This window comes from Gymnoscopelus microlampas (assembly GCF_963454915.1).
Source record: "Gymnoscopelus microlampas genome assembly, chromosome: 17".
Classification (NCBI taxonomy): Eukaryota; Metazoa; Chordata; class Actinopteri; order Myctophiformes; family Myctophidae; genus Gymnoscopelus; species Gymnoscopelus microlampas.
The window spans coordinates 46,328,450-46,458,146 of NC_139954.1; the positions used below are offsets into that span (position 1 = coordinate 46,328,450).

A 129,697-nucleotide genomic window follows, 5' to 3' on the forward strand; every position below is an offset into this window, starting at 1 on the left:
GTGTGTGTGTGTGTGTGTGTGTGTGTGTGTGTGTGTGTGTGTGTGTGTGTGTGTGTGTGTGTGTGTGTGTGTGTGTGTGTGTGTGTGTGTGTGTGTGTGTGTGTGAGCAGTATGACAGTGGTTAGGCTAAACATAATATAAGCACAATAATCTTACTTCTTTCCACTAGAAGGTGCTTCAAATAAAGACCTTACTGGACAAAAATATCAGCAGCACGATAAGTCTGTCAGTACATTTATAATATAATATAATATAATTATTATAAGATCAGCAACACAATACACTGACAATATCACACACACACACACACACACACTCCCAGTTTATTGATTTATTTAGCTTTTTGTTTAGTTATTCTCATTCATATTTGTGTTAGTGTCGTTAAGGGTGATTTATACTTAGTTCAGCGGCGGTGTCGCACAAAATAGCAGATATACAAGCTCACGGCGCGTTGTGAGCTTGTAGATCTGCTATTTTTTTCGTCCCGTTTGCTGCCAACGGATACCGTCCGTTCATTGGACGGTAAACTCTTCAGATCCGCCCACTCCTGTAGCCGTTCTGTCTTGTGGTTGGACAGCTGCAGCTGGGCTCATCGTCTCTCCATCGGAAGGCACCGCGGTGAACCTTGGGAAATGCAGTCCCGTGGTGCGTGGAGCCATGCTGCTCCATCCGCTCATAAAACTACAATACCCAGGGAGCAACGCAAAAGGGGGCGGAGCCTCGGACTTGACGAGAGAAACCGAGTTTTAGAATTCATGCATTGAGTGTCTTCACAATGACAGAAGGAACGTGAGTATTAACTTTATGTTATTTATAACTTTTACATGAGATTATTGTCAGTGTTTTCATTAGTATAAAACTATCAGTACATTTATATATTATAATACAGTGTTTTCATTGGTATAAAACTATCAGTACATTTATGTATTATAATACAGTGTTTTCATTGGTATAAAACTATCAGTACATTTATATATTATTATATACAGTGTTTCCAATGTTCAAACATATTAAATCATCAAATTAAACAAACATAAAGGCTGTCAACGACATCACTGCTTTTACAGAGATTTGAATTAACCCTACAGTTTTTAACATGCCAAACTAATGAAGTGCTTTTATTATCTTAACATTTAGCATTACATTACGTTACAGTACATTACATTCATTTAAGCATTACATTACATTCATTTAAGCATTACATTACATTACAGTACATTACATTCATTTAGCATTACATTACATTCATTTAGCATTACATTACATTCATTTAGCATTACATTACATTCATTTAAGCATTACATTACATTACATTACATTACAGTACATTACATTCATTTAAGCATTGCATTACATTACAGTCATTTAGCAGACACTTTTATACAAAGCGACTTACAATAAGCACATGGAATTGTATGAATTTGCAATAGAAAGTAAAAGTATCAATACCCCTTTGTAGAAAAGTCTGTTAATGTACATGTTCGGTATTATTTTAACCCTTCACTGATTTCTATTTTATAAACTGTTTTATTGATAGTTCAACATAGCTACTGTAGTCCAGAAGAGGGCGCTGTTTGACTGTGAAATGGTCCAGAGGCCACATTATAGAGCTGTGTGTGTGTGTGTGTGTGTGTGTGTGTGTGTGTGTGTGTGTGTGTGTGTGTGTGTGTGTGTGTGTGTGTGTGTGTGTGTGTGTATTATATATATATATATATATATATATATATATATATATATATATATATATATATATATATATATATATATATATATATATATATATATATATATATATATATATATATATATATATATATATATATATATCAAAACATTACAAATTATTATTTATTAACACACTAATTAAAAAAGAAGTTTGGTGAACATATATTCTTAAAGGATTTATATATATGAATTACATAAGATTTATACAATGTTTTGGTCTGGTTTCCTTTTTTTTCTAATCTAAACTTGCACTCTGCCACAAAACACCCTTGTGTTTCAGACAAGGATTCACAACTTTTATTTCAATGTTTTCTTAAAAGCATTAAAAAACTAACCATGCGTATTGAGAACATGGGTGTAAGAATGTGTACTATTATCATCATCTTTGTTTAAAAATAAAAACATTTCCAGATATCTTCGTAGAAGGGGAGGTCCATATAAAACGGAGCCAGCCACTGACCTGCAGCGATGGAGGCTGAGCAACGTGGAGGGCAGACAGAACTGGACGTACCTGGACCCCCAGCAGAGCCTGGACCCCCAGCAGAGCCTGGACCCCCAGCAGAGCATGTTGGAGGCCTTCTCTCTGGGACTGGACACTGTAAGATACCATTCTACCATACCACCACCATACCATACTACCATATATCAAGGGGGTCTGATAAGGTGAAGTTTGAGTCTTCTCACACCACAGCTCAAACCTGTGCCATTCCCTGTCGTAGCTCTTACCAGTAGCTGGGGCTCTGGCACACTGTGTGTGTGTGTGTGTGTGTGTGTGTGTGTGTGTGTGTGTGTGTGTGTGTGTGTGTGTGTGTGTGTGTGTGTGTGTGTGTGTGTGTGTGTGTGTGTGTGTGTGGTATCCGAACCACTGACTTTACTATGTTTTGGTAAAGGTTGCTTGAATGTATTTCAAACCAACAGAGTACAAACAGAGTTCCTATGGACCCTGAGGTCCCTCCAACAGCCTCACGGTCTTGGAGTAGCACACACACACTAAGTTTACATTTTAGTCAATCTTTATAGCAGTGGCCACATTTAGAAAAAGAGGAGGTACGTGTGGGTCAGCGGGTCAGCCTTGAAAGGTGAGACCCCACCTAGACAAACAATAGATCACACTTTGAGTCCCTGATTCGATTTGCAACTGTATGAGCCAAAAAGGGGGGGGGGGGGGGTGGAGACACAGGCCTAGACCTTCTGTCTCCCCAATTGGGAATGCTAAGTGTACCCCCCCACCCCCCAGGCTAGGGCCAACAGTCACCTCCCTGAATCAACTCTCCTGTATTTGTACGTATGTTTATGAAATATACTCCACGTGGTTTTATTTATATAATGTTTATGTCTCTACTTATGTCTCTACAGAGTGGGTTCATACCAGACAGTGAGCCGGTAAACACGGCAGCGGAATCGGCTCTTAAAGGAATGAACTTCTACGGTCTGCTGCAAGCTGAGGACGGACACTGGGCCGGAGACTACGGAGGACCTCTGTTTCTGCTGCCAGGTTATATTTATGACATCATTTATACCACGTCACACATCAGAAATTATGCATGTTAAGCTGTCATGTTTGTATTACTATTATATATTATATTATAAGTAGGTAGAAAAAAAGATTCAAATTAGGGTTAGGATGAGACTTTTAGAAGTTAGTTTTAGATGTTTCCCTGTAGTGTGGTTGCCAGGCGATAGTACTTGTCCGACTTTACTTTTCCGGATAAACTTTATGTTGTCCTGCTACTGTCTAAAAATGCTGTAGTGTTGCGCACATCCTTCCCAGTGCTGGTGCCAGGTTCAAGTAAATGTACTGTAGAGAATAAGGGGGACCGCACACAGCCATTTGCTCCATCAGTGCACTTATTTATTAATTAAAACATGCACATGGATCCACGACACAACGTTTCGTCCATCATTTGGCCATCATCAGGTGGTAACAATTAGTCATCAGCTTCCTTTTAAGTCAGTGGAGCTATGTCATGTGACAAGGTAGAACATTACATACACCAGCAGTGAATCACATTACTAGAAACAAGAAAAATACATATTCCAGAGAAATAGGGAGCCATCACATTTCAATATCTATTTTTTGATTGTTTTTTTTTTAAAGTTTTACAATTTTTTGCAATGTTTTTAAAGTGTTTTACAATTTTTAATTTAATATTTTAGATCTTGTAATTAAAACATGTAAGGCTACTGTCTCTCAGTTTTTGTGGCACGCACTCAAATGGACCGTCTTCATCGGCAGCGGTGGCCTAGTGGTTAGAGGGGCGGCCTTGATACCGGAAGGTCCCTAGTTCGATTCCCCAATTCATCACATCAATCATGAATCACCGCTGAATAGCCCTTGAGCAAGGCTTCCATGCAGGGTCCGGCTGGAAACAAGCTTCGTGCTTAGTCCGACACCCTGGGTAAACAACAAACTTTGCTTTGCTTTGCATCAGCATCCATTTTGCTAAGACATACGTTGTATAGTTTAATTGATATTAATTTATCAGTGAATACATTTTTCCCCATTAACTTGTAATGGGAAATGCAAAAACTCCCATTCAAGTATTTTTCTCTCGGAAACCGTAAGGGCTAAGGATACGACACTTAGAGAGGTTCATAGTCCAGTGCCCTAATTTTGAACAACACCAGTCAGCCTCATGGTGGCACTATAACAGCCCACTTTACGTTTCGGCATATAACTCTTGAACCGTAGGTCGTAGAATAAACAAATCTTTTTCCCTGGATTCTTTGGGTCATGACGGAACTCCCCATATAGCCCACGCCCGTTTGCGTATGTATAGATCTTCCGCCATTTAGAGTTTTCTTCAAAACACAGATTTTGTCCTTTACACATGATCTCTGGACCCATGCGATGAACATATGCGAACTGATTTTTGATAGTCCATACCGTTCGTCCGTAATAGGCTTCCAAAGTTAGTGGGAGGGGCCTATTTTACCCAAAATGCCAAAAATCCCGAACGAAACGTCTAGTCAATCCCAAATTTGAATCACTTCACGAGGGTCGTGTACTCAACGAATCGCCAAAAGCATTTCCACTTTGACCCAAAAAAACAGATTTTTGGGGGGATAAATCCTTTCAAAATGAAATACAAGTGATCTCAGAAGTGACATGACAATGTAATTGGCTTGCATAATTTGTGGGAGGGGACAGTTTCTTTAGTGGGAGAGGAAATCAAAAGCCATGTATCACAAACGCAGGATCCGATCAGCACCAAATTCGAATCGGACGTCGCGCGGTAGTCCTACCAGCGTAATCGTCGTGTCCCGGCGGCCGCAACCTGGAACTTGCAATTTCCCAGAATTACAGATATCCGTGTGTGTGTGTGTGTGTGTGTGTGTGTGTGTGTGTGTGTGTGTGTGTGTGTGTGTGTGTGTGTGTGTGTGTGTGTGTGTGTGTGTGTGTGTGTGTGTGTGTGTGTGTGTGTGTGTGTGTGTGTGTGTGTGTGTGTCCACAGGTCTCCTCATCACATGTCATGTGACTCAGATCTCGCTGCCTGAAGCCTGGAGGAAAGAAATGATCAGATATCTGAGATCTGTTCAACTGTCTGACGGAGGATGGGGACTGTAAGTTATATAATATAATATTATATTTATTATCTAGCCAACGCCAACTCAGACTAGCCTGGTAAACCCTCCCTCCAGAAATGTAATTTCCATTTGAGTCTGACCTGATCCGCCTTTCTGCAATATTGGCTGTGGGCTGGAGTTGGGCGGGAGTAATACCGTTGACTGACGACCCTTGGGGCTGAACTCGCAGCCCCAAGGGGGTCCAGCGGTCCAGACCCCGAGAGATTTGAACAGTTTTCTTATAGAAGATGAATCGGTTATCTTCCAGACATATAGAAGATAAATCAATGTTTTCTTCCAGACATATAGAAGATAAGTCGACGGTGTTCGGAACGGCGTTGAGCTACACGTCCCTGAGGATTCTGGGAGTGGATCCAGACGACCCGGATCTGGTTCGAGCCAGAAACAACCTCCACAGCAAAGGTTAGAGGTCACATGCCACGTCTCCAAAAAGAGCAGACCAAGTAAACACAAAAAAAGTATAATTTACTTGAGCACCTGCCCCTCAAAATGTCTGTGCACGCCACTGGATCAGACTCGGCTTGATTGATTCTCTGGAAGTGAAATATCCCTTTAACACGTGAACCAAAGTGAATCTTATCTCATGTTGTCCTCTAGGTGGTGCTATTAACACATCATATCTCATGCTGTCCTGTAGGTGGCGCTGTAGGGATTCCATCCTGGGGTAAATTCTGGTTGGCCATCTTGAATGTTTACAGCTGGGAGGGAATGAACACTCTACTTCCTGAGATGTGGTGAGTTTTTCCAAAGATTGTTAATTTAGGAAGATACACGATCTCCATTGGAGCCACTAGAGGCGAAATAGTACACAAATGGTCTCCTATGTAGGCGTGGTTTGCTTCTCCCCCCGACCATCCCGCCCATCCCACGGTACTTACTGAGATGTGGCAAGGCTATGATAGAAGAAGGTAGAGTCAGCCTAGGGGACGGGCCAAGGAGCGGGGCCTAGGGGCCGGGCAGACACCATTTACGTAGCCTGGTAAACCCTCCCTCCGGAAATCTCATTTCCATTTGATTCCAGGTGTGAGTCTGGCCTGATCGCCCATTCTGCAATATTGGCTCTGGGCTGCAGTTGGGCGGGAGTAATACCGTTGACTGACAGCCCCTTCAGCCAATGATCGCTGTTCCCCTCCAGCCAATCAGCAGACCTCCAGACTAATGTGACGCAACGGGACTTTTGAGACAGCCATGCCCAAAATAGGTTGCCTTATTCGGATATACATGCGTGGCACTGCCCGCCCCTGCTGGTTCTCTAAATTTTTATTTTTAAATAGGCTCTGTCATGATTAATTGACCACATATATAAAACAACTCAATTCTATCCAAACGATATCTTAAAAGTAAATTCCGTGCCTCAAAAAAGAAGTTAGAGAGCGTGTTAAAAACTAAAGTAAAAAGTGTAACTGGCCACAGAAACAATGGCGGATCGTTCCATTTTTGTCGGCTGCACTCGGTCCTATTCGGGCTCACTCGTACTCGCCACCTGATTGGCCAGCTGTCGCTGTCAATCACAGAACGATGAGCGACGACGCTGATAGGCTCGGTTAGCTGGTAATTCCGCTAGAAACCCCCACAATGGGCAATCAGGCCAGACTCACTCCTGGAATCAAATGGAAATGAGATTTCCGGAGGGAGGGTTTACCAGGCTACCATTTACGCGCATGGGAGCCAAAACTGGAACCGGAAGTTAGGTGAAATACATTGGCAGTCGGCTGGACCAGCTTGTGAACAAACACTATTTCTGAATGATTGTGTCCTTTGTCAGATAATTGGTTCAGGAATATAAAAGAAGACATATCACAGGTTTGTTTCCAATCTTTTTTTTTTTTTTTTTTTAGCACACTATAATTGTATTGAGGCATCTAAACAGCGGCATGTATCGTTTCTGGCAGTGTTGCCAGATTTTGTGAGAGAAATAAGCAACCAGGTCTAGGAAAACAAGCCCAAAAGAATCACTAGGCCATTATGAGGACTTTACATCTTTATACTGTTTCCATTGAAAATATCTACAGCTCACGTGTCATAATGAGATGTGAGCTTGTAGATCTGTGAGCTTGTAGATCTGCTATTCTCAAAAAAATCTTGAAATAAAATGTGAAATATTTGAAGATTTTTTTAAACCCTCTAACAACACAAATCTGTTACGGGGCTCCCTGGCACAAAACATTTTCAGATGGGGTTAGGGACAAATACATATTAATTTGGGGGTCCATGACATAAAAATAATTGAGAACCACTGGTTAAAATATTTTTTTTATTGTGAAGCAAGCCCAAATTATCAACTACACTTTAGAAAAATTCCCCAAAAACCGCAACCACCAGTATTTACAAGCAGCTTCACATAAAAATAAGCCCAAAGTCGCTTATAATAAGCGGACATGGCAACACTGGTTTCTGGCTCTATAGTATCGCGTACTTTGTGCTCTTCAGATCGCTCAATAAACTTATACAGTGGACACATAGAAAAGCAACACAGCACACCTGCGCACCAGTTATGTGCACCCCTGTTCATATCCATATGAGTCAAACCACATTACATTACGTCAGACTCCAGTGCTCTATGATGAACTTTTATTCCATTCTGATTGAAATAATTCTGATTAAAGGTTTAAATGAATGTGATCTAATCTGATCCAGTGTTTATATAAATGTGATCTAATCTGATCCAGTGTTTATATGAATGTGATCTAATCTGATCCAGTGTTTATATGGATGTGATCTAATCTGATCCAGTGTTTATATGGATGTGATCTAATCTGATCCAGTGTTTATATGAATGTGATCTAATCTGATCCAATGTTTATATGGATGTGATCTAATCTGATCCAGTGTTTATATGAATGTGATCTAATCTGATCCAATGTTTATATGGATGTGATCTAATCTGATCATGTTTATATGGATGTGATCTAATCTGATCATGTTTATATGGATGTGATGTGATCTAATCTGATCCAGTGTTTATATGGATGTGATCTAATCTGATCCATTGTTTATATCCACCTCCCAGTGCGACAATCTGCCAGCTGGAACTGGACAGAAAAAGTGATGTAGATGACCATTGACCGTACCTTCTTTTATGAATGAGACAGACAGACAGACAGACAGACACTTCAATGTGACCACCGTGTGACATCAATCATTTATGACATTGATTGTGTTTCAGGTTGTTTCCAGCTCATTTATTGGTTAATTGGGTTATTCATTGGTTTTGCTGTGTTTCAGGTTGTTTCCCACATGGTTTCCTGCTCACCCGTCTACATTGTGGTGTCACTGCAGACAGGTTTACCTTCCTATGAGCTACTGCTACGCTACCCGTCTCACTGCCAAGGAGGACCACCTGGTGCTCAGCCTCAGACAGGTACCTGTCTAACTTCTTCTTCTTTCGGCTAATTCCCATCAGGGTCGCCACAGCGGATCATCTGTTTCCATCTGCTTCTGTTCTCTGCGTCTTCCTCTGTCACTCCAGCCTCCTGCATGTCCTCTCTGTCACCTACATGTCCTCTGTCACCTACATGTCCTCTCTGTCACCTACATGTCCTCTGTCACCTACATGTCCTCTCTGTCACCTACATGTCCTCTGTCACCTACATGTCCTCTCTGTCACCTACATGTCCTCTCTGTCACCTACATGTCCTCTCTGTCACCTACATGTCCTCTGTCACCTACATGTCCTCTCTGTCACCTACATGTCCTCTCTGTCACCTACATGTCCTCTGTCACCTACATGTCCTCTGTCACCTACATGTCCTCTGTCACCTACATGTCCTCTCTGTCACCTACATGTCCTCTGTCACCTACATGTCCTCTATCACCTACATGTCCTCTGTCACCTACATGTCCTCTGTCACCTACATGTCCTCTGTCACCTACATGTCCTCTATGTCACCTGCATGTCCTCTGTCACCTACATGTCCTCTGTCACCTACATGTCCTCTGTCACCTACATGTCCTCTCTGTCACCTACATGTCCTCTGTCACCTACATGTCCTCTGTCACCTACATGTCCTCTCTGTCACCTACATGTCCTCTGTCACCTACATGTCCTCTCTGTCACCTACATGTCCTTTCTGTCACCTACATGTCCTCTCTGTCACCTACATGTCCTCTGTCACCTACATGTCCTCTCTGTCACCTGCATGTCCTCTCTGTCACCTACATGTCCTCTGTCACCTACATGTCCTCCTTTGATCATTGTCATACCTTAACAATGAGGTTGTTTTATCATTTCAGGAGCTGTGTGTGTGTGTGTGTGTGTGTGTGTGTGTGTGTGTGTGTGTGTGTGTGTGTGTGTGTGTGTGTGTGTGTGTGTGTGTGTGTGTGTGTGTGCGTATATATATATATATATATATATATATATATATATATATATATATATATATATATATATATATATATATATATATATATATATATATATATATATATATATAAACAATGAGGCTGTTTTATCATCATACAGGAGCTGTATGTTCAGGACTATGGATCCATAAACTGGCCTGATCAGAGGAACAATGTAGCACTGTGTGACCTGTACACCCCCCATAGCACCCTGCTGACTGTAGCTTATGGTATGACACCCTAATTTCCCCTTAATGACACCTTAATAGCGTGTGCGTGTTTGTTTATGTGTGTGTGTGTGTGTACGTTTATGAGTCGTACCACAGCATGGTGTGTTGTATTAATAATAATAATAATAATAATGTTTGTATTGTAGCGGTGATGAACATATATGAGTCGTACCACAGCACGGGGCTCAGACACAGAGCGGTTCAGGAGCTCTACGACCACATCCAAGCTGACGACCGCTTCACCAAGTGTATCAGCATCGGACCGGTACTGATTATTATTATCATCATTATCATTATCGTCATCATTATCATTATCATTATCGTCATCATTATTATTATCATTATCATTATCGTCATCATTATTATCATTATCATCATCATTATCGTCATCATTATTATCATTATCATCGGGTCTTCCTCAGTCACTCCAGCCTGTATATCGTCTCTCACCACATCCATAAACCTCCTCTTAGGAGAAGAGGAAGGCCCACCGATGGGACTGACTGTTAACAACTCATTCACAGCCAGAGTAAATACATAAATAAATCGCCCACTGCCAGAAAAAAACATTTCAATGTTCATGACGAGCCAATGAGTGTCTCTCCTCAGATCTCCAAGACCATCAACATGCTGGTGCGTTGGTACGTGGAAGGACCGTCCTCCCCCATCTTTCAGGAACATGTGTCCAGAATCCCAGACTACCTGTGGTCAGTACAAATACATCAATAATTACACCAGCAAATCACCAATAAATACATCAATAATACATCAAACCACCAGACTACCTCAAGTCTGTACCATACAACAATGATAAATACTTAAAGCTAATGGGCTAATTAGACTATGAAGAAGTGAACACCAAATCAAAATCAAATAGACGGGTTGAAATCACTAATTAAAGACAAATCACATTAAGCTAACCGCTAGCTGTATTTGTTCTACTAGTTTTATTTGTTCTAACTGCTAGTTATATTTGTTCTAACTGCTAGTTATATGTGTTCTAACTGCTAGTTATATTTGTTCTAACTGCTAGTTATATTTGTTATAACTGCTAGTTATATTTGTTATAACTGCTAGTTATATTTGTTCCAGGTTGGGGTTGGATGGCATGAAAATGCAGGTGAGTTGGATTTTCTTTTGAACATAATGTTTGTATGTTTCTGTACAGCAGAGAAGCACTGTTCATAATAGATGTCTAAGGTGGAGCTCCACCTAGCGTCAGCTCCGGGTAATTACCACATCTTAGTGAGTTGTGCTACTCATACACTGATATGGTTCTACTGGGAATCTAACCCAACCGGACAGACAGACAGACAGACAGACAGACAGACAGACAGACAGACAGACAGACAGACAGACAGATAATAATTTGATCTTTCAATTCTTCTCAGGGAACCAATGGCTCTCAGCTCTGGGACACTTGTTTTGCTGTCCAGGCTTTCCTTGAGGTGATGAAAACTTATTATACTTTTACACTGATAACTAACCTATACAACTATACTGTTATACTGCAAACTATACAATGTCATTTTATTTAGCCATTTTATCAGACGTTCTTATCCAGAGTGACTTACAATAAACAAGGTAAACACATACATAGAATACAGAGAGACAGTGTAGTGTCTCAGTAAACTATAGGATCATAGAATACAGAGAGACAGTGTAGTGTCTCAGTAAACTATAATGCTAGGTTCATTGTTTACCTGGTGTCGTTCTGAGCCGTTCTGTTGTCACAAATGGACCTAGCATCTGTCTAAACAACACGCTTAATGTTGAGTTATTTATTCATTGGTTTTGTTGGGTCCTTCAGGCAGGAGCTCAGGACGACCCCAGACTAGCAGAGTGTCTCCATAAAGCCCACCACTTCCTCAACATCACCCAGGTAGTAATATTAATATGAATGATAACATAATTATTGTTATAAGTATTTTATGTTTCATAATTTTTAGTGATTGTTGATCTGTGTTCAGATTCCAGACAATCCTCCAGAATATCAGAAGTACTACAGACAAATGAACAAGGTACACACACACACACACACACACACACACACACACACACACACACACACACACACACACACACACACACACCTCCTCCTCCTCCATCAGGAAAATGGGGATTTCAACACAAAAAATAAAGCCACGAACCCGTGGAACAGCGCCCTCTAGTGGCAGTGACGTCAGACTTCGGTGCTCTATAAGGCTCGTTTTTACCAAAACAAGAATAAATCCGAGCTAGATGTATTTTTCTAAATCTCATAACATTGGAGTCAACAGAGTTTTTATTGTTGGGATAAGGTCATATCTGCTTCTATCATTCTCTCACAGTCAAGGGATCATTCTTAGGTTGACGAAGAGCGCCCTCTAGCGTAATCACTAAAAACATTTTTACTTTTTAAATGACGTAGATCTGCATCAATGGCAGGGAATGTGTGAATTGTTTATTTAACTTGTATCATAATGTTGTTGTTGTATTTTAGGGCGGGTTTCCGTTCAGTACGAAGGACTGTGGTTGGATCGTTGCTGACTGCACCGCTGAGGGCCTCAAATCAGTCATGCTGCTGCAGGAACTATGCCCCGCCTCCGCAGAGGAAACCATCCAATCACAGCGTCTGTATGACGCCGTCAATGTGGTGAGTGACAACCCCCTCATCCAATCACTGCGTTGCAGTCCTGCCAACTTGCACGCATTTTGCGCACAAACTACGCATTTCTAGGTCTCGGTACGCAGGTACGAATTGCCCAATGACAACTATGCAATACGACGGATGGGCGTGGTATAACAATTAAACCAAAGATATGCTACCTTCGGCACTCGCGGCCGCAGGAGTTTAGCTGAGTGCTTGTGGAAGAGCGACTGCCTACGTACCCCTATGAAGCCCGGGTTTATACTTCATCACACGACGGTTTTGCGACGGTGTCTCCTAGGATACCTGGGGTCTATTTCACGAAAGCGGAATGAAATTATCCTGGTTTGAAAGGCAAATCCAGGTTTGACAAGCCTGCGCTGTTCAGCCTGGTTTATTCAGTTCCACGAACGCCAAGCTGGGCTGAGAAGGAGCGGTTTGTCGAGCCAGGATCGTTAAACCAGGCTGAATTTGAGTTCACGTATTCCTATAAAAGACCATGAAAGTCGATAGCAGAATCCTTGAACTTGACCAATCATGGAGCCCAAAACCAGAGCGGCGTTCTTCTCTGTGGCTGAACAGCAGCACTGCAGCAGCTCATGGAATCATACAAGTAAAATGTATAATAAGCAAGAAAGGAAACACGGCCGCAATAAATATAGATCCAGGGAGAAAGCGTGGTAAAGTATTGCTGACAAATTAAATGCACAAGTTGTAAAAAAAAATATGCAATTAATTTATATACAAGTCCATAAATATATAATTCAGTTAGGCTTAAACATGAGGAGTTTAAGTGAATATTGGAATTATAATTATAAACACTAGGTTTAGACGACTTACCCTCTGTGGTCATATGTCTAGAATCATTTCTAATTTCTAAAATCAAAGATCTACAAGTGAGAAGCTTGCCTTTTGGCGGCCGGGGGCCCCCGTGGACCCCTGGCCGCCATAAGACAAAAAAAAATCAGGCTTGTAGATCTTCGATTTTCGCATAAGAATTGAATAAGTGTGGAAAAACTCATTGGTTTACGATTGGAGTCATTGGACTAACAGCTATTTCATAAAACTTGAAGAACAAGGCACTGGATTAATAAAGCTGGGCTGTTAGCCTGGTCCGGACCAGGCTAACTTCACAGCTAAATTGCCATGGTAACTAAGGCAGGATTGCTTAAATTTTCTTTCGTGAAACTGGATCATGGATAAACATATCCAGGTTTACTGGCTATTTAATTAATCTGCCGAGCTAACTCAGCTTTCGTGAAACCGGTTCCTGGATAATTTAAGCCAGGATAGCCGATTAAACCCGGTTTATCCCTAATCCAGGTTCCGTGAAACGGGCCCCTGGTATCCTAGGAGACAGATGCTAGGTTGATTGTTTACCTGGTATCCGTATCCCATAGTTTCAAATGGTGTGTGTGTGTGTGTGTGTGTGTGTGTGTGTGTGTGTGTGTGTGTGTGTGTGTGTGTGTGTGTGTGTGTGTGTGTGTGTGTGTGTGTGTGTGTGTGTGTGTGTGTGTGTGTGTGTGTGTGTGTGTGTAGCTGCTCAGCATGAGGAACTCAGACGGAGGTTTTGCTACGTATGAAACCAAGAGAGGAGGGAGGCTGCTGGAACAGCTCAACCCTTCTGAGGTGTTCGGTATGTCACACACACACACACACACACACACACACACACACACACACACACACACACACACACACACACACACACACACACACACCGTCACACACATTCTCAGAGGTTTGCATTACTATACTTGTGAGGACATGAACATTCTGAGAGGGATTTTATGAGTGCCATTTTTTCAACCGTAAGCGTAAAGCCAAAAGATAGCAGATATACAAGCTCACAACGTGTTGTTAGCTTGTAGATCTGTGTAAATCAGGCTTAACTCTCTGTCTCTGTTTCAATTATTTTGTATTAAACTCTATCTCTAATCCGTCTGATATGTTAATAACATTAACTAATGATATGTTAATGACATGTTAATTAACATTAACTAATGATATGTTAATCATTATCAGTCTAATCATTATCAGTTAATCATATCAGTATAATATGTTAATTAACAGGGGACATCATGATAGACTATATATATGTAGAGTGTATCTAATATGTTAATAATATGTTAATAATATGTTAATTAACAGGGGACATCATGATAGACTATGCGTATGTAGAGTGTATCGAATATGTTAATAATATGTTAATAATGTGTTAATTAACAGGGGACATCATGATAGACTATACATATGTAGAGTGTACGTCTGCAGTCATGCAGGCACTGAGACATTTCCAAAAAACCTTCCCGGAGCACCGTGCTGAGGAGATCAGGTACACACACACACACACACACACACACACACACACACACACACACACACACACACACACACACACACACGCGCGCGCGACCAATCCCTAAATGCCTACTATACTAACTGTGACCCCAACCTGAATCTTTTATTGATTGTAGCTGTGTGTGTGTGTGTGTGTGTGTGTGTGTGTGTGTGGATGTGGTGGGTGCATTGTGTGCATTCTGGTGTGTGTATATACGTACATATCTTTCTTACTGTACATATCTTTCTTTTATACTACTCGTATATATGATGTTTTTGCATATTACTGTATATTATTGTTCTTTAAATGTATCGATGAATTGAATACACAGGACCTTAATGGGAACCAGCTCTGAGCGCTCATCTGGGTTTTTATCCTTTTAGCATTATGTTGTATAAATATGTGCCTTTTTAAAACTGTTAATAAAGTATTGTGTGTGTGTGTGTGTGTGTGTGTGTGTGTGTGTGTGTGTGTGTGTGTGTGTGTGTGTGTGTGTGTGTGTGTGTGCTCAGTGAAACCCTGTCAGAAGGACTAGAGTACTGCAGGAGGGTCCAGAGGCCAGATGGATCGTGGGAAGGGTGAGTTTTTATTAATAATAAACTTTATTATTATATACATTATGTGTAAATATGAAAACGTGGTTTATTCCTCTGTTATTTCACAATGATGCTATTATTAATCTTACTCAAATAAACGGTTCGAATCGACCCCCAAATCAGAAATATGTATGGCTATATAATATTGTTTCATAACTATGATTCAAATGAAATCCACCATTATTAATTTGTTGGGTAAAGTATTGTAATTCAAAGCATAAATGATTCCTCGCTGAGCCGTTGAATTTTCATAAATATCATCGTATGATATGATTTCTGCAGATTTCAACGTTCTGTTTTTTTGTTTCATAAATGAATAACTAACTTTATCACACAACAGTTTCACACAAAAGTATTGGAAATAGCAGATCTACAAGTTCACAACGCAAAGTAGTGGAAATAGCAGATCTACAAGTTCACAATGCAAAGTAGTGGAAATAGCAGATCTTCAAGTTCACAACGTATTCGTTTAGAACCTAAACGTTTAGTTTGTTAAGATATGCATGTTAATTTTCATGCTAAACAAAAACCTGAAATAATAAATATCCTACACGTTGTCTGTTCCCTGTAGGCCTACGTTGTTCAATGACACCAATCACATCGTCATGATTGGAATAAGTTTGGGTTTTAATTTAAAGGGTGTACACCATGAATTTTAACTTTTTCTTCATTTTTGTGTTTTTGGTCTCCCCCACCTCTCTTCTGTTCAAAAAAATACCCGACTTCGAGCATGCAGGCTTTCATAGGCTATCTGTGTTTTTTATGTAAATTGGTCTGAAAACAGTCCGTCAGATTTGTTCCCCCTGCCTACGTCACGTCAGGGAACAATTCCTCCCGTTTTTTCAGTTCCAACCAAAATATATATATATATATATATATATATATATATATATTTTTTTTTTCCCATTCTTTTTTTTTACTTTTTCCACACAGAACCAGGAGATAACATGCATACAAACTGGCTCAATAGCGCCCCGTGCCAAACAGGACAATGTGGTATTGCAGGTGAAAGTGCTTTATAAGCCAGAGAGAAGTTAGTTGGAATGAGTATATCTGAGGCTTTATTTAGGCTCAAACCTTTTGAAAAACGTTTGAGGGACATAAACAATATGATATTAAATATTATTATTATTTTTTGAATTCATGGTGTAGACCCTTTAACCTCAGCAGCGCCAGTCAGTAAATATATCTATATGTCTTAACACAAGCTAGGCTCAGAAGTTAGGTTTAGCCTAGCTAGGTGGCTACTGGCTAGGCTCTGAAGGTAGGTTTAGCCTAGCTAAGTGGCTAGGCTCTGAAGGTAGGTTTAGCCTAGCTAAGTGGCTAGGCTCTGAAGGTTGGTTTAGCCTAGCTAATTGGCTAGGCTCTGAAGGCAGGTTTAGCCTAGCTAAGTGGCTAGGCTGTGAAGGCAGGTTTAGCCTAGCTAAGTGGCTAGGCTCTGAAGGTAGGTTTAGCCTAGCTATGTGGCTAGGCTGTGAAGGGAGGTTTACCCTAGCTAAGTGGCTAGGCTAAATTAGGTGTGATGTCATAGTTGTTTGAGCACGGGTATAGAGCCTATTTCAACCAATCAGATTGCTTCGTCGGAACTACTATATACTATACTACTATACACAAAAGCTTTGTGTATATTTATATATTTATATGTACTATTTATATGTATTTATATGTACTTGTCAGGTCGTGGGGCGTGTGTTTCACGTATGGAGCCTGGTTTGGACTGGAGGCCTTCGCATGCATGGGCCTCATGTATGACCACAGAGGGTAGGTCATCTAAACCTACCTTATATAACTATATATATATAAGATATGGAAGTTATTATAATAGCATCATGCATGGGCCTCATGTATGACCACAGAGGGTAAGTCATCTAAACCTACCTTATATAACTATATAAGATATTTAAGTTATTATAATAGCATCATGAGTCTGGTTCCGGTTCCTAACGCGGTTCCATATTTTGGTTCCAAAATGGTAAAAAAAAAAGGTCAAATGTTTATTTAATAGGGATGCACCGAGTGGAAAATTCTTGGCCGAAACCGAATGGACGAAAATTATACGTTAAAAAAATATATATATAAAAATGTTTTAATATTTTTTTTGTACCATTGCTGTCATGGCTATGCCTCTGTTGTAGAGCTACATGATTATGGAAAAACTTATCATAACTACAATGGGTCCATATTGAGATCAGTTATTTAAAACATTATTTATATATTGTATAGAATGATTTATTTACTATTGCAGTGTAGTAATAAAATACAATATGTCTCAAAACATTAGCATGTCACACATCACTCACACCTGTCACACATCACTCACACACCTGTCACACATCACTCACACCTGTCACCTGTCACTGAGCTCACACATATACCTGCATTAAGACCCCAGGGTCCTGTTTGCCCCGCCCCCTTCAGGGAGGCATGTCCGGAGGTGAGGAAAGCGTGTGACTTCCTGCTGGCCAATCAGATGTCAGACGGAGGCTGGGGGGAGGAGTTTGAGTCATGTGAGCAGAGACGTTACGTCCAGAGCCCCGCCTCCCAAATACACAACACCTGCTGGGCACTGCTGGGACTGCTGGCTGTCAGGTAATACACACACATGGACATGCACACACACACTGGCTGTCAAGTAATACACACATATGAACATGCACACGCACACTGGCTATGAGGTAATACACAAACATGGACATGCACACGCACACTGACTGTCAGGTATCAGCTATACCTTTGGCCCGTGAACGTAAAATTTAAATAATAAAAAAAGAAGCCTTAAATAGGGCAGGCACTAGGACCACGCAGCCACTGACACTCTAGAAGCTGCCCATTGAAAGAGCGGGAAGAACGGGGACGGCCGGGGAGGGCTGCGTGACGGACCAATCACAGACAAAATATTTTTTGCCAGGGATTTGTGTTAAAATGTTTATATAACTTATTTTTTTTATATATATATATTTTTTAAATAAGCTCAAACAAGCTCACAACGCGTTGTGAGCTTGTAGATTGTAGAGCCAATGTAGAAGGGCCTGCTTCTTTTGGGCTTGTTTTCACAGACCTGGTTGCTTGTTTCTCTCGCAAAACCTGGCAACACGGTGGCTGTTTCATTCAAACTCAAATCTCAGTCAGACGGTCACAATGCAGAGACATGAGTCGAGACATAATGCCACCGAAACGACGTAAGGGGGGGTGCTGACAAGCAGTGGGAGTGGGAGTTTACAAAAAAAGAAAGTTGAAGATGCCACATGTTTTAAAATACAAGGGAACCAGGAGACCTGGTACTGCCAGAACCCTAGTGGTTTAAATCTGAATGGCCGGACTTCGCATGACGTGTCATGCGAAGTCACGTCATGCGAGGTCCCTTCTATGCCCATGTATGGACGAAAGGGGGACAAAAGATGGACCGACATTTATGCCCATGTATGGACGAAATAGGGACAAAGCCTCATGTAGGCCGACCCTCTGGGTCTGGCAATAATACATGCTGGACGGGTGTGGGATTGACAACTGGTCCTCTCACTGTGTTTTGGTTTGTTTTGGTAGACCGGGACGTTTAGGGTTCTGTTACTTTGTCTGGCCTTGAAATACATAACTTTGGGGGAAAAAAAGAAAAAGGAAAAAAAAACGATATCCAAGATCCAACATATATTTTCAAATGTTTTTTGTTTAGTTTGTTGGGGTCCAGCTCTGTGATGTTTTGGGGGTACCAATCCACCGTCCGTACATCTGGTTGGCCGAGCACCAACCAGATGGTTTTATACTAAATCATAATTACATTCTCCTATAGGCTGGGGGTGAAACCTGTCAGCTGGGAATGTTGAACGGGAGGAGTAGGACTGAGGCGCTACTTCCTCCCGGTGGGGGCTCCTCACTGGCAGGTGAGACAGTAGGGTACAACACTATGCCCTGTCCTCCCGGTGGGGGCTCCTCACTGGCAGGTGAGACAGTAGGGTACAACACTATGCCCTGTCCTCCTGGTGTGGGCTCCTCACTGTCAGGTGAGCCAATTGGCATGACAACTAAATTGGGAGAAAAAAAGGGTGAAAGAAGGGCTATTCTAAACGTAAAAAAAGGTCAGCACATTATTCTTTATTGCAATAGAAGCATCATCTTAATAAATACATGTTTGGCCATCCTTCTTCCTGGTCCGGGTCAATGGCTTGGATGACATGTGCAGTAGCGTCATCGAGTCCAAAAGCCTGTTGCGGTGGAGCAACGAACGCCGTTTCACCTGTTGAGTAAACACGCCTGTTGAGAAAACACGCCATCCTGTTGAGTAAACCTGAGAAGCTGTGGTAGAACACTTCCTGGTTGTTCACTTCCTGCTAGTGGAAGTTCTTCCTGGTTTACCTCCTCCTAGAGGCAGACTTCCTGGTTGTGTACCTCCTCCTAGAGGCAGACTTCCTGGTTGTGTACCTCCTCCTAGAGGCAGACTTCCTGGTTGTGTACCTCCTCCTAGAGGCAGACTTCGTGGTTGTGTACCTTCTCTTAGAGGCAGACTTCGTGGTTGTGTACCTTCTCTTAGAGGCAGACTTCCTGGTTGTGTACCTCCTCTTAGAGGCAGACTTCCTGGTTGTCTCTAACGCCTCCTCACCCTGCTCCTCCTGCGGACGGCCCTTCTCTTGACCCTCCTCGGAGCAGACCTCCTCCTGGTCCTCCTGGCTGCAGTGCTCCTGACGGTCCTCCTCTTCCTCCTGACGGTCCTCCTCTTCGGGGCAGCCCTGCGCCTCCTCCTGACTCCCGCTGCCTTCCTCGCGGGCCTTCTCCTCTTGGTTACGGCCCTGCGCCTCCTCCTGCGTCCGACTCGGCGCTTCTTTCCTCCGACTCTCCTCCTCCTCCTCGCGGGCCTCTTCCTCCTCTTGGCAAGGGCCTTCCTGTCCACCTTGAAGGACCCCGAGGCCCCCTTGCCTCTGGTCTGCAGCAGCCAGCCTTTAGCCACCAGGCTCTTGACGGCGATGCGGACCCGGGCCTTGTTCCTGTTGACGTCGTAGCCTCCGGCGGCCAGGGCTTTCTTCAGGGAGGCCAAGGACATCCCCTTCCTCTCCCGGGAGTCGCTCAGGGCCGAGACGATCAGCTCACTGACCGTGGGGCCCGTCCTCCGTCTTCTCTTAGCCAGGACCTTGGCGGGAGAGGCAGCTGCAGGAACTGGAACTGCTTCTGCCATTATTATTTATTATTCAACTCTCTTATTGGTTGGTTGGTTAAGCCTTTTCTATCTCCCTTTTCCTCTTAAAGTTCTTCTACAATTTCTCACAACGATGAACGAACAGTCTGCGGAGAGACGGCGTGAGTCGAGGCCTTTATATTCTGTAGGAGGCGACTCATGTCGTCATATGTTGGGTACCATATATGTACATAAATTATACTAGATTTTCAGGTCGCTACGCGGCCTTCAAACCTAGTCATATGTTGCGCTGATAAAGAGCAATGGTCACTGTAGAATGGCCATTTTAAGTGTTAAACACTGCTATTACACTGCTGTCGAGCAGTGATGCACTTGCAGCACCCAGGTCCACTGTCATACCTGATAGTGAGGTAGGGGTCTACAACCACTTCCTGGTAAAACCAGAAGTGAACAGATCCACACCCCTCAGAGAGGGTGTGGCTGAAGTTTCAAGGCAATCCGACAAAGCGGAAGTAAGGCTGACACCTCCCTGTCCCCCGAAGGTGAAGCTGGCCCAGAACATTAGCAACACAATAAGCCCCTCCCCCTGCCAGGAAAACCAAGCATAGAAATACCCATCCCCTTGCCAACACCTCCCAACCCATTGGAATTATCCATTATTAACCAATGTACAAAATAAGAGTTGGGTGATTATAGAACAAAAATATCAATGCTTTACAGCAGAGAATATCCCAAGAAAATAGTGAAAACACAAAATTAAACTTTTACAATCCACCAAAACTGAATGTTATTCCCTTGTAAAGATGTTTAAATAATCACACGTATAGAAGAACCCATCTCTTTTGGACTGGCAATAACAGAATAGTGATACCAAATCCACTCCAATCTCTCTGTGAGAAAACAGCACAGTGCAGCATCAAATGCAGTGTCCTACTACTACCACCGTGTGGCCAAAACGGAAACTGCAACAAGCGACGGGTAATTGCGTAACAAGGCTACCTGTAAGCACAATACTCAAATAACCAAAATACTCAAAAATGTTATCAAACCAATTGCTTTTACCCAAATTAAAACACTTGACCAAAACAATGAATTATACCTGTTTAACAGTCATAATAATAGCGAAATTGCAACACAGATAAAATCCCCTCAGTTGTTTTCAAAACCCTGGTTCCCCATCTCTCTCCCTGACTATTAATTCAACCCATCTTAACCCTTAATTAATTATAGCCACAAACTTAAAGTTTAAACCATGAACTTAAACCATAACCCCGAACTTGACAATAACGTTAACCATAAACACACACTGTGGGCCCACACACTCACTCACTCACGCACACTCACACAAACGTTGCAGGCCTGTGCGTCGCTCCGGCTATCCGGCGATTCCGGTCCTCAGTGGCTCCAAACAGATACAGTTCAACTCACAGTTCTTTGTAGACTCTGTAGAAACAGTTTGTGGATACAGTAACAGTACTGGAAAACGTTTGAAACGGCAGCGGAGCTGCACTCCCGGTCGGGAACAGTCTTCCACGCCGACGTTGTTCTCCAGTTGACCGAACGCTCCGCTCGCAAACACTGACACACTCGTACCCAGTGTTTACGCACGTTACCGTGACGTCTTTTAAACCAACACTTGCGCGCAAGTTGTTTTTAACTTGAGCAACAACTGTACTAAAGCGTCTTCACATTTCAGTCTTTTTATTTCTCCTTTTCTTTTTCTCCAAACAGTCTCTCTTCGTTCCCGTCCTTCCTCTCTCTCTCTCTCTCTCTCTCTCTCTCTCTCTCTCTCTCTCTTCCTCTCGCTCCCCTCGTCTTCCTCTTCCCCACGGCCAATGACCGCAGGTGATACTACCTGGAACCCCTTCACATCCAATCCACAGCACCCACTCATACCCACATTCACACAACATAAAACCACACTCCGTAGTCTTTTATCAGTTATTAAGGTATTTGGTTTTCATATTGAATGTAAAACGTGAACTTGATTGATTGATGTACTTTATTTAGTAAGACATGAGAACAACAGTACATGGAAGTACAAATTCACAATACAAGGTCTACTAAACTGGAAGACTCATAAAAGCACAGAGCTTGTTTCAAATGAGTTCCCCAACTAAGCGTTATCTATTCTTATTAAGGCATGATAAGGAGTCAAGCAGGTTAACCACTTATTTTTGGAGCTAAATTACTTTCAGTTTCCTGGACTAATTTATTTTAACCCTTAAAGAAGCTAGTGACGTATCTACTGTACCTGGGCTACACTCTCCCCCTTCTAAAGGATTTGATGTCCTCATCAAATTAAAGTTTTTTTAACCCCTAAGTTTCTCACCTAGGCTACAATTGCTACTGCACATGTGCGCGCAGCTTCGCGTCCAAGGGAAGCTGCTGTTCTTCTGTACATTCCGTGCATTACTGCTTCCCACGGGGAAAAGGGAAGCCTCAGCCGAGTTGACAGAGAGAAAAACTGGGAGCCAGTCTGCATTACCTTGCAGAGCGCAGATCTCCGCCAATCTCCGCCAGGCCGGGTTGTCTACCCAGAGCCCAGAAACTTTGGAAGGCAGTCGTAGCCACTTGGAATGGGAAAAAATCCTAACTTTTCAAAGCATGTTATCTAATCGTCTTAAAGAAGAATCCGAAAATGTCAATGACAGTTGATAAAACCCAAAGTTTATATTATTAATATATTAAACGTTTTATTATTCTGGATTCTCTTTTGTTATTTATAATTCTTATTCAAATAAAAGTTATTTATCGAGAAAGAGTGTTTTTCCTACAAATCAAGAGTCGATAGCCTTTATTAATTATTAAATTATTAATGATTAAAATCAGATAAAAATCAAATATCGAATCGTCCCTATAATTATTATATTATATTATATTATATTAATTTATATTATATTATTATATTAGGCGTATAGTGTCACCTCTACTAGCACGGACCCATCATGTGACCAGCATAGCTGATGAGGGTGACGGAGTGGGAGGAGTTTCTTGCACACAGTCAAATCCACTGAGCATGATATTGTGTTGTGATTATATGTTGTGTTATGTTTATTATTGTTTATTGTTTATTAAATGGATCCCCATTAGCTGACACCTCGGTGACTAACCCTAACCTTAACCCTGGGGTCCATAGAAGATACACTACATTCAGTAAAAACATGATAAAATACATAACATTACATTATAAAAAATAAATACAACATTAGATTGACAGATGTGTTGTGTTGTGTTGTGTGTCTAATAGACATCCAGACACACCTGCCATTGAGAGGGCGGTACAACTGCTGATTGACAAGCAGTTACCCAATGGGGATTGGCCACAGGTGAGTGCCTTCCTCCTAATGTTACACGCTAAAAAAGAGAAAAGTTACGTTTTTGTTTATATTGTAATGTATTGTACTGAAATATACTGTATATTCTATATAATTAAACTGTACTGTACCACTGTATTCTAGTTATTCCAGCAGCATAAAGCATGTACCACTGTATTGTATCTTTCACGTCACATTGTGATGCATTGTGTTTACATTGCTGTCGGGCAGACAGTCCATATTTTTTATTTTTTATTTTTTTTAATGTTTTGTAAATTACTCCCCTACTGTTACTTAAAAGGGATACTAGGTAACTTCGCAGATCTGTGTTTGTACACACACACTCCCCCCCCCCCTTTTCAGTCACTGCATCAAATGTCAATATAAACTGTAGAATGTCAACAAAAACACTGGAACAAAACCAAAATACAGCCACAGGGATGTGTCTTTCTGCAGGAAAACACACCTGCATAATAATACAGTGGCTGATAGCTGGAAAAAAATAAAACTGATAAATATATAAATATATTTTTAATTTAGCCTCAAAGTTACCTAGTCTCCCTTTAACACTACAGCGTCACGAAAAGTTACAAAAATAAAAAGATACATTGTTTTCAGGAGAACATCGCAGGGGTTTTCAACAAGAGCTGTGCCATCAGCTACACGTCGTATCGGAACGTCTTCCCCGTCTGGGCCCTGGGCCGCTTCCACAAGCTCTACCCAGACCGGGCCCTGGCCTCACCTTTCACCTCCTAAAGGGTCAAGGGGTCATCGTTGGAGTATTGAGATCTCTGACCGAACCCGACGTGTTGGGTAGGGTTGGGTTGAGTTGGGTCGGTTGGATTGGGGTTGGGTCGGTCCTCATTTCTCACATAATATCACAGTGTCATATCTTGTTCTGGCTTTACGTTTTTATATAGTCTACAAAGTAATTATAAGTAGAATAGTCTACAAAGTAATTATACGTAGAATAGTCTACAAAGTAATTATACGTAGAATAGTCTACAGAGTAAGTATACGTAGACGTGGACCAGCTTATGAACGTTCTGAATGATTTCTGCCTTTTGTCAAATAATCGGTTTAGGAATATAAAATAATATATATATATATATATATATATATATATATATATATATATATATATATATATATATATATATATATATATATATATATATATATATATATATATATATAATAAAATAAAAGAGGACATTTCACACATCATTGTTTTCTGCTGTCTTGTTTTTCTATGTGAACACTATCATTTCACTGAGGTTTCTAATGATAGTGTTCCCTATAGAGCACCGAAGTCTGGCGTAATTTACACATCCTACCCGGGTCGCGGTTTTCCACCCCTGTTCTGAATCCCCATAGACGTCTTTAATATCGCGTCAAATAAGAAATAAACAATTGATCCCGGCGGTTTGGCTCTTATGGATATGAAGCATCAACTGATGGTGAGAAAACGATAATGTTACTTCCGCCGAATTAGTTACATTTTCGCCAGAAACAGACTGTATCAAATATAAGGGACTGACTATCATAAACGATACAGAACCTCCTCCCTGACACTATCGCAGAGACAGTTTGTTTATTTTTGGACCACAATTCTTATATGAGACGATTCTAAGATGACCCAATGTTATTCTCCATAGAGACATTACTTTACGAACCAGGGGATGAACGAGTGACGTCAGGACATCTGTACTCTATGGTGAGCCTCACTTGCCAGTGTTGCCATGACTTTGGGCTTGTTTTTCTGTAAAGTTGCTTGTAAAGCAGATGTACCGCATTGTGAGCTTGTAGATCGGCTATTTTTTAGGTTAAGACTTTGACAACGGACCCCAACGGAACCATGTCCGCAAGGACTTTTTTGGTCGGACCTTTTAGACAAAAGTATTATAAATGTAACTGTGTTGTTTTACATTCTTTTGCCTAATACAAATTTCAATCAATCAATCAAAACAGGGGCCAGTTTGGAATTGCAGCCTCCTGAAGGTGTATCTTTAGGGCAGTTTTGAAAGTGAGTAGGGTTTTACACTCCTTTACTCCTTTTGGTAGGGCATTCCACATTTTTGTTGAATAGCATGAGAACGAGTTCATTCCCTTTGTTGTGCCAAATCTGGGTTGAACATGATCCATGGAGCTGCCTCTGGTGTTGTGATCGTGGACTTCAAAGGTTAAAGTTGTTAAACTGGTTTTGATGCTATACTCATTGTGTGTGTGTGTGTGTGTGTGTGTGTGTGTGTGTGTGTGTGTGTGTGTGTGTGTGTGTGTGTGTGTGTGTGTGTGTGTGTGTGTGTGTGTGTGTGTGTGTGTGTGTGTGTTTGTGTGTGTACGAAGATCTATGATGTCATCTATTAGTGCAGGAACAAACCCTCAAAAAGAGCCTTAGTTTTTCAAAGAACAAAACATGACATCGTTTTTGGGGCGGTGTAACCGCCCCCTATAAGTGAGGTTTGGACACTGACCAATCCTGCACCGTGATTGGCCAATAGTCTACAACACAGTCTACAACCCTAACCCTTCCACAGTCAATGCAAATCTATACTTTTGCAAAGTCAGCCAATCACATTACAGCTAGTGTCATCACCACTAGCTGTAATGTGATTGGCTGACTTTGCTAATTCAGGACTGTGATTGGCTAGCGAAACACATGACACATTGGCAGCCCTATGAATAGCAGTATGGACTTAAAAAAACACATTTATGTTTTTTTTAAGTGAGTCATGTTGTGAAGACCACACACCGCCCACTTCACACTGGGTGTGATTTTTGGGGCGGTGTAGCCGCCCCCTATAAGTGAGTTTTGGACACCGACCAAAAAATGTGTGTACCCCCTAACCCTTCCATTGTTAATGCAAATCGATACTTTTTTCATATCAGCCAATCACATTACAGCTAGTGTCATCACCACTAACTGTAATGTGATTGGCTGACTTTGCAAATTCAGGACTGTGATTGGCTAGCGAAACACATGACACATGTGCAGCCCTATGAATAGCAGTATGGACTTTAAAAAAAGTCATGTATCCTTTTTTTAAAGTGAGTCATGTTGTGATGACCACACACCGCCCACTTCACACTGGGTGTGATTTTTTCATATCTTCATGATCAATGGATGGTCCCAAGTTTGACTTTTACTGCAAAAGTCATGAAATTCATCCATGAAGTGACTTACCAGAAGAAAAAAAAAGATTTTTAGATCATGCTTGCACAGATGGTCTACAGGTAGTGTCCCTACATCCCAAAACAATATTAATCAGAATGCCAATTTGGTTCTATTGTGAATCAGCAGTCTTTTATATAAGGCCTTAAATAGGCGGAAATAGCAAAAAGTGGTTGGTTACTGGTTTTGGTATTTTGAATCTAATTAAATTGGCTAAATCCAAGGTGTTGTTTGTTGAACAAGGATGTAGCTCAGTGGTTAACCTCAATTATTCAATCTAAATGTCACTTGAAAAACCCTGATAATCAAATCAATAACTTCCCATACTTTCCCTTACTTTCCTTAACCTTCTATCTGTTGTCCTTTGGACCAGAGGGGATATAAGGTGATCAATCCTATCCTCTCATAGTTACAGCTTATTGGATATAAGGCCTTATGCCTATCACTAAGTTCTAAGTGATAGACTAAGTGACTAATCTCTATTACAATTGTGCACAAAGATTGTTGGCTAATTGTAACGACCCTGTCTGTTATTTAAGTACCTTCCTGCCATGTCAGCACAACTCAGGAGACTAAGGGCTCTATTCTGGGTGACATGACTAAGCCTACTCTTAACAGATGAATAGGTATCTAACTTCAGCGCGCAAGAGCCGAAATGTCCCTCTATGCATGACATTTTAAGGGCCTAATTTGACCCGGCCCCTTATCACCTCCCTCTAGCTCAGTGCTACTCAACCCGCGGCCCGCATGCTGCCCCAACGCAGCATCTCTGCGGCCCTGTCATGGTCTTATTGTGAAGTAGGCCTACAGGATAAAAATAGGATTTCAAAAACAAACAGACATACACACAAAATAGACAGGTACAGTGAAAAGAATATGATGTCAAAATGTACATTTTATTTTAACAATAACAATGTGTAGTGTGTTACAAAATCGAAAAATCCAAAATAGGACCGACATTTTTAGCTTGCGGCCCTTGGACTTTTGGTATTTTGCCGAGTGGCCCCTGAGCCATCTTAAGTTGAGTAGCCCTGCTCTAGCTCATTGACCTATCCTAACATTTCTCCGTCCCCTTACAGGGGTGATCTTTACTGGAAATGAATGTCGTCTTTCCCCACCTAGCACCGCTAGCCATACTGATGCCCCACCTACCCCCAGTGTCTCTTGTACCCAAAAAAATATTTTTTTTTAACATTCAGTCATTCATGCTCATTTCATGGATTTCCTGAATGGGCGTGTCTGAACAGGCCATTTCAGAATGGCTGTGCAAGTGATGTCACTTGCACTGATTTTGCATTGACGATGGCCAGACAGAATTGCTCAGTAGCTCCCCCCTGCCCAATAGGACGTTTTGGTATTGCAGCTGAAAAAGCTTGGAATGACAGGCAGTCAGATTGTGAGAAAAAATATCTGGATGTTTTTTAGGCTTACAACCTGTTTAAAACGTATTAGGGGGCAATATTTATATATAATATATTTTTTTTAAATTCATGGTGTAGCCCCTTTAAAGGAGAATTTTGGACTAAAGTTTTATTACCTTTTCTATGATGTTATGATAGGATGAATGGTACAGTAGAAACATTTCATAACTCCACCCCTGGTCCGCCACAGCTTAAAAGGTGCGTGGATAGGCCTTAGGTTAGATCACATATTTGAATAGCTTTTTTTGTTTTTGTGAGAGAGATGAGATCTGACGTTCATAGTGACAGCCCTTCCCCGGGAGGAACATCAGCTCGGTCTTGTCCAGGTTGAGCTTCAGGTGGTGCGTCGACATCCACTCCGAGATGTCAGCCAGACAAGCAGCAATGCGTGCCTCCACTTGTGTGTCAGAGGGGGGGAATGAGAGGATCAGGGATAGAAAAAGGTCGATAACAAAGTAGATTTTCTCCTAATTTGTGTATCTAAAAAAAAGCCATTTTAGTATGAAAATCTTGTACATATTGTGTGGCTTGTGATGATTGGGTCCAATATTTAGTTCAGTATCCATGGAGCTAAGGAATGGTTCAGAAGCTGTGTTGACGTCATAGACTGTATGGTCTATAGTGGTAAAATATATACCTTATAAATATAAGATATTTATAAGGTATATATTATTATTATTATTATAGTAAATATACTTAGTTACTTTCCACCACTGTTGATAACTTCTTTGTTTGTGTATGTTGTTTGTGTGTGTTCGTTTTGTTTTGTATTTCATGACATTATACATAAAGATTTGTTTATAAAAAAAAAAGTAGTGAAGGAGAATACTGAGCCTGCGCAGCTGAGCTGTGACGACGACAGCTGCGTCATCAGGGAAGACACAGAGAACAGCTAGCTGTTGTTTACTGTTTGATTATTATTATTATTATTATTACTATAATTTCTCCATTTAGACCTTAACAATGGCCGGCACCGCGTTGAAAAGGCTCATGGCTGAATATAAACGTGAGTTTGAACGGACTTTGTCGTGTCAGTGAAACGACACGTCTCAGAGCGGGTCACCAAACTCTGTGTGACACACCAGTTAGCATTCAGAGCTAACAGCTGAGACCGGCGTTACGCCGCGGCCGTAGACCTGTTGAATAATGTGACCGCAGGGGTCACTAAGTGTGCTCCACGGTTCTATTCGTTATGTTTTGCCTTGTGATGTTACGTTAAGTATTTAACAGTGGTGGGAAAAGGTACTCATATTTTTTACTGAAGTAAAAGTATCAATATATAATACTCCAAATCTACAAAGTAACTACTTCCTGAAGTTTTCAAATAATTGTAGTGGAGTAAAAGCACAATATTTGCCTCTCAGATGTAGTGGAGTAGATGTACCTAGTTACTTTTACACCACTGTGAATGGTTTTAAGGAAGATGAAACGCGACCTCTAGAGGAACCGTATTTGATGAGTCACCAATGTCGGCGTAACACTTGTTATGCTACAGGGTTCTGCTGAGCTGTTTCAGGCCCAGATAAACTTATAACTAACTAATACATACTAATAAATCATACTAATAACTACTGAGCTGTTTCAGGCCCCAGATAAACGTATAACTAACTAATACATACTAATAAATAATACTAATAACTACTGAGCTGTTTCAGGCCCCAGATTAAAGTCTTTAGTGTTGATTTTTTAACACTTAGATATCAGGGATAATCATCATCTATAGGTTTCATAAAACATAACTCCTGTGTGAATACAAATGTTTTACAAACCTTAGTTTATAAAGTGGTTGTGTCTCCACCCTGTGCTCCTCATAGTCTTATACAGCATTGGTTATCAGAGTGGGGTCCGGGGACCCCCTGGGGTCCCTGAGGGGGTTCCAGGGGGTCCCCAGATAAATGATGGATAGTTAAGGAACCAAATGGACCCTTACGGGTCTGTAACTGTGAGAGTGTACAAATGGAACCAAATGGACCCTTACGGGTCTGTAACTCTGAGAGTGTACAAATCGAACTAAATGGACCCTTACCGGTCTTTACAGGTCTGTAACTCTGAGAGTGTAAATAGAACCAAATGGACCCTTAATGGTCTGTAACTGTGAGAGTGTACAAATGGAACCAAATGGACCCTTACGGGTCCATTTGGTTCCATTTGTACACTCTCACAGTTATGGTGGTCCAATGCAGGTCCATATACATATCATCTATTTTCAAAACATCTTGACATTCTGTGAAAATGTCTGAAATGTTTTGAACATGTTTATCCCACAAATTTTGTATGGGGGGTGGGGGGGGGGTGGGTCCTTCGCACAACATCTTTTCAGATGGGGGTCCGCAGCCAAATGCACATTCATTTGGGGGTCCTTGACATGAAAAAGTGTGAGAACCTCTACTATACAGTATGTCCACATAGTCAGAGCTGTGATTATTTGAATGAATAAGACGTTTTGTGAACCTCTCTGTATCGTGGTGGAGTGAGTCTGTTAATACAATAATGGCACTCAAACTTTTTCACGTCAAGGACCCCCAAATTGATAAATATTTGGCCGCGGACCGCCCTCTGAAAACATGTTGTGCCAGGGACCGCCCAGAGGCAAAGATTTGTGTTTAAAAATGTTCACTAATGTTCAGTGAGCTTGTATATAGCTATGAGCTTGTATATATGCTATTTTTGTAATCATATTTAAACTGGGGACACCCCTAAGTAATCATATTTGAAATGGGGACCCTCCTATGATTATATTTAAACTGGGGACCCCCCTAAATAATCATATTTTAAACTTGGGACCCCCCTAATTAATCATATTTGAACTGGGGACCCCCACCCTGACAAGCACTTGGAACTGTAAGCATTACATTTAGTTTATCGGTTCCACAGATACATATTGTGAAGTGCGAGGCGTTGTGAGCTTGTAGATTGACTTATTTCACAATTGTTTGCCTCTTTCTTAACGTAATATTTGACAATTTGGCCAATTTGGTATTAAAAAGGTCTTAAAAGTCATTAAATTGTAACTTTGTAAATGTTCAGATACCCTACATACACTTATACTGTCTGTTTGTTTACTGTTGAGTGAGAAAACAATGTTACACATTAAGCTAGTCATCTGTCACTAATTTGGGGACCCCCTCAGTTTGGGAACCCCTCAGTTTGGGATGACAGACGGCAGGTTTTGAGCAGTTAAATATGTTGGAACGGTGACAGTGTTAATTTTGACTGCAAACTTTGATTTAGTTTTAGTGATAGTCTTTTGAATAAAATTCCTATTTTAGTCATCTGACATTTTTTAGTTTTAGTCTAGTTTTAGTCGACTAAATATCATAACGTAGTCGACTAAATCTACAGTTGATTTAATCTTTGGCCGTGCTTTGATGGTGTCGCAATGCCTGATTCGTAGACAGGCTACCAAAAAATAGCCGATATACAAGCTTGTAGATCTGCTATTTTCAGAGCGCAACACCCGAGCACATCCAAGCATAAAATGACTCGTCTTTTAGTTCCACTGGATCTAACATATTTTATTTTATTTGTTGACTAAATTATCAGTATATTTAGTCTTAGTTTTGGTCATCATAGCATTTTTTATTTCGTTTTCTTCAGAGAAAAAAAGTAGTCGACTAGCGTTGATTTTGTCGACTAAAACTATGACGAAAAATGTTCGTCAACTACCTTTTCTTCACTGACGAAATAAAATAAATAAAAACTAAGCTATATGATGACTAAAAGTGAGACTAAATATATTGACAATTTTGTCAACAAATAAAAACTAGACTAAATGTTAGTGAGGGATCTAGTGCAGAAGAGATCCAGTAGAACTAAAAGACAAGTTATGTTTGGTTGCACTCGGCCCGGGTGTTGCGCTCTCAAAATAGCCGATCTACAAGCTCACAACGCGTCGCGCTGCGACGCGTTGTGAGCTTGTAGATGGGCTATTTTCAGCATGCAACCAAGTGTAAAATCATCCATTAAGACGCCATCAAGGCACCGCCAAAATACATTTTAGTCGACTAAATAAACTGCAGATTTAGTCGACTATAATCTTATGATATTTAGTAAAACTAGACTAACAGTAAAACATTTCAGAATGACTAAAATATGACTAAAACTAAATGGAATTTGATTCAGAAGACTATGACTAAAACTAAATCAAAATTTGCTGTCAAAATCAACACCGTAGTCGACCAGCATTTTTGGTCATAGTTTTTAGGGGACAAAATGACCAGTGAACGGTTATGACGTTTTGACACTTTTTTATCTTGTGTTTCAGAGCTGACTTTGAACCCACCGGAGGGAATCGTGGCAGGTGAGGAAATGAGTTGAATCACATTCAGACATTCTTATCCATTAAGTGTGTCATTGTTAGGTATCTTTGGCTATTCAAAAATAGTTGATATACAAGCTTGTGGATCTGCTATTTTAGAAAAATCGTGGGGATGTGTGCACATTACATTACATTACAGTCATTTAGCAGACACCTTTATCCAAAGCGACTTACAATAAGTGCATTCAACATAGGTAGGCAAGAAAACTACTAATCACCAGAAGTCTTAAGTGCATCCTCTTCTAAAGCAAGCAACTAAGAGTATACCTGGCGCTGAGGTAAAAGTGCAATATATCAGCTATACCTACTTTCTTAAACAGATGAGACAAAAACGGATGAGGCACATCTTTGAATATATATGTTTTAAAGTGAACAATTGTAACTCAAATCTTTGCTTCTGGGGCATTCTACAAATATCTTCTGAATCTCTTTCAATATTTTGTATTGATTTTTAACAATTAAGTGCACAACACTAGACACATAAGACAACATACTCACAACGAAATAAAGGAAAACAAGCCAGCAACCAACAAAAATTGAACGAAGGTTATAATAAAAATAAAAATGAATAGTAGTAGTCGTGTTTACTCCCCAAATGCAGTTAGACTTCTCATATATTGCTAATATATTCTTCTCATATATTGCTCATATATTGGAAATGAGTACAAATTACTCGTTTCCATTCTTCAGTTCTTTCAAAAGCCTTGCAATTGGTGACCAGTCTCTTACAAAATCAGCAAGAGTGCCTCTTAATACATGTGATAACCTCTCCATTGGTAATATGGACATCATTTTCTCATACCATCATTTTATATCAGGGGGATCCTCATCTTACCATTTTTGCTAAATTGAAAGCCGTGAGGCATACAAAGCTATTCCTAAGATGTATCTATACCCGCTTTCGTAATATCTTCTGAAACGGTAGATATAGATTTTTTTTTTTTTTTTTTTTACTTAACTTATGTTAATATCAGTGGTTCTCAAACTTGTCAAATGTCAAGGACCCCCAAAATGACATGTATTTGTCCACGGACCCACATCTCAAAATATGTTGTTCCAGGGACCTCCGAAGCAAAGATTTGATTTAAAAACGTATATATTATATTCAAAGATTTGCACACATTTTCACAATCTTTCAAAAAAATGGCAGATATGCAAGCTCATAGCGTGGCACAGAGTGCCGCGCTATGAGCTTGTAGATCTGCTATTTATTTATTAGCCCAAAGAAATGTTAAAATGACACACAGATGTGTTACCAGATTGAATGGGTGAAGTACTTCCTGAAACCAGCAGGGGTCAGAACAACACAAATGTTGATGCATTATTATGTGTGACATTCAGTGATGGAAGAAGTACTCACATGTTTTACTTAAGTAAAAGTATCAATACCCTATTGTAGAAATAGTCTGTTACAAGTACAAGTCCGGTATTTGAAATTGACTTGAGTAAGTCCTTTGAAAACAGTAGACCTTGCGATGCGTCGTAAGCTTGTAGATCTGCAATTTTCAAATTGCCAAAGTGTGTGTGTGTGTGTGTGTGTGTGTGTGTGTGTGTGTGTGTGTGTGTGTGTGTGTGTGTGTGTGTGTGTGTGTGTGTGTGTGTGTGTGTGTGTGTGTGTGTGTGTGTGTGTGTGTATGTGTATGTGTATATATATATATATATATATATATATATATATATATACAGGTCTGATCTGCTATTCAAAAATAGCAGATCTACAAGCTCATAGTGCGGCACTATGAGCTTGTAGATGTGATATTTTTGAATAGCCCAAAGCATAGAATAATGGTTAAAGCAATTCATTGTAAAATGACACAGATGCGTTCCCGGTCTTAAAGGGTTAATGGGTTAAATACAATTTAAAATGTAAAGCCTTCTTTCTGTATTTACAGTAACAATAATACTTAAAATAGCAGATCTACAATTTCATTGTGAGCTTGTAGATAGGCAAAAAATGTAGCTAAAATGCATTATTTTACACTTTGGCTATCCAAAAACAGCAGATCTACAAGCTCATAGCGCGGCACGAGTGCTTTGAACGTGTGCAAATCTTTGAATATATATATTCCTTTAAAGCGAACATGGGGGTCCCTGGACCAACGTATTTTGAGATGGGGGTCCGAGACCAAATACATATCATTTTGGGGGTCCTTGACATGAAAAAGTGTGAGCACCACTGATATAGAAACATACGTTTGTTTTTTTTTCAGAATACTGTTGGGATTTAGAAAACATGTGTAGAATGGGCTTCAGGTCTTAATGGACGAATGTGGATTTAGTTGACACCAAACTGACCAATGGTGTTTCTGTCTGTGTGTTTCTACAGGTCCAGCCAATGAGGAGAACTTCTTTGAATGGGAAGCTCTGATCATGTGAGTTCTGTAAACATCATGCAAATGTCATTATGATAATATTAATGACACATCTGTGTCACTTTAGATTGATCTGTCTATTAAAACATAGCAGATTTTTTCAATCTGCTACTTTTGAGATAGCCTGGTAAACCCTCCCTCCGGAAATCTCATTTCCATTTGGTTCCAGGAGTGAGTCTGGCCTGAACGCCCATTGTGGGGGTTTCTAGCGGAATTACCAGCTAACCGAGCCTATCAGCGTCGTCGCTCATCGTTCTGTGATTGACAGCGACAGTTGGCCAATCAGGTGGCGAGTACGAGTGAGCCCGAATGGGACCGAGTGCAGCCGACAAAAATGGAACGATCCGCCATTGTTTCTGTGGCCAGTTACACTTTTTACTTTTGTTTTTAACACGCTCTCTAACTTCTTTTTTGAGGCACGGAATTTACTTTTAAGATATCATTTGGATAGAATTGAGTTGTTTAACTTCATATATGTGGTCAATTAATCATGACAGAGCCTATTTAAAAATACAAATTTAGAGAACCAGCAGGGGCGGGCAGTGCCCCGCATGTACAGGTATATCCGAATAAGGCAACCTATTTTGGGCATGGCTGTCTCAAAAGTCCCGTTGCGTCACATTAGTCTGGAGGTCTGCTGATTGGCTGGAGGGGAACAACGATTATTGGCTGAAGGGGTTGTCAGCCAATATTGCAGAATGGGCGATCATGCCAGACTCACTCCTGAAATCAAATGGAAATGAGATTTCCGGAAGGAGGGTTTACCAGGCTCTGAGAGAGAGAGAGAGAGAGAGAGAGAGAGAGAGAGAGAGAGAGAGAGAGAGAGAGAGAGAGAGAGAGAGAGAGAGAGAGAGAGAGAGAGAGAGAGAGAGAGGATGTCTTTAGATACTCTATAACATTATACAGTGTTCACATGTCTTTAGATACCTCTATAACATGTAGATCTGCTATTTTTGAATAGCCCGAAGTATCAAATAATGGTTATATAGCAAAAAATAATGACACAGTATGTGTTCCCCGGATAATATATGATTCTAAAACTTGAATGATTCTAGAAAGTGTGGAACGTGAAATGCATCCTGTGGTTCAAAAGTCTAATGCCCGTTCCTAATGATAATGTTAGTTGCAGTGTTGGGACAAAAGTATCATACTCGAGTAAATACTCAAGTATTCAAAAGTACAGAGCTCATCATGAGCTTGTAGATCTGCTATTTTTGAAAAATCGTGAAAATGTGTGCAAACCTTTTGAATATAGTATATTTTTTTAAGCGAACATTTGTAATTCAAATCTTTGCTTGTGGGGGGTCCCTGTAACAACATATTTTGAGATGGGGGTTTGAGATCCACTGCTGTGTACACTAATGGTGCGGTCACACCTAACTTTGATCTAACCTACAGTATGTGGGCGCAGTCTGCCAATGCTTTTCAATGGGAAAGAAGCGCTTTGTTGCCGTTCGAGGATTCCGTCCCCATTGAAAAGCATTGAAATTAACCATTTCAATTTGTCATTTTAGATTTGAACTATAACCATTATTTTATATACTTTGGCTTTTCAAAAATATCAGATCTACGAGCTTGTAGATCTGCTATTTTTGATGAATCGTGAAAATGATGTGCAAATCTTGCAATGTATATATTTTTTAAAGCGAACATTTGTAACTCAAATCTCGGGCACGCCTCCTTGGCCTCAAGGTCTGCTGAGTCTGTGCGCCTCCGTCATGGTCCAAAACTATACTTTATCGGCGAAAGAAGTAATCCAATGTTTACCGAAGTGCGCCACTGAGGCCGGTACGTATGTATATCCATGTTGTCGTAGTCGTCGTCCTCGCATCGCAGCCCCGCCCGAGCCTAAAAACAAGCGCTCCACTTCCAATCTACCTGGAATGCCAATGTACCTGGAATACACATTTTCCATTTAGATTTTTTTTTTTTCAAAAATAGCAGATGACAGAAATGCGTTAATCCGTATTGAATGGGTTATCACATTAAGACCGGGAACACATCTGTGTCATTTTAGATGTATTTGGCTATTCGAAAAATAGCAGATCTACAAGTTCATAGCGTGGCACAGAGTGCGCATAGAGTACGACCAAATTGGCTTCTTTTCTTGCACAATAAGGTTTGACAATGAACTCAGCTGAACGTGTCGACTGTTAGTATCTCACTATCTTTTCACACGGGAGCCGTTTGAATATCGTTCTGTATCAGCGATTAGAGGTCGGTGTGCCGCACACGCGCGCACACACACACACACGCGTGCGTGCGCGCACACACACACACACACACACACACACACACACACACACACACACACACACACCCCTCTTCCTTGTTTTTGTTGGACGTAACACACACATCCATCCTGGATGTGATGTGACTGGCAGAGATCACATGTCAGATATGACACCAGGCTGTGGTCACGTTTATATCTATACCCTCCACTCCCTCAGACACGCCTTCACCTCACCTGACCTGGAGCAGGGGGTCCTCAAAGGGGGTCCCGCAGCAAAAGTAGTTAAAACAAAAAAGCTCATGTCTGCAATGCATCAGAAATTACTGTTTGGACGGGTGGAAAACTTTAGTTAACCCATTAAGGGCGCGCTCTCACCAAAAGTTGGCTGGCCGCTGTTAAACGCAGGTTGTGAGCGGCCATAGTTTTTTGCAGCCAGCGGATTCTAAAAGAACGCTGTGACGCACCTGTCACTCACATTCAAGACCGTCCCCGTAGCCCGCACCGCCACTAGACACTAGCCACTAGACAAAAAAATGTCTTTGCACTTTCACACTTGGGGTTTGTACATCTACATACACATTCAGATTTAAAATATAAAGTACTTACCCCATGGCCATGGATGTTACAATCATGTACGGGCCCTTATAAGTATCCGTATCTTCCGTATTGTTCAATAAAAAGCATTTTAATCCAATCAGTGGTCATTTTCTCCGTATGCTGTCAACTGCGCGACCCTCCTGATTTGTTTTTGGGCGGCGGCTGCTGCCGTGACCACACATTGAGGTTAGACAACACACTCTCTGTATTTGGGCGTAGCTGCATTGGGAACTCCTTATATGGTTATGGCTGTGTCAGAGTGACGTCCACCGACCTGCCCTCCCATTAGCCAATTTGAATATAGGATGTTTCTTAACATTTCTCTCTGTCTGTCTCTGTCTCTCTCTCTCTCTCTCTCTCTCTCTGTGTGTCTCTCTCTCTCTCTCCCTCAGGGGACCAGAGGACACATGTTTTGAGGGGGGGGTGTTCCCCGCCATCCTGAGTTTCCCCTCAGATTACCCTCTCAGCCCCCCCAAGATGAGGTTCACCTGCGACATGTTCCACCCCAACAGTAAACACACGCACGCACGCACACACACACACACACACGCACACACACACACACACACACACACACACACACACACACACACACACACACACACACACACACACACACACACACACACACACACACACACATGGCCGTCAGAGGAAAGAGGAAACCTCCGACATCTACACTTCATGGAGTACATTTTTTGTACCGAATGAATGTAACAAAAACACCCAAAAAAGTAACAAACCTTTGCACGCTGTGTGCGCGTGCATTTCATTACATTTATTTAATTGAACATGAAACCTTTGCATTGTATGTGGGCTTTATAGCCGAGGCTAATTTGCCACCCCGGTCCCTGGTTAGACGTTTCTACACAGATATCTACCTTGTGGAAAAAATGTTACAAAAAGGACATGCATGAAGCTCTAATCTAAACAAGTACAATAACAATAACATTACCAAATGACATTCATGAAAGCTGTGACATTAACGTTTTAAAACTTGCCTAACATTAGTGTTTGCAGCTTTTAGTTTGATTTCAAACAGTATTTAACCTTTTCATTCAATATTTTGAGATCAGTTAGTTTTTCTATTTCAGTTGGTAGGGCGTTCCACAAGTCTATCCCTTTCACTGAATAAGATGATTGACCAACAGTGCGCATTGCTACCTTGTGGTCTCCATTCACTGATCCCCTGGTGATTCTGTTAGTACCTGTCCCTTTCACCTGGGGACAAAGTACAGCTGGGGCGAGATTTAACACATTTAAAAATGAATTTGATGAAGGAGAATTTAACACATTGTGTGCCAAAAAACGGTCCGGACCGTTTTTGGCCCATTTTATTTTTATGCGTGGGGCCCACGTGGGGCGCTCTAACGAAACTTTGGGATCATCCAAGGAGTCTCTGAGAAGGAGAGGCCGGATGTGGATCCATGTCAAAAATCCTTCCGGTCGGCCGCTCCAATGTTAACTCCTTGACTAAAAGCTTAATATCTTTTTAACGTGGTGGAAGCGAGCCGTTTTCGATCGGCGACCACTCTGCAATGGAGGATCGCGTTAGAAATATTATTGTTCCAGGCGTTAGTCGGGATCCTCCGCCGTCTCGCACGCACGCTTTGTTTACATGCACTTCCGCGTCGGGGCTTCTACAGCACGAAACGTATCAACGTAAGGGGATGGAAGATATGCAGGCACTGAACGTACCCTATTTTAATAAACCTCTGGCACACAATGTGTTAATAAAACTGTCAAAACTAAGCATATTGTATTTTCTAAGAATTATGCAATGGTGCCATTTCATTCGTTTTTGTATCCATCCTTTTCAGTGCTTGCTTATAAAGTGAAGTGATTGGTTTTATAATTGACTGTGACGTCTGGCTCCAAACAGTAACACAGTATGATATGGAAAAAAATATCATGGCATGCATAAACAGTTGGGCTGCGTGCAGTGGTTTATATCGTGCGGTCATTCTGACACAGTTCAGGCTCATTTTTAGAGTCTTGCTTACCTTTTTTTATGTGCTTATCAAATTTGAGTCGAGAGTCGAGAATGACTCCCAAAAATGTTGAAATCACTGACTTCCTCAATTTCCTCTTGATCTATTTGAACGTTTAGTTCATAATTTACTCTCCCTCCATGCTCCCTTCGGTTCTAAGATGCTCTCTGCGTCCTTGCACATGGCTGTGGTCTTATTAGAACAAAAACAAATTGAAAATAGCCGATCTACAAGCTCACAACGCGACACGTTGTGAGCTTGTAGATCTGCTATTTTCAAATAGTAAGCTACTATATGATGTAATAATAATGTCAAAGACCATAATAATAACAATATGTGTTACTATTAGGGGTGTAACGATACGTTTTAACAACGATTCGATACGTATCACGATACTTGGTTGTCGATACGATACATGAACGATACAGGTTAATTTAGAACGATACGTTGCGATTCAGTGATTTAGTCCATACGATACATGAACAATACAGGACAGGTTAATTTAGAACGATACGATTCGATTCAATGATTTAAAATCGATATAGTAACTATTTATTTACCCAAAAAATCTGTTTGAAAAAGAAATACCTGGATACTGGATATAAACCCCTCTTTCTCTTTTTTTCTTCTTAACACATTGACTGGCAATCGCGTAGACCTACGCGAACCTATTTAAAGCCGCCACGTGCCAATCGCGTAGACCTACGCGAACCTATTTAAAGCCGCCACGTGCCAATCGCGTAGACCTACGCGAAGTGGTGTTTTTTTCTTTTGTTCAAAAAAAAGTTCACATTGCACTTTTTTCAATTTTCGATACGGCACATTTCATTGCAGCACCACCGGAAACGGAATTATCCGGGATCCGGTTTTGCCGATCCCGTCGGCCTCCATTCTAAAGCACACACTAAAACGCCATTTTCTCTTTGTAGTCTTTCTCCTCGCTGATCACTGTTTAACATAAACCGTTGTAACTACAAATGGCGGTCTCCGTTTTGCATGGGATTTTCACTGGGCGACGGAGAAGGATCTCCGCTGAGTTTACAAACAGTTTAGAGCTCAATCTTAAGGATTTTAACGAGGTCTATGGCGACGTGAAAAAAACATCAATAAAACGTTGGCACTGGTGAGTACATTATGAGATTAACCTATGGCATGGAATGTGTTAAAAGTACTATAGTATTGATATAATTGATTATTTGCATTGCAAAACGATTCGATACGATACAAAGTCAAACAATACGATATTTAGCTGTTTGCATATCGATATAGTAGATCGCAGTGGCGTGCACAGACATTTTGAGGGGCAGGTGCTCAAGTAAATTATACTTTTTTTTGTTTACTTGGTCTGCTCTTTTTCCCCTCTACACCTATACCTCTTTGCCAAAAATAGCCGATCTACAAGCTCACAACGCCTCGCAGCGCGAGGCGTTGTGAGCTTGTAGATCGGCTATTTTTGGCTAAAGTTCTCCTCAGAAAAGGGATGCTAGGTTTCGAGTGGTTATGGTAAAAAGAAAAATCATATCACATAAAGATTTGGCGGACCCCCTGTAGTAACTCTGAGGACCCCCTAGGGGTCCTGGACCCCCTGTTGAAGACCCCTGCTGTAAACTGAAAAAAAAGGGCACTTCTGGTCAAGAGGGCAAAGGGCAGGTGCTCTAGCACCACCTAGAGTCTATCTGTGCACGTCCCTGGTAGATCGTTGAAAATTCAAAACGATTTTTCGATGCAGTTACTATATCGTTACACCTCTAGTTACTATATGATGTAATAATAATGTCTAAGACCATATTAGTAATATAATATTCAATAATAACGTCTCATAATGGATAGCTGGACTAAAAGCTTTATAGACGACAGGGATTTCAAAATAAAGGCTCTAATTATCTTCAGTCTTTTCATCTGCCACTCTTCCCTCTCATTTACTGCTATCTTTTCATCCCTCTCTCCTCTGCCCCGGCATTCCATTCCCTCTCTCCCTTCATCCCTCAATCCTCCACTCCTCCCTTCATTTCCTCCCCTCCCTCCCTCTCTCTCTCTCTCTCTCCCTCTGCTTTCATTTCATCCCTCCATCGCCTCTGTCCTGCATCCCTCCTTTTCATCTGCCTCTCTCATCCCTCCCTCCCCCTCTCACTCTCTCCCTCCCCCTCCCTCTCCATCCCTCTCTCATCCCTCTCTCCCTCCATCTTTCATCCCTCCCTTTCATCCCTCTCTCTCCCTCCCTCTATCTCTCCCTCTCTCCCTCCCTCTCTCATCCCCCTCTCCCTCCCTCTCTCATCCCCCTCTCCCTCCCTCTCTCATCCCTCTCTCTCTCCCCTCTCTCTCTCTCTCTCTCCTTTCATAATTGAATCATTTCATTCCTCTCTTCATCTTTGATAGCAGTGCAATAAGATCCATGCTGCAGGTGTTGATGCTACACACACACACACACACACACACACACACACACACACACACACACACACACACACACACACACACACACACACACACACACACACACACACATCCCCCGCAGGTCAAGCATCCTTCACACATAATCACAGGTCACACACACATGCATTATAGAACATACACACATATTATAGAACACACACACACACACACACACACACACACACACACACACACACACACTAGGGCTGTACCCAAACGTTCGAAGGATCGGACCTTCGTTCGTTATGTCGGCATTCGAATCTTAACTAATGAGTTCGAACCTCCGCTTTTTTAAAATATATATAAATATATATTTATTTTTATTGAAAAATATATATCAGAATGTGATATATATCAGAATATCACAGTACTATGTTGTGTTTACTATCATTTGAAAGTCACGCACACACAGTGTGTCTCTCCAGTGATTCCACAGTCAGCGAGTTGAGTCGAGGTGAGGAGGGGTCATAATTAATCATAATTAAGTAATATCGCGATTATACAACAGTTACCAACAAAACGCATCCAAATGTATTCATATCGTGGGGCACTGCATAATAAAAATGTTTCGCTATTATCCGTTTCCCTGTAAAGAGAAGAGTTTTTGACTGAGGCATTGATTAAATAGTCCCTGTAGCAGCGCTTTGAGGCACCGTCTCATCAACACAGCTGAGCTATCAATGCTTGCGCAGTGGAATGAATTCCAGTAGGCTATATGCTCCGTCGTACGACCGTGTCACGTGGCCAAAATAACTGATCTACAAGCTGACAACGCGTCGCGATGGCGACGCGTTGTGAACTTGCAGATCGGCTATTTTCGCCGTGCGATACCTGGCTACACGTTGTGAACTTGTAACTGTTAAAAAAGAGATGGAGCGTTACCTTCAAGACAGGTCCAAACAAAGTAAAGTCCGGCCCGCTACTGTGGTGGAAGGCGAATTCTGACCGCTACCCGAAACTTTCATTGGCAGCAAAACACTGCCTTTGTATCCCAGCCACTTCCACAGCATCGGAACGCATCTTTTCCAAGGCAGGATATATAGTTAATAAGACCAGGAGCTGCCTCCTCCCTGACAATGTGGACAAACTAGTGTTCTTGGCACACAACATAAAGAGAGTATAGCAGAGGTGAGGGCCGACTCGGCAAGACTTTTTTTTTTTTGGTTCGTCACAAGACGAGAGTGACGAGAGTGAGACATTTTATTTTAAAAGTCGTTGTTTGTTAACTGTTTCAAGCTGCCACGCCCTACCAATGCCATACTTATGTTTTATAGTTGTTGTTTAATGTAACAGCCCTGTGCAGAATATTGTCTGTCGTATTGATAGATATTGTATTGGTCAAAAAGAGAGCGAGTTGTCTGGAGGAAAAATAAGACACTGTGACAGTTAATGCGCCTGTTTTATTTTTCTGTTAAATGAATGAAGGCTTTCAAGGGAGGCTATTGATCTGCATTGCTTGTACTGTCTGGTTCTGGTAACGAACGACTTAAGCAATAAATCCTAAACTTTAGGAAATGTCTTGTCTTGTTTGATCCCCAAATCCTTTAAAATACATTATGGGCATTACGAAACAACTTTTTTTTAAACCAATAGACTATGCAATATCGGCTCTATAATGAATTGCAGCTTGGTTAAAGGCACGTTCGTTTTATTAATTAAATAAACACGACGGTTCGAACCAACGTCCTTCAATGGTTCGAACCATCGCTGTATTTATTATTTAATTAATACAACGATGGTTCGAAAGTCGAACCATCGTTTCATTAATTAATGAATAAACAAAACGATGGTTCGACGTTTGAACCATCGTTTCATTAATTAAATAATTAAATACGATGGTTCCAACGTCCGTTCGAAATTCCTCGCCGAAGTTCGAATCCTAAAAACAGGGTTTGGGTACAGCCCTAACACACACACACACACACACACACACACACACACACACACACACACACACACACACACACACACCACACACACACATATACAATATTTTGTTTTGTTTAGATTTCGTCCTACTCCTCCCGCCCAACACTCCCTGCTGACTGGTAGACCCCCCCCCCCCTTAATTGACTGGTAGACCCCCCCCCCCCTTAATTGACTGGTAGACCCCCCCCCTTAATTGTATTACAGCGACGTTTGAAACAAAAATATGTATCAATCAATCAATAGAGCCATTCATAGAGGCTGTGTGTGTGTGTGTGTGTGTGTGTGTGTGTGTGTGTGTGTGTGTGTGTGTGTGTGTGTGTGTGTGTGTGTGTGTGTGTGTGTGTGTGTGTGTGTGTGTGTGTGTGTGTAAATTGTAGAGCAGTGACACAAGGCATGTAGAGTGATGTCAGAGTAGCGACACAATCTGAGCTCAGTGCTAATTACACACACACACACACACACACACACACACACACACACACACACACACTCTGAGCTCAGTGCTGATTACAGGACCAGGCGCTCCCTAGTCATCATCATCATCATCATCATCATCATCATCATCGACAACAACATGGTGTGTGTTGTTACACACGTGTACAAATATGCACACGCACGCGCTCACACACACACACACACACACACACACACACACACACACACACACACACACACACACACACACACACACACACACACACACACACACACGAACAATACAAGGTTATAATCCATACAAAACTGTGTGTTTGTGGGATTGTATTTCTATACTAGTGAGGCCCCACTTACTCCCCTGACCTTTAACCCATTAAGACCTGAGGCCCATTCTACAAATGCTTCTTCTCAAACTTATGTTCTTGCCCCCAAAATGTGTATTTGGCCGCCGACCCCCCCCCCCCCCCCCCACCCCATCTGAATTTTAGCATATGCCAGGGACCCCCCAGAAGAGAAAATTTGACCTCCCCCCCAAATAATTCAAAATGTTTTGAACACTTTCAAGAATTTTCAAAAATGTTCAGAAATAACATCTGTTGTTTCTGAGAAACACTGTTCTAAATCCTAAGAGTTTTCTGAAAAATGTGTTACTGTTGTATATACTGTGTGTGTGTGTGTGTGTGTGTGTGTGTGTGTGTGTGTGTGTGTGTGTGTGTGTGTGTGTGTGTGTGTCTAAAATGTAATGTGACACAGATGTTTTAATGGGTTAACCTAGCCCTAACAGAAGACAGGGTGGTCCTTGTGTCCTCACAACCTTTTTTACAACGAGGGTTATTTTATTAGTTTGTAATGATAATAATTAAAAGATGAGTGTTAAAAAAAATCATGTATTGCTTTCTATTGTTTTTTAATGATTTAGTGATTTTTAACTGGGGGGGGCGGGGGCATTCGATCCATAGGTAAATAGTCATGAACGCAGCCTCCGATTTCCGTGAAACTTTGCACGCACTAGGCCAAGGAAGAAATGCCACTTGGAACTTTTCAAATCAGCCTCATGGTGGCGCTGCAACAGGCAGATTCACGTTTTGGACTATACGTTATGCCAAAAAGTGAATCTGCCTGTTACAGCGCCACCATGAGGCTAATTTGAAAGTCCAAGCCCAAGTGGCATTTCTTCCTTGGCCTAGTGGGGATGTGGTTAGCGCGACAGCGCGTCCGTTGTTACTTAGTCCACAGTGCCATGGACACGATAACTGTAATCCCTAATCCGGAGTGACCACTTTCACTGTAACTCACATGGATACGGAAATAACGTCAATAACGTCCTTTCCACCTCCATCCTCTCCCTGTCTATTGGTTTCCTGCAGATGCCTGTAAACTCGAGTTAAAGGGATATTTCACTTTCAAAAACACTTTTGGTGATTTATCATCTACTCAGGCCTTTGTGAGCCCCCCAGACAGTTTTTAAGTTGCTTGATTCAATATTTAGATATTAGATATTCATTTTATCAGACACGCCCCCTACCTATACAAACCCATTGTAACTTCAAACTCCATTTTAACCATGTTAGATTCATCAAAAACACCCGTCCTTGGTTCACCCGTCTAATTTTTTTTTGGGAAAATGAAAAAGATAAATAAATAAATGAAAAAGAATCTTGGAAAAACACGGCCCCCTCACGCATTAGGAGGGCAGGGTGAGTCACCAGAACCAAGGACGGGTGTTTTTGATGAATCTAACACGGTTAAAATGAAGTTTGAAGTTACAATGGGTTTGTATAGGAAGGGGGCGTGTCTGATAAAATGAAAATCAAATATCTAAATATTGAATCGAGCAACTTAAAAACGGTCTGGGGGGCTCACAAAGGCTTGAGTAGATGATAAAATCACCAAAGGTTTTTCTGAAAGTGAAATATCCCTTTAATTTGTTTTGCCCTCGTTTCCACGAGGCACAGTGTTTTCAATGGCCTCTGGCGGCTAAGGGAGCGATAGTTCCGGGTTTAATAATCTTTCCTCTGGGTGATTAACAGTGAGCCCCTTTGTGTTTACAAAAGGTCTGCCGAGCGATCGTAATGAATATACATTTTCTGTGACCAGTTGAAAAGGTAAAAAAAAACTAAAATCGCTGGCAGTGGGTGATTTATTTATTTATTTATGCATTTATTCTGGCAGTGAATGAGTTAACAAGCTCACTACCAAGGCACACCTCCAGCCACACTTTACCGTCTCTCTCTCTCTTTCCTTTGGCAATCTTTTAACCCATTAAGACCTGGGGCCACTTCTAAAAAACATCTAAATCCTAACAGTTTTTCGGAAAAAAAGTATTTTTCACGATTTTTCAAAAATAGCAGATCTACAAGCTCATAGCGCGGCACTCGGTGCCGCGCTATGAGCTTGTAGATCTGCTATTTTTGAATAGCCAAAGAAATCTAAAATGACACAGATGCGTTCAGGTCTTAATGGGCTAAAATGTGGTACAAAGACAACTTGACATCGCCACAGAAATGTTGTGTTGGCAAGGAGGCCGTCTGTCTGTCTGTCTCTCTGACACACACACACACACACACACACACACACACACACACACACACACACACACACACACACACACACACAAATGCACACGCACACCATCTATCTACCAGCAGTACCTCTATCCCTGATCTCTCTCTCTTCTCTGCACTGTTGTGGTTGTGTGTGTAACTGTAACAGTCTGGCCCTAATACCAAAGCATGCTACATTTACCACACACACACACACACACACACACACACACACACACACACACACACACACACACACACACACACACACACACACACACACACACACACACACACACACACACACACACGTGCAGGTGTGGCTTTGATTCTGAGGATCCTGTGTTGACTACATTTGTCTGTGTTATGACCTTATGTTATGACCTTATGACCTTATGTTATGACCTTATGACCTTATGTTATGACCTTATGACCTTATGTTATGACCTTATGACCTTATGTTATGACCATATGACCTTATGACCTTATGTTATGACCATATGACCTTATGTTATGACCATATGACCTTATGACCTTATGTTATGACCATATGACCTTATGACCTTATGTTATGACCTTATGACCTTATGTTATGACCATATGACCTTATGTTATGACCTTATGACCTTATGTTATGACCATATGACCTTATGTTATGACCTTATGACCTTATGTTATGACCATATGACCTTATGACCTTATGTTATGACCATATGACCTTATGACCTTATGTTATGACCTTATGTTATGACCATATGACCTTATGTTATGACCTTATGACCTTATGTTATGACCTTATGACCTTATGTTTAGTACCAGAATGTGTCCTTATGTTACAACCTTATACTGCAAAGTAAAAATACTCTGTTACAAGTAAAAGTACGGAATTCAAAATGTACTTAATTGACTTTAAAAGTAAATTAAGTACAAAAATGTGCAAAATGCACTTAAAGTACCAAAAGTAGAACATACTCATTGTGCAGAATGTCCCGTTTCACAAGTTTATGTTTAAAATGGTTAAAAATCATATGAAAATAGCAAGCTCACAAGAACTTATTTACAGCCCTGCATGGAAGCCTTGCTCAAGGGCTATTCAGCGGTGATTCATGATTGATGTGATGAATTGGGGAATCGAACTAGGGACCTACCGGTATCAAGGCCGCCCCTCTAACCACTAGGCCACCGCTGCCACTTTTGTATATAGGGCTGAAGTGGTTAATGTATGTTTTGAAATAATAATACAAATCTACAAAGTAACTAAATTAGTAACTAAGGTTTTCAAATAATTGTAGTGGAGTAAAATATACAATATTTGGATCTGAGATGTAGTGGAGTAGAAGTAAAAGTACTGCAAATTGGAAATGCTCCAGTAAAGTAAAAATACCTACTGTACATTTTACTTAAGTACAGTACTTGAGTACATGTACTTTACATCACTGGCTACAGGAAGCTGCTTATCAACACTGATAACCACACACACACACACACACACACACACACACACACACACACACACTCCAGCTCAAAGCTTTGATGGAGATGAAGGCCAAGCCACTGTAGATCTCACTGATATACTGTGTGGATCCTTCCTGGAGAGACAGTGTGGGGGAACACACACACACACACACACACACACACACACACACACACACACACACACACACACACACACACACACACACACACACACACACACACACACACACACACACACACACACAGATACATAAGATATGTGTTGTTAGTTTAAGGCATATCAGTGACAGAGTTATGTAAGGCTGGCTCTACACTGGAGGACTTATGGTGGGTTCACACGGGCAGATTAACCCTTTTTTAAGACCTGGAACGCATCTGTGTCACTTTAGATTTCTTTGGCTATTCAAAAATAGCAGATCTACAAGCTCATAGCGCTCATAGAGCTTGTAGATCTGCTATTTTTTTGAAAAATCGTGAAAATGTGTGCAAATCTTTAGTTTGAATATATATATATATACTTTTTTAAAGCGAAAGTTTTTAACTCAAAACTTTGCTTCTGGGGATTTTACAAATGTCTTCTAAAGTACTTTTTTCCGTACTTGATTTTTTTAAATGTATTTTTTGAGTGGTGCCAACCACTCCTATATTTGACTTTGTCCGTCCGTCCGTCCGTCCGTCCGTCCGTATGTCCGTCCGTCAGTATGTTTGAGCACGGCTGATTGGTCAAGCTTCACGTGACACGTGACAATATGTTGTCACGTGTCACGTGACAACATATTGTTGCTGATTGCAACACAAGGATGCAACCAGTTACACTTTCAAAGGCACCACTCTCTTCACACTGGGTGTGATTTTTTACTTATGTTGCTATATTATCAATGGTTTTCAAACTTGTCAAGGACCCCCAAAATAATATGTATTTGACCGCGGACCCCCTCCCTTCTAAAAATATTTTGTTCCAGGGACCCCCAGAAGCAAAGATTTGAGTTAAAAATGTATAAAGATTTGCATACATTTTCACGATTTTTCCAAAAAAAATAGCCAAAGAAATCTTAAAATGACACATATGCGTTCCCTTCCCGGCCTTAAAGGGTTAAAAGATACAGAGATACAAAAATACACAGCATCTTTGTCGCTGTGTCGCTTTGTATCTGTGTTGCTCAACACGGTCGCTGACGTCATCAAACGTGCGGACATCGGAGCTACTTACTGTCTGGAAGTTGAACCCAGCTCAACTTGTAGCTTTGTGTCTTTGTGTCTGGAAGTTGAACCCAGCTCAACTTGTAGCTTTGTGTCTGGAAGTTGAACCCAGCTCAACTTGTAGCTTTGTGTCTTTGTGTCTGGAAGTTGAACCCAGCTCAACGTATAGCTTTGTGTCTTTGTGTCTGGAAGTTGAACCCAGCTCAACTTGTAGCTTTGTGTCTGGAAGTTGAACCCAGCTCAACTTGTAGCTTTGTGTCTGGAAGTTGAACCCAGCTCAACTTAACCACTTAGCTTTGGCTATTCAAAAATAGCAGATATACAAGCTCATAGCGCGGTGTGCATATCTTTGAATATTTATTTTCAAAAGGGAAATTAACTGATATCTTTGCTTCTGGGGGTCCCTGGCACAAAACATTTTCAAATGGGGGTCCGCGGCCAAATGTATGAAGAAGGTTGAAAACCACTGTGTTACAGGGTTCCAGTCCAGCAGAGATGTAATAAACAGTACAATGGTAAAGTCCCATCAACTGCCTTAAAAATGAACAGGTACCAGTGTTTGTTTCGCCTGTCGGTCAAGGAAGGCCAAACCACTCTATCATACAAACAGGATGTAGTGATGAGTCTATAATGTTCACCAGATATAAAGCGCTGTGTGTGTGTGTGTGTGTGTGTGTGTGTGTGTGTGTGTGTGTGTGTGTGTGTGTGTGTGTGTGTGTGTGTGTGTGTGTGTGTGTGTGTGTGTGTGTGTGTGTGTGTGTGTGTGTGTGTGTGTGTGTGTGTGTGTGTGTTTTAACCAAGCCATGTGTTCCATTCAATGTCAGTTACATACCTAATGCTCCTCCTCTCCTCTCCCCTCCTCTCCTCCAGTCTATCCAGATGGTAGGGTGTGTATCTCCATTCTCCATGCTCCAGGAGATGACCCCATGGGCTATGAGAGCAGTGCCGAGCGGTGGAGCCCTGTCCAGAGTGTGGAGAAGATCCTGCTGTCAGTGGTCAGCATGCTAGCAGGTCTGTTATGTTATGTTACTGTATGTTATCACCAGTGGTGGAAAATGTAAGTCAGATATTTTACTTAAGTAAAAGTATCAATACTGCAATAGAGAAATATATTCTAACTCTGTTACAAGTAAAAGTCCGGAATTCAAAATTGACCTGAGTAAAAATACAAACGTATTGGCATCAAAATGTTCTTTAGTGAAAGTACTAAAATGTTTGTAAATAGCAGATCTACAAGCTCACAGCGCATCGCGTTGGGAGCTTGTAGATCTGCTGTTTTCAAATAGCCTATATATGAAATAGGGCTGAGGTGGTTACAGGAGCCGAGATACAGCCTTTTTAACACATTGACTGCCATGGACGTAATATTATGTCATCATGGTGTTTTTGAGAGGTGCCAACCACTCCTATATCTGACTTTGTCTGTGTGTCCGGGTGTATGTATGTCCAATAAACAAACATTGATGACAACATCAATACGGGGCTCATCAAAGGCACCACTCTCTTCACACAGGGTGTGATTTTTAGTGATTACGCCAGAGGGCGCTCTTCACCAACCTATGAATGATGCCTTGACTTCCAGAGAAGGATCCACGTGGAAATGACGTCATCTAAAACATTCCCACCCCTTCAGCTACAATGTTATCACATTTATAAAAATACTGTTATCTCTTCTTACCCCAGATTGCGTTTTTGTGAAAAAAGGAGGAAAAAATTAAACTGCAGAACGATAACCACAGAACGATAACCACAGAACGATAACTACAGAACGATAACCACAGAACGATAACCACAGAACGATAACTACAGAACGATAACCACAGAACGATAACCACAGAACGATAACCACAGAACGATAACTACAGAACGATAACTACAGAACGATAACCACAGAACGATAACCACAGAACGATAACTACAGAACGATAACCACAGGACGATAACTACAGAACGATAACTACAGAACGATAACCACAGAACGATAACCACAGAACGATAACCACAGAACGATAACCACAGAACGATAACCACAGAACGATAACTACAGAACGATAACTACAGAACGATAACCACAGAACGATAACCACAGAACGATAACTACAGAACGATAACCACAGGACGATAACCACAGAACGATAACTACAGAACGATAACCACAGAACGATAACCACAGAACGATAACCACAGAACGATAACCACAGAACGATAACCACAGAACGATAACTACAGAACGATAACCACAGAACGATAACCACAGAACGATAACTACAGAACGATAACCACAGAACGGAGCACTGTGTTAGATAACTACAGAACGATAACCACAGAACGCAGAACGATAACCACAGAACGATAACTACAGAACGGAGCACTGTGTTACAATGTTTTTTTTCCCGGTGGAAAGACGAAAGACGTCTTTCCGCAGAGACATCGTATGTTTCTTCTGTACATCTGTACATCGTCAACGTGTTGAACAATACATTGTGTGGATGGTCAACGTGAGGTCAAAGCGCTGGCGGTGGCGTATTATTAATACCTGTATTAATACGTATTATTAATACCTGAAGCACTGAATGTGTTCAGAGCTTCAAAAGTTAACTATACAATCTCAAAATCTACTCTAAAGGTGACTGGCAGCTACTTAGCTCTGTTCTCATAGTCCTAGATCTCCTTGTCCACAGCAATGAGTCTGACAGACGCATTCTGCACCAGCTGCAGGAGGATCCCCTGCTTCTACTTGAGCCTCAAAACTAAATCCAGTAGATCACCCACTGGTTCGACCCAATGCTGCTACTCCTCTCCTTCTCTGCTGTTCCATCCTTCCTTACCTCACTTTATGTGGCTCCTCTCTCTCTCTCTCTCTCTCTCTCTCTCTCTCTCTCTCTCTCTCTCTCTCTCTCTCTCTCTCTCTCTCTCTCTCTCTCTCTCTCTCTATGTCTCTCTCTCATGGTCAGAGCCTAATGATGAGAGTGGAGCTAACGTAGATGTCTCTCTCTCTCTCTCTCTCTCTATGTCTCTCTCTATGTCTCTCTCTCATGTGCAGAGCCTAATGATGAGAGTGGGGCTAACGTAGATGTCTCTCTCTCTCTCTCTCTCTCTCTCTCTCTCTCTCTCTCTCTCTCTATGTCTCTCTATGTCTCTCTCTCATGTGCAGAGCCTAATGATGAGAGTGGGGCTAACGTAGATGTCTCTCTCTCTCTCTCTCTCTCTCTCATCTCTCTCTCTCTCTCTCTCTCTATGTCTCTCTCTCATGGTCAGAGCCTAATGATGAGAGTGGAGCTAACGTAGATGTCTCTCTCTCTCTCTCTCTCTATGTCTCTCTCTATGTCTCTCTCTCATGTGCAGAGCCTAATGATGAGAGTGGGGCTAACGTAGATGTCTCTCTCTCTCTCTCTCTCTCTCTCTCTCTCTATGTCTCTCTATGTCTCTCTCTCATGTGCAGAGCCTAATGATGAGAGTGGAGCTAACGTAGATGCCAGTAAGATGTGGCGTGAGGACAGAGAACAGTTCTATCAGCTCGCCCAGCAGATCGTACGCAAGTCCCTGGGCCTCTGAGGACCCCCTGGCCACGCCCACCTCCACCCCCTGACCACGCCCACCTCCACCACCTGACCACGCCCACCTCCATCACTGCTGCGCGTGTGTGCGTGTGTTTGCGTGTGTGTGTGTTTGTGGGCGTGTGTGTGTGTGTGCGCGCGCGTGGGATCGTGTGTGCGTGTGCGTGTGCGTGTGCGTGTGCGTGCGTGCGTGCGTGCGTGCGTGCGTGCGTGCGTGCGTGCGTGCGTGCGTGCGTGCGTGCGTGCGTGCGTGCGTGCGTGCGAGCGTGTGTGTGTGTGTGTGTGTATGTGTGTGTGTGTGTGTGTGTGTGCGTGTGTGTGTGTCTAGCACCTGCCTGTTGCTTCACTGTCCTCTGTCAGCCTTGCAGGGCTCAACCAAGGGGTCAAAGTTCACACCAAAGGAGATCCAGATTAATAAAAGTGTGAAATGATGAACAAGGGTTTTTATTAATAACTAGTTTAGTTACAGTAACTGAAGGGGGGGGGGGGGGAGGGGGGGGGTACACAAAAAACTCTGTTCCCGAACGGCCAAGTTGTCGCCGTGGAAACCAGTCGTTTTGAACTTTGAACTTTTGCATGGAACTCTCCTTAGCTTAAAGGGACATTTCACTTTTCCAACATGTTAGGGGTCATTTTAACGTCTACTCAGGCTTCTGTGTTTCACCTTCAGACAGTGTGTAGGTGTGCGTCTTCATTGATTATTCATCTTATCAGACACGCCCCCTTCCTATACAAACCCATTGTAACTTCAAACTCCATTTTAACCATGATAGATTCATCTAAAACAGTGGTTTTCAACCCTTTTTTTTCGCATCAAGGACCCCCAAATTGACACATATTAGCCCAGGGACCCCCATTTGAAAAGATATGGTGGGGACTCGACCGGTTTGATATCTTGGGGGTCCCATGCAGTCTACACTGTATTATCATCATTAGTGTTCATTTAACTCTGAGAGTTACAGACCCATAAGGGTCCATTTGGTTCCATTTGTACACTCTGAGAGTTACAGACACACATAAAGGCCTTTGCAGACAGGGTGCGATTTTTCGCACGAAAAAAAAACGGACAATATAATTTTTTAACCCATTGAGAGCTGGAACTGTCTCATTTTTTGATTTGAGCTAAAAAGCATTATTTTACACTTTGGGCTATTCAAAAATAGCAGATCTACAAGCTCGTAGCTACGAGCTTGTAGATCTGCTATTTTTGAAAAATCGTGAAAATGTGTGCAAATCTTTGAATATATATATATTTTTAAAGCGAACATTTTTAACTCAAATCTTTGCTTCTGGGGGGTCCCTGGAACAACATATTTTGATGGGGGTCCGCGGCCAAATACATATAATTTTGGGGGTCCTTGACATGAAAAAGATTGAGCACCACTGATATAGAAACATACGTTTTTGAGAATACTGTTGAGATTTAGGAGACATGTAGAATCGGCTTCATGAACACACCGGCTCCCAATGTACCGCGCAGCGCGGTGATGTGATGCGGCGATGCGTTTTTTTTTCCCCAATCGAACTGACGTCTTTTCGCATGCGGTAAAAACTGATTGACTAACCGCACCCTGTCCGCAAAGGCCTTAAGGGTCAATTTGGTTCCTAACTATTCATTTATTCATTTGGCTGGGGACCCCCTGGAACCCCCTCAAGGACCACTGGTGGTCCCCGGACCACTGGTTGAGAACCCCTGATCTAAAACACCCTCCTTGGTTCTGGTGACTGATAATATCCTTGTAATGCGTGAGGGGGGCCGTGCTTTTTCTTTTTTATAACTTTGGGGGGGGGGGGGGGAATACGGCCCCCTCATGCATTAGTTTGTATAGGAAAGGGGGCGTGTCTGATCAAATGAATATCAAATAGAGTACAGAAGTCCTGACGTCACTCGTTCATCCCCTGGGTCGTAAAGTAATTTCTCTATGGAGAATAACATTGGGTCATCTTAGAATCGTCTCATATAAGAATCGTGGTCCAAAAATAAACAAACCGTCTCGGCGATATTGTCAGGGAGGAGGTTCTGTATCGTTTATGATAGTCAGTCACTTATATTTGATACAGTCTGTTTCTGGCGAAAATGTAACTAATTCGGCGGAAGTAACATCAGCGTTTTCTCACCGTCAGTTGATGCTTCATATCCATAAGAGTCAAACGGCCGCGGTCACTTGTTTATTTTTAGAACACAGTTCTTATTTGACGCGATATTAAACACAGTGGCGTGCACAGACATTTTGAGGGGCAGGTGCTCAAGTGAATTATTCTTTTTTTTGTTGACTTGGTCTGCTCTTTTTTCCCTCTACACCTATACCTCTTTGCCAAAAATAGCCGATCTACAAGCCCACAACGCCTCGCAGTGCGAGGCGTTGTGGGCTTGTAGATCGGCTATTGTTGGCTAAAGTTCTCCTCAGAAAAGGGATGCTAGGTTTCGAGTGGTTATGGTAAAAAGCAAAATCATAATCACATAAAGAATTGGCGGACCCCCTGTAGTAACTCTGAGGACCCCCTAGGGGTCCCGGACCCCCTGTTGATGACCCCTGCTGTAAACTGAAAAAGGGCACTTCTGGTCAAGAGGGCAAAGGGCAGGTGCTCTAGCGCCACCTAGAGTCTATCTGTGCACGTCCCTGATTAAACACGTCTATGGGGATTCAGAATGGGGGTGGAAAACCGGGAAACCAGTTAGGATGTGTAAATTACGTCAGACTTCGGTGCTCTATATCTAAAGAGTGAACGAAGCAACTTAAACACCGTCTGTGGTGAAACACAGAAGACTGATTAGACGAGGAAATTACCCCAAACATGTTGTAAAGTGAATTATCCCTTTAAACCATTTAGACCGGGAAATCATTTTTAGATTTCTTTGGCTTTTAAAAAAATAGCAGATGTACAAGCTCGTAGTGCGGCACTACGAGCTTGTACATCTGCTATTTTTTTGAACAATCGTGAACATTTGTGCAAAAAATGTCTTCTAAATCCTAACCGTTTTTTGAAAAAACTTATGTTGCTGTAATATCAGTGGTGCTCCAACTTTTTCATGTCAAGGACCCCTAAAATGATGCTCAAAGCATGTTGTTCCAGGGACCCCCCCCCTTCCCAGAAGCACAGATCAGAGTTCAAAATTATCGTTTTAAAACATATATATATTCAAAGATTTGCACAAAAAAAAAATCACGATTTTTAAAAAATAGCCCAAAGAAATCTTAAAATGACACAGATGTGCTCCCGGTCTTAAAGGGTCTACTGGCCCCTGATAATCGGACGGACGGACAGACGGAGACTGAAGAGGCCGGGTCATAATATGAACTGTTCTGGGATCAGCTCCCAGGAACGTGGCGGAGCCAAACCGCCCTTAGCGGACGACAACGAGACGCTTTTCTTCTTCACACTTGGCTGTAAAGAAAATGTTCTATTCATGTTTTGTTAAAGGAAGACTTCACCCATTTTCAACCTGTCTTCATATAATTGGTCCTCACTAATGCTCATTAATAATATGGCACCATTTTTGTCTGCTCAGTCTGTGTCTCAGAGGAGGGCCGTGGACAGTTCAGAAACCCGCCTACCGGTGGACATCATCGATGGGGAATCCAAGCCAATGGGGCGTAGCAGTGGCGGCCATGTTCTGGTTCCACTCCAAAATAGTCAATGCATTTTCCCCATTGACATTTCCAAAAATATTTATATCAATTAATTTAAGCGTAGAATCAAGCCATCCAGGGTCCTGGTGAATCATAAAACATTTTTTTCTGTGATTCTTTTTTATTTTATATTTAACTCATTCAATGCCAATGACGTCTTTTGACGGCTGTTTTCAGTTGGTTAATTGTGCCAATGACGTCTTTTGACGTCTCCTAAAAAAAAATTTTTTTTTTCAAAATAAATTTTTTAATTTTTTTTTTTTTTTTTTTTTTCTCAAAGGAACTAGGAGAAAACGATTTTCAAAAACGTATTGCTCCATCCACTTCAATGTTAAAAAGGAAACGGAGAAAAAAACAACATTTTTCCTACCATTGTAAACCCTGTATTTCTGAGTGTGGCATGGCACTTTCAAACATCAAAAACAAATGTCAACGAGGTCACAATGACCTCGTTGAAATTTGTGAAACCACACCTGAAGTGACTCAGTGATTAGCAACCATCAGGGGATCAATCACACTGAAGACAAACATTCTGTGACCAATTGAAAAGGTAAAATAATAGCCTTTTTCATGGCACAGGGATCAACAAGCTTGAAAAAGCCTGGCACTGAATGAGTTAATTATATGATATACTATATTGAATAAATACCCTTTGTTTTGCCGTTTTCAAAAATGTTTTTTCACAGAATCAAACGTTTTATGGTCATGATTCACCAGGACTCTGGATGGCTTGATTCTAGGCTTAAAATAATTGATATAAATATTTTTGGAAATGTCAATGGGAAAAATGCATTGACTATTTTGGATTGGAACCAGAAAATGGCCGCCACTGCTATGCCCTATAGAAACTACAGGCTTTCTATTCCTGGAAAGGTATCATGCTATAATGGAAGCCATTGTTCTCGCCTTAATACAAATTGAAATAAAGTCATTGAAATATTGAAGAGGTAAAAACACATTCGTAACGATGATGTCACTAGTAGACGGGTTTCTGAATTGTCCACAGCCCTCCCTTGAGACAGACTGAGTAGAAAGAAATGACACCTTTATCGGGCGCATTAGTGAGGATCTATTACATGAAGACAGGTTGAAAGTGGGTGAAGTCGTCCTTTAATGTTCATAATGTTTAGAACCACGCCCGCTCCTTTCCCTTCTGCTTTCTCTACTGTCAATCAATCAATCAATCACTGTCTCTGTCTTACGGGGCTGGGAGATCTATCCATCTGATATCAGTATTGTCTTACCAAAGCTAAATAAAAACCTAAAACTATGACTAAATACACTGACAATGAGCAGCACTGACCTTATTGGGCTAATGGTGTTAAATATGACAAACTGTAGAGACGCTGCAGTGACATCAACATAACATCCTTTGTTTTCATGCTAAAGAAACGTAATGCCTCCCTTTTTTCCCATTGCTAGGAATTCTTTATGGCCAGAGAGTTGATTTCCCCCCTTTTGACAACAATATGACCAATCTGATGCTATGAAAAATAGCAGCTATACAAGCTATGTGCCTGTATAGCTGCTATTTTTGAATGGCCAACAAAATCTTAAATTGACAGAGATGCGTTCCCGGTCTTAATGTTTTAACCCATTAAGATCTGAAGCCGATTCTACAAATGTCTTCTAAATCTAAAATAAAAAACTTTTTTTTTTTAAATAATATAAAAAAAAAAAATGTTCACGATTTTTCAAAAATAGCAGATCTACAAGCTCATAGCGTGGCACCGAGTGCTTGTATAGCTTGTATATCTGAGCTTGATATCTGAGCTTGTATATCTGCTATTTTTTGATAGCCAAAGAACTCTAAAGTGACACAGATGCGTTCCAGGTCTTAATGTTTTAAAGAGATTCCTATAAGCAAATCATTTTGAATAGGTATAGTAGGCATCCAGTTCCAGTAGGAGACACAAAGGAGACTCCTACCGGAACCGCTGCCGGTCATGAAATGATTGGCTCAGGAATGTGACACAAAAAATAAAAAAGAATATCCACAAATTCACACAGTGGTGCTTTGTGTGACAGACGGAGGACAACACCTCTAGTATAATCACCTCTAGGGCTGATTATAGACCTGCTGGCGCTCAGCGCCTGGCCATTAGACCTGTTGTTAGGCTCTATTAGGGCCATGTGCCTGCCCGGACTGGCCGCACGCACACACACACACACACACACACACACACACACACACACACACATACACACACACACACACATACACACACATACACGCACACGCACACAGGACACAGGACACTGAGCAGTGGTGAAAAAAGTACTCAAATGTTTTACTTAAGTAAAAGTGTCAATACTGCAATATAGAAATACTCCTTTACAAGTAAAAATACTGAATTCAAAATGTACTTGAGTAAAAGTACAAAAGTATTGGCATCAAAATGTACTTAAATGTAAAAGTACTCACTGTGCAGAATGTCCCATTTCCAATCTTCAAATGTATAAAAAATCTTTTGAAGATAGCCGATCTACAAGCTCACATTGTGAGGTTGTAGATCGGCTATTTTCAAATGGCCGAAATGTGTATATATACAGGGCTGAAGTGGTTAAAGTATGAGGTTAAGGTCGTTTTAGGACGACGGTTCCATTTCTCAATGGAGAGGTTGCGCGATGGACTGGAGAGGAGAAGGACCGATGTTTCCTTTTTGCTTGATATTGTTTGATGGCGAAACAATCATGACTGATACACATGAAAGAATACCCTTCACAGCCAAAAGACCATTTAAATTGTAAATTGGAATCGAGATTTTTTGTTTGTTTGCTATTTGTGAATTGCAATCCTGAAAAGTAACATTTGTGCATTTAATTTCAAATGCTTTTAGTTAAACTTATGTTAACTTTACAAACTTAAATACAAATACATTGGACATAAAAAAGACCAATATCATGTTAATACTAGTCATTAAGCTGCTACAGAGTGAAGTAATTAAAGCGGATCATGTTGCATGTTTGGTATTGTAACGGCTGAAATCAATAATATATATCACTATTCTGATATTAACCTGTGGGCCGCATTAAGTGAAGGTAGGGGTCGCCAGTTGCCTATGGCCTAACCCCTAACCTGGTGTCACCAGTCTTTCCACCGCGGAGGAAAGCCTGGTGTTCATTTTAGAACTGAGCCGTGGGATCTGGTTTATCCGGGGGGGAGGGGGGGGTCCTGTTCCGGAGGTTTACTTCCGGTTGGCGTCACACTGTTTTTGTTCCCCACAGAATTAATGTTAGTTTTAGTTCAATTAGTTTAGTCTTTTTTCCACAGATTTTGTCCAAACATCACGCACATCGGTACATGTGATCTCTATAGACGCACAACGGCGATCAACCGGGAGATGCAGCGTAGCCGAGAACGTGGAACCAAGGAGTCACCTAGCTGTTTTCACCGGAGCAGAGACCTTGATGCACCGCTACAAACCTACGGTTCGTTCCAGGGCCAGGGTCCCAGCAGAGACCGTGATGGGACCATTAGCAGAGGCCGTGCTGGGACCTCCGCGCCCCATCCCCCCCCAACCCCCCAACCCCCCAACCCCCCCCAACCCCCACTGCTGGCTGCCCACGACGGAACAATGGCTTTGATGGACACTACACCCCCCTCCCCCCCGAGACTGCTCCTAAACATCTCTCAGTGGATAAACACCTATCCATTGAAAAAATGATCAAATCGTTTGGCGTTGGCTTGCACATGATACATCTTAATGTGAATTCTCTAGCAGGAGACAAGCTAACACAAATCAAGCAGATGTTTTATGATGGTAAGGTTGACATTTTAACTTTCTCTGAAACAAAACTTGATCAAGCGATAACTGATTCTGTGATTGAGATTGAAAACTACAAACTCTTCAGGAAAGATAGGAACAGAAACGGGGGTGGTGTTTGCATGTATGTTCATACTGACAATGTCTGCATCCTTCGGGAAGACCTGATGGATGAAAACATTGAAGCTGTGTGGGTCGAGATCATTTTTAAACATGCCAAACCTGTGCTAGTCGGTACCATATACAGACCTCCTAACCAGACTGATTTCTATGATAGACTTGATGAATGCTTAGCTAAAGTGGACCATGCGGAGACGATTCTTCTTGGTGATTTTAACACTGACATACTCCGCAAGGAAGCGTCAGTGTATAAGTCATTCAAGGCGTGTTGTGATCGGCATTCACTCCACCAGCTGATCACTCAGCCCACAAGGCTGTGTGGTTCCTCTCAAACTACCATAGATCTCATTCTAACAACGGACAAGGAAAAAATCCTAAATAGTGGTGTTTCCACCTGTGGCATATCTGATCACAACATGATCTTCTGCACCAGAAAGAAACGTAAACCTAAGACCGGTTACCACAAAACAGTCACAATCAGAGACCTCAAAAATTATAAGAGTGAGGACTTAGATCACAGACTGGAGGAACAGGATTGGTCCGACGTTCTAAACAGCACACAGGTAGACGAATCCTGGCTTTGTTTCAAAACCAAATTCATTCAAATTTTGGACAGTGTGGCTCCCATGAAAACCATCAGGGTCAAAACCCGCTCGGTACCATGGATGAATTCGGACATCCTTACTGCCATGAAAGTCAGAGACAAAAAGTGTTCTGAGCTTCATAAAAGTAGGATCAAACTAGCCAAATGTTTTAACAAAGGTCTCGAATCCCACGTAGCTAAACTTGAAAAGGAAAAAAACAAGCTAAGAAACAAGGTAAATAGCATGCTCCTGTTAGCAGAAAAAAGCTACCTCGATGACAAGATTGAGGAAAATCAAAAAAAAACACGAGAGCTTTGGAGGCTACTCAAGAACCTCCTAGGCTGCAGCAAAAAATTGAAAACCAGGCTTTCAAACTTAAGCCTCAAGGTGAATGACACTCTCATTTCATCCAAACACGAAGTGAGTAAAATCCTCAACATATTCTTCACGACCGTAGCCTCAGATTTGGTTGAAAAACTTCCTCCACACTCTGGGAGATATGGTGAGGAGTATGTTGTCTCATTTTACGAAAAACAGGGTGTTTGCAAAGATGACTTTAAACTCTCCCCTGTGAAAACAGAAGAGGTGTTTAAAAAATTGAGTGCTCTTCATCAACACAGAGCCACAGGCCTCGACAATATCCCCCCCAAATTTCTAAAAGACTCAGCCGCCTCCATTGCTCCAATCATTACCCACATATTCAACCTCTCCACCACACAGGGACAGGTCCCCAACGACTTCAAAAAAGCAAGGGTGACCCCTCTGTTCAAAAAAGGAAACCAATTAGACCCTGGCAACTACCGCCCTATTTCTATTCTAAGCTCCATCTCGAAAGTCATGGAAAAAATAGTCTATGAACAGGTCGACAAGTATCTTGCCGAGAAAAATCTAATCTACAAATTCCAATCTGGCTTCAGAACAAACCACTCCACTGACACATGCCTTCTCTATTTGAACGACTCTATCAAACAAGAGATTGAAAAGGGCAAATATTGCGGCATGGTCATGCTGGACCTCCAGAAGGCTTTTGACACCGTTAATCACCCGATTATGATCAATAAGCTCAGAGCAATAGGTTTTGATGACACGTCAGTGAACTGGATGAGATCCTACCTGGAAGGGAGGGAGCAAGTGGTGGAAGTAAACGGCACCCAGTCCCCCCCCCTCCCAGTGACTTGTGGTGTTCCCCAAGGAAGTATACTAGGACCCTTACTGTTCCTGATATATGTGAATGACATGTCGTCAGCCTGCGACTGCAACCTGTTCCTGTTCGCAGATGACTCGGCCCTGCTAGTCTCGGACAGGGACAGGCTGCAGGTTGAGAAAACTCTCAGCTCTGAACTCAACAAGATCTGCATCTGGCTCTCCGACAACAAGCTCTCATTACACCTGGGCAAAACGGAATGCATCCTCTTTGGGTCCACTCCTAACCTCAGAAAGGCAGAGAGCTTCACGATCAAAGCGGGTGATGATATCATCAAAAGAAAAAACGAAATTACCTACCTGGGCTCTATCTTGGAGGCTGACCTCTCTGGTGACAAAAATGCTGAAAAAACGATCAAAACGGTCCACAAAAAAACACGCTATCTGCGGAGTATTGATCGTAAAGTCAGTAAGAAGACTCTGAAGACTCTTGCAGTGGCCCTCATACAAGGTCATTACGATTATGCATGTACTTCATGGTATCACAACACCACCAAGGCCTTAAAAACAAGGCTCCAAACATCCCAAAACAAACTTGTAAGGCTACTTCTTGGCCTCAACTACAAAATCCATCTAACCCCTGATCATTTTGATAGGATTGGATGGCTTAGGGTTGCGGACAGAGTACAGCAACTTGCTATGGGCCTGGTCTTCAAGATATATCACAACATTGGGATCCCCCTGTATTTAGACAACTTTAGTTACTAGTTACTTTGCAGATATAAATGATGACATTATAAAACATACATTAACCACTTTAGCCCTATTGTATACCTAGGCTATTTGAAAATAGCCGCAAGCTCACAACGCGTCGCATCACGACGCGTTGTGAGCTTGTAGATCTGCTATTTTCAAGCATCGTAGTACTTTTTACTTTTGGTACTTTTAAGTTCATTTTGATACCAATACTGTCGTACTTTTACTCAGGTAACATTTTTAATTCTGGACTTTTACAGTACTTTGTAACAGACTATTTCTACCTTGCAGTATTGATACTTTTACTCAAGTAAAACCTTATTGTCTCCGCCAGGCCGAAAGGCATGGCGAGAGAGTATGTTTTACCCCTTGTCCGTCCGTCCGTGTGTCCTGTCCGTGTGTTACCAGCTAATCTCCGGCACCGTTGGCCTGGTCGCTGCCAAACTGTGCACACGCACTCCCTGGATGCCAATTCAGAACCTCTGCCCCAAATTCTTCACATGGGCCTCCTGTCATAGCACCACCAGGAGGCCGATTTGTGCAAAACCCATTATTTCCCATTACTGATACAGATTCTATCCAAACGTCATGCAAATCGGTACACAATATCTCTATAGTCATGTGATCAAATCGTGAACGCAGCTTGCGATTTCCGTGAAATTTCACACGCACATTCCCACTAGGCCGAGGAAGAAATGCCACCCTTTTCACATTGGCCTGTTATAGGGCCACCAGCAGGTCTAATTTAGCAAAACACATTTTTGGAACAAAATGCCTCAAATCATGAATGCAGTGTCCGATTGCCGTGAAAGGCCTAAGAAGAGACGTCCACCCTTTTCACATTGGCCTATTATAGCGCCACCAGGAGGCCACGATAATTAATGTACCTGACCTGGCGGAGACCTGTGCTCCGAGGAGCACTTTTTCTAGTTTGAGTATACTTTTTTTTACCCACCACTGACAATAGCCTACCTGACCTGGCGGAGACCTGGCCTGGAGCGCTCCGTGAGTTCAGGCTGTGTGAGGACACATACAGTACGTACAGTAGCAGATGGTTCAGGGTTCGACAGGTCCTGACATGTAGATCTGCACTCACATATCAAAGAGGAGGGGGGGTGGGGGCAGGGGGGGGCGTAAGATCCATGTCTCAACAACAGCTTTAAACTTTTCAAACCGGGAACGCATTTTTGTGTAACCACTTGTGAACCTTTTCGTGCCGCGCTGAGCTTGTAGATCTTTTTTTTTTTTTTTTAATCGTGAACATGTGTGCAAATCTTCGAATGTGTATATATATTTTTTAAAGTGAACATTTTTAACTCAAATATTTGCTCCCCGGGGTCCCTGGAACATGTTTTGAGATGGGGGGTGGGGGTCCGCGGACAAGTACATATAATGTTGGGGGTCCTTGACATCTTAATGGGTTAAAAGAATCGACACCATCAGTACCTGTCACGCTGTGTGTGTGTGTGTGTGTGTGTGTGTGTGTGTGTGTGCGTGTGCGCTGCACGCCTTCCAGCTTTTATCCCACAATTTTCTAACCCATTTTTTTCACCCAGTGCCGATTGCCTATGTAATCCTGGGCGCTACTCTCCCTCTACCGGCCTAGGGAGAGCCCAGAACTGAACTCATGCTTCCTTCCTTCAATGCATGAGGAGTGAGCAGGCCGCTCCTCATCACCTGACAGGGGGGAGTTTCCCCGGTAGGAACACGTTATTCCAACCAGTTCATTTCCCCTTCATCAGGCGCCCCGGCTGACCAGGGGGAGGCAGTATAGACACGCCGCCCACAGCGTCTCCGGCGAACACAGGACCTTCTAGATGCGAGGTGACAGCGCTACCGACTGCGCCACCGTGCCCCCTGTGTGTATGTATGTATGTGTGTGTGTGTGTGTGTGTGTATATATATATATATATATATAGGGCTGAAGTGGTTAGTGTATGTTTTTGTAATACTCACTACCTACTGTACACAGAAATAATTGTAGTGGAGTAAAAAGTGCAATATTTGCCTGTAAAGTAAAGATACCTGCAAATGTGTACTTAACTACAATACTTGACATGTACTTAGTTACTTTCCATCACTGAGCATGATGTTGACAGAATGAATGACAGAATGACGTCACAAGCCTATTAGACTTGCAAGATTCACCGTCGCTCCAATCTGCACCACATCGGGCAACGAACCATGGTCAGGGGTTCAGGTACTAGAATGGTCACACCACAGGGACCCCTGGCGACCACAGCGCCACCACTGCTCCTACAGAGCATTGGTTCTCAAAGTGAAAGCGTCCGGGGTCCGGGGTCCCCCAGGCGTTCTTGGGGGGGATACTTTACCAGGGGGTCCCCAGCAAAATGTGTTAAAGCTTCACAATCATTTCAACCATTTTAACCCTAATGTTATACTTTAGCTATTCAAAAATAGATATACAAGCTCATAGCGCGGCACCGAGTGCCGCGCTATGAGCTTGTAGATCTGCTATTTTTGTAAAATCGTGAAAATGTGTGCAAATCTTTGAGTATATACGTATACTGTATATATATATGTTTTTGGGGCGGTGTAACCGCCCCCTATAAGTGAGTTTTGGACACTGACCAATCCTGCACCGTGATTGGCCAATAGTCTACAACGCAGTCTACACCCCTAACCCTTCAATTGTTAATGCAAATCGATACTTTTGCAAAGTCAGCCAATCACATTACAGCTAGTGTCATCACCACTAACTGTAATGTGATTGGCTGACTTTGCAAATGATACCAGGGGTTTTCAACCGGTGGTAGGTATTGCAGGTGGTCCCTGGCCATGCATAAATAAAAAATCACACCCTGTGTGAAGGTAGCGGCGCCTTTGATACATTTTGTCATCGATATGTGTTTATAATGTGTTTATAGCCACATGTCACGTGAAGCTTGACCAATCACTTTGTTGACGTACGCACCTGACCAATCAGAACGTGTTAGCTTGGCTAACATGTTCAATCAGCCAAGCTAACATGTCCAATGTTAGCTTGGCTGAAGGCACCGATGTCACTTCGAAACATGTAAACAATGTTTCGAAGTGACACACCTATTTATAGGGCTCTATTTCGTCATGCGTCTCGCTAGCCAATCAAAGCACACCCTTTCAACATATTGTCACGTGTCACGTGATGCTTGACCAATGTTAGTTTGGTGGACACATGGACATACATACATACATACGGACACACGGACAAAGCCAGATATAGGAGTGGTTGCCTTCGGCACCACTCAAAAGAAACTTACAGGAGTACTGTATGGTGTGTGTGTGTGTGTGTGTGTGTGTGTGTGTGTGTGTGTGTGTGTGTGTGTGTGTGTGTGTGTGTGTGTGTGTGTGTGTGTGTGTGTGTGTGTGTGTGTGTGTGTGTGTGTGTGATATGAAATGTGAGTTTACCATAATCACAGTAATCCTTAATCATATTCCATCATATTCAAACAAAATCACTGTATTTTATTAGATATTATATTGATATTATAGCTATTTTCTCCAGCTCCCTGTGGTGCATGAACCCCCACCACTATTGTGTGGGGTGGGTCTATGATGGACCCACCACGCACAATAGTGGTGGTCCCCAGGTTGCTCTTAGACAGGATGGTGGTCCCTGGGTCAAAATCTGGGTCAAAATCTGTTGAAAACCCCTGATATATATATATAATTATAATTATATATATATAATTATAATTATATATTATATTAATAATATCATTATTGTTGTCTCCGCCAGGGGACTATGTTTTCACTTTCCGTCCCCGCCCCCCCCCCCCCCCCCCCCCCCCCCTCGGCCAAGCTAACATTGGTCAAGCCTCACGTGACACGTGACAATACGTTGAAAGAGTGTGCTCTGATTGGCTAGTGAGACGCATGACGTATAGCGGCCTATAAATAGATGTGTCACTTTGAAAGAGCACTTTGTCTCTTTCAAAGTGAGGTAAGACAGGAATAATCACGAAATGGCTCAGAAATGGCGGAGCAATACATTATGTAGACACACTGGTGTCATCACAATTCGTAATATAAATATCTTAGACAGGATTAATCAAGAACAGTACTTTCCAGTCACAGTTGATGACACAGTGCAACTAACTCTTATTATGCAAACTGAAGAAGCTAATCATTGTCTGCAAAAACAACTTATGGGCTAACAACTTATTACTAGAGGGCATACCCCGAGAACAGCTTATGGGCTAACAACTTATTACTGGATGCCATACCCCGAGAACTGCAGGATTTGCACCCGTTAGAGGAAAGGTTGGTAAGTCAAGGTATTGCCTTCATGAAACGTGCCAACAAGTTCAAGGCAATCCACAGTAATGCAGTCAATGTGCCATCTGACGTACACACTATCATCAAAGTTCCAATCTTGGAATAAATTCCAATATTTGCTGGCGGAGACTTGTGTTCCGAGGAGCACATTTTCTAGTTATTATTATCATTAGTTTATGATAGAACAGAGGTTATAGTATATACTGTAGTAGTTTATGATAGGCTTGGTTGAATGCTTGATTCTGATTGGTCAATCACCACATTCAGCGGTCTGTTATTTCTTTGTAACACACACACACACACACACACACACACACACACACACACACACACACACACACACACACACACACACACAGTGAAACACTTAGTGAGGGTCTTATCACAGGATCTGTCCTCTCTGAAGGCCTCTCACCTTAAAGCACTGTTTACATTCCTTACACCTCCTGTACACACACACACACACACACACACACACACACACACACACACACACACCCGCACACACTACATGAAAGAGGGAGTGGTCTCTTAGTATTGTCCTCATGCTGTGTGTGTGTGTGTGTGTGTGTGTATATATATATATATATATATATACTGTATATACATGTATGTATGTATGTATGTGTATATACTATATATATATATATATATATATATATATATATATATATATATATATATATATATATATATATATATATATATATATATATATATAGGTATATATATACACACACACACACACACACACGAACACACACGAACACACACACACACACACACACACACACACACACACACACACACACACACACACACACACACACACACACACACACACAACTCTCTCTCTCTCTCTCTCTCTCTCTCTCTCTCTCTCACTGGAAAGCAATTGAATGGACTTGCTTGTGTGTTGAAAGCCAGCTCTCTTTTTAGTTTTGTTTGTTTGTTTGTTTGCGGGACGGGCAGAGTCGTTGATTTATATTCCTTTGTGCGGGACGGGTTTTGGCGGGTTGGGCTCCTGTGCGGGGCGGGTAATAAAAAAAAACCTGACCCGCGCATCACTACCCTACTTAGTTGTGTGCGAAAAATAGCCAATCGGCTATTTTTGGGAAATAGCCAAGTGGCTATTTTCGGAAGAATAAAATGACGTAGTTCTTACTTCTACTGGATTTCTTGACCACTAGACCTTCCCTAACTTTTTAGTGTAGTCTTTATTGTTTCTTTAATGTTTTATTTGTATAAATGTGTCAGTATTTTTAGTCATAGTTTTAGTCATCGTAGCTTATTTTGTACTTAGTTTCCATCAGTGACAAAAGGTAAAGTCTACGTCGTTGTTGTGGTCGACAGAATGAACACTGACTCAAAGCCATGGATGTTAACATGTCTAAATCGGACCGCTTGTGTTCTGAAACATTCCGTATTGTTTAGTAAAACACTCTTAATCCCGTCTGTGTCTGAATTTACCTGAATTTCACTCAGAGAAGCCAAGTCTGTCTGCTGAAGCTCTCCGTCTTTTTTCCATTTTTTTTTAAAAGACCTATCAGGACCTTTGATTGCTCCCTTCATCATCATCAGAGAGAGAGAGAGAGAGAGAGAGAGAGAGAGAGAGAGAGAGAGAGAGAGAGAGAAAGAGAATCCCTTCAAATCTCTCTTCATCTCTGCCTTCATCCCTCTCTCCTCGGCCCCCTCCCCCCGCCCCTCCCCGTGAGGCTCAGGGTCTTAGCCCCTCCCCCCGCCCCGCCCTGTGAGGCTCAGGGTCTTAGCTTCTACACACAACAACACAGGCAGCGCTAAGACGCTCCATAAGCCCACCGTTTAACCCAGCGACACAGACTCACAGCAGCGTGTCACTGCCGCTCAGAGCGTTAAAGAGAAGAGAAAAGATCCGTCTCAACGTCACAGGGTCTTCTGCCTGGACCGCTGCCACCGAAGGGTTAACACTCAGACACTTACAGCTGTCTGTCAACATCCAAAATAATCATATTTGAACCCGGGACCCCCCCAAAATAATCATATTTGAACTGGGGACCCCCCCCAAAATAATCATATCTGAATTGGGGACCCCCCCAAAATAATCATATTTGAATTGGGGACCCCCCCAAAATAATCATATTTGAATTGGGGACCCCTTTAAAATAATCATATTTGAATTGGGGACCCCCCCAAAATAATCATATTTGAATTGGGGACCCCCCTAAAATAATCATATTTGAATTGGGGACCCCCCCCCATTTTGTTTGATTTCGTTCCACACATAAGTATCTGTGAAAATAGCCGATCTACAAGCTCACAACGCCTCATATTGCGAGGCGTTGTGAGCTTGTAGATCGGCTAGTCTCTAATATGTTGCCCTCTTTCTTATATCATTTGACAATTTGGCCAATGTTTCATGGTATAGTTTGTTGATATACTTTTGATGCAGTATGTGGTCTTTTTCTTTTCTTGAGGTATTAAAAAGGTCTTAAGTCCTTAAATCACTCCACTATCATCTGGAGTTTGGTTAGCAATGCTAGCTGTTGCTAGCTCTAAATTATTATCTTAAAGGGATATTTCACTTTAAAAAAAACTTTGGGTCATTTCATCGTCTACTCAGGCTTTTGGGAGCACCCCCCTTCCTATACAAACTTCAAACTCCATTTTAACTATGTTAGATTCATCAAAAACACCGTCCTTGGTTCTGGTGACTGATATTGTCCTTCTAATATGTGAGGAGACTGTGTGTTTTCAATTACTTTTTCATTTATTTTTTATATTTTTGGGGGAAAATGAAAACAAAAGATGAAGTAAACAAAGAAAGTAATCGAAAAAAACACGGGCCCTCACGTATTAGGAGGGCAGGGTGAGTCACCAGAACCAAGGACGGATGTTTTTGATGAATCTAACATGTTATAAATGGAGTTTGAAGATATAATGGGTTTGTATAGGAAGGGGGCGTGTCTGATAAACTGAATAACAAATATCTAAATACTGAATCAAGTAACTTAAAAACGTTCTGGGAGGCTCACAATAGCCTGAGTAGACGATGAAATGACAGAAAGTTTTTTTGAAAGTGAAATATCCATTTAACTACATTTATTTCATATTTACATGTCGATTTAAGCTCTGACATTTATGTCAGACATGCTCTAGTATGTTAGGAGTCTAACTGGGCTATTAACTCTGCAAAACTACTTTCCTGAAGAAACCAGCTGGGACTAATCCATAGGAAAAAAAGTCATTTTGAGGGTGAACTACCCCTTTAAGGCTAATTTATGCTTCTAGCTTCTACCAAGTGTCACGTGACATTTAGTTGGACAAAAAAACAACAACAACGTATTCTAAACTGAAAGAAAAGTGTCTCAGGGTGTCAGGGCGGAGCGGACGCTCAGGACATCTAAACGTTCCTAGTCTGATTCCCAGCTCCTCCCGAGATAAGGTCCTTACACACCGGCGAATATAGCGAATATACGCAAAATTCGGACTCGTTCCGAATAATTAAAAGACGCTTTTTCGCTTCGCTTTTTCGCTTTTTCGCTCCATGTACGGAGCCATTGACTTTATAAGGTTTAAAAAAAAAACGCATTATTCGCACGAAGAAATCGCCCCGGTGTGTAAGGACCTTTAGTGTTGAATTGTCCTTGAGCAGTGGTGTAAAGTAACTAAGTACATTTACTCAAGTACTGTACTTAAGTACAATTTTGAGGTACTTTTACTTTACTGGAGTATTTCCAATTGTCTATACTTTTACTTCTACTCCACTACATCTCAGAGGCAAATATTGTACTTTTACTCCACTACAATTATTTAAAAACTTTAGTTACTTTGCAGATATAAATGATTATGTTATAAAATACATTAACCACTTTAGCCCTATTTTATACGTAGGCTATTTGAAAATAGCAGATCTACAAGCTCACAACGCGGCGCATCACTACGCGTTGTGAGCTTGTAGATCTGCTGTTTTCAAACATTTTAGCACTTTTACTTTTGGTACTTTAAGTACATTTTGATGCCAATACTTTTGTACTTTTACTCTACTTGTAACAGAGTACTTCTACATTGCAGCATTGATACTTTTACTTAAGTAAAACATTTGAGTACTTTTTTCCACAACTGTCCTTGAGCAAGGCACTGTCTGAACCCCCTTAAAGCTCTCCTGGGCAGAAGGGGAGGGAGGAGAAGGGGGGGGGGGGGGGGTTAAGGGACAGCCCCTCCTCAGTGGGGAATTCCTCTCATCATCATCACACCTGACACTCACACAGAGATCAGTCACTTTCAAAGCCTCTCTACCTCCCTCTCTTCCCCTTCTTTCATCCCTCCATTCCCTATGTCTCTCTATCCCTCTCTCTCTCGCTCGCTCGCTCGCTCTCTCTCTCTCTCTCTCTCTCTCTCTCTCTCTCTCTCTCTCTCTCTCTCTCTCCCCAGCTGTAGCCCCTCCCCCTAGCAGCTGACATCCATTCTTATTTAAATATCAGGAGGGAGTCTGGCTGTGTGTGCAGGTAGAGTCTGTCACAACGCAATATGCTCACACACCTGACAACACACACGCATGCACGCACGCACACACACACGCACACACACACACACACACACACACACACACACACACACACACACACACACACACACACACACACACACACACACACACACACCATGTCTGTCTGACTGACTGACACTTTGGGACTTCTCTCACAACCTGTGAACGCTGGAGTTGGTAAATCCAAGCAGCTTTGACACAGAGAGACCATTTCTTTACTTTCAAACACGTGTTGGATTTTAGTTTTTCTTTCTGTTAATTGGACGATTGTTCAGTTTCTTTTGTATATGTTGTGTCAATAGGCACACAGGCCACAAGGAGGGGCCAGCAGAATGTGTCTCCACCTGGTAAACTGACCCGGTGAAGACAGGGGACCTTCACGGAACTCCAGACCGGCTGCTGGGTCCTTGTTGTTGTTGTTGTTGTTGTTGTTGGAACCGACGGCCGTGATGGTGACTCTGTCGTCAGAGGTTCTGCAGGGCCTGGAGATCGGCTCACACGGCTGAGCCCAAACCCAGGACTATCGGCTCAGAAGGTTCAGACTGTCGGCGCAGCAAGAACCAAAGACACGCCAGGACCTTTTTTTCATCTAGACTTCAGACAGACAAAAAGGAAGTTAGGGGTTTTCACAACCTGAGACCGTAGTGTCCTCTCTTGAGGACTTTTTGGATAATGTTTTGGTTCTTTTGCTTGAGCGGTGTGATGAGATGTTGGCCTCTGATGCTCTCTGAAGCCCGTGGAGAGACGGGAGGTGAAGCCTCCCGAATGAAGCTCAGGGTTTCGGCCTGAAGTTCCACCGAACACTTTGACAGAAGCTGAGTGTGAGGCGACAGCAGGAACAACGCTTTGAAAATATGTTTCTTTTTTCATTCAAGATTATTATTTGTTTTCCCGTACCGAGCTCTCTCAAGACTAAGTACATTTACTGAAGTGCTGTACTTAAGGACAGTTTTGAGGTATTTTGTACTTTATTTGAGTATTTACGATTTCCAATACCTGCACTTCTACTCCACTACATCTCAGAGGTAAATATTGTACTTTTACTCCACTACAATTATTTGAAAACTTCAGTTAGTTACTTTTCAGATATAAATGATGATATTATGAAACATACATTAACCACTTTAGCCCTGTTTTATACCTAGGCTATTTGAAAATAGCAGATCTACAAGGTCACAACGCGTCGCATCGCGACACGTTGTGAGCTTGTAGATCGGCTATTTTCAAACATTTTAGTACTTTTACTTTTGGTACTTTATGTACATTTTATACTTTTGTACTTTTACTAGAGTACATTTTCAATTCTGGACTTTTACTTGTAGAGTAACAGAGTATTTCTACATTGCAGTATTGATACTTTTACTTAAGTAAAAAATGCGAGTACTTTTTCCACCAATGATTGTTGTGCGTTTTCTCGTACTGTGCTCTCCAGAGAGAGAGAGAGAGAGAGAGAGAGAGAGAGAGAGAGAGAGAGAGACAGAGAGGAGGGGATGCCATGCAGTGCAGAGGGTCATGAGCGGGACTGGACCACGCCCCCGGCGCTGCGGGGGGCTCCACAGGGATAGCCCACCCAGAGACAGAGCTCCGATGTGGGCCCTGGGCCCCTGGATGTGGGCCCTGGGCCCCTGGATGCTCTGCTGGGCTGTCGGCCCCTCTGGGGCCCAGGGCCAAGCCTGGAGGCCATGCACAGGTACGGACCGCTGTGTGTGTGTGTGTGTGTGTGTGTGTGTGTGTGTGTGTGTGTGTGTGTGTGTGTGTGTGTGTGTGTGTGTGTGTGTGTGTGTGTGTGTGTGTGTGTGTGTGTGTGTGTGTGTGTGTGTGTGCAGTAGTGTAAAGTAACTAAGTACATTTACTTAAGTACTGTACTTACTGTAATTCCTTTTGTTATTTTTACTTCACTTGAGTATTTCCAATTTCCAATACTTTTACTTCTATTCAACTACATGTCAGAGGTAAATATACTTTTACTCCACTACAATTATTTGAAAACGTTAGTTACTAGTTACTTTGTAGATTTAAATTATTATTACAAAACATACATTAACCACTCTATAGCCCTATGTGCATTTTGGCCATTTGAAAATAGTAGATCTACAAGCTTGTAGATCTGCTATTTTCAAAAGATTTTTATACATTTGAAAATTTGTGAAATGCACATTTCTGCAAACATTCTGCATTAGTACTCTCTACTTTTGGTACTTTAAGTACATTTTGATGCCAATACTTTTGTACTTTTACTCAAGCAGTCCGAAAGTCCGGAATTTTGAATTTTGACTACACTACATCACTATATCAGCCATGTAAACACTGTGAATGAAGTCTATAACTCTAAAGAGAGACTGTCTATGTGTTCTTTATGGAGGGAGGACAGTAGGACAGCTGAGAGAGAGACAGTGTAGGAGAGACAGACAGTAGGCCAGCTGAGAGACAGACAGTGTAGGAGAGACAGACAGTAGGACAGCTGAGAGAGAGACAGTGTAGGAGAGACAGACAGTAGGACAGCTGAGAGAGGGACAGTGTAGGAGAGACAGACAGTAGGACAGCTGAGAGAGACAGACAGTGTAGGAGAGACAGACAGTAGGACAGCTGAGAGAGAGAGACAGTGTAGGAGAGACAGACAGTAGGACAGCTGAGAGACAGACAGTGTAGGAGAGACAGACAGTAGGCCAGCTGAGAGACAGACAGTGTAGGAGAGACAGACAGTAGGCCAGCTGAGAGACAGACAGTGTAGGAGAGACAGACAGCTGTGGTTCTTATTTTTAGATGGGGGTCCGCTGCCAAATACATATCATTTTGGGGGTCCTTGAGATGGAAAAGTTGGAACACCGCTGATATAGAAACATACTCTACACACACACACACACACACACACACACACACACACACACACACACACACACACACACACACTTCCTGTGAGATAGTTGTGGTCACAGCAGATTAGATAGAGGCTGCAGGTGTTCTTATCGCGTCCGTCCGTCCGTCCGTCCGTCCGTCCGTCTGTCTCTCCGTCCAGACATTATTTTATCATGCTTTTAATTAAAAAGTTACAACAATTAAATATGGCTTAAGTGATGTATATGTATTTGATAAAATAAGTGTTAAATAGCTCTATACTGTGATAGTAATCATTACAATGAACCAGAGGCAAATATTGTGCTTTTACTCCACTAGAATTATTTGACAACTTTAGTTACTAGTTACTTTGTAGATTTTGATTATTATTACAAAACATGCATTAACCACTTCAGCCCATTTGAAAATAGCCGATCTACAAGCTCACAATGTGTCACGATGTGACACATTGTGAGCTTGTAGACCGGCTATTTTCAAAAGATGTTTATACATTTGAAAACTTGTAATGAGACATTCGGCACAATGAGTACTTTTACTTTTGGTACTTTACGTCAATTTTGATAGGCCAATACTTTTATACTTTTACTCAAATATATTTTAAATTCAGGACTTTGTGTATTGATACTTTTACTTAAGTAAAAAAATTGAGTACTTTCCCCACCACTGACTATTTAACACAAGAATATAATTTTGTTTTAACCAAACACACACACACACACACACACACACACACACACACACACACACACACACACACACACACACACACACACACACACACACACACACACACACACACACACACACACACACACACACACACCACATTTAGCTAATGTCTCCGTGAACATTACAGCAACAAGGTGAAAGGTTCAAAGATCATGTGATCTTGTAGATCACAGGATCTCTCTCTCTCTCTCTCTCTCTCTCTCTCTCTCTCTCTCTCTCTCTCTCTCTCTCTCTCTTACAATCTAAAATGACAGGTGCGTTCCTGGTCTTAAATGGTTAAAAGGAAGCAGAGCTACTAAGGAACACTGGCTGAGCTTTCATCAGAAATAGTGAGTTCAGTGAGAGGAAAGGAACTAAGTACATTTACTCAAGTACTGTACTTAAGTAAAATTTTGAGGTAGTTTTACTTTATTCGAGTATTTCCAATGTTCCACTACACTACATCTGAGAGGCCAATGTTGTACTTTTACTCCACTACAATGATTTGACAGCTAGTCACTAATTACTAGATTTGAATTATTATTACAAAACTTCAGCCCTATTAACTACTTTCAAAAGATTTTAATACATTTTATATATGATACAATGTGAAACCGGACATTCTGCATAATGAGTACTTTTACTTCTGGTACTTTAATATATTTTTAATGTCAATACTTTTGTCTTGTCTGATATTGTCAGCCAGACCCAAGGGGTCATGAGGCTTTGTACCTGTTTTCTCCATACATGGGCATGCCCCCTTTGTCCTTAGGCCCCAGCCATAAAAGTCTGTCCCCCTTTCGTCCATACATGGGCATAGACACAGGGGCATCTGCCGGGTCTGGCAGAACCAGGTCTCCTGGTCTTGTTCTACTATGGGAGGGGGCTGGGGGGTTTTTTTATTCCTTTTTTCATTTATTTTATTTTATTTTATTAATATTTCTTTTCATCTTCATTTAAAAAAAAAAATCCCACCCTGTGTGAAGGAAGCGGTGCCTTTGATGAGTGGCCTCCTGGTGGCGCTATAATAGGGCGGGGCGGGGCTTCAGCAATTAATGCTCGTCCCTATTGGTGGTGTAAGTCCACATACCAAATTGGGACTTGCTGGCATGCTGCGAACTGGAGTTATAGCTGTGTAAAGCGCTGTTTAAAGCCAGTGGCCTCCTGGTGGCGCTATAATAGGGCGGGGCGGGGCTTCAGCAATCAATGCTCGTCCCAATTGGTGGTGTAAGTCCACATACCAAATTTGGACTTGCTGGCATGCTGCGAACTGGAGTTATAGCTGTTTAAAGCCCGTGCTCAAACGGACATAACGGACAAACGGACAAACGGACAAACGGACAAACGGACAAACGGACATACGGACGGACATAGTCAAGAGTAGAGCGGCTGGCACCGCTAAAAATATATATATATATATATATAAATGAAAAAGAATATTAGAAGGACAATATCACCAGAACCAAGGAGGGTGTTTTAGATGAATCTATCATGGTTACAATGGAGTTTGAAGTTACAATGGGTTTGTATAGGAAGGGGGCGTGTCTGATTAAATGAATATCAAATATCTAAATAGTGAATGAAGCAACTTAAACAGTGTCTGACTCTGAGGTGAAACACAGAAGACTGAGTAGACGATAAAATGACCCCAAACAGGTTTGAAAGTGAAATATCCCTTTAAGTGCCAAACTGTCCCTTTCTCAGTCACAGCCGAGCCTTTGTGAGGCCGCTCCTGGTTTTCATCTCCTCTGTACACACCTCTGTTATGTGTCTCCTTTGAAATGTGATCCCTGTCTGTCTGTCTGTCTGTCTGTCTGTCTCTGTCTCTGTCTCTGTCTCTGTCTCTGTCTCTGTCTCTGTCTGTCTGTCTGTCTGTCTGTCTGTCTGTCTGTCTGTCTGTCTGTGGTCCCCTCCCTCCATTCAGTGAGGTGAAACAGTAACCAACCATGCTTGGTGACATGTGACAGACATGTGACAGTCATGTGACAGTCATGTGACAGACAGTCTCCTTCCTTTGCTGTTGAACATGTGTGTGTTTGCAGGGCAGAGTCGCGTTACAACTTACCCCATTCAGACCGGGAACGCATCTCTGTCACTTTAGATTTCTTTGACTATTCAAAAATAGCAGATCTACAAGCTCATATATAGCTTGTAGATCTGCCATTTTTGGAAAATAAAAAACAATCTTGTGGTGGTTGGTGGTGCGCGGTGGTGGGTGGGTGCTGGTGCACGTTGCAACATATTGTTGATGTAGGAAGTAGACTGGTGGTAGATTAATGTGGGTGTTGATGTAGAACGTAGATTAATGTGGGTGTTTTCATGGTTTGTTTCCTCAGATCTGCTTCCTCTGGATCTGCTGTCCAGAGTTCTACCTCCTCCTGGAGAAACACCCCTGCACCAGTTGCGGATGGTTCAGTCCAAAGGTTCCCGGGGATTCCATTTAGCCGGTGCCATGGCAACGACGTTGAGTTTCCCCGCCTCTCAGATCTTCACCAACTGTGACTACTTCCCTGGAGAGTTCTCATTGGTCGCCACCGTTAAAATACCCAACCTCATTCAGAAGGTAAAGAGTTAAAATACCCAACCTCATTCAGAAGGTAAAGAGTTAAAATACCCAACCTCATTCAGAAGGTAAAGAGTTACAGCGCCATCTAGTGGAAAACCACTGAAAACACTTTGAGCCACTGCAAAATATGACGAGGAATCTCGTCATTGGCAGACAAAGAGTTAAAATACCCAACCTCATTCAGAAGGTAAAGAGTTAAAATCTCATTCAGAAGGTAAAGAGTTAAAATACCCAACCTCATTCAGAAGTTAAAGAGTTAAAATACCCAACCTCATTCAGAAGTTAAAGAGTTAAAGTCTCATTCAGAAGTTAAAGAGTTAAAATACCCAACCTCATTCAGAAGTTAAAGTCTTTTTTTGCTCATTTTATTTTGATGTTTCATCCTAAAACGGTGGTTCAACCAATCAGAAGGTCCCGCGCTCCCGTCCCCTCAGCCAATGGGAATAGCTGGATACTCACTCCACTGCAGCTGTGCAGCAGCAGAGCATAGACATAGAAACCTAGATACCTCATTGGCCTCTGCAGTTCATTGGAACGACCTGTATCTCGGGCGCCATTTTGGAGAAGGCTTCCTGGCTCCTGGCCAATCACAGCGCGTCCTTTCCAGGACTTGGGCAGAATCTGGTTGTATAAAAATAACCAGGGATATTTTTAAACAACCAGATTCTGCCTACCGGAACCGCTGCCTACTGGTCCACTGGTCATCAAAGTATTGGCTTAGGAATTAATTGTTTTAGGCCATTGAATATAGCATGTCTCGTCAAAAAATGCAGAGTAAATCCGAGGCGAGAAACGGGCGTTTTTTTTCCAAATCGAATAACGAGGAAGAGACCGGTGGAGGAGATCTCGCGATCACGTGATCTCCCGGATCTGTGTGATTGAGAATGATATGGTCGCTCATGTGTCAGCGAACAGCGCCATCTAGCGTAAAACCACTGAAACACAAAATCTCCTCATTCTCGTCATTTGGGCAGTCTGAGCCTTAGCAAAATATGACCAGAAATCTCGTCATTGGCAGTTAAAGAGTTAACACATTCCCTGCCAGGTATTAATTAATGAATTATTTAGCTTCTGCCAGGTTTTTTTTGTACCTTATACTGAGGTTGCGTTAGAGCGCCCTCTTGTAGAATTTTCAAAAAAAGAATCGGCGCCAATGACGGAGATCTCCGTCAATGGCAGGCAATGTGGCAAGTACAGTTTTGAGGTATTTTTTACTTTACTGGGTATTTTACATTGTCTGTAATTTTACTTCCACTCCACTACATCTCAGAGGCAAATATTGTACTTTTACTTTTGTACTTTTTCCCACAACTGTGTCCTTGTCTCCTTCCCTGTGTCCTTGTCTCCTTCCCTGTGTCCTTGTCTCCTTCCCTGTGTCCTTGTCTCCTTCCCTGTGTCCTTATCTCCTTCCCTGTGTCCTTATCTCCTTCCCTGTGTCCTTGTCTCCTTCCCTGTGTCCTTGTCTCCTTCCCTGTGTCCTTATCTCATTTCCTGTGTCCTTGTCTCCTTCCCTGTGTCCTTATCTCCTTCCCTGTGTCCTTGTCTCCTTCCCTGTGTCCTTATCTCCTTCCCTGTGTCCTTGTCTCCTTCCCTGTGTCCTTATCTCATTTCCTGTGTCCTTGTCTCCTTCCCTGTGTCCTTGTCTCCTTCCCTGTGTCCTTGTCTCCTTCCCTGTGTCCTTATCTCCTTCCCTGTGTCCTTGTCTCCTTCCCTGTGTCCTTGTCTCCTTCCCTGTGTCCTTGTCTCCTTCCCTGTGTCCTTATCTCCTTCCCTGTGTCCTTGTCTCCTTCCCTGTGTCCTTATCTCATTTCCTGTGTCCTTGTCTCATTTCCTGTGTCCTTATCTCATTTCCTGTGTCCTTGTCTCCTTCCCTGTGTCCTTATCTCCTTCCCTGTGTCCTTATCTCCTTCCCTGTGTCCTTATCTCCTTCCCTGTGTCCTTGTCTCCTTCCCTGTGTCCTTATCTCCTTCCTTGTGTCCTTGTCTCCTTCCCTGTGTCCTTGTCTCCTTCCCTGTGTCCTTATCTCATTTCCTGTGTCCTTGTCTCATTTCCTGTGTCCTTATCTCATTTCCTGTGTCCTTATCTCCTTCCCTGTGTCCTTATCTCATTTCCTGTGTCCTTGTCTCATTTCCTGTGTCCTTGTCTCATTTCCTGTGTCCTTATCTCATTTCCTGTGTCCTTATCTCCTTCCCTGTGTCCTTGTCTCCTTCCCTGTGTCCTTGTCTCCTTCCCTGTGTCCTTGTCTCCTTCCCTGTGTCCTTATCTCCTTCCCTGTGTCCTTATCTCCTTCCCTGTGTCCTTATCTCCTTCCCTGTGTCCTTATCTCCTTCCCTGTGTCCTTGTCTCCTTCCCTGTGTCCTTATCTCCTTCCCTGTGTCCTTGTCTCCTTCCCTGTGTCCTTGTCTCCTTCCCTGTGTCCTTATCTCATTTCCTGTGTCCTTGTCTCCTTCCCTGTGTCCTTGTCTCCTTCCCTGTGTCCTTATCTCCTTCCCTGTGTCCTTATCTCCTTCCCTGTGTCCTTATCTCCTTCCCTGTGTCCTTATCTCCTTCCCTGTGTCCTTGTCTCCTTCCCTGTGTCCTTATCTCATTTCCTGTGTCCTTGTCTCCTTCCCTGTGTCCTTATCTCCTTCCCTGTGTCCTTATCTCATTTCCTGTGTCCTTATCTCCTTCCCTGTGTCCTTGTCTCCTTCCCTGTGTCCTTATCTCCTTCCCTGTGTCCTTATCTCCTTCCCTGTGTCCTTATCTCCTTCCCTGTGTCCTTATCTCCTTCCCTGTGTCCTTGTCTCCTTCCCTGTGTCCTTGTCTCCTTCCCTGTGTCCTTATCTCATTTCCTGTGTCCTTATCTCCTTCCCTGTGTCCTTGTCTCCTTCCCTGTGTCCTTATCTCCTTCCCTGTGTCCTTGTCTCCTTCCCTGTGTCCTTGTCTCCTTCCCTGTGTCCTTATCTCCTTCCCTGTGTCCTTATCTCCTTCCCTGTGTCCTTGTCTCCTTCCCTGTGTCCTTATCTCATTTCCTGTGTCCTTGTCTCCTTCCCTGTGTCCTTATCTCCTTCCCTGTGTCCTTATCTCCTTCCCTGTGTCCTTATCTCCTTCCCTGTGTCCTTGTCTCCTTCCCTGTGTCCTTGTCTCCTTCCCTGTGTCCTTATCTCATTTCCTGTGTCCTTATCTCCTTCCCTGTGTCCTTGTCTCCTTCCCTGTGTCCTTATCTCCTTCCCTGTGTCCTTGTCTCCTTCCCTGTGTCCTTGTCTCCTTCCCTGTGTCCTTATCTCCTTCCCTGTGTCCTTATCTCCTTCCCTGTGTCCTTATCTCATTTCCTGTGTCCTTGTTCACCAGAGAAATGAGTACATATTCTCCTTGGTCTCGGAGGAGGCCGACCGGCTGCTGCTGGGGCTGCGTGTGTCTCGTGAGCGCCTCCACCTGGTGGCGGGGGGGCAGGGCGGGAAGAGGAGGCTGAGCTTCAAGGACGTGCGCCTGGCGGACAACACGTGGCACACGCTGGTGCTGGCGGTGAGCGGGCGCCACGCCACGCTCACCCTGGACTGTGGCCTGGCCCTGGAGCTGTGAGTGTTCTGCTGACCTGTAAAGTAAAGTAACTGAGTGCATTCACTCAAGTGCTGTACTAAAGTACACTTTTGAGGTGTTTGCGCTCTACTTGGGTACTTCCAATTTCCAGTACTTTTACTTCTACTCCACTACATCTCAGAGGCAAATATTGTACTTTTACTCCACTACAATTATTTGAAAACTTTAGTTACTTGTTGTGTTGTGTTGTGTTGTGTTGTGTTGTGTTGTGTTGTGTTTCGCTTTATTGGTTCTCAAACATTTTCATGTCAAGGACCCACAAATTAATATGTAATTTGCCCACAGATATATTGTGTTCTATCGTTTATATGCATGTATACTGACACTGTGTGTGTGGCGTGCGCGCGCGTGTGCATGTGCGTGTGCGTGTGCGTGTGCGTGTGCGTGTGTGTGTGTGTGTGTGTGTGTGTGTGTGTGTTGCAGTGTCCAGGAGCGGTGTTTTCCCAGCACACTGAGCACCAGGAGGTCCAGGTTGTACGTGGGGAGCAGGAAGAGCCAGAAGGGACGCTTTTCTGTGAGTCCCAAGTTTGACCTTTGACCTCCACCCCGGGGTCACCTGGTCATGTAGTTTTATTAAGGCGTGTTAAACAGTGCATTAAAACATGTGTCTGAAAACATTGGAGGCTAGAAATAAGCAACGCAGAACATAAGCGTGCCTCCGTCAGCAGAGCTCTCCGCATGACAAGACAGCTGTAGAGGGTAGCATGGGTCCACCCGGACCCGAGCCCTGAACCGAGAACCGAGCCCTGAACCGAAGACCCGAGCCCTGAACCGAGAACCGAGCCCTGAACCGAGAACCGAGCCCTGAACCGAAGACCCGAGCCCTGAACCGAAGACCCGAGCCCTGAACCGAGAACCGAGCCGGGGACAAAATATTGACATGTCCCTCGGGCACGGGTCGGATCAGTTCCAATTGCCACAGGTCTCGGTCAGATCCATTTGAAATGGATGGACCCGTGAGGACCCGTGAGGACCCGTGAGGACCCGGCGGCCAGCTTTGTATTATTGTCTCTGCCAGGAGACATTGTTTTCACTTTCCACATGTCAAGCTAACATTGGTCAAGCCTCACGTGACAATACGGTGAAATAGTGTGATCTGATTGGCTAGTGACGTATAGCGGCCTATAAATACATGTGTCACTTTGAAAGAGTCTTAGCCTCTTTCAAAGTGAGGTAAGACAGGAATAATCACGAAATGGCTGAGAAATGGCGGATACTGTAACAATTGGATAGGACATTTATACAGACAGGACGGATAGGACAGTTATACAGACGGATAGGACACTTGTGTCATGTTACTATGACACAGTAACATGTTCTATTTTTTGTAAGAATTAGAACATAAGAAGTAGAACATTCCCAACATTCCCAAGTCTGCTGGCGGAGACTTGTGCTCCGAGGAGCACTTTTTCTAGTTATTATTATATTAATCTCTTTAACCTTCGGTTAAATGAGACTAATGCGTTGTAATTACGCTCCCAAATCCATATCGCCGTTTCTCGCATAGTTTAATGTTAACAGTCGATTGAAACGCAGCCAATCTCAAGCGCACTGCACTGCTGTTAAAGAATACCAAAACACTCTCCCCAAAACACAGTTGCCCCGGGGCGACTGACACACATGGCTAATCTGAATACCAGTGATTTTAGCTATAAATGAGCTCCGGGTCCATTACGGGTCCAGAGACCCGGTCAGACTGGGTCTAATGCATTTGAATTATCCTCGGTTCGTTTCGGAACGGGTCCAGTTTTCCTCGGTCCCGTTTCTGGCCGGGTCCACCAATCCACCGGTCCGTTTCGGACCGGGTCCAGTAATTTAGAATATTTTCTCGGTTCCGTTCGGACCGGTCCAATTATCTACGGGTCCATTTCGGTTCGGATCCCATTTTTTTGACCCGTGCTACCCTCTAGACAGCTGCCCCGCCCTGAGCTCTCGATCCCACAGCCCGAGGGGACGGGCCGTCTGATTGGTTGACAAACCACACACCTACGTTTCTGAGCTAAGCTTAGCAATAAAGCCATTTCATGATGTCTTTAACCAACGACCTGTTGACCCATCATGATGTCTTTAACCAACGACCTGTTGACCCATCATGATGTCTTTAACCAACGACCTGTTGACCCACACTCTCCCAGGGTTTGCTGCGCCAGCTGGTCCTACTTCCTGGTTCAGACGCCACGCTGAGACTCTGCCCCTCATCAGAGCCGCGATTGGCTGAGCTGTCTGTACCTCATGTCCTCACTTCCATACCTCTGCAGCCAACCAGCAGCCAGCTTCCCCTGTACCCCTATGGTGAGTACTTCTATGTACCCTTATGTACCCCTATGGTGAGTACTTCTATGTACTCTTATGTACCACTATGGTGAGTACTTCTATGTACCCTTATGTACCCCTATGGTGAGTACTTCTATGTACCCTTATGTACCCCTATGGTGAGTACTTCTATGTACCCTTATGTACACCTATGGTGAGTACCCCTATGTACCCTTATGTACCCCTATGGTGAGTACCCCTATGTACCCCTATGAAAACAGATGCTTTCCTGTTCTCAATGGAATAAAGTTCCATAGAGTCCAGAATGTCTTTTCTCTTGGCTAAAAGGCTCCAACCGGCGGCAAACCATTCTTCTCTACAAAATCACTGCTTTCACTGTCGGCAGAACGGAGCCTCGGTCAGAACGCAGAAACAAAGACTCCGCCCCCACCACCACCGCGGAGGTTGGGGGTTATAATCCACCGTTGTGCATCCGGCTTTGTCGAGCGTCTATATAACACAACTGGTCCGTGTTCGGGGGAGAGAGGGCAGGCAGGGGAGGGTGATAATGTCACTGTACGTACTGCTACGGGCTGGGGGTGGAGCCTGTCAGCGAGGAGTGTTGTGCAGGAGGAAGGCTTTACGTCAGACATGGGCAACATACGGCCCGGGGGCCGGACCCGGCCCTTTGACCATCTTAATCCGGCCCGCCAAGTCCTCAAAGAAAAACAAAATGAACCCCACCAAAACTAAAAGGCTGCCGCATGTTAATTGTTTTTAGAAATAAGACCAATTAATAGTCACATTAATATTTACCATTTGAGCATTATACCTACCTGCATTCCTCCATCCGTACAGTATGTTCTCAAATGTTTTATGTTTATAATGTTCCAGTGAATCAGTTGACCTTGAGTCCATATTAATAACATAATGCAATGTGTTTGATCAGTGACCTATGGAGTGGTGCATATCAGATAAGATGATTTATAGGCTCATTTAAAAGTTGATACGGCATTGACGCGGATTGTTTTATGCAAGTCATCTTTTTATTGTAAGGCCAGAGTACACCTGAGTGATACAGTACAGCTCTTCAGTATATTTTGTAACTGAAAATTATTGTTGTGAAAGCAAGTACCTTATTTTAAAATAGTCTGGCATGTCTACCAAATCCATGCAGTTTTAACATCATTCAGCACTATATGTGTTTCAAGTTTCAATTCAATTGTACAATGTGTGGCCCCTCACTCACTTTATGGAAGTCAGTATGGCCCCTTGGAAAGAAATCTTGCCCACCCCTGCTTTACGTCCTCCCGGTGGGGGCTCCTCACTGGCAGTTGAGTCAGTAGCATACAGCAGCAGTGACAACACACAGAAATGTGTGTGGAGAGACAAAAGAGGGTAAAAAGCTAAAATAAATGAATAAAAATAATGAATCACACCCACCTTGTTCTGAAAAGCTCTGCTGAAGATATTATTATTACTATAATCATGGTTATTTAACATCAACATTATTTCGGACGACACTGGATGTGGCTAATTCTTTAAACAGCTTCTTTACAACCATAGTCACAACTATTTCTATTCTTAGTTCCATCTCAAAAGTTATGGGAAAAATAGTTTATGAACAGGTTGAAGAGTATCTTACTGAAAAAAAAAACAAATTTACAAATTCCAATCTGGCTTCAGAACATCTCATTCCAGTGTCACAGGCCTTTTCTATTTGAACAACCACATCAAACATGAGTTGGACGCGGGAATACTGCCGCATGGTCATGCTGGACCTCCAAAAGGCATTTGGACGCCATAAATCCCGGTAATCGGTTTTGAAAGCACATCAGTGAACTGGATGAAATCCTATCTGGAGGGGAGAGAACAGGTGAATGGAACTGTCTCCCCCCTACCAGTGAATTGTGGCGTTCCGCAAGGAAGCATACTAGGGCCTTTACTGTTCCTAATATATGTAAACGACATGACAGCTTGACAGACATGATCAGCTTGTGATTGCAATTTGTTCTTGTGACTCGGCTCTGCTGGTCTTGGACAAGTACAAATTGCAAGTTGAAAAAGCCCTTAGCTAACTCAGTAAAATCTGCACCTGGCTCGCTGATAACAAACTATCACTACACCCGCTTTAAGAAGTCAAACATCAACATCTCACCAGCGACCCTAAGCCCCAAGAGATGGTGGGGGCAGTAGCATACCATTTGTACACTGGCCGGGGTCTGATCAGCCTCGGTCGGGTCGCCTGGAGGAGGGTGTCTGTTGCAAGCCCCGAAACACCCAGTGAATCAAGAAACAACATGTGTCCAATTAACTGAACTGAAAACTCTGGGAGTGGGAGTACCAGTGACAACCAGGAACGACCACGAAGAGTGTGGTGACATCGGGAGTGACGGAGGACGGCCGGAGATACAGCGACCCGGGGTGGAGAGGGTTGGCAGCCCAAACCACTTCTTCTGTGAGGAAGAACCCAAAAGCTACAGACTGCGGTAAAACCTTCGAGGGTTTAAATATCCATCAAGGCAGAATGAGATGTTTGTGCTCAGCAGCAACGACGACGCAACGCACAGAAGGCTCACTTCTGGTCAGAAGACCAGAAGCGGAGACAACCCACAGTGCCTAGAGCCTCCTAGTGTCGCCAACACCTGCTGCAACATCTCACCTGCCACCCTAAGCCCCAAGAGACAGTGGGGGCAGTAGCATGCCACTTGGACACAGGCCGGGGTCTGATCAGCCTTGGTCGGGTCACCTGAAGGAGGGTGTCTGTTGCAAGACCCGAAACACCCAGTGACACTGATGATGTGTCCAAGTTTGTGCATCAGTAGGTGTTTTTATAAAGACTTAAAAACTGACATTAAAATCTTAAACTGAATCCTGTAACAAACAGTGGAGGTGGGCAAGAATCGGGGAGATGTGGTCATACTTTCGTGCCCCTCTTAAGAGGCAAGCGGCAGCGTTTTGGACTAACTGTAGTCGTACCTAACTGACTGAAACGTTTGCCACACTGTTTACAGGCGTGGGGTTTCTTTTTTGTGTAAGTCAGCTGGTGTTTCTTTGTCTCCCCAAGCTTCTGAGGTGTGGTCTTGGTAAGCTGTTGATGACTGTAAGATCTCGTTTTGATCTCTGCGTCTCCTTTTTCCTGGTGGCCGGTGGCAGAGCTGCTGGTGGTGGTGACTTCCTGACAGCTAGTAGCTCTGGAGGGGACCTGTCCATTCTTCAGCTTGGGGCTGTAGAGGTGATCAGGGACCTGTCCATTCTTCGGCTTGGGGCTGAAGAGGTGATCAGGGACCTGTCCATTCTTCGGCTTGGGGCTGAAGAGGTGATCAGGGACCTGTCCATTCTTCGGCTTGGGACTGTAGAGGTGATCAGGGACCTGTCCATTCTTCGGCTTGGGGCTGAAGAGGTGATCAGGGACCTGTCCATTCTTCGGCTTGGGACTGTAGAGGTGATCAGGGACCTGTCCATTCTTCGGCTTGGGACTGTAGAGGTGATCAGGGACCTGTCCATTCTTCAGCATGTGGTGGTGGTGGATCCGTCCATTCTTCAGCTTGTGGCAGAAGAGGTCATCAGGGATCTGTCCATTCTTCAGCATGTGGCTGTAGAGGTGCTGGATCTGCCCATTCTTCAGCATGTGGTCGTGGTTCCTCTTCTTGTGTTTATGGAGGTTTACCATCTGACACATGGAGACCCACGGACACTCGGGACAACAGGAGAGCTGGTTCTGGGAGGATTGGGACCTGACTCCTTCCAGGAGCGGGGGGTCGTCATCAACAAAACTGCTGCTATGCATGGGGTCTGTGTGTAGGTTGGTCTATATGGAATGTTCTTTCTCTCACCCTATATCTTTTCTCTTAACTCTCCCTATAAATATATCAGTCTCTCGTGCTCTGCCTCTTACCCTATGTGTCTCTCTGGATGCTACAGGTAGGAAGTAGAATGTACGTGTTATATAGGCTGGTCTGAGCTCTGGTCTGACGTCACAACTCAAACTGTAGCCAATGACAGCGGTGGAAAAAGTACTCAACCGCGGTACTCAAGTCAAAGTATACACCAGGGGATTTCAACGTTTTCAGCCCAAGGACCCCCTAGCTGAGAGAGAGATGAAGCAAGGACCCCCTCTACGTATTGTATAAAATTGAGATGCAGATTCATCTTTTGTTTTTTACTTGGTCTGCTCTTTTTTCCCTCTACACGATATACCTCTCTGAGCAACCCCTAGGGGTCCCGGACCCCCTGTTGAAGACCCCTGGTATACGTAGATACGTAGATACAGCCAACTGGCCTGACCTTTAACCCCACAGAGAACGGGGCATGGGTATGTAAAAGGCATGGGTTTCCGAGGCTGAAAGTATCCTAGACCAAGTTTTTTGTGAGGTCTTATGAAATATTCAAATATTTTGAGATATGGATTTTAGACTTTTTTTTTAGTTGCTTGTAAATATTGGTTGTTGCGTGTTGCGTTTTTTTGGGCTTGTTTTTAAAGTGTACTTATGTTTTCATTATTGCTTAAACAGTCCTCAAACATGTGCATGTCAGATTATTGTATTTCTTCGCAGACCCCCATCTGAATTAATACATAATATATGGGGAAAATAGCCGATCTACAAGCTCACAGTGATATATATATATATATATATATATATATATATATATATATATATATATATATATATATATATATATATATATATATATATATACACACATACATACATACATATATATATACATATACATATACATACATATATATATATAATATATATATATATATATATACTATATGTATTCCAAAATATTATTTCACTATTTATTTTCAAGATCTTTTTGAAAATAGCAGATCTACAAGCTCACTGTGAGCTTGTAGATGTGTTTAAAGGGTTAAACCCCGTCTACTTGGTTTACCGGAGCACCCCCAGGCTCTACACCGGGTTTGCTAGTATTTCCCTCTAGTCTACACCAATGTGTTCATTGCCCGGAAATAGCCGATCTACAAGCTCACAATATGTGTGTATTGCATTAGTCACCTTGGTGAGCAGAGAGCAGGGCGTCTAATAAAACAGGAAGGAACTTTTTGAAATAGTCCAAAGGAGCAGGTGTTGGTTTGTGTTGAAACTGTGTGTGTGTGTGTGTGTGTGTGTGTGTGTGTGTGTGTGTGTGTGTGTGTGTGTGTGTGTGTGTGTGTGTGTGTGTGTGTGTGTGTGTGTGTGTGTGTGTGTGTGTGTGTGTGTGTGTGTGTGTGCGCACGTGCGTGCGTGTTTAGGCTACAAACAAGCGGCTGTGATGGTTACAGCAACTCTGTAACTCTAGCTGTGAAGTCACTGAAGAGTGTCCTTTTGTGTGTGTGTGTGTGTGTGTGTGTGTGTGTGTGTGTGTGTGTGTGTGTGTGTGTGTGTGTGTGTGTGTGTGTGTGTGTGTGTGTGTGTGTGTGTGTGTGTGTGTGTGTGTGTGTGCGTGTGTGCGTGATTGACGGGGGTGTATGACTACCTTCATGCATGTTACTATGACAACAGGATGAGGTCACCCTTCTTGAGCACCAGGAACAGTGTTGACAGACTCTGACATGTCTGTACAGAGCGTGTATGTGTGTATCTATTCATCTATATAACTACATATGTATCTATTCATCTATATAACTACATATGTATCTATTCATCTATATAACTACATATGTATCTATTCATCTATATAACTACATATGTATCTATACATCTATATAACTACATATGTATCTATTCATCTATATAACTACATATGTATCTATTCATCTATATAACTACATATGTATCTATTCATCTATATAACTACATATGTATCTATTCATCTATATAACTACATATGTATCTATACATCTATATAACTACATATGTATCTATACATCTATATAACTACATATGTATCTATTCATCTATATAACTACATATGTATCTATTCATCTATATAACTACATATGTATCTATACATCTATATAACTACATATGTATCTATTCATCTATATAACTACATATGTATCTATACATCTATATAACTACATATGTATCTATTCATCTATATAACTACGTATCTATTCATCTATATAACTACATATGTATCTATTCATCTATATAACTACATATGTATCTATACATCTATATAACTACATATGTATCTATTCATCTATATAACTACATATGTATCTATTCATCTATATAACTACATATGTATCTATTCATCTATATAACTACATATGTATCTATACATCTATATAACTACATATGTATCTATACATCTATATAACTACATATGTATCTATTCATCTATATAACTACATATGTATCTATTCATCTATATAACTACATATGTATCTATTCATCTATATAACTACATATGTATCTATTCATCTATATAACTACATATGTATCTATTCATCTATATAACTACATATGTATCTATACATCTATATAACTACATATGTATCTATTCATCTATATAACTACATATGTATCTATTCATCTATATAACTACATATGTATCTATTCATCTATATAACTACATATGTATCTATACATCTATATAACTACATATGTATCTATTTATCTATATAACTACATATGTATCTATTTATCTATATAACTACATATGTATCTATACATCTATATAACTACATATGTATCTATTTATCTATATAACTACATATGTATCTATACATCTATATAACTACATATGTATCTATTCATCTATATAACTACATATGTATCTATACATCTATATAACTACATATGTATCTATTCATCTATATAACTACATATGTATCTATTCATCTATATAACTACATATGTATCTATACATCTATATAACTACATATGTATCTATACATCTATATAACTACATATGTATCTATACATCTATATAACTACATATGTATCTATTCATCTATATAACTACATATGTATCTATACATCTATATAACTACATATGTATCTATACATCTATATAACTACATATGTATCTATACATCTATATAACTACATATGTATCTATACATCTATATAACTACATATGTATCTATACATCTATATAACTACATATGTATCTATTCATCTATATAACTACATATGTATCTATACATCTATATAACTACATATGTATCTATACATCTATATAACTACATATGTATCTATACATCTATATAACTACATATGTATCTATACATCTATATAACTACATATGTATCTATTCATCTATATAACTACATATGTATCTATTCATCTATATAACTACATATGTATCTATTCATCTATATAACTACATATGTATCTATACATCTATATAACTACATATGTATCTATTCATCTATATAACTACATATGTATCTATTCATCTATATAACTACATATGTATCTATTCATCTATATAACTACATATGTATCTATTCATCTATATAACTACATATGTATCTATTCATCTATATAACTACATATGTATCTATACATCTATATAACTACATATGTATCTATTCATCTATATAACTACATATGTATCTATTCATCTATATAACTACATATGTATCTATTCATCTATATAACTACATATGTATCTATTCATCTATATAACTACATATGTATCTATTCATCTATATAACTACGTATCTATTCATCTATATAACTACATATGTATCTATTCATCTATATAACTACATATGTATCTATTCATCTATATAACTACATATGTATCTATTCATCTATATAACTACGTATCTATTCATCTATATAACTACATATCTATTCATCTACATAACTACATATGTATCTATTCATCTATATAACTACATATGTATCTATTCATCTATATAACTACGTATCTATTCATCTATATAACTACGTATCTATTCATCTATATAACTACATATGTATCTATTCATCTATTTAACTACGTATCTATTCATCTATATAACTACATATGTATCTATTCATCTATATAACTACGTATCTATTCATCTATATAACTACATATGTATCTATTCATCTATATAACTACATATGTATCTATTCATCTATATAACTACATATGTATCTATTCATCTATATAACTACATATGTATCTATTCATCTATATAACTACATATGTATCTATTCATCTATATAACTACATATGTATCTATTCATCTATATAACTACATATGTATCTATTCATCTATATAACTACATATGTATCTATTCATCTATATAACTACATATGTATCTATTCATCTATATAACTACATATGTATCTATTCATCTATATAACTACATATGTATCTATTCATCTATATAACTACATATGTATCTATATAATGTGTTTATAAAACTACATGTATGTATTCATTTATAGAACTATGCTGTGCTGGCAGGTGGCTCAAAACGAGAGCGATTACCAACAGAGGCATATTGGGGGATTTTGGCAATTTATTTGGGGGCGCTATACCCACACGTTTAGCTGCGTTGCTCACTCCACGAATGCCCGATCCCTGCAAGCTGTACCTCGTTGTAAAGATGACTAATCAACGGGAAGAAAATTATGAAAAATGCCAATTTGTATTATTAAAGGGGAGAAATAATCGACCAACGTTACGTTTCCAAACTTTTTTTGGCCAGTTTATTAAAATTGAGTTAGAGAACCACTGCTTTAGTTACTAGTTACTTTGCAGATATAAATTATTATATTATAAAACATACATACCTACCTACATACATACCTAGGCTATTTGAAAATAGCAGATCTACAAGCTCACAACGCGTCGCATCACGACACGTTGTGAGAAACATTTTAGTACTTTTACTTTTGGTACTTAAAGTATATTTTGATGCCAATGCTTTGGTACTTTTACTCAAGTAACACTTTGAACACAGGTCTTTTACTTGTAACAGAGCATTTTTATATTGTGGTATTGCTTCTTTTACTTAAGTAAAACACTTCAGTACTTTCCCCACCACTGTGTATGAAGCACGTGCACTCTGTCTGTCTGTCTGTCTGTCTGTCTGTCTGTCTGTCTGTCTGTCTGTCTGTCTCTTCATTCATTCTTTTGAGCTAAAAGCCCTGTGGCTTGTAAAGCCTAATAAAGTGATAAACACGTTTCATAATATAGCCTGAAGCAGAATGAATGGCAGTCATCTTTCTGTCTCATCAAAGCAGCTGTATGACTAGCAAAGTGTTCCGCTGCTAAAAGACAACAGTGAAGCTTGTATGAGTCACTTCCCATTGTTTATCCCAGTGGTTTTCAACCTTTTTCATGCCAAGGACCCCTAAATTGATATACATTTGGCCGTGGACCCCCGTTTGAAAATGTTTTGTGCCAGGGACCCCCAGAAGCAAAGATATCATTTCATTTTTGCTTTAAAAATATATAAATATTCTAAGATATGCACACCTTTTCAAGGTTTTTCAAAAAAAGCAGATCTACAAGCTCATAGCGCGTCACCGAGTGCCGCGCTATGAGCTTGTATATCTGCTATTTTTGAATAGTCAAAGCTAAGTGGTTAAATATGATTGTGACGCTATTAACTTAATTTTGCTGGGGACCCCCTGGTACTCCCTCAAGGACCACTGGTGGAAATGGAAGAGGTCTCCAACACAAACACTCTGGCTCTGTGTTCTGTTCTTCTCAGCCGTCTAGCCGCCCCCTAAGTTCACTTGCAAGAAAGTTACACACTTTGGCAATTATATTATCTTCTGTTTCTTTTAATTAGTTTGAATGGAATCCAAGGTCAACATGTGACGGCAGACAGGCAGACAGACAGACAGACAGGCAGGCAGGCAGGCAGGCAGGCAGGCAGGCAGGCAGACATGTGGTTTTGGCAGCATGCAGGCCATCTTGGCAGAGCGTCACGGCTGGATTTAAGCAAAAACAACAGAAGAGAATCTAGATGCTTAAGCTCTTTGATTGGTGGAGATATTTTAAAAATAGACTCATTGAGATTCAAACTAATATTTTGAGGGCCACGGCCATTTCACTGTTTAACTATTTGGTCTGAGTTTAAACAGGTGAAATTACACTTTTAGACCAGATCATATATGATGTGGTCCCATTCTCCTCTCCTCTCCTCTCCTCAGAAGCAGAAGTTCGTGTCACATTGGGTGATCAGCCTCCATGCTCCAGAGGAGATCAGGGACAGCTGTGGTTGGACAGCCAGAAGAAAGGTCTGCTGGTCTGTGACGGACAGGCATGGATCCCCCTGCTACAGGGTGAGCACCATAACAACATGTCATTATTAACATTGATATCATAGACATGCGTTTTGTTAAACTAGCGACTGGAAGCATATATTCATGACAATGTTTATTAAGGTCATAAAACCCCTATTGCTAGCCTCTCGGTGCTAGCCCTTTGGTGCTAGCCCCTTGGTGCTAGCCCCTTGGTTCTAGCCCTTTGGTGCTAGCCCCTTGGTGCTAGCCCCTTGGTACTAGCCCCTTGGTGCTAGCCCCTTGGTGCTAGCCTCTTGGTGCTGGGTGTCCGACAGCGCAGCGCTCCGACGTTTCCAATACTAAACCCGAACCAAACCCGCACCCTAACCCTAACCGCACGCGGATGCCACATAGTCGGAGAAAAGGTCTGTCGGATTAACGCATGCCTCCCCTTGGTGCTAGCCCCTTGGTACTAGCCCCTTGGTGCTAGCCCCTTGGTGCTAGCCTCTCGGTGCTAGCCCCTTGGTTAATATCTGGGAAATCCCAACATGACAGTAGCCTTGGATGCTTGTGTGATGTTTTTGCTTTTTACCCCTTTTATTCCCCAATTTAGTCGTTGTGCCAATGAATTCCTCCCCACACACATGTCTGTGTTGTCACTGCTGTTGTATCCTACTGACTCACCTGCCAGTGAGGAGTCGTATAAATGAGGACGTATAGAGCCTTCCTTCTACTCCTCCCGCCCAACACTCCCTGCTGACCAAAACTCCTCCTCTCCTCTCCTCTCCTCTCCTCTCCTCTCCTCTCCTCTCCTCTCCAGAGAAGGAGCGTCTAGACTATGTAGAGGACTACCAGGATCTGTATACGAGCTCAGAGACCTTTGATGTAGAGGTCTTCTCCATTCCCTCAGCTGGTCTCTTTATGGCCACAGCCAACAGGTAGTCTGTATATCCTATACATACTATATACATTGACAGGAACCAAATGGACCCTTATGGGTCTGTAACTCTGAGAGTGTACAAATGGAACCAAATGGACCCGTTAGGGTCCATTTGGTTCCATTTTTACACTCTCTGAGTTAAATTAACATTGATTTTACAATATGAATTGGGGTCCCAGAGGTATAAATGCCATTAAATGGGGGTCCGTAGCCTAATGCATGTCAAACCGGGGGTCCTTGAAATTAAAATGGTTGAGAATGGCCGTAAAAACCTTCTCTTATTGGGGTCCCTGGCTTATCTTTTCAAATGGGGGTCCACGGGGTAGTAAGTGTCAATTTGGGGGTCCTTGACATGAAAAAGTTCGAGAACCACTGCTATATACTAGCTATACTAGCTACTACTACTATACATTAGCCCTGGCCCAGAGCGTTAGTGAGTTCTCTCTAACACTCTGTCAGGCGCTCGGCTCTGCTTATAGACAAGGAATTCCACGGCCCTGTGAGGCTCCAACTGTAGTAAAAAAAGTCACACCCAGTGTGAAGTGGGCGGTGTGTGGTCATCACAACATGACTCACTTAAAAAAAAGGATAGATGACTTTTTTCTAAGTCCATACTGCTATTCATAGGGCTGCACATGTGTCATGTGTTTCGCTAGCCAATCACAGTCCTGAATTTGCAAAGTCAGCCAATCACATTACAGCTAGTGGTGATGACACTAGCTGTAATGTGATTGGCTGACTTTGCAAAAGTATAGATTTGCATTGACTGTGGAAGGGTTAGGGTTGTAGACTGCGTTGTAGACAAACCACTTCACTACTCACCCAAACAAAGGCTGTTTTGTGTTGTTTAAAGTCTATTCTCCAGGATGGGAAGCCTCTCAGCACCCCACCCTCTCTGTGTAATACACTTTATGGGCAGAAAATGTCCACGAGATGGAAATGATTTTATTTACTCCACTGAGCCCCCTACAGATCTGTTCTATATACATTACCATAGACCAGATCTGTAGGGGGTGCAGTGGAGTGAATTAAATCATTTCCCTGTCTTCCTCCTTGTTATGGCCTATGAGCCAGGTCGTAACAATACTATAGAACTGCAGACTCACTCCCAATCTTCTGCCGTAATCTGAAGACTCACCTCTTCAGCCTCCACCTCAGCCCGTAGCACTTGTCCTAGCCTTGACGGCCTTGCAGGATTATGCAAAGGCTAAAATGTCACTTAGATAGCGTGTTATGTAGACAGATGCCAGGTCCATTGTTGGCCTGGCATCCTATAGTGTGTATAGGTTATATAGTTATAGTTATATAGTTATAGATAGCGTGTTATGTAGACAGATGCCAGGTCATTGTTGACTTCAATGTACAGGCTGATGATAGGTTCTTGGGTTACTTATGTATTATTAGATTATTAGTTTACTTATGTATTACTTTATTATTAGATTACTATTTTTATGCATTTGATGTATTATGTGTATATTATGATGTATCTGGGTCACTCTGGATCAAGAGTGTCTGCTAAATGCCTAAATTGTAAACTATATACATACCATATACATACTATATACATACTATACATCCTGCTGTTTACTTTGTTTTTAGGATACAACAGTAGTGACAACACATATAATGTGCCAAAGTCTGACGTAATTTACACATCGTCACCTTATTAAACTAATGGCCTAAGTCATTTTTTCAAGGTTTTCAGGAAAAATAACAAATTATAACAAATTATGACTATTTAAATAGAAATAACACTGTCTGTCAGTTATGTAACATAAGAGATTTAAATAGGTTTAAATAGGATTAAATCTGACTTAGGCCAAAATAAAAAGCAAAACAAATTACAAAATGGCCTAAATCAGTAAATAATTTGGCTTAAGTCACAAAACCATGTGACTTAGGCCAAACAAAAGGCCTATTTTGTCCTAAGTCACACTAGGGAGTTAGGCCATTATACTAAAAGGACAGCATGATCCTTTTCAATTAGGAGATGGGCCATTTTACCAGAGGTGGCCAGTGTCATGAGGACCTGACTTAGGCAAAAATATCATTTTCCTCAAAAAATGACTTAGGCCATTAGTTTAATAGGGTGACGACATCCTACCTGGGTCATTTTCCCATAGACGTGTTTAATATTGTTTGACTCTTATGGATATGAAGCATCGACTGACGGTTATCTATCTATCTATCTATCTATTATCTATCTATCTATCTATCTATCTATCTATCTATCTATCTATCTATCTATCTATCTATCTATCTATCTATCTATCTATCTATCCAATCTCTATATGTAATATGTAAACGATACAGAGCCTCCTCCCCAATAGAGCTGGGACAGTTTGTTTATTTTTGCACCACAATTCTTATATGAGACGATTCTAAGATGACCCAATGTTGTTCTCCATAGAGAAATTACTTTAGGGACCCAGAGGGTGAACCAGTGACTGTAATGATGTCACGTTGCGGGGACTCTCTTTGATGATGTCACTGTGCAGGGACTCTCTTTGATGATGTCACTTTGCAGGGACTCGAGGCCCGGCTCTGGCATCTATAAATGGACCGAGGGGAAGTTCCATCTCTACCAGAACATCAGCACGCAGGAGGCCAAAGCCTGGAAGTGTTTCACCATCAATGACAAGGTGGCTTTGATTGAGTGCTTGAATAACCAATGATTTGATGACCGGGTCATCGGTCAATAGAACGCTCAGTAGGAGACTCTTTGAGACTCGCACGGCCTTTTCCCATGTTGTTGAAGCGCAAGGGGGCGAGAGTCAGCGCACTGAAGTGAAGGCACAGCCGGCTGTGTTGTTGACGGATGCACGCTTATGAGAAACAACAAAAATAAAACCTGGCAAAACTGTTGCGTGCATTAGTGCAAGATGAGGATAAAGGAAACATTCAGTCTAAATGTCCAGTTTGCTAATTCACAAGTACTACTACTACTTTTGCATTTGAAACTTTAAATTTCTCTAAATATTATAAACTTTCAGGACAGTACAAATATCATTTATGAAAAGGCTACTATAGGCTACAGTGAAGTCGGACTATAATGACTGAAACGTTTTTTATTTTTTTTACTCTCTTGGTGTGGGGATTCATTATTATTATTATCTGGCATCTTGCGCTAATGCACGCAACTGTTTTGGCAGGTTTATTTTTGTTATTTCTCATAAGTGTGAATCCGTTGTCCGTCAACAACACAGTAGCCTGTGCCTTGACTTCAGCGTGCTGACTCTCTCACTCTTTAATGCCATTTTTATCTCTGGGACCCCAATTTATATTGTAAAATCAATGTTAATTTAACTCTGAGAGTCTACAAATGGAACCAAATGGACCCTAACCGGTCCATTTGGTTCCATTTGTACACTCGCAGTTACAGACCCATAAGGGTCCATTTGGTTCCTATAACTATCCATTTTTTAGCTGGGGACCCCCTGGAACTCCCTCAAGGACCCCTGGGGGTGCCCGGACCCCACTTTGAGAACCGCTTCCGGAGCCGTTTTTTATCACGCTGTCTTTTTGTTTTTGTTTTTTTCAAAACACCACCATTACACTGAGAGTGTACAAATGGCCCCGTAAGGTACACTCTCAGAGTTACAGACCTGTAAGGGTCCATTTGGTTCCATTTGTACACTCTCAGACTTACTTCAGAGAGAGAGAGAGAGAGAGAGAGAGAGAGAGAGAGAGATTCTTTGATGTGGTTCTGACTGAAGCATCCTTGTAATCACACAACGTAATACTGTGTGATGTTCAGCAGGCTCTCTCAGTGATTTAAAGTGCCTTAATTACAGCCCAGATAACCTGTTGACTTCATAATGCACTGAAATCCTCACATTATTTCAACTGTAAAACATAGACTCACTCACTCTCTGTTTTACACCTGTAAACCGTGTGATGTGATGACAATAAAGACCGTTCTGAGTTAGACTGAGGAGGTCAATGCGTTCTGGTCAATTCTCTCTGGGGAAGGGTGTTTTTAAGGCCCTGTCCACATTAGCATGGACATTAGGAAAAGCTGCTTGTACGTGCGTAAGTTAGGCACGCATAAAACCTTCTTGATTCCTCTACGTTTGGGCCTCTCGTCCGATCACAAAACTGTATTGTATTTGCCGGTCTCTAAAACCCTGTCATAACCACGTCAAATGGATTGTTTTATGGACACGGTGATGTCACCGTTTCCAGAAAGTGTCAACGCAAATCATATGCACCAGGATCTCAGGCACGTGCACACATACACATGAAAGGGGGCTCGAGCCCCTGCCCTTTTACCCGTCGGTAAAAAGAGTGCCCTCTCCAGACTAGAAAAAACAGAACAAAACCAAAAAAATCCATTACCCCAAAAAGACATTTCAACTGCCCCTAGCGGCCTAATGGTAAGGCCGACGGTATGTTGGATGCAGCTCAAAGTGAACTTTACTCAGGTATCTAGTTTGTCGCCGTCCGACCTTCCTAGCCCGTGTTTTTAAAGAAAAACGGGCGACAATGGCCAAAACTCAATCGAAAACCGGCGAAAGTGGCCGTTTTCAAGATGTTTTGGACATTATCTCTGGAACGGAAGGTCCAATCTGCTCAGTTCAAAGCTTGTTGGATGCGTGACTTTAAGCAGGCAATGACACATTTTCGGGTTATTTGGGTTTTCGGGCCTAAAAGTATGGTAATTGTTCGGTGCCCTTTTGAAATTCCAGCCCCTGCCTCTCCAAATCCCTCTGTCCACTGTTGCATGCAGCATGGGCCTGGACACAACAACCGTAATGGTGAATGGCGGGGTATTCTATTCAAGTTTGGTTAAATTACACGTTTATAACTTAACGTTGCGTTGTTGCATCAACTGCACCCGACCACTGTTAATTGTGTCGACTAAAACTACGACGAAACATGTTCATCGACTACCTTTTTTCACTGACAAAAACGAAGTAAAAACTAAGCTATAATGCCTCAATGTATTGACAATTTCATCAACAAATAAAAACCTGACTATCGTAGAAGAGATCTAAGTGATTGTATGCGTGGTTGTGTGTGGGTGTCACTTTCCCAAAATCTCTCTCTCTCAAGTGTACTTGGTGGTAGCTAACACTCTCTCTCTCTCTATCTCTCTCTCTCTCTCTCTCTCTCTCTCTCTCTCTCAGGTGTACTTGGTGGTAGCTAACTCTAAGGAGTCGTCCAGTGAGATGTCAGTGATCTATAAATGGAGTTCCAGACGTCAGAGGTTCGTTCGGTACCAGAGCCTCCAGACCCACTCTGCTCTGGACTGGGAGGCCTTCCGCATACACAACCACACCTTCCTGGCCGTGGCCAATCACAGAAGAGGTACATTGTATTCATTTTTATTTTTTTCAATCTTGTGAAAAATTAGCCTTGTTGATCGGCTAATTTTGGTGTACAACGCGGGGCGCGCAACAGCGTAAACTCCTAAAACAATGTTCGGAAACTTTATTTTGGTGGGTTGTTATTCCTGATTACTCGCCTTCACAACGAGGTGCAACTTGTAAGGATGGTGTGTTTATGGAATGAGCTACACAGCTAACCGTGTGGGTAGCGCCCCCTCATGGAATGAGCTACACAGCTAACCGTGTGCAGTGGTGGGAAAAGTACAAATTCTTTTTACTTAAGTTTAAGTATCAATACTGCAATGCAGAAATACTCTGTTACAAGTAAATGTCCGGAAATCAAAATTTACTTGCGTAAAAGTACAAAAGTATTGGTATCAAAATGTACTTAAAGTACCAAAAGTAGAACGTTTTCAAATGCATATCAAGTTTTCAATTTTTCTTTTGTTGAAAATTGCAGATCTACAAGCTCTCAAGATTTGTCGAATCGCGACGCATTGTGAGCTTGTAGATCGGCTATTTTCAAAATGCCAATATGTGTATACTGTAGGGCTGAAGTGGTTAATGTGTGTTACTGTTTTGTAATAATAATTAAAGTCTACAAAGTAACAAGTAACTTAAGTAAGTAAGTTTTCAAATAATTATAATGGAGTAAAAGTATAATATTTGCCTCCGAGATGTAGTGGAATACAAGTAAAAGTACTGAAAATTGGAAATACTCCAGTAAAGTAAAAATACCTCAAAACTGTACTTAAGTGCCGTACTTGAGTAAATGTACTTAGTTACTTTCCACCACTGACCGTGTGGTAGCGCCCTCCAAACATGGAGATGTGTGTTTTTATCTGTTGATGAAATGATGAATATATTTAGTCATAGTTTTAGTCATCATAGCTTAGTTTTCATTGATCATTATGAATATATTTAGTCATAGTTTTAGTCATCATAGCTTCGTCTTCATTGATCATTACACACAGTGGCGTGCACAGACATTTTGAGGGGCAGGTGCTCAAGTAAATTATACTTTTTTTTGTTGACTTGGTCTGCTCTTTTTTCCCTCTACACCTATACCTCTTTGCCAAAAATAGCAGATCTACAAGTAGACAGGGCCGAACATGGAAAATTCCCCCTGGAAAACAATGTGGTAGGCATTTTTGAGTAAAAGTACTAAGTGAGTTGTTTCTATTTGATTTTTAGGTGCTGAATCCATTTCTGCCGGATGCCAAGCTGTAAAAGTCTCGGTTTAGGCATAAATATCGAGAAATTTGCATAATGAGCAACTTAATTGCCAAAAACTGGGAAAAGGCTATAATTTAGCTTTTAATTAACTTATAAAGGTAATCTAAGAGTTTAAGTCCATGTTTATGATGTCCAGAAATCCATCTATTACCATGGTGCAATCATGCTACCTTTCCTTATTAGCATAAATTTTGCAAGAATTTGGTAAAAGCCAGGACATTACAATTTGTTTTTCTCTTTTAGTCCTAAAAGTTTAGCTCTCGAATCTAAGTCTAGGTTTTAATGTCCACTTACTTAATGGCCTTACTAGACTCTAATAGGCTCTATTAGGCTGTACTAGGCTCCTGTCAGCCCTTTAGCCCCTTTGCACTTGAGATTAACCACTGTGTCCACGGGCAATAGTTTTACGTGGGTTTGTGTCCACCGGCAATAGTTTTACATGAACATTTCTAGGCTATAATATAGTACTGCCCCGTACAACCTAACAGAGCCCAGCACAGCCCACCAGAGCCCATTATAGCCCATTATAGCCCACCAGAGCCCAGCAGTCCGGCACATTCCAGCACACAAAGTCCAGCCCACTGGGAGAATAGCCTAGGGTATGGGGGTAGTTAAATGACTGTAATAGGCTATACAGGGCTGGGTCCAGCTGGAATAGGCTAGACTAGAATGTTCTAGGTCTTACTAGACTCTAATAGGCTCTATTAGGCTGTACTAGGCTCTTGTCAGCCCTGTAGCCCCTTTGCACTTGAGATCAACCACTGTGTCCACGGGCAATAGTTTTACATGGGTTTGTGTCCACCGGCAATAGTTTTACATGAAAATGTCTAGGCTATAGTATAGTACTGCCCCGTACAACCTAACAGAGCCCAGCACAGCCCACCAGAGCCCACTATAGCCCACCAGAGCTAAGCAGTACGGTACATTCCAGCATACAAAGTCCAGCCCACTGGGAGAATAGCTTAGGATATGGGCGTAGTTAAATAACTGTATTAGGCTATACAGGGCTGGGTCCAGCTGGAATAGGCTAGACTAGAATGTTCTAGGCCTTACTAGACTCTAATAGCCTAGAAATGTTCATGTAAAACTATTGCCGGTGGACACAAACTCATGTAAAACTATTGCCCGTGGACACAGTGGTTAATCTCAAGTGCAAAGGGGCTAAAGGGCTGACAAGAGCCTAGTACAGCCTAATAGAGCCTATTAGAGTCTATTAAGACCTAGAACATTCTAGCCTAGTCTATTCCAGCTGGACCCAGCCCTGTATAGCCTATTACAGTCATTTAACTACCCCCGTACCCTAGGCTATTCTCCCAGTGGGCTGGACTTTGTGTGCTGGAATGTGCCGGACTGCTGGGCTCTGGTGGGCTATAATGGGCTATAATGGGCTCTGGTGGGCTCTGCTGGGCTCTGTTAGGTTGTACGGGGCAGTACTATACTATAGCCTAGAAATGTTCATGTAAAACTATTGCCGGTGGACACAAACCCATGTAAAACTATTGCCCGTGGACACAGTGGTTAATCTCAAGTGCAAAGGGGCTAAAGGGCTGACAAGAGCCTAGTACAGCCTAATAGAGCCTATTAGAGTCTAGTAAGACCTAGAACATTCTAGTCTAGCCTATTCCAGCTGGACCCAGCCCTGTATAGCCTATTACAGTCCTTTAACTACCCCCATGCCCTAGGCTATTCTCCCAGTGGGCTGGACTTTGTGTGCTTGAATGTGCCGGACTGCTGGGCTCTGGTGGGCTATAATGGGCTCTGGTGGGCTGTGCTGGGCTCTGTTAGGTTGTACGGGGCAGTACTATACTATAGCCTAGAAACTTTCATGTAAAACTATTGCCGGTGGACACAAACCCTTGTAAAACTATTGCCCGTGGTCGTGGACACAGTGGTTAATCTCAAGTGCAAAGGGGCTACAGGGCTGACAAGAGCCTAGTACAGCCTAATAGAGCCTATTAGAGTCTAGTAAGGCCTAGAACATTCTAGTCTAGCCTATTCCAGCTGGACCCAGCCCTGTATAGCCTATTACAGTCATTTAACTACCCCCATGCCCTAGGCTATTCTCCCAGTGGGCTGGACTTTGTGTGCTGGAATGTGCCGGACTGCTGGGCTCTGGTGGGCTATAATGGGCTATAATGGGCTCTGGTGGGCTTTGCTGGGCTCTGTTAGGTTGCCGTGCCCTCTTTTAGCCAGTGGATGTGCATCCGTTCTTTCTTAGGCGATGACCATCCCTGCTACAAAGTTTTGTGGCGTTATGTGAAGCCATTTGGGAGTTGGGTGTCTTTTTGCGATTGACCACGCCCATTGCCCCGCCCCCTTATGGCCGAGGGGCATGGGAAGTTAATTTGGTTCATCATCAGCCCATGCTACACCCTTCCACCAAGTTTCATAAAAGTTGGCGCAGTAGTTTTTCCGTAATCCTGCTTACAAACAGACGCTCAGACAAACAAGTGGTGGTGAAACCATATCTTCTTTGGCGGAGGAATAAAAAAAACTGGGACCCTTATTTCACTGGCATCCGGTGGATTCTTATTGGGGACACATTGAACTTTGAAAAAATGCTGGATGCCAACTTTTACTCAAAAATGCCTAAATGAGGCGTTGTGGGCTTGTAGATCTGCTATTTTTGGCTAAAGTTCTCCTCAGAAAAGGGATGCTAGGTTTCGAGTGGTTATGGTAAAAAGAAAAATCATATCACATAAAGATTTGGCGGACCCGCTGTAGTAACTCTGAGGACCCCCTAGAACTGAAAAAAATAAAAACTTTTTTCTTCTTTTTTTCAAAAGGGCACTTCTGGCCAAGAGGGCAAAGGGCAGGTGCTCTAGCACCACCTAGAGTCTATCTGTGCACGTCCCTGATTACATATCAACTAGACTATAATGTTTATTTTATGTTTGGTTGCGCTCGGGTGTTGAGCTCTGAAAATAGCAGATCTACAAGCTCACATGCAACGTGCAAAATGTAAAATCAGCAATTACCACGCCATCAAGGCACCACCAACATACATTTTAGTAACTAAATCAACTGTATATTTAGTCGACTAAAACTAGAAACTAAAACTAAACTTTTTACGACTAAACAAAAACATTTCAGGTGACTAAAATATGGCTAAAACTAAATGGAATTTTATTCAAAAGACTAAAAAGAAAAATCAACACTGCATCTGTCAGGAGGGCCATTCAGAACGTGTGAACGTTGGCCTACAAGTGGGCCGGCCTTAGATCAGGAAGCAAGCCACGCTTTACCCAATCAAATGTAGTGGGCGGGATTTACATCCGTACGTTCGCTTTTTAATGTGTTTTCAATGGAAACAAGCCCAGAGTCATTCAACAATGGCGTCTTTGGAGCCGACAACACCACGGAAAGTTAGTAACATTTTAACCTGTTCTTGTTGTGTCACAGTGTGTTGTTGTGTCACAGTGTGTTGTTGTGTGACAGTGTGTTGTTGTGTGACAGTGTGTTGTTGTGTGACAGTGTGTTGTTGTGTCACAGTGTGTTGTTGTGTGACAGTGTGTTGTTGTGTGACAGTGTGTTGTTGATCTTATACAGACATTTCTCTCACATCAAAAGATTTGCTCTGAGGGCTGAGGCTCCACAGATGGTATCTGTTTGCTCTGTGTGTGTGTGTGTGTGTGTGTGTGTGTGTGTGTGTGTGTGTGTGTGTGTGTGTGTGTGTGTGTGTGTGTGTGTGTGTGTGTGTGTGTGTGATCTTTGATTCGTCATTCATGTGGGGCTTTGCATCCTCTCTATGTATGTGTATGTGCTCACTCACCTGCTATTGCCTCGCATTTCCTTGGTGTGTGTGTGTGTGTGTGTGTGTGTGTGTGTGTGTGTGTGTGTGTGTGTGTGTGTGTGTGTGTGTGTGTGTGTGTGTGTGTGTGTGTGTGCAAACAAACCATTGTACACTACTACATCACAGAGTGAGAAGAGAGTTTCATGTACGATTGATGATTGAATGGAAGTTAAATAGATGGGTGGGTGGAAACACACACACACACACACACACACACACACACACACACACACACACACACACACACACACACACACACACACACACACACACACACACACACACACACACACACACACACACACACCCTCTCTTCTCCTGTGAAGTGGAGTCACATTGATCTGAACTGAAAGGAACTTATAAAGAACTGCCTGTTGTATGATCTACCGTGTGTGTGTGTGTGTGTGTGTGTGTGTGTGTGTGTGTGTGTGTGTGTGTGTGTGTGTGTGTGTGTGTGTGTGTGTGTGTGTGTGTGTGTGTGTGTGTGTGTGTGTGTGTGTGTGTGTGTGTGTGTACCTGGCACGCAGCCAGATGCTACAGGTGTAGAGGTCTTTTATTTTTTTTACGATGGTCGTCAGATCATAAAACACGCACACGTTGAGAGAGTTTGATCATAACCCCCTCCACACACACACACACACTTACGCGCGCACGCACGCACACACACACACACACACACACACACACACACACACACACACACACACACACACACACACACACACACACACACACACACACACACACACACACACACACACACACACACACACACACACACACACACACTGTCATAGCCTCACAGTAAAAGGTTTGACACGAGACATGCAGTCACGTAGACGTTTGACTCAAACATTCAACATGCTTAAATAATGCACGTCTTATCGTAATCTCATGAATGGTGATGATTGCTCCTCTCTGTATGTCATCCTCAGCTAGTGACTCCAACCACAACATAGAAAGTGTAATTTACCGCTGGAACCCAGGCACCAAGGTAGGCCTACTTCCTGTCACATGTCACATATTGTTTATGTTCAGGCAGCTACCGCTCATAATTATATTATGATGTATTATATATTATATATTATCATATATGTATTGGTTCCTTTATGTTTCTAGTGCAGTTGTTTTATTGGTTATATTGCAGCTGTTCTATTGGTTTATAATGGTTTCTATTGCAGCTGTTCTAATGGTTTATAATGGTTTCTATTGCAGCTGTTCTAATGGTTTATATTGGTTTCTATTGCAGCTGTTCTAATGGTTTATATTGGTTTCTATTGCAGCTGTTCTAATGGTTTATAATGGTTTCTATTGCAGCTGTTCTAATGGTTTATATTGGTTTCTATTGCAGCTGTTCTAATGGTTTATATTGGTTTCTATTGCAGCTGTTCTAATGGTTTATATTGGTTTCTATTGCAGCTGTTCTAATGGTTTATATTGGTTTCTATTGCAGCTGTTCTAATGGTTTATATTGGTTTCTATTGCAGCTGTTCTAATGGTTTATATTGGTTTATTGGTTTATATTGGTTTATATTGCAGCTGTTTTATTGGTTTCTATTGCAGCTGTTTGAGGTGAACCAGACGTTGGTGACCTCGGGGGCGTATGACTGGGAGTTCTTCCGGGTCGGACCCTACTACTTCCTGGTTGTAGCCAACACCTTCAACGGTCACACCACCAGCATCGACTCCATCATCTACATCTGGATGGACGGACACTTCACCGTCTTCCAGCATATACCAGTGAGTATAATAATAATAATAAATATAGCTGCAAGCAGCGATAATACGGGGCCAGTGAATAGAGAGAGAGAGAGACATGGAAACGGAATAGATTGAAGAGAGAGAGAGTGACATGGAAACAATAGATTGATGAGAGAGAGAGATGGAAACATAATGGTTTGATTGGACATCTCAACCTACTGCCATTAACAGGATTCGAACTCTCAACCTTCAGACTAATAGGCTGCAACACTACCTATAGTGCTATAGCTTTGTCCAGGCTGATATTGTCTGTTGAAGATCATAAACTCTTGCCTTCTTTCATGAACCAAGCCCCTGTTTCACTAACACTAAGATCACTCGTTCACAAACCATTTACCAATAAAGAAATTGTACATCTCCTCAGAACCAAAACTAGTGAAAGTAGCCGATCTACAAGCTCACAAACCATGAAAGGTTGTGAGATTGTAGATCAGCTATTTTCAGAATGAAGTATGTCATACGTTGAAAAAACGTACTCTCAAATAAGCATTTCAGGTTATCTTTACCATTTGCATATGTATTCATTGATACAGTCATGTTGTTTGCAATTCAACTTAAATTAAGTCTGCATCAAGTGAGGCTTGAACTGGCAACCTTGGGATTGTGAGGCATTCATTTAAGGGAGACACCATTGGCCCAACAGACAAGTAACTGTGAAAAAGGAGATCACACAGATGATACAGTTTCACGCAAATAGCTGAAAAATCCTGGGTTTAAGTGTTTTTCAAACTGTTCAAAATTGCGGACAATCTAAGGGCGGCACTTACTGGTCAAAGCGATAGATGTGTTCCTCATGAGTCAAGGCACATGTGTAAGCAAGTTTCACGACTTTCGGCCAAACGAGGCATGACTTATGCCTGTTTAAAGTCTGCCTTTTCAAAAAATTGCTATAGCGCCCCCTTTTGGCCAATTGGAGTAAGATTGGTTTCAGTGATATTTGGAATGACCCTGTACATTTCTGCAAAGTTTCAAAGAAATGTGAGTCTGCATGTATGTTTTAGGCACAGATGAATAATTTTCATAAAACTGTAATAGTTAAAACCTATCTCCTCCTGGGATTTTTGAGCAATCTGCACGAAACGTTTAACACTTGAACTTTGGACCTCTGCATACAAAAATTTCCAACGGATTTTCCATAAGTGAAAAAATGCAGAAGTTAGGAGCCAATGACTGTTTTTCATATAATGCAAAATGGTGGGAGATCTAAAGGTCAGAGGTCAAAAGTCAGAGGGTGAAAGTTGTTCAGCATGAGGAGACGCATATGTGTATTCAAGTTTCATGGCTCTAGGTCAAACAGGGCATGAGTTGTACCTGTTCAAAGTTGCCATTTTCAATTGAGTGCTATAGCGCCACCTTTGGACGAAAGATTGTGAGAATTATTTCTTGATCGTTTTTCATGACCATCTACCATATGGCCGAGTTTCGTAAAAAGCGACTGCACGGTTCAGCCAGAACTGCGAAAAGTGGCAGAAGAAGTGACAGAATACTGCCAATAACAAAACAGGTCCAGAGCTGAGCTCTGGCCCCGTAATAATAGCACAATAAGACATGGAAAGGGAATAGATTGAAATTGAGACAAAGCAAATGATTCCAACAGGCGAAAATTCTTTTTAGCCCAACCCAGCTGAGGTGGTCATATATAGGACGCAGGGGGGCAATCCCAGGTGAAAAACCTCACCCATTAACATCTCAACCTATTGCCATTGACAGGAATCAAACTCTCGACCTTTGGATTCACAGGCTGAGACACTACCTATACCGCTATAGCTTTGTCCAGGCTGAGGTCATCTGTTGAAGATAAAAGTGAACCAGTGAAAGCAGCCGATCTACAAGCTCAGAAACATGTTGCTATCTGAAAAGTTTTGAGATTGTAGATCGGTTATTTTCACAATGAAGTTTGTCATACATTAAAAAAACATACTCTCTCCAAGACGCATTTCATCATTACCTTTAACAGTTGCACATGTATTCAATGATACAGTCATGTTGTTTGCAATTCAACTTAAATTAAGTCTGCATCAAGTGAGGCTTGAACTGGCGACCCTGAGATTGTGAGGCCTTCATTTAAGGGAGACGCCATTGGCCCAACAGATAAGTAACTGTGAAAAAGGAGATCACACAGATGATACAGTTTCACGCAAATAGCTGAAAAATCCTGGGTTTAAGTGTTTTTCAAACTGCTCAAAATTGCGGACAATCTAAGGGCGGAGCTTACTGGTCAAAGCGATAGATGTGTTCCTCATGAGTCAAGGCACATGTGTAAGCAAGTTTCACGACTTTCGGCCAAACGAGGCATGACTTATGCCTGTTTAAAGTATGCCTTTTAAAAAAATTGCTATAGCGCCCCCTTTTGGCCAATTGGAGTGAGATTGGTTTCAGTGATATTTGGAATGACCCTGTACATTTCTGCCAAGTTTCAAAGAAATGTGAGTCTGCATGAATGTTTTAGGCACAGATGAATAATTTTCATAAAACTGTAATAGTTAAAATCTATCTCCTCCTGGGATTTTTGAGCAATCTGCACAAAACATTTTACACATGAACTTTGGACCACTGCCTACAAAAATTTCCAACGGATTTTCCATAAGTGAAAAAATGCAGAAGTTAGGAGCCAATGACTGTTTTTCATATAATTCAAAATGGTGGGCGATCTAAAGGTCAGAGGTCAAAAGTCAGACCACGAAAGTTGTCGGGCATGAAGAGACGCATGTGTGTATCGAAGTTTCATGGTTGTAGGTCAAACAGGGCATGAGTTGTACCTGTTCAAAGTTGGCACTTTCAATTGAGTGCTATAGCGCCACCCTTTGACGAATGAGTGTGAGAATTATTTCTTGGTATTTTTTCATGAGCATCTACCATATGGCCGAGTTTCGTAAAAAGCGTATGCACGGTTAAGCCAGAACTGGCAAAAACAAGTATTTTTCAAACTGCTCAAAATTGCGGAAAATCTAAGGGCGGAGCTTAATGGTCAAATCGATACGTGTGTTCCTCATGAGTCAAGGCACATGTGTAAGCAAGTTTCACGACTTTCGGCCAAACGAGGCATGACTTATGCCTGTTTAAAGTCTGCCTTTTCAAAAAATTGCTATAGCGCCCCCTTTTGGCCAATTGGAGTAAGATTGGTTTCAGTGATATTTGGAATGACCCTCTACATTTCTGCAAAGTTTCAAAGAAATGTGAGTCTGCATGTATGTTTTAGGCACAGATGAATAATTTTCATAAAACTGTAATAGTTAAAATCTATCTCCTCCTGGGATTTTTGAGCAATCTGCACGAAACGTTTCACACTTGAACTTTGGACCACTTTCTACAAAAAATTCCAACGGATTTTCCATAAGTGAAAAAATGCAGAAGTTAGGAGCCAATGACTGTTTTTCATATAATTCAAAATGGTGGGAGATCTAAAGGTCAGAGGTCAAAAGTCAGAGTGTGAAAGTTGTTCAGCATGAGGAGACGCATATGTGTATCCAAGTTTCATGGCTGTAGGTCAAACAGGGCATGAGTTGTACCTGTTCAAAGTTGGCATTTTTCAATTGAGTGCTATAGCGCCACCTTTTGACGAATGAGTGTGAGAATTATTTCTTGATCGTTTTTCATGACCATCTACCATATGGCCGAGTTTCGTAAAAAGCGACTGCACGGTTCAGCCAGAACTGCGAAAAGTGGCAGAAGTGACAGAATAATGCGAATAACAATACGTGTCCAGAGCAGAGCTCTGGCCCCGTAATAATAATAATGATGATAATAATAATGATTTGAGGTGGAGGGTGAGACAGGTGGTAGCTGGGGTGGTGGAGGGGGAGACAGGTGGTAGCTGGGGTGGTGGAGGGGGAGACAGGTGGGGTGGTGGAGGGTGAGACAGCAGAACAGACAGCAGTGAGCAGCAGGGGGAAAAGTGGAAAACAGATCCACCACAAACCCCCTGGCTCTGTGTGTGTGTGTGTGTGTGTGTGTGTGTGTGTGTGTGTGTGTGTGTGTGTGTGTGTGTGTGTGTGTGTGTGTGTGTGTGTGTGTGTGTGTGTGTGTGTGTGTGTGTGTGTGCGTGTGCGTGTGTGCGTGTGTGTGCGCGCGCGCGCAGAGAAACAAAACTTGGCTTTTGGGGCTCCCTGGCACAAAATATTTAGTTGAGATGGGGGTCGGCGACCAAACACATCGCAGGTCATAGACTTGACCTCCGGTGGATTAGGTGCTGCTGGGTACAAACTGTTACATTAGAGCTGCTAATAACATAAGATAACAATCTGCTAATGACATATATGTAAAGGATTACATTTGAGCAGTACCCCTCCCCTCCCCTCCCTGACTGTACGCTAGTGAAAAGTGTGCTTAACCATTAAGCTCCAGTCAAATAATTTGTCCTCAAGTACACTCACCTGTCAACACAGGTGGTGTGTGTGTGTGTGTGTGTGTGTGTGTGTGTGTGTGTGTGTGTGTGTGTGTGTGTGTGTGTGTGTGTGTGTGTGTGTGTGTGTGTGTGTGTGTGTGTGTGTGTGTGTGTGTGTGTGTGTGTGTGTGTGTGTGTGTGTGTGTGTGTGTGTGTGTGTGTGTGTGTGTGTGTGTTATAGGGGAATTCCAGTGCAGCTGCTAGTAATGTTCTCTCTCTTTTTCTGCTGTTTTGACAAGTCAGTTAGGGCGGGTCACATATACATATGTGATCAGAGAGAGAGAGAGATTAAAAAGGAGACAAACTAGAGTTTTATTTGTATTCAGTTCCCCGAATGTGTATTTTCCATATCACCACTGACCCCTAGTGGTTGGAGTGGGGACACACCCACATGTGTCCTCTGACACACATAACACAACACTCAAACCTCCATCCTTGTGTCCTCCACTCTCGTTGTTTCCTCGCCCCCTTGGCCCCTTAGCACCGCCACAACAATGCTGGCAGTGTCACACATGTTCTAATCTCTCAAGAACAGATTCTGCTCTCCGCTTGAATCTGTCGGGGGGGTTCGTCATATCGTGTACGCACTGGCCTACAAGTGGGCGTGCCTTCAGATCAGGAAGCAGGCCGCGCTTTACCCAATCAAATGTAGTGGGCGGGATTTGCGTGTTCGCCGATCCTTCCCCACTCGAAACAAACCGAAACTCATTTAACAACAGCGTCCTCGGAGCAGACAAAACCACGGAAAGATATTCACATTTGAACTTGCTCTTTCATCATAGAAACAAGTGGGCTTATAACCAAAACCATCCATGTTCTCTGGGAGAAGTGGTGTTAGTGTTCCGTGTAGAAATATTGTTAGTGGGAATGAAAACATAGTCGCAGCACCGGAAGTGAAAGGCTGAAGGCAGACCAAAACCCCGGTTTCCTTGCGCACGTGTGCTATGTCGACTTCCTCCCAGAGCCAAGCGAGATAGTAAAAAACAGCAGAGGGCGCTGTCCTTTTCATTTGGCGATGGGTTCCCAGATTGCACATGTTCAGACACCCAGAAAGCCCAGCTTTCCAACCGGAGTGGTCAGTCAGCGCTGATTTCTTTTTACACTTAGAGCATATCTCCGAATGCACAAAGCATGTGATGAGGAGCCACCAAGGTGTGCCACCCCTGGTCACCATCCTAGAATTAATTATTTTTTATCTCACGATTTTGTAACCCTTTTTTCACCCGGTGCCAAAAGTCAGGGGTGATGCAACTTTGATGATGGAGAGAGACACTATTATTTCCACACTCACTCCAAAGGGACACATAATACTGTCAGGCAGACACCTCTTATCTCTGTATTTTAACTTTTTAAAATGCCATTCTATGTCACACAAAAGTAGCAAAAATAGCCGATCTGCAAGCTTGTAGATCTGCTATTTTTGCTATTTTTGAATTGGAATCCAGAATTTTGTTTGTGCTATTTTTGAATTAGAATCCTGAAAAGTACTCATTTAGTTATACTTATGTTAACTTTATGACCTTACATACAAATGCGTTGGACATAAAAAAGACAATAGAATTTCAATACTAGTCATTAAGCTACTAATACTGAAGTAATTAAAGCGGGTCATGTTTGCATGATTGGAATTGTAACAGCTGAAATCAATACTATATCAGTATTCTGATATTAACCTGCTTATTAATTGAACTGTGGCTCTGCTTGCTTGTAGCATATATACTGTAGTGTACTTATAACGTAACATACTCTTGTATTCATTGCATCTGTCATTCTAGTCTTACAATTGATGAGATGATCAAAGCATTAATAATTACCGCGAGCCACCAAGGGCACATAGAGCCACGAGTTCAACGATGCTTGTAGGCAGCCGATAATGTAACATTAACATCAACCTGATCAAACCAGAACGAGAGCTTTTACTGGCTGACTTAATGGTCCTGCATGGTTTCTTTCCGACAAAGTTTACAGCTAAACATTGTCCAATTTTCTATTAAGTGTATAGCCTACATTATATTTTGGCTATATGTGATAAGAAGAAGGAGTGTAATACAATTGTAGAGTGTGATTGTGAACGCTTTCCCTAACTCTACCCAAACTCTGTTAGTTATGTAACAAATAGGCAAACTCATCATTGAGCAATAAAAGAATATTCATGCTTATAGCCTGCATAATGTCAGGGTATAGCAGCATGATGTGCTTATAGTAGCCTATACATTTGTATTTCTCATTCGGAAAACATTAAAATTGACGTTGAGATTAAAGCATTAATCATTAGACATTTGGCTCTGTACTTGTTTTTTTGCCCTATACACCACCAAAGTTCTTAACCAAAAATAGCAGATCTACAAGCTGTCGCAGCATGACGCATTGTCAGCTTGTAGATCGGCTATTTTCGGTGAATGTAGGCTACCCCCCCCCCAAATAGGGATGCTGGTATAGCATAAAAAAAGAAGAAAAAAAGAGAGAGAAAATGTTCTATCTCACATCGATTTGGCGGACCCCTGTAGTAACTACGAGGACCCCCTAGGGCCTAGGGGTCCCGGACCCCCGTTTTTACATCATATCAGACGGCAATTTATTTTGTTAACGTCTGTCTTGCCTGTCTAAGTGACTCTATAGGTAGCCTACATTATATTTTGCTTATATAATATAATGTTGACACTATGACGAACTCTTGTTTCTCCTAACCTAACTCCCTAAACTCGTTTAGTTATGTAGGTAATAAATAGCCGACATTTTGCAATCGTGTCATTGTTATCCAAGTTATTGCTTATTGCTAGTAATCAGTGGTGGAAAAAGTACTCAAACGTTTTACTTAAGTAAAAGTATCAATACCGCAATACAGAAATACTCAGTTACAAGTAAATGTCCAATTCAAAATATAGCCTACTTGAGTAAAAGTATAAAAGTATCGGCATCAAAATGTACTTAAAGTACCAAAAGTAAAAGCACTGACTCATGCAGAATGTCCAATTTCAAGTTTTCAAATGTTAACAAATCCTTTGAAAATAGCAGATCTACAAGCTCATTGTGAGCTTGTAGATCTGCTATTTTTAAATGGCTGAAATGTATATACTGTAGGGCTGAAGTGGTTAATGTATGTTCTATAATAATAATCCAAATCTACAAAGTAACTTGTCATTTTAACTTAAGTTTTCAAATAATTGGAAATACTGGTCCTACAATGTTAGGCCGCATGGCTAATTAATATTCACGATAATATGCAAATTGGCCATGCTGTCTTAGTCCGCAGGCTAGCCATGTCTTTGCTAGCCATGGATTACATGACGGTCGTCTGAACTTCAACCTGGTGTTTGCACTTTTCCTTTACTGCTCCATTCATCTATATAAACGTTCATATTTCAAATATAAAGTGTTTACCCCATGGCCACGGATGTTACAATTATGTACGGGCCCTCAGAAGTACCCGTATCTTACGTATTGTTCAATAAAAAGCCACCGATCGGATTAAAATATCCGATCGGTGGCCATTTGCTCATAGAGTTATAATGTATCAGAGTGCAATACACCTCCCAGCCGATAGGGTCACATAGTTGAAAGCATATGGAGAAAATACGGGGGAAATGGCCACCAATCAATGCTTTTTATTTAACAATTCAGAATATTCGGGTACTTCTGAGGGAACTTACATAATTGTAAAATCCGTAGCCATGGGGTAAGCACTTTATATTTGGAATATGTACGGACCAAAAAGCGAGAAAGTTTAAATACCATTGAAGTTCATCCATGACGGTCACGATATATGATATATGTCATGTTTCAGGGCTATAAACTCCTACATGATTGGTTTTGCTGTTCTCAAATAGATTACCCACAATAAATAAAATACTGGAGCACAGCATGGGTACTTTGAAATTGCAGGGGTGATGTTTCAACCAGTGTTTTAATCAAACTACTAAGATAATAACGCCAGTCCATCAACATTAAAGGTATTGACTGTAACATTATGCATTATGATCGGATCAGTCAATCAAATTGGATATCAAAGAAAGCAGGCTGACGTGTATTTTGGCAGATCTTGTGCAGGAGCTGGACAATGAAAACGAAAAAGGCAGTAAGCTAATCAAAATAGAAAAGTTTGTAACTTCCTCTTGCAATGAACAGCCAACTAATTTCCAAATGGACGTGCAGGTTATGTAAAAAAAACAAATACAATTACTATATCATGACATACCATAGAATGACAAAAGAACAAGCTGACAAAGTGTAAAAATCAATCAAATCAATCTTTCTTTTTATTAATCCTTTCTGTGCTGTTTCATGCTCCTCCTTCTTCCTCATCTAGAATGCGGTCTGAGAGTTGGGGGAAAGATTTAACTGGTCAGTTAAACAGTAAATCCAGGACAGAGATTGGCCGCTGCTCAAGCAGTGAATGGCGGGGGCGGGTCCGGGAGTTGGGGGAAAGATTTAACTGGTCAGTGAAACAGTAAAGCCAGGACTGTGATTGGCCGCTGCTCAAGCAGTGAATGCAGGACCGTGATTGGTTGCCCGAGCAGTAAATGGAGGACTGTGATTCGCCGCCCAAGCAGAGAATTAAGGACCACAAGCAGTGAATGCAGGACCTTGATTGGCTGCCCAGAAGAGACAAAGACGTTACTGCAAGGCGCCACCGTGCCCCCTAGTCACCAACCATCCTAGACCAGGGGAGACACAGGCCCCTGTTACCTATGTTCCATTCTAACTGTCACCTCCTTCCAGACCATACACGGGCAACTGGCAGCCTTCACTTAATGCGGCCCGCAGGTTAATATCAGAATACTGATATATCATTGATTTCAGCTGTTTACAATTCCAAACATGCAAACATGACCCGCTTTAATTACTTCAGTCTATAGTATTAGACTATTATTAAAATGCTATTGTCTTTGATATGTCCAATGTATTTGTATTTAAGTTCATAGAGTTAACATACGTATAACTAAATGCATTTGAAATGAAATAAAAATGTTACTTTTCAGGATTCCAGTTCAAAAATAGCACAAAAAAAAATCAGGATTCCAATAAAAAAATAGCAAAAACAGCAGATCTACAAGCTCAAAACGCGTCGCACTGCGACACGTTTTGAGCTTGTAGATCGGCTGTTTTTGCTACTTTTGTGTGACATAGTATGTGCAATGTGTCCCTCTGGAGTGAGTGTGGAAATATAGTGGCCTTCTCCATCATCAAAGTTGCATCACCTCCTTCCAGACAGTAGGAGCTACTGACTGGGAGATGTTCCAGATAGGAGAGAGGTATTTCCTGGTGGTGGCCAACAGCCAGAGGATCGTGGAGCGCGGCCCCAGCGTCTACGCCATCAACTCCACCATCTACGAACTCAACACAGTCACCCAGAGCTTCATCCGCTTCCAAGATATACTGACATACAGGTGAGTTATGTACAACTACACAATAACAACACAACACAACACACAACAAGCTATACTGACATACAGGTGAGTTATGTACAACTACACAATAACAACACAACATAACACACAACAAGATCAGGTGAAAGATTTTTTACCGCTTTTTTTTACCGCGTTTTGACGATCTTTGGAGAGCCGCAGAAGCCACGACGTGCACACGGATGTAAACAAAAAGTGTCCGGTGGGTGGGGGATGGTCTCGTCTATCCACTGGAACAAAAACCTTTTTACCACCATCGGCCAATATGTTGCTATCGCCCGTTGAAAATGGCTCGTTTTCACCAACAACAAAAAAATCACACCCAGTGTGAAGTGGGCGGTGTGGTCATCACAGTGGTCATCACAGTGATGGAAGCTCACTTAAAAGAAATGTGTTTTTTTTAAGTGCATAGTCCTATTTATAGGTTATCGATTTCATCATAATTTCATCATGTGTCTCGCTAGCCAATCACAGTGCTGAATAGAGTCAGCGGGTCAATGGGGTGTACACCCATTGTGGGTGGAAGGGGTGTACAGTGGGTGGCCAATCACAGTGCAGGGTTGGGGGGGGGTACAATGGGTGGGGGGTACAATGGGTGGCCAATCACAGTGCAGCATTTGTCAATGTCACACCGCCCAAAAATGCTCCGAGCTTAGAAGTGTTTTTCTACAAATCCTCATATAGGAATGGACGGAGTGACGTTTTTTGATGACGTCACATCCGTCCATTCCTTCTCTCAGCGTAGAGGGGTCATTCCTAAGTTGCGTTAGAATGGATGTAGGTCTACGTTTATGGCACTCAATGTGTTAATATTGTGTTTAATATAGTTTTTTACTGTGTGTGTGTGTGTGTGTGTGTGTGTGTGTGTGTGTGTGTGTGTGTGTGCGTGCGTGCGTGCGTGCGTGTGTGTCAGTGCTGTGGACTGGGAGTTCTTCACAGTGGGTGAGGAGAAGTTCCTGGTTGTGGCCAACTCTCATGATGGAGGCTCCTACTCTCTGAACAGCGTGGTGTACAGGTAGAGAAGATGTTACTGAACAGTGTTTACATGTTGAGAAGATGTTACTCAACAGTGTTTACATGTTGAGAAGATGTTACTGAACAGCGTTTAGATTTTACTGAACAGTGTTTAGATTTTACTGAACAGTGTTTAGATTTTACTGAACAGTGTTTAGATTTTACTGAACAGCGTTTAGATTTTACTGAACAGCGTTTAGATTTTACTGAACAGTGTTTAGATTTTACTGAACAGCGTTTAGATTTTACTGAACAGTGTTGAAGGCACTATTTCAGTTAATTCAAATCCACTATCTTGACATTTCCGGGACTCGATGTGAGCATGTAGATTTTTTTTGTTTGGGGAAAATATATATGTTGTTGTTTTGATATGGACAGAAATATTTAGGATGGAAGTGTGTCTCTGTCCCGGATAAGCATCATTGTGTTAGAAGATAATCAGTTAGTCATATTATACGTGTGTGTGTGTGTGTGTGTGTGTGTGTGTGTGTGTGTGTGTGTGTGTGCGTGCGTGTGCGTGCGTGCGTGCGTGCGTGCAATCCAGGTGGAAGGGCTACGAGGGCTTTGTTCCGGTCCACAGTCTTCCTACGTTTGGCTGCAGAGACTGGGAACACTTCAACACCTCCGACGGGTCCTTCCTCCTCTACTCTAGCGCCACCTCCAGGCTCAGCAAGGTCTTCAAACTCAAAACCTACTGAGATGTTCCACCATCTATCACCTTCACCCCAACACCTACTGAAGTTCTTTGAATTCAACAGCTTGAATTCAACAGCTGCTGAGATCTCCTGCTTACGTTCACGTTTAACTCCATGTTCCACCTCGGTGTCTGCTGACCTACGCAGTACAGCTCTGAAACCGTAGACCCTGCAGTAGCTCTGGTGAACGTCTGCAACCGTAGACCCTGCAGTAGCTCTGGTGAACGTCTGCAACCGTAGACCCTTTTTTTAAACCGTAGAAAGCACAGGATTAGAAACAGGCGAAAAGGACAATACAATATATCAAAGCTACATACCATGTATACTATACAGCAGGGGTCTTCAACGTGTTTAGGCCAAGGACCCCTTAGCTGAGAGAGAGATGAGGCAGGGACCCCTTAGCTGAGAGAGAGATGAGGCAGGGACCCCTTAGCTGAGAGAGAGATGAGGCAGGGACCCCTTAGCTGAGAGAGAGATGAAGCAGGGACCCCCTCTATATTGTATACAATTGTGTTTCAGATTCAACTTAATTTTGTTTACGTGGTCTGCTATTTTTTCTCTCTACACCTATACCTCTTTGCCAAAAATAGCAGATCTTCAAGCTCACAACACATCGCAGCGTGAGGCGTTGTGAGCTTTTAGATCTGCTATTGTTGGCTAAAGTTCTCCTCAGAAAAGGGATGCTAAGTGGTTATGGGAAAAATAAAACATATCACACAAAGATTTGGCGGACCCCCTGTTGTAACTCTGAGGACCCCCTAGGGGTCCCGGACCCCCTGTTGAAGACCCCTGCTATACAGCACATTAGCATAAATAGCAGCAGCAGCTACTGTGAGGTTACCTGTGTCTCTGAGAGTTTGGATCTCAACATGAAGTGAAGACACAGAACCACCTCATGGTCTTCAAACTGAAACCCTGCTGACAGGATCAACAAACCTGGTTTAACATCCAAAGACGTACTGCCTTGTCCCCTCGTTGCTTAATAATGAGGGAATTAAACCAACAACCTGACGGAACTCTGTACCTCTCTCTCTCTCTCTAGCTCCCGAACCGGGTCATCGGTACCGGAGACTCCGCCGGTCATCATATTATTGGCTCAGGAATGTGACAGAAACCAAAACAATCTCCATGAATTCAAGGCTTCATGGGGTGTGTAATTGATAGAAAATAAGTCATTATTTGGGTGAACCGCTCCTTTAAGCTAAATGCAGATTTACCAAGTTCAGGGGGAACCTTGTGGGCAGCTTGAGTGTGAAAAGGAAAAACAGATGCCAGTGTAATTCCTGTGTCCATCCAACCTTTAACTCTTTGATTGCCATGGACGTGCTGACGCGTCCGTTGGCACGTGGTCCACAGAGCCATGGACGCGTGCTTTCGAATCACACCGCACTCTATCCGAAGTGCCTTTTAGATCGCCTTTTAAAACACTGTTCTGTTTGCTGCAGGCTATCTATCTATAGTGATTACAACGCATTATTACATTTCATAATATTAGTTATTTCCCCCCATTCTCTTCTGGATGATTTTCTAATGAATGGTCTTTAATTGAACTGTTTACTGTAACTGTACCTATCTCCGCCACTGAGGCCGAAAGGCATGGCGAGAGAGTATGTTTTGCACCCTGTCCGTACGTCCGTGTGTGCGTCCGTCCGTGTGTGTGTCCGTCCGTCCGTCCGTCCGTCTGTGGACAGCTAATCTCCGGCACCGTTGGCTTGATTGCAGCGAAACTGTGCACACACACTCCCTGGATGCCAATTCAGAACCTCTGCCCCAAACCTTTCACATGGGCCTGTTATAGCGCCACCAGGAGAACACTTTGTGCAAAACAATTCTTTTGACAGTACTCCTACAGATTGTATCCAAAAATCACGCAAATCGCTACACAGTATCTCTATAGTCATTAAACGAAACAGGTCTTTCAGATTTTTCATATTCCATCCTGATTGGCTAAGAATGACTTACAAAGTTTGCAGGAGTGCTCCGTTTTGAACAAAATGTCTCAAATCATGAACACAGCATGCAATTTCTATGAAATTTTGCACACACATTCTCACTAGGCCAGGGAAGAAATGCCACTTGATTTCTTTTAAATCAGCCTCATGGTGGCGCTATAACAGGCTGATTTGTGTTTTTACCTATAACTGCACCGATCTGTATAAAACTTTGTATGCACACCCCCTAGAGGCCAAGGAAAAACCTCTTATACTGTATACCCTCTTAACATCTTATATAAAACAATTATTTGGATATTACTCCATCAGACTATCCAAATTTCACGCAAATCGGTACACATGATCTCTATAGTCACGTGATCAAGACGGATCTGTTAGATTTTTCATATTTCATCCTGATTGGCTAAGATTGACATCTAAAGTTTGCAGGAGTGGCCCGTTTTGAACAAAATGCCGCAAATCATGAACGCAGCGTCCGATTGCGGTGAAACTTTGCATGCACATTCGCACTACGTTGAGGAACAAATGCCACCCTCTCAACATTGCCCTATCATAGCGCCACCAGAAGGCTGATTTTTGCAACAACAAAAAATTTGATTACTCCTACAAATGTTGCCTCAAAAGACGTAGGGGGGTCTCGGAGAATCGGAAAGAAAAAAAAACGTGCCGTTGCGATAATCCGTTAACAGTTATGGGCAGTTGAATGTGGCTAGTTTTCGCCAAAAAGCAACAGAAAGCAGAGACATTGTATTCTTATAATTCCTATAATACTAAACGAAGCCAGCTTCATTTTATAGTGATCACGTGATTTCTGGGTGTACTCTTCTTGGGTGATCCTGAGATCATTCACATGCTGCGGAATGAGAGAATCACTCTCATTCAGAATGATGAGTCCGACCCCGATTTCGGTTAGTCCTATAGACAAGACTGCATAACGGATAGTCCTATAGACCAGACTGCATAACGGATAGTCCTATAGACCAGACTGCATAACGGATAGTCCTATAGACCAGACTGTATAACGGCCGATACAGATGTCGCCAAAAAAGTAAAACATTATGTCGACGTCCCCCCCCCCCCTCCCTGTGTCTCTCCCATACAGGCTTGTTTCTCTTTGTTATAAGACACAATGGCTGCTCTCTAACCGTTGCGTGTACCAGTGGTGGAAAAAGTACTCGAATGTTTTACTTAAGTAAAAGTATCAATACTGCAATGTAGAAGTACTCTTTTCCAAGTAAAAGTCCCACATTCAAAGTTTACTTGAGTAAAAGTACAAAAGTATTTGTATCAAAATGTACTTAAATTACCAAAAGTAAAAGTACTAAAATGTTTGAAAATAGTAGATCTACAAGCTCACAACGCATCGCGATGCGACACGTTATGAACTTGTAGATCAGTTATTTTCAAATAGCCTAGGTATAACATAGGGCTTAAGTGGTATATGTTTTATCGTGTAATAATTTATATCTGCAAAGTAACTAGTAACTAAAGTTTTCAAATAATTGTAGTGGAGTAAAAGTAAATGGAACGTGGCCACAGGAAATAGTCCCGTTTGCTCTGCCCTCAGCCCTCATCCTCCGGTGGTGCGCCTATGTTTTCATTCCCACGAACCACATTTCTCCCACGGAACACTCAACATTTCTCCCACGGAACACTCAACATTTCTCGGCACGGCACATGGATGGTTTTGGTTACAAGCCCACTTGTTTCTATGATTGAAGAACAAGTTCAAATGTTACTAACTTTCCGTGGTTTTGTCGGCTCCGAGGACGCTGTTGTTAAGTGAGTTTGGGTTTGTTTCCAGTGGGAAGCCAACGCACAGATGTAAATCGCGCCCACTACATTTGATGGGGTAAAGCGCGGCCTGCTTCCTGATCTGAAGACACGCCCACTTGTAGGCCAACATTGACACGTTCTGAACGGGGCTCCTGACAGATTCAGTAGCGCAGCTCTGAATCTGTTCTTGAGAGATTATATATGTAGTAATAACAGTTTTGTAATATAGAGTATGATGAACTGTAAAGACATGATTCTATCAACTCAAATATGTCTATATGCAAGTTGTTATGGATGTTATAATTTATGGTTTTAGAAGTAAATAAACATGTATGGTGCTCCTTATATGAATAGTGGATTTTACACTTGATTTCTAAGCTATTGCACAAAGGCGGTTCTATTTTGGAACAGAAATTGTCTGCGTTGCAATGCATTCTGGTCAGTGTAGTGCCGTGTGTGTCTCTGCATATTAAACCATAGACATATAAAGGTAGACGCCTCCTCTGGCTCTGAAGCGTGTGTATCTCGGACGCACTTCCGCTTCCTCTATGCTTGTGGGGGCCAGCTGGAAACTTCCGTGTGCGTCACAGAAGGGGGCGTTCGGTAGGCCAATCAGAGGAAGGTGGGGGCGGGACAACTAGATTCTGACAAGTCCTGGAAAAGACGCGCTGTGATTGGCCAGTAGTCAACTCGCTGTGATTGGCCAGTGCCCGTCCCCCCCGGAAATATGGTGGCCACCATACCAAGCACGTCGCTCCAATGAACTGTAGAGGCCAATGAGGTATCTAGGTTTCTATATCTATGTATTAAACTGCCTGCAGCCAGACTAAACTGCTAGTTACCAGGCTGTTGATTCTCTTAATTCACGTCCATATCCAAAGCTGTACTCTTTGTGAGCGGGACCAACGTTCTGTGTGGGTTTACAACTCTGACTGGTTCAGCTTATAATATTGAGTTATTGTCTCCGCCAGGCCGAAAGGCATGGCGAGAGAGTATGTTTTCCACCCCGTCCGTCCGTCCGTGTGTCCGTGTGTGTGTCCGTCCGTCTGTGACCAGCTAATCTCCGACACCGTTGTCTTGATTGCAGCGACACTGTGCACACACACTCCCTGGATGCCAATTCAGAACCTTTGTCCCAAATTATTCTCATGGGCCTTTTATAGCGCCACCAGGAGTCCGATTTGTGAGTTTGCATTGTTGGCTTGTTTTGAACAAAATTCCGCAAATCATGAACGCACCGTCCAATTGCGCTCAAACTTTGCACGCACATTCACGTATGTTGAGGAACAAATGCCACCCATTTAACATTGGCCTGTTATAGCGCCACCAACAGGTCTAATTTAGCGAAACACATGTTTTTAACAAAATGCCTCAAATCATGAATGCAGTCAGTGTCCGATTGTCGTGCAAGGCCTAAGAAGAAATGGCACCCTTTTCACGTTGGCCTATTATAGCGCCACCAGGAGGCCACAATAGCTTACCTGACCTGGCGGAGACCTGTGCTCTGAGGAGCACTTTTTCTAGTTGTATGTTATATGTTATATTCCTATATTGTACTTCTGAAATAAAATATTCCAACAAGTTGTGTTCTTTATTTGTTTCCATTTGACTTGAACCCACTCAAACCGGGAACGCATGTGTAACCGCTTAAGCCATTATTTTATATACTTTGGCTATTCAAAATAGCAGATCTACAAGCTCATAGCGTGGCACTAAGTGCCACGCTATGAGCTTGTATATCTGCTATTTTGAAGATTTGTGCAAATCTTTGAATATACTGTATATATATTTTGAAATTAAACATTTTTGTATTCTAATCTTTGCTTTTGAGGGTCCCTGGAACAAGATATTTTCAGATGACGATTAATGCATATCAATGTCGGGGGTACTGGACTTGAAAATAGCCGATCTACAAGCTCACAACGCGTTACAATGTACGCGTTGTGAGCTTGTAGATCGGCTATTTTCAAATAGCCTATGTATAAAATAAGTGGGTTAACCCAAAGTGGGTTAATGTATGTTTTATAATATGATAATGTATATCTGCAAAGTAACTAGTAACTAAAGTTTTCAAATAATTGTAGTGCAGTAAAAGTACAATATTTGCCTCTGAGATGTAGTGGAGTAGAAGTAAAAGCACTGAAAAAACTGAAAAAAATACTTATTCAAGTACTTACTTAATCAAAATCTCCAAAGTAACTAGTAACTAAAATGTTCAAATCATTGTAGTGGAGTTAAAGTACAATATTTGCCTCTGAGATGTAGTGGAGTAGAAGTAAAAATAATCAATATCTATATAACATACATGGGCAACTGGCGGCCCGGGGGCCACATGCGGCCCCCACCTTCACTTAATGCGGCCCACAGGTTAATATCAGGATACTGATATATTATTGATTTCAGCTGTTAGAATTCTAAACATGCAAACATGACCCGCTTTAATTACTTCAGTCTATATTAGTAGCTTAATGACTAGTATTACAATTATATTGTCTTTTCTATGTCCAATGTATTTGTATTTGTATTTATTTCAAAAAGTTAACCGAAGTATAACTGAATGCATTTGAAAGTCAATAAAAATGTTATTTTTCAGGATTCCAATTCAAAAATAGCAAAACAAAATTCAGGATTTAAAAATGAATTAATCTCCAATTAAAAAATAGCAAAAGCAGATAGCAGATCTACAAGCTCAAGCGCAGTTAGTTATTTACAAACTGCTTGAGCTATATATGAGCTTGTAGATTGCCTATTTTTGCTACTTTTGTGTGACATAGCATGTGCAATGTGGCCTTCTGGAGTGAGTGTGGAAATATAGTGGCCCTCTCCATCATCAAAGTTGCCCACTTCCCCCTTCTTTCTTTTTTCAAAAAACGTGTTTGTACATAGCTGGAACTCTTTTTCAAATTGTGTTTTCCTTTTTTTTTTACATTGGTTTTACTGGAACTCTTTTTCACATGTATTCAGAGTCAGACTTGCTTTGATCAGGCAGCGTTCGGCGTACACCTGTCAAGCACAAATAACCACTGCACTTAAACAGGGAAAAGTCCAATCTCTCCCCTGAGGTATTCAAACTTCTGTTTGGTCAGTGGCTTGGTAAAGATGTCCGCTTTCATGTCATTCGTTGGACAATATTGCAGTTCTATTTGTCCATTCTGTACACATTCACGGATGTAGTGGTAGCGAATGTCTTTGTCTTTAGTCCTGGAGTGGTTCACGGGATTCTTCGCTATTGCGATGGCTCCTTGGTTGTCTTCCAGGATCACCATGGATCTAGCCTCCACTCCGAGATCACTCGGTAATCGTCTCAGCCAGATACCTTCTTGAGCGGCTTGACTGAGTGCGATGTACTCAGCTTCTGCTGTTGAAAGTGCAACTGTTGCCTGTTTCTTGCTGAGCCAGCTCACCGCTCCTCCACTCAGTAGAAATATGTTGCCTGTTGTTGAGCGGCGGTCATCCTGATCACCAGCCCAGTCAGCATCTGAGTATCCGATCAAAGCTCCAGAGTCTGACTGCTCATACTTGAGAGCAAGGTTCACTGTCCCTTTCAAGTATCGCCGTATCCTCTTCACAGCAGTCAGATGTGCAGCATCAGGATTTGCGTTGAACTTTAACACAGCACTCACTGCTTGAGCTATGTCTGCACCAGTGGGGGAGCTATGTCATTGCAGCATACAGCAGACTTCCTACCATTGACTGATAGGTATGTTGGTGCGCTGGCTTACTGACACCATCACTTTTGATCAATTTGACGTTGGCATCAGCAGGAGTTGCTACAGGCTTTGCATTATCCATTCCGTATGTCTGAAGTATGGCTTCAATGTAAAAACAAGCAACTAAGAGCATACCTAGCGCTAAGGTAAAAGGGCAATATATCATCTACCTACTTTCTTAAAAAGATGAGACAAATAGGAAAATCAAATGAGAAAGAGCTAAAACAAATAATTGTATCAAATAAACAAGATCCAATAAAACAAGAGCTCGTACAACTAATTGAAAACTAGTAGGCAAGGCTAAGAGGAAGGGTCAAGGTAGTGTTTCCTGAAGAGGTGGGTTTTCAGCCTGCGGCAAAAGATGGGCAGTGACTCTGCTGTCCTCACATCAGTGGGGAGTTCATTCCACCACTGTGGGGCCAGAATAGAGAAAAGCTGTGACCGTGTAGATCGGCCAAACGCTGCAGACAGGTCCAGGAGTCGCTGCCAGGAGGGCAGTCTCGGTCGAGTGACCCACTTTGAAACCAGACTGGTGGGGATCCAGGAGGTTGTTCTGGTGGAGGACAGTTGATTGAAGACAGTACGTTTTTTGATAGGAAGGGTAGACGGAAAACCGGTCTGTAGTTCTTCATCTCAGAGGGTCAAGTGTTGGTTTCTTCAGAAGGGGGTGACTCTGGCAGTCTTGAAGGCAGAGGGAAAGCATCCAGACATCAGAGACGTGTTGAGACGTGTTGATGAGGTGGGTCAGTAAGGGAAGGAGTTCGGGTGCAGTGGACTGGATCAGAGTGGATGGGACCGGGTCCAGGGAGCATGTGGGGTGACTAGATGTAACAAGGCAAATGACCTTGTTAGGGGAGAAAAGTGGGATAGAGAGGGAGGTGGGGAGGGGAAATGAATAGATGATGGCAGAGAGGGAGGGGTAGCCTGGCATGGCCAGACTAATATCACTGTGTAGATATTACTCTGGAATCCATGTGTGGAACCTGCATTTCCGAGGGGCAAATAAAAAAAAAATTCTCTAGTGATAAACCCGCCCCATGATTGCATACTGGGCCCGATTGGTCCCTCACAACTTCGGAGGGAGAGAAATCCAATCTCTATTGAGAGGGCCAAGACCTAATCTGCAGAGGGTCATTTATTTTTGCAATGGCAGATTCGTCTAGAACCAGAATAAGGGAGGGGTGGAAGGCAGACGGGTGTGGTTGGTGCGAAGGGATATCGTTAACCTTCTTGTCAAAGAAGTGGCGAAATCTCCATTTCTCCATTTCTACCCCACTCTACCAGCCGGTAACAGCATTCAGTCAAACCCTTCCACCCACTTATTTCTTAAAAAAAATATGTATTCTGTTTCTCTCCCAAATATGACCCCTTTCTGTTGTCCTCAAGCAGACCGAGGTTTCGGTTTGCTGTGTTTGGGTACAGCGTGAGCACACACACACACACACACACACACACACACACACACACACACACACACACACACACACACACACACACACACACACACACACACACACACACACACACACACACACACACACACACACACACACACACACACACAAACATTATAAGGACGGCTTACCCGCTTCCCCAAACTTGATAATAATAATAAATAATGCATCTATAATATAGTGCCTTTATCAAAAGCACATTACAATGTGCATCACATTCACACATTCACAGAGTAGATCTGCTATTTTCAAATGGCTGTATGTATATACTGTAGGGCAGAAGTAAAAGCTTTTGAAATTGGAAATACTCAAGTAAAGTACAAATACCGCAGAATTGTACTTTTAGGTACAGTACTTAAGTAAATGTACTTAGGCTACGTTTCTCGAGCGTTCGCTCCGCCTCCTGAGCCGCGGCGGCCATCTTCTGCTCCAGAGAGACGAACTTCTGAGCCAGAGCCTCGTTCTCCTTTGTAAGTCGGAGCTTCTCCTCCTCCCACCGCTCCGCCAGGGCCTCCCGTTCTCCGGTCAGACGCAGTTTCTCCTCCTCCGTCCTCCCCCTCTCCCTCCTCAGCTCCTCTCGGAGCATCGCTATCTCCCGGTTCGACCGCTCCTCCTTCTCGGACTGGTCTCCCGCCTCCACCTCCTCCTCTTCCGTCTCCGTTGCGGTCACCTCGCTCCTCCTCCTCTCCGCACATAGAGACCTCCTGGAGGAGGCATACTTCTCTCTGATCCGCTGCAGTCTCTCCTCCTTCCGCTTCTTCACGTCCTCCTCCGACCGCCGGACGACCGCCTCCCTGATGGCCTCCGGCGGCGGAGGTGGCACCACCTCCTGGCGGTGGTAACTCCTGCTCTCCATCTTTTCTTCCATTTCATTGAGCTGCTTCTCCATCTCCAGGAGCCGGACCTCTTTGTCCTTCATCTGTTCCTCCACGTCTCGTTTCTGCGCGTAAAGGTAGCCGACCAGAAGTATGGCGACCGCCAGCGACACGGCGCCGAAGCCGAACACAAAGCCGGCGCTGAAAACAAACCTGACCATCGCCGCGATTGTCCGTAATTACTGGAGGCCCTCACCAGGGGAGCCGATGCACGTTTATACCGGGCCAGTGCAGAGATGGCATATTTATTTACGTTCCCCGACTCACCCGGGGCGACGCATCAACGCCGCTCTCTGATTGGACACAGCGTTCTGACGACGTCACGGTTGCTTGGCAGCACAGATCACGATGCACTTAATTCAACATTTTCTCAAGCTTTTTAAATGTGCATTAAGTGTTTCTCCTTTTTGTTAATAATTGTTAAAAAGCTCTATTATGATAGTTAACATTTGCGTCGTAGTTGCTGCTGGGCTCAAACATCTCACTCTGCCTTGATAATAATAATACAATAATAATACATAACATTTTTGATGGATTAAACCCTCCCTGCAGGTTTCACGGCAGCCTGTAGCTTTTGGTTCTTCCTCACGGAAGACGTGGTTTCGGCTGCCAGCCCTCTCCACTCCGGGTCACCGTCTCTCCGGCCGTCCTCTGTCTCTCCAGATGTCACCACACTCTTCGTCACCCAGTTGTCTCCGGGCTAGGGCGCGGGACACAGAAATAAAAGTAGACCATGACAGACCAAGTCTGCCTCATTCAACAAATGAAACAGACACGAGTCTGCCCCATAAGTATAACGAGGGAACAGGGCCTCCTCCCCTGGGACCCAGCCAACTGGCAGTCCCGAGGGGACCTAGGAGAAGGAAGTCAGGATAGAGAACAAGGCTCCAGGCCTG

General features: G+C 42.2%; 3 protein-coding genes across 3 annotated transcripts; all 3 read left to right on the top strand.

Moving 5' to 3' along the window:
* Positions 1 to 745: 745 nt before the first annotated feature.
* On the top strand, positions 746 to 24,925 carry lss (lanosterol synthase (2,3-oxidosqualene-lanosterol cyclase)). Its single transcript, XM_084084062.1, has 22 exons — positions 746 to 789; positions 2,137 to 2,323; positions 3,082 to 3,220; positions 5,181 to 5,289; positions 5,594 to 5,715; positions 5,951 to 6,047; positions 8,539 to 8,674; positions 9,776 to 9,884; positions 10,031 to 10,149; positions 10,494 to 10,591; positions 10,977 to 11,004; positions 11,276 to 11,332; positions 11,695 to 11,766; positions 11,855 to 11,905; positions 12,367 to 12,519; positions 14,053 to 14,149; positions 14,743 to 14,848; positions 15,367 to 15,432; positions 17,128 to 17,211; positions 17,869 to 18,039; positions 23,826 to 23,904; positions 24,511 to 24,925. The coding sequence occupies exons 1-22, from the start codon at positions 776 to 778 to the stop codon at positions 24,646 to 24,648; spliced, it is 2,232 nt and encodes a 743-aa protein (XP_083940188.1). The 5' UTR covers positions 746 to 775; the 3' UTR covers positions 24,649 to 24,925.
* Positions 24,926 to 29,341: 4,416 nt separating this feature from the next.
* ube2g2 (ubiquitin-conjugating enzyme E2G 2) lies at positions 29,342 to 54,069 on the top strand. Its single transcript, XM_084085022.1, has 6 exons — positions 29,342 to 29,491; positions 32,750 to 32,785; positions 35,130 to 35,175; positions 38,398 to 38,516; positions 50,883 to 51,023; positions 53,455 to 54,069. The coding sequence occupies exons 1-6, from the start codon at positions 29,449 to 29,451 to the stop codon at positions 53,565 to 53,567; spliced, it is 498 nt and encodes a 165-aa protein (XP_083941148.1). The 5' UTR covers positions 29,342 to 29,448; the 3' UTR covers positions 53,568 to 54,069.
* Positions 54,070 to 73,866: 19,797 nt separating this feature from the next.
* On the top strand, positions 73,867 to 119,440 carry tspeara (thrombospondin-type laminin G domain and EAR repeats a). The gene is made up of 14 exons (XM_084085516.1): positions 73,867 to 74,064; positions 78,275 to 78,501; positions 81,835 to 82,061; positions 82,507 to 82,597; positions 84,219 to 84,375; positions 94,405 to 94,536; positions 95,297 to 95,414; positions 97,944 to 98,058; positions 100,546 to 100,726; positions 106,711 to 106,769; positions 107,339 to 107,515; positions 117,129 to 117,307; positions 118,239 to 118,340; positions 118,884 to 119,440. Exons 1-14 carry the CDS (start codon positions 73,887 to 73,889, stop codon positions 119,035 to 119,037), a joined length of 2,097 nt encoding a protein of 698 aa, XP_083941642.1. The 5' UTR covers positions 73,867 to 73,886; the 3' UTR covers positions 119,038 to 119,440.
* Positions 119,441 to 129,697: the final 10,257 nt, after the last annotated feature.

Bases quoted from the DNA above. Each gene is read 5' to 3' on its own strand.
- lss (XM_084084062.1), top strand. The intron at 11,767-11,854 runs GTAGTAATATTA...ATCTGTGTTCAG, and splicing joins ACTTCCTCAACATCACCCAG to ATTCCAGACAATCCTCCAGA. The intron at 15,433-17,127 runs GTGAGTTTTTAT...TGTACTTGTCAG, and splicing joins CCAGATGGATCGTGGGAAGG to GTCGTGGGGCGTGTGTTTCA.
- ube2g2 (XM_084085022.1), top strand. From the start codon at position 29,449: ATGGCCGGCACCGCGTTGAAAAGGCTCATGGCTGAATATAAAC. The intron at 32,786-35,129 runs GTGAGGAAATGA...GTGTTTCTACAG, and splicing joins ACCGGAGGGAATCGTGGCAG to GTCCAGCCAATGAGGAGAAC. The intron at 51,024-53,454 runs GTCTGTTATGTT...TCTCATGTGCAG, and splicing joins AGTGGTCAGCATGCTAGCAG to AGCCTAATGATGAGAGTGGA.
- tspeara (XM_084085516.1), top strand. From the start codon at position 73,887: ATGAGCGGGACTGGACCACGCCCCCGGCGCTGCGGGGGGCTCCACAGG. The intron at 100,727-106,710 runs GTACATTGTATT...TGTCATCCTCAG, and splicing joins CGTGGCCAATCACAGAAGAG to CTAGTGACTCCAACCACAAC. The intron at 117,308-118,238 runs GTGAGTTATGTA...CGTGTGTGTCAG, and splicing joins CAAGATATACTGACATACAG to TGCTGTGGACTGGGAGTTCT.